The following is a 133,840-nucleotide window of genomic DNA, read 5'->3' as shown; positions in this document are numbered from 1 at the left end:
ACTGCCAGCCTCTACTTAAATTAAATGTGTGGGGACCACGTGCGAAAACACACTATATTCTGCACAGCTCACAGGAAAAGCAGTCTAGTGTGGGGCTGGGTATGCAGATCAAGACTAGAGCACTTGCCTAGTGTGTGAGAGGCCTTGGATTTGATCCCCAACACACACACACATAGACACACACACACCCTCATTTCTTTGATGTCCTAGTAGAGTGAGGTTTTCTAACCACTCGTGGGGTAGGATGCCTTGAGACTAAGACCTTCTGTGGCCCACTATGCTCCAGCTTGCCTGAGACAATCCTTAAGCAATGCCGTAGGTTAGAAGCCCAGGCCCACTCCATCTCTCTTAGATAGACAAGAAAACTCACACTCAGCAAAGTTCAGGGACTTAGGCAAGATCATGCTGTGGAGAGCTGGGTGTGGCTTTGTGGCAAGGGCTCGTGCCAAAGACCTTCACGGTCCTGGGTCCAGTCACGAGCCCTCTCCAAACCAAGGAGCTGTCAGAATGCCTCCCAAAAGTTAGACTTTTCTGTCATTGTTCAATATAGTCGACAAGACCCCACACCATGCCCACTTTCCATAAAAGTATCCATTTACAATCAGAAACAGTGAGAGCGCCCACCACTTCCTGAGTGGGTAAACAGCAGTGTCATCCGCAGAGAAATACAATCAGATTAACTTCTAATCGTGTATCATGATTTTAGGACACACCCCTGGGGACTTCTAGGTAAATCCCTGTCACTGTCAGCCTGGAAGCCCAGAGAAGGTGAGAGGCTGGTCAAAGTCATTCGGTTACCTGGCGGCAGTCTGGAGACAAAGGTCGCTCCTTGTGCCAGGTTCTCAGCCTCCAGCAGGCAACTACTGGAGCTGTCACCCCACATGTTAGCTGAGAAGTGTTGCTAAAGAGTTACAGGTCAACAAAGAGCAGTCTGGGTAATGACTATAGGAAAGCTCCTTGGGCCTTGTTAAACAGAGAACTAGGAGTGGGTGAAGGGCATCATGGGAGGTGACAGAGGGAAACCTCTAGCCGAGAACAGCATGTTCCGCCAGGATTCAGAGGCATCCTTGTTTGCCTCTGGCAGCACAAACAACTCTTCCCACACTTGTTTTGCATTTTTTTCAGGAAGTGAAAGCGTATTTCTTAGCCTTTTACTGGATATCATAATTTCAAAGGAAAACTGGCCCTACTGATGGCTTACTAAAAATTCTAATAATCTGTTTTCTAGGCATGAAAACTTCCTTGTACATATAAATTCTGGTCTCTGTTCAGACTTTCTATTGGAGGCAGCATTAGGGAGAGGAGAGCGCCTTTTCGGTTGATATCTGGAATGTTTTAATAATGTGGTCCTCAGAAGCCTCTAACGACAATACAGCAATCTCTGCTAATATTATTTCCAATTTTCCCACCGCTATGACTCACAGCTTGGAAATACATTGTCAAATGTCACTTCTGTGGTATGACTGTAGCTTAAGGCCTTAGCTCACCTGTTGCAAAGCCCCGTGTCCTTTAGGGAATCATAGGGCACCGTATGTAATCACAGGCAGCTAGACAAAGCGCTAGACCCTCAGAGCTCCACAGAACAACTCACACCTGCCTTCTCTGAGCAGAAGAATTTTCTTGGATATGAACAGACTCTGTGCTTTTTGTTTGTTTGTTTTTGTTTTCGAGACAGAGTTTCTCTGTTTAGCCTTGGTTATCCTGCGCTCACTTTGTAGACCAGGCTGGCTTGGAACTCACAGTAATCCTCCTGCCTCTGCCTCCCGAGTGCTGGGATTAAAGGCCTGTACCTGACTCTGTGCTTTTTTTAACTTATTGGTCAGACACTGCTCTGCTTGGAAAAAAAAAAACAATTTACTGTTTTATTAGACAGAAGGGCCAAAGGCACTGTGCTTCGGGGAATTGACTTCTATTTTTCTAGGGCATCTATGAACATTTAGGCCTGGGTTCTAAACACTCCTGTGACAAACAGCAGAATGGCTACATTATCACAGGTCAATCTGGGTACATTTTAACAAGAGCCACCAGATTTCAATGGTACAAATTTGGTTCTGTCTATAGACAATTAGTGGCCTAGAGATTTGGCTCAGTTGGTAGAATGCTTGCCTAGCACACATGAGGCCCTGGGTTCAATGCCCAACACTGAAGGCACATGTAAAGGGCCAGGAAGCTAAGGTCATCCTTGGCTACAAAAGGACTTTTGTGGATAGCCTGGGCTACATGAAACCCTATCACGAGAAAAAGAGCATTCCTGGATTGTGCAGCTTGCATTTAGTGTCTTAGCTCCATCCGGAGTGGCCGTAGAACTGCAGAATTGACGGTGCCTAGGTTCCCATGTTCACTGCTGCGCTTCAGACGATGTTAATATTCCAAACACTCTTGCTCGTGCCCAAGCCCCAGCAGCTCCTGAACAAGGAGACAGGCCTGTAGGCTGTCCTCATTACTGTCTTCTGGGAAGTCCCAGTGTGTCCTTCTTGCTTCCTGCAACACTCCCAGGTCGGCCTTTGGCTCCAACTCTGTCTATGCCCTGTCATCTCTTGAGCTGCTCTCCTTCTCAGTCTTTTCACAGGAGATGTCTGCTCTCCTGTAACTCAAGGTCAGGCTCAACTTTCTGCTCCTGGAGGAAGTCTTTGCTAATCACCATCTCTGCTCCTTGGGGCTCCTCATCCCTCGTGTATCAACCCCTCATTTGGATGGCCTATAACTAGTGAAAAAATAGATTTGTTGGAATAATGAATTCTTCAGGAAGTACTGTGGTCTGTTTCCATAACAACCGATACAGCATCAATCAGGATTCCTGGACTGGAACCAGCAGGCAGGTTGCTGATGCTGTAGCTGTGTCTTGAGGAGAGTATTCAGGTTAACTATGAGTCTATATGATGCCCCTTCCTTGTTGTCACACGACCCTCTCATTGAGAGCAGCAACTTCACCCTAGCTGATGTGGAGCAAGCGGGAATGCTCCCCACCGTCCCCGTGTGAGGGATGTTCAGGGCAGATGCAAGGATACACTTAGCTGCCTTCCAATGCTTCCACGAATATCACTGTTCTGTTTCTGAGGAGAGCAGTCCAGAGTCTTTCCAAGAACACAGAAGTGGTCCCCACAGGTTATGCCTGCATTCACAAAGCTCTGTAGAGGCTCCACAGGCTTTGGATGGTCCCCCACAAGACACAGGGAGCCGTGCTCATACAACATGGGCCCAGCTACTGCTAAACGTTAGAAACATTTGAGAACATTCTAACAAGCTTCTCTGGGTCCCACCAGGGGCACCTACCATTTTTTATAACCTCCTCTACTACCTCCCCTTCCTTCTACTCCTCCCTTCCCTTAAACACTGTCTTGTTGTTGCCCAATCCACTTGGACCTCAGTTTCCCTTCTCCACTTTTCACTGTGGTCTGTATCCAAAACATCACGTACCCTGAGCTCACACTGATCACCCAAAGCAGTGAGAGTAGTTCTTCCAGTTCAAAACCACGTCTGGCTAATGGAGTGAGAGGCGAGGGTAATGATGCCATGATGGAGTTGTCATTCAGTGCTAGAGCTCCCAGGCTGTCAGGACACAGATGGCCTTGTTTACATTGGCGCAGATGCTGGGGGAAACTGTTTCTAAGTATTGTGATGACGGTCTTGATTGCCAACTTGATTGGGTCAATAAACACCTCTAGATATGTACAGAAGGGGCTCTCGGAAGAGGACTGTTAGACTGGAATTATTAATCCACTGATGGCTTCATAGTAGAGTAACATTATTGGGAGGGAGGGAAAGGTGTAGGAGATGGGACCTTGTTGGAGCAATGGGATCATGGGGACCTTCTTTGGGGCCTATCTCATGACCTACCGCTTCCTGACCCCCTTTTTCTCTGCTTCTTGGTTGTCACGATGAGAAATGTTCGGCTCTGCCACGCCCTCATAGCCATGATGAGTGAACCCTCAGAAACCGTGAGCCACAAAGTGTCTGAGTCAGTCTTCTATCCTTTAAGCTGTTTTTCACAGGCAATTCTCATAGCAATACAAAAGCCCAACTAGCACAAGCCATGAGCTTTAGAGGTACTCAGGTAATATTCTGTGCCACTGTGTGCACTTTAGCCACCACATATAGTCCTATTATTTTACTAGAGAAATGAGTTTTTCCTAAAATTCAATATTAAATGATTTTTATGCCTTCACTATAACCCCTGTTGTCTTTCATTGTTTCCTGTTATAAAGAGTCATGAATTACCTTTTAGAAGAATCCACTTGGGGATCTGCATGAATATGTTGGCTCATCAACTTTTATCTTTGGTCAACCTTATTTGACAGAAACCAGCTTCAGTTTAGCACTTGACACAGGCCACACATAAGAGAAAGCACTTCAGTCTTATTTTATGGGGCACTCGTGCCCAGACAAAGGACAGAGCCCCATTGCCAGCCTTCCTGTCCCAGTGAGACAGAAAGATAAATGATGTTTTAGAAATAGTGCACCTTGGAACTGAGGGGGCAGGGACACTTGAAACACTCTCATGTTGTCAACAAACACTACCAGTTGTTTCTCTTGAAATGACAGGAACTTTCAGGAAAAAAAAAATGTCTGCCAGATATTGGAGCCTGACAAGTCATAGTTGGTTCCTCAGAAAGTAAAAACAGGTGTACAGCCCTACCACCATGAATGCGTCTAACCTCACCTGATCTTGGAAGCCAAGGAGGGTCTGGGCCTCGAAAGCACTCGAGCAGGAGAGCAGGAGCGATATTCAGTATGAAAGAGCAGTGAGTTCCGCGGTGTAGTTACACACACACCCTTCGTCCAGAGGCAGCGTTTCCCCGGCTTTCCCTCCCAAGGGCTTTCTGCACATGTCCCATGTTGCTGCACAAACTATTAAAATGAGCCAGGCAAGGTGATGTGTGCCCTTAGTCCCTGCACTCTGGAGATGGAGACAGGAGGGTCTCTGTATGTTTGAGCGAGCCTGGTCTATATCAAATTTCAGGCCAGCCAGGGCTATAAAACGAGATTCTATCTCAAAAGAACTAAAGTAATGCAAGCTTATGGATTGTTGTTTATAAGTAATTTTTCTTCTGTTTCACTAAAGTGTCCTTGAGTGACACCGGTTCAGGTGCACCATGGTGAGAATGTGTGAGCCAGTGAGATGGCTCGGGGGAAAGGACTTGAGTTCCATCTCTGGAGCCTACACGTGCAAGAGGTTGTCCTCTGATCTCCAAACGCATGTTGTGGCAAGTGTACACACTAAATAAGTAAATGTAAAGAAATTAAAGCTCGCAATGGCTGGCACAGCTGGGTGCGGATGCTCTGCATCAGCAGTTTTAATCTTTGCCTCTTCCCTCCATGGGAAGTGAGTAGCTTTGTAGAATTATTGTACAAGTGGGGACTCCCAGTGTCTGTGGGCCACACTCAGGACCAGCAGCTGCAGTGACGTGAGAGTGGAGGGCAAGGCCCTGTGTTTGCTGGCATTGGTCTTAGAAAAAGAACAATCATGAAGAAGCCATCAGAGGATGGTAGCATCGCCAGAGAGGCTCTGCTTCTCTGGCTCCTCAGGTCTGGACTACTCTGAAAGCCTCTCTTTACTAAGGGGCACAGGGCGCATGTCAGAGGAGCTGGAAGAAGAGTCTGTGAGAGCACCAGCTTCACATCAGTAAGATGGGAGGAGCGGGGCCACAGGGAGGGCAAAGACACCACTGAGGGGGAGCAGCAGCCCTAATGTGAGGGCAGAAGCAAACAAACAGAACCAAGAGCATCAAAACAGCCATGTGGAGCTGAGGAATCCCATGCTAGGCTCTGGCTTCGGCTGTGAGGTGAGGCAGGCAACTGGAGAGCAAGGCAAAGGGTAGGTAATTCTGTATCAGCCTGGCTGGGTTCCAGGCCACCCAGTCTGCAGATAAACCATGAGTTCTGAATTCTGGGTGCGCCTTGAGGGTTTTTTCTACCTGAGAACACCATTGAATCCAGGGACCAAGTAAGGAAGACTGGCTCTCACCAATATGGGTGATCACCATTCAGTTTGTGGGGCCCAGAAGCAAGTGGAACATGCAGAAGAAGAAAGAGGAGGCTCTCTGTCACTTTGGAAGTTGGAATCCATTTCTCGTGCCCTTCGACATCACAGTTCCAAGTTCTTCAACCTTTGGACTCTAGAACTTATACCCTCATCAACCTAGACTACCAAATTGCCAGAAACCCAAGAGGACCCTGGTTTGTTTGGACTCAGCTTGAACATAATCAGTTTCTCTCATTCTCTGATTTGAGATGGCCACAATGGGACTTCTTGGCCTCCAAGGTCAAGTAGTCCAACTCCCACAATTCTCCTTTCTTGTTGTTACTTTGGCTTGTGAGACATTGTTTCATAGCCCAGGCTGGCCTTAGACCTGAACCAATTCTTCTGCCACAGTTTCCAGGACAACAGAATTGTAGGTGTGTCCTGTCACAGGCAGCACTAGGCTGTGAATCCCCTGGCCGATGAAGCTGGGTTGCCATAGAGAAATGAGTTTCTATCTGACTCCCCAGCGTTAGCCAGGCCTAGCTGAAGCTGTGATCACATGCAATTGCACACACAACACACAGACACACACACACACACACCAACTCTTCACTCCATGAAAGTGTGCAGACACTATGACTCTGCCACATTGTCTTGGACTCAACACCTGTATTTTCAAACACCTGGCCTTTCCTGAGGGCAGATAAAAGGAAATGGACATCAAAGCCCTTGCCAAGAGAGCCCTGAACGCATCACAAGAGGAAACATCTCTCAACGGAAAAACGAGGGTGTTCTGTCCTGGGAGCGAATTCACTGTGTCACATGCAAACATGTCTAGTGCACATAGCATGAGCCCTTGCTTCATTTACTCTAGCAAAGTTAATAATAACCTCTGAAAACAGAAACAAAAACAGCTGAGATTCAAAGGGACAGGACACCACCCTTGGAAGGCTGATTACGGAATCGAGTTTGTTTGTTTGTTTCTTCTTCTTCTTCTTCTTCTTCTTCTTCTTCTTCTTCTTCTTCTTCTTCTTCTTCTTCTTCTTCTTCTTCTTCTTCTTTTCTTCAGTTTTTAAGTGGTTTCCTCCAGGAAAGCAGTAGTGTTGACCTCATGGTCATTTGGAATCCCAGATTACTGTGAGAAAGAAAAGAATCCAAGTCACGCGCTTGCGAGGACTGACCTCACACTTGCCACCTCCTTCCGCACGGGCTGAAATCCCTCTAGAAGCACATTGTTACGCTGGCTGGGGTGCAGGTCTGGTTTCACTTGAGCCTGGCCTAACAGCTGAGCAGACAAGACAACATGGTGACCGTACCCTGTGCACAGAGCGGAGAGTCTACCACACTCACCGCAACAAGTGCCTCAATTTCAGGCCTTTGTTTGGTTTTTGTGTGTTCATTTGTGGATGTGTTTTGTGTATGTGTGCCCCTCCTCTTCCAGGTTCTGTCTTAATGAGATGCATCACGTCTATCTCTGTGGCTTTGGTCAGTTTGGGCTGTATGGCACAATCGCAGATTTGTCAGAAGAGACATGAAATGGAGTTTAAAAAGTCTTCCTGCTAACAAACATTCGGGCCAGATTGCATGACCCAATTTAACAAGTAAAACTGTGAGGCCCTACATTAAATGTGAGTTTTAATTGGTGACTCACATTTGGTGTCTCGACAAGCATCTTCCTTGGATATGTTTCTTATGACACATCTGTGGGGCTATGATGAAAGCCTGGCTTCCCCAGTGAGGTGACCACACCAGCTGAGAGAGGGCTGTGTGACGTGTGTATGAACTCCAAGTCTGCCTGACTCCAGAAAGGCAAGTCAGAGGGCCTTACAGGTGGGGGATCCTAGGGGTACCAGGGTACCTGTGACTCTTGGCATAGTGTTCTCTACGATAGGGTTGCAGAGAGCACCTGTTTCAAATGCTGTTAAAATAAAAAAAAAACATTGTCCGGCCTATTGCAAACAAAGCGGACATATATTAGATAACACAGCAAGCTAAAAAGCAGGGTGGCATGGAGCCTTTCTTCTGGGGGGCATCCAGGCACGTTGGGTCTCTGAACCCCCAGTCTTACTACCTTCCCGCTAGCTTGACAGAGAACGCCAGCAGTTCCCCCCATCATCCCTCAGAGGAACATCCCACTATTTAGTAAGGGAATGTGGACTTTATTAGCTGTCATAACAACTACTCACTCACCATGGAGTCATTATCACAGCATTATTACACTGTAAATATGGAAAGCAAGCTAAGCACAGACTTCCCAGCAGCCCCTGGGGCACCCATGGCAAACTGCCTCTCCTGGCTCAGCTCCTCTAGAAGCTCCCAGTCAAGCCCGCCTGTGCCCAGAATCACCTGGGGAATATGTCTTGAAGATTAAAAAAAAAAAAAAAAAAAAAAAATAACGACACATTTCAAGCTTCCAACGGAACTAGAAACAGCCTATAGTGAGCACTGCGTGCCTGTCAACTGCACTCTACTGTCAGCGTCTTGCTAGATCTGTTTCTGCGCAGATCTGTCTTCTTCCCAGTGCTCTTTATTTCTTACACAGTTCAAAGTAAACTGTAGATTCCTGCCCCCCTTTTCCTGGGGAATCTTCTAACCCTGTGAGTCTCCAGGAGGCAGCACTGCAAATGTTCACAGATATTTCTCCTGGTCGGGGATTTTTTTTTTTTTCCCCCTAGGTGTGTTGGTTCATTGCAGTAACCATGCTGCAAACAAGACTCTGCCAGTTCCATAGCAAAGAGGCCTGAGCAGCCGCATCCTGGCTGAACAGAGCTCCAGAAGCAAGTCAAGGCTGTGAGTCAGTAGTGGGATACCTGCCTAGCACGCTGTGGTGTGATCACATCACAGAGCAGATCTTCTCACCTCATTGCCAGGCCATGAAACAGAAAATGAATGAGCCAGCATCACAGCCACCTTCAGGGAACATCCCTGAAGACCTAAAGTCTCCCACTAAGTCCCACCTCCTGCCTTCCATGGTGCCAAGCTGAGGAGTCAAGGCTTTACCACAAACATAGGACTTTAGAGAATACTCCAGACCTCACTGTAGCAGATCAGGATAACCGTCCTTCCAGAACCCTGTGAAAAAAGGCTAGGATATGATGGAGTAGTGCAGTCCAAAGTAGGGAACCTTCCTGGAATCTGGTGAAGGAACCAGGCCATGGAGGCAGAGTGGCTCTTGACATGTCATGAAGGTCAGGGCTGTCTGACTTACTTAGCTGTGTAATCCCATCAACAACTCTTAATTAAAGCCAGGATGCAGGGAGTCTGTGGCCCCAGAAAAGAGACAAATCAATGCTTTCCCAGCCACTCAGAAGGTCTAAAGCAAGGCCTAGAATCAGGGTCCTATTAACTCCTATTGATCTGGGGTCATAGAGAGCTCATCATCCAGTCATTGGTCCAACAGTTGCCAAGTACCTCCTAGATTCCAGACCATTATAATAAGGATGCCTGTCTGCTGTTCTCAGGATCCCATATAAAGCTCTCATATGACCCAAAGCTGGCCTGTCAGTGGCATGGCTCAGCACATCCACCAAAATACCTGCCCAAGGCTTTCAGAACTTACAGAAATGTTGGCCAGTTAAAGATATAGTTTTCTTAGTCAGACCAGGCACAGGGCTTCAGCTCCCAGCAACAGCACATTGCAACTCAGTTTGTGTTAGCTATAGAAGGTCTCATGTGGCTTGTGGGTCCCAGCTGGCTCAGGGTCATTCCTGGGCAGTAAGGTCACAGTTAAGCAGCAAGATAGCTTTCCTCTGAAAGGAACTATTTAGTCACAAAACAGTGAGCTGGGGCTTGAGGTCACTGTCATTTAAAGAGAAAAGTTTCAATGGCAGGAATGGATAGATTTTGGAGAAAAGAAAAAAAGAGAGAGAGAGAGATGACCTAGAAATGGGGTACATTTATTTGCAAACGATATGTAATAGTCTCAGAGCTATAATTGCAGATTATTCACCTTTGAAGAGTGGAAAATAGCACCACAACCTAAAGATGTGTCTAACCATTGTACAGGATGCAATGTTAGAGCTAAGATGAAGACTGTGTGTGTTTGTGTGTGTGTGTGTATTCATGTGTGTGCACATGTAGGCATTGTGCTTGTGCAGTGTGTGTGTGTGTGTGTGTGTGTGTGTGTGTGTGTGTGTAGACAACCTTGGCTACTAGTCCTCAGGCACCTTCTACCTTTTGTTTGAGACAGAATCTCACTATCCTGGAGCTTTAACAAGTAGGCTAAGAACCAGGTGTGGTGGTGTATGCCTTTAATCCCAGCACTCAGGAGGCAGAGGCAGGCAGATCGCTGTGAGTTCGAGGCCAGCCTGGTCTACAAAGTGAGTCCAGGACAGCCAAGGCTACACAGAGAAACCCTGTCTCAAAAAACAAACAAAAACAAACAAACAAACAAAACAAACCAAGTAGGCTAAGATAGCTGGCCCACAAGCTCTCAGGGATGTATCTGTCTCTGCCTCCCATCTCATGATCACTAACAACTTTGGAGAAATATTCAAATTCAACCAGGAGCATCTCATATCAGCAGAAGAGGAAGATAGTCACCAAGAGGTGTTAAAGCTGTGGTAACGTTAGATCACATGACCCAACCGGTTCTGTTTTCTGACTCTTTCAAGGAATACTTGCAGCTCAGAGTGGCTGCAAATGAAGTCAAGAGCTGGCTGTCTATACAGAGTGGGCAGTGCTTGTCATGGCAGACACCATAGTTTCAGACAGACAAAGCGTTCATTACAGTCAGGGCCTGGTGTCCAGCTGTGAGGGGTTTAAGGGGGAGTAGAGAGTCAAGGAAACAGATCAGCTTGGTGAGGTCATGATGAGGACAAACAGCAAGCTGGAAAATGAGGGAACATGAAGACACCACTAGAGAGAAGGGTGGAGTAGAGTGGTGAACACTGGCTCAAGCAGACGTCCGCATGGCTGAGGCCGGACGGTGGGAAGGAAGGTTGCAGGCTAGTGTGGAAATACAGGCCTGGAGCTCTTCTCTCACAGCAATCTGAGCCCAGCAAACATTGTCTGCTGCTTTGCTGTAGAGAAATGCAATCCTGTGAGCTCTCTAAATCCAGTGTATGTAACTGACCTATCAAGTACACGTGCAGAAATTCATAGATACTGGTGGAGCTCACGTGTCTGCACATGCTCAGACATTTCTAGGTGATGCTGTTCCCTTTCACTTCTGACTTTGGATTGGGTTTGTATAACTCAGGACAGAGCTGAAATGGAGTCAGGAACCAAGCATCATGGGTTTTCCTGAGAGAAAAGATGAGGAGCATTTATAGTGCGATTATAGACAGCAGACAGATTTTTGAAGACTTTTTCAAAAGCAGACCCAGAGCTTGACAACTGGCCAAGAACTACAACCGTGGAGAAAAAAAAAAAGTCACAGACAAGATGCAGGAGGTTGACTGTCTCCCCAGGTAGAAGGCAAAGGTCAGGAACATTAAAGGGACAGTGCATAGCTCCATAGCCACAGAGGTGCAGAGAAGGGGTTAATTGGTAGATCTCTCTCTCTCTCTCTCTCTCTCTGGCCCTTTACAACACATGTCAGGAAGGGAGATTTAGCTCCAAGACTGCTTGCACAGTCAGTGTCACACTAGTGACAGCGCCCAGCAACATCCCCAAAGGAAGAGCTTCGTGGGTAGGCCTCAGGTTAAACCAAGGTTACCACCAAAGAGGGCATTGTGGACTGGGCTACATTCCCTTGGCGGTACTAACGCCCAAGGCGTTGTGGGCTGGGGCTACAGTTCCTTTGGCAGTACTAACACCCTGGGCACGGAGCCCGGTGTTTAATCCTCAGCACTAAGTAAACTGGGTGCTATGGCAAATACTTGAATATTTATAATCGCATCACTTGGGAAGTGGAGGCGAGAGGGCCAGAAGTTCAAAATCATGCTTGGCTACATCAAGTTCAAGGCTAGCCTGGGCTACATGATCTCTACATGCTCAAAATCTAAAATAGCTACCCGAGCCGGCTATCTATGTGACTGTAAATATATAAAAGTGTGAATTTAAAGTTCTTCCTAAAAGATAACAGCCCCAGGTTAAACACCTATCGTTCGCACTTAGTGGAGGGCGAAAAGTTACCATGGTTTGTGGAAATTTGTTTATAATATTGACTGTGACCTCACACAAATACAGGATTTGGCTTTTTAAATCAGGCCAGCGCACTTCCTCAGTGATCCGTGAGGTGGTAGATGAGGTGTCGGGTAGTAAGAACAGAAACAGCAGTGCGTGCCCAGCGCAGCACCATTACCATGGAAAGCACTCAGCACTAAGTGTCATCCAAACTCAAGTGCCTGCACTCGCTGGTGTCTGGGATGTGGCTGGTTGCTTGCCATCTTCATCTGCCTGCGCTGGACCAGAGTGTGCTATACCTCCCAGCCTTCCTTCCCAAAGCCCGGCAACTGCTTAGGATACCGGTTCTCACCCTGAAGGGCCCAGGCTGAGAATCCAAGAGCTGCATTTAAGGCCAAGTTATGAAAACTGGTAAAAGTCTGGTCCAAAGAACACCAGGTCAAGAAGAACAGCATTCACTCAGCCAGACAGGCCGAGTAGAAAGCCAGGCCAATTATTTACTTTGTTCCTGCAGTGCGACTCGGGATCACTTGGAAAATTCAATAGACCAATTTTTGTTGTTGTTATTGTTTTATTTTTTTCCGAGACAAGGTCTCTCTGCATTAGCCTTGGCTGTCCTGGACTTGCTTTGTAGACCAGGCTGGCCTCCAACTCACAGCAATCTGCCTGCCTCTGCCTCTGGAGTGCTGGGAGTAAAGGCCAATTTACCTTTTTAATTTCAATTTATTTACATCATATCCTGATTATTATCCTCTTGACCTTATCTTCTGGTCCCCATCCTCCCTCCCTCTCCCGCCCTGTTCCCCTCCCCTAGACCTCTGACATGGGGCCCTCCTCCCTTACCATATGACCACAGCCTATTAGATCTCATCAGGATAGCCTGCATCCCTTCCTCTGTGTGCCTGCAGGGCCTCCCTGCCAAGGGAACGTGATCAAATCTTGGGCACCAGTGTTCATAATAGACCAATTTTTTAAAATTCCATTTGATATTGGAAAATAAGGATTTTCATCCAGGTATAGTGGTGCATATTTCTAATCCTAGCACTGTGAGTTGGAGGCCAGCCTGGCCTACAAGTGAGTTCTAGGGCAGCCAGGCCTGATACACAGAGAAACCCTGTTTTGAAAAACAAAGAAAGAAAGAAAAAGACAATAAGGACTTCCCACTTTTTCCCATGAAGACTTCAAGAGATCCCCTTCAAAGGGGAGCGTCATGGAGACTCTGAGTCACACCATGTGGGGCTGTGCGTGGGTGTGCTGAGGGGTACAAGCCTACAGTAAGGACACACTAAACGTTAGTGAGGTGGCAGCTGTGTGACAGCCCCCATCTTCATCCGTCACCTGGCCCTGGAGAGCACAGACTCTTCCGTCTGAGATGGGTTCTTCAGAAGAACTTTGGCCCATGTATCAAATTATCTTAAAGGGATATCAACCCCCCCCCCTTTATTTAAAAGTGCTAACTTAGGGCCTTGGTGATGTATCAGAGACAAGGTGAAACACTGTGTGGTCGCGGGCAGGTTTTATGCCTTTTACAATAAGGAAAGCACACTTGCTCCCCAATTCAGAGCCAGGGGATAAGCATGCCATTGTACAGGTTGCTTAAAATCCCAGCCTTCCCACACCATTTGGCCCAAGAATGCTAAGAATCCGCAGCTGTTGCTCCACAGAAGGCTTCTAACTGGGGCAGCAGCGCCGATCCACACAGCTGCAGTCAATTTGAGATGGAGAGTTTTAATTGCCTTTGTGTCCAGATTTATTAAGTAACGTTTCAGAGGAGCAAACCTGTAATAGTCATATTAGTAGGAGGCTGAAGGAAAGAAATATTTGGAGCACAGCATCTTGGCCTTGGAAGCCAAGTTGGAAAATATCTTTTTCACATGACCAGCCACCAGCCATCCTGGGAAAAGAGTTTCCAGGTAATCAGAGACCACAGAAGTACCATGGCATCCCAGGGCTCAGCTGTGACCCCTCATGCCCCACTTAGTCATTTACCTGGAAGCACATCTTCCTCTGAGTGTCCTCCTCTTGTCCCAGTCCTCTGGCTTCCTATTTTAGAGGGAAGCAACGGTCACAGCTCAGAGCAAGCGTGGCCTTAGTGGGCAGGCTGCTGCTGTGGCAGCCTGCCCTGTTTCTGCTAGCCTCTGTAATTGCTGTTTTCCTATTATGTTTGGCCCATCTGTGCAATGCTGTGGAGAGTCTGAACCTCCCCATTTGGCTTAAAGCAGCTACGTGGATGAGCAGACAACAGAACGCGTGTACCCTTACTGGCTTGTCTGCCGCAGCAGGAAGCCTGAGAGGCCCTTCTGCTAAACTTCCTTAATAGCAAGTTCCCATTGCCCAGGAGAGTTGTGACTCAGGCTAGAAGCTCAATTGTGTTTTGCATTTTATTTCAAATATCCCCTTTACAGGAAGCTATGATTAGGAGGCATGAGCAAGCACCAACGATGTGCGTGTACACACATACGCACACCCGCGCACAGATACATGTGCACATACACAGACATATACATGCACATAGCAAACACATGTGCACATACACACACTCTCACACATACCCACATACATGATCAGGCACTCACACACATAATACATAAAATAAGTATAGTTTAATTTTGTCCCCTAAAAGCTGGGGAATAAAAAGGAGGAAGGACCTGGCATTTGTCGCTGAGAACCAGGAAGAGCAGATGCTCTAAGTCCTCCTGAAGGAACCGGGTGTCCCTGCCAGGTTCCCGACACCGTCAGTCCACTCTCCACTTCTGTTAGCATAACTTCTCGGAGCCGCATGTAAATGAAAGCCTGAGTGGCTTTCTTCTGTGCCTTATTAACTTGCTTATCATAAAGGGCATGGCGGGTTTCCGGAAGGAACGGAATGGGAGGATGGTGTTTGAGAAAATGGAAGCGCTCGCTCATCTGGTTTGACCACTCGGTGAAAACATGTATGTGGAACAATCCCACATCCTCAGGCATGTACAGATCTTATCAGTTTAAAGTTGGCACAAACTTACAGAAGAATTATAGGTGAGGCGTGACGCACGTGTGAAGCCTGAGGTGACTGTGGGCGGCAGGTGTCTCGTCGCTGTAGAGCATTTGAGCCTGGTTTCCTACATTCAGGGGACCAGAGGTTCCTCCTCTCCCACAGTGACATCTGTAGGCCATCTTTGGCTTTCACTGGAACCAGCGGACTGACCCACCAGTGCCCTGTGAAGCTGGCAAATTAACTCAGAGTCCCATGTGGCCATTAGTGGTTCCCCGGGCCCCCTTCAATGTGGAACAGTCTCTCTGGGTTTCCTTGACACTTTGGAAGGTTACTTTTGTTTTCGGTTTTGTTGTTGTTGTTGTTGTTGTTGTTGTTGTTTTTAAAATCAGTTTTAAAAAAGAAAAGGTGGGGGAGGGTAAATAAGATGAGCTGCTCAAGGGCTGAAATACCACTGCTCAGACTTTGCACTTTGCTGTGCAGGGCCTGGGACACCTCTGGCCACTTGGGAGCTGGAGAGCGGTGTGGTCTCAGGTAGATCATCACAGCAGCAGGGTCTATGGCCTCCGGAGCCTCTCTCAGCATTGCGGGGAGGGGGGAGGGGGGAGGAATGTGAGTGGGCCCAAGCAGAGCACATCGTAAACACACGTGAGACATCATCAGGACACCCATTATTTTACACAATTAGTATCCACTAGAAGAAGCAATTGCGTCCCCCAAAGGGAAGTGGTAGACTTGAGGTGCATGACTGATGTGTCTCCTTCCCAAGGTGGCCCTGGCTCTGGCAAAGGCACCCAGTGTGAGAAACTGGTGGAAAAATATGGATTCACCCATCTCTCTACTGGTGAGCTCCTGCGCCAGGAACTGGCCTTGGAGTCAGAAAGAAGCAAACTGATCCGTGACATCATGGAGCGTGGAGACCTGGTGCCCTCGGTAAGCAGAGACACCGTCGCCCCCCTTCCTCCCTGGCAGCCAAGCTCTTGAATTTTCAAGACAGAACTTTTCCTTCCTCTTCACTATATAATCTGGACATTTTGTTGCTATTGCTTTTTTCTATCTCTTTTCTCCATTACCCACATTTAGATGCTTTAACTTACCTTCCATAAAAACAATCCAATGTTCCTCTTCCTTCTTCTTTTTTTTTTTTTTTTTTTTTTGGTTTTTTGAGACAAGGTTTCTCTGTGTAGCTCTGGCTGTCCTGGACTTTGTAGACCAGGCTGGCCTCGAACTCACAGTGATCTGCCTGCCTCTGCCTCCCAAATGCTGGAATTAAAGGTGTGCACCACCCCGCCCAGCCCTCATTTTTAAATATAGGAAAAGGTAGGAATGTTAGGATTCTGCTTACAGCCTGCCTACCTGTGATGTCACTGCTTACCTGCCATGGGGCCGTGGCCCTGCCCAGGGTGATATAAAAGAACAGACCCTCCACCTGGTTCGTGTGTGTGTGTGTGTGTGTGTGTGTGTGTGTGTGTGTGTGTGTGTGCGCGCGTGCGCGCGCGCGCGCACTCTCTCTCTCTCTTTCTCTCCCTCCCTCCCTCTCTCCCTCTCTCTTCCCCCCCCCCCTCTCTCTCCATGTGTGTCTCCTTATTAAACCTCTTAAGTGGATCTGTTGCATGGTGTGATTCCATCCCTCTGTACAGCTCTGCCGTTCACCTCTAACCTCCACTGCCCACTTTTTACAATGGGGCAGGTCTCATGGAGGTTGGCCCAGCTGTCGTTAATCTTGCCCAAACCTCCCCTCACAGAAGAACCTGGTGGGTGTGGGGGGTTGCCGCTAGGCCCCACGCTGACCACTCTTTCTGCTGTAGGGTGTCGTCCTGGAGCTGCTGAAGGAGGCCATGGTGGCCAGCCTGGCCAACACCAAGGGCTTCCTGATTGAAGGCTACCCCCGGGAGGTGAAGCAAGGGCAAGAATTTGGACGAAGGGTGAGCTGATGTTAGCAATGTCTACTCAGAAGCGGGAAAGAACATCACTTGGCTTAGGGGATACATTCAAAGCCTTCTCTTGCCCAGTAGCACAGATCAGATCTTTCCATTACAAACACTGGAAACTTACACATTTTTTAAAGAGATGCAATATAAGATAGGGCAGGAATGGCCTGGTGAGTAAGTGCTGGTCAGGCTTGCTGAGTTTTTGGGGTGCTTCGTTCAGTCCATCCCTGGATTTCCCCGCTTTGCATTGGTCTATTTTCCTATTCCAGGCTTATCCTCTTCCCATTTCAGCAACTTCACAGAAAACTAATTCTGTTTGGGGCAGCAGGATGTCCCACAAAAGACCCAAGGCTTCCTTCTCACTGAAGAGAAAGGAGCCTGCTGGTAGACAACCTCCCCACTCCTGCCCCCCCCCCCATCCCTGGAGAAGCCAGTAGGGGGCAGAGGCAGTCAGCCCCCGGGGGGAGGACAGATGTGTAGTCACAGGAGTTAGGGACCCACAATGCACGCCACTCCTATCCCAGCCCTGTGTCACCCCCAGCTTTGTGCCCGCCTAGTGAGGGAAGTAGCACAGGGCTGCTGGCCATCACAGGAACACCAACCTCTGTCCCAGCTGCCAGAGGATGACCTGCTTGGGCCAGGCCCTATGGTACATACTGTTCACCTTGCCTGCAACTCCTGAAGTCCAGGCAAGTGACCATACTTGTTACACTAAGACTGACTCCGGAACCTGCAAGAAGGTCAGGCAGACGTGACGACTGTTTCATTCTGCAGTACTCCCATCGGAAGTCTTTCGGTTGATGTTTTTAAAAGTGAAGTGACTTTTGTAGGTGGACAAGGGGAGGAAAGATCATCCCTGGGGCTCGTAGGGCCAGCACCCAGCCACACCATCCAGCGCAGAACACCTAATGAAGGCACTCACAACAGCTCACTGTCCCCTCGCCACACAGTGAGGTGACAACTTACTGATGACAACTGATGGACAGCGATTTGGGGTCACTCAGTTCCATCCTCTTCTAACACTTGCGCAAAGATGAAAGTGATGAAACCTTGGGTTTCCCTCACTCTTGGGTCTGCTTTGTGTTACTTCCCTCAAGAGTACCTCCACTGCCCAGCTCCAACTACAGCCAAAGGGGACTGGAGAGGTGGCTCAGTGCTGAAGGACAGGGAGTAGCTGTGCAGGTCATGCCCAGCTTAGGGGTTCAGGGTACAGAATTCTTTTCTTGAAATTGCTCTGGGAGATGTGTTAGAATAATCTGCTGAGACCCTCATGTTGGCAATAATAAGAAGTTTTGTAAATATATGCATCTCTTATTCCCGCCCCTTTCTAGTAAAAAGCAACAACACCATTATAATCTTAAGTCCTCCATTTGGAGTTTTTAAAGCTAGACCTGATGGAGGATCCCAGAGTGAATGCCCATGGAGTTAGTTACAAACCATGAGAGGCACCACTGGGAGTTGGAGAAGATACAGGCATAGCCAACGAACAGCCTACCAGCCACACGCATCCCAGGACTGCTATGGGTATGGCCCAGCCACATGGTGACACCATCCTTACAGCCTGGTGTCAGCCGCTGCCGAGGAGCACGATTGAGGCACTGAGTGCTCCCTCGCCTTCCCACACAACTCTAACCTTCCTGCCCCACCATTTCTTTCTCTTCTGCCCAGAGCCCAAGCAGTGTGGGGTCAAGGCCCTCTATCAGATTTCCCTCCCACTGTGGACCCCATTGATCCAGGTTTTAGATGTGGCCTGAATCCCATTGGTCCTCAGTAGCTGGAATTGTCTCACTGGTGGGTGGGCAGTTTCAGTGCCCATCACTCCTGGACCAGTAACCACTAAGGGAGATGTCTATTTCTTTTCAAAGTCAGTCTTTTACATACTCTAGAAGTGTAGTGTCACCAGATCCTAATGTCAACTAAGCAGGTGTGCATGAACCACACAAGAAGCCCCCAAATTGAGCTCCTGCCTCAAATTTAAACAGAACAAAGAGACTGGCCACATAGGAATATGCTTAACGTAAGTGCCATGAAAAAACAATTTCCTCCAATATTACCAAGAAAACAAACAAACAAACAACAAAATGCTGGGTGTGGTGGGACACACCTTTAATCCTAGCACTCAGGAAGGAAAGGCTGGTGGATCTCTATGAGTTCAAGGACAGCCTGGTCTATAAAGTGAGTCCAGGACAGGCAGGAGGAAAGGCCGCTCAAGAGTGAAGGGGCTGGTTGTTATTCTTCCATAGGTCACAGTTCATTTAGCAGCGCTCACATTAGACAGCTCACAACTGCTTGTAACTACCGCTCCGGGATATCTGATGCCCTCTTCTGGCCTCTGAGAGCACCCACACTAACTGTGGTGTGCACATGCAGACACATAAATAAAAATGAAATCTTTAAAGATGTTTAGGTATTAATTAAAATGTTATTATATAATCAAAAACTGTTATTTAAAATTCTCAAAAAACTATTAGATTTTAAAGAAAAAAATATATGTAAATTGATTCATGTCACTTCCAGATGTAATTACTATGTGCCAGCTGTGTTCATGGATCCACGAGCGTGAGGTCAAGCCTTGTGGTTTGAGCTCAAGGAACCAACTTGGCAGGGAAGTCTCTCAGACAGTTGGGGTGTGAAGAATGCCTCCTGCCACTGGCTCAAAGTCAGGTGCTATGCCTGAGACCCCATTCCCATGGAGCCCCAAACTGTGGACTGGTCATCACGGCCAAGCTCTGGGTGCTGGAGCAACCTCTCTGCTTGATCTTGTGTTGATCCAGTTGGCCTTTCCGGGCCGGCTCCAGCTTAGATACAAATAACCTCTGTTTATGACTAAACCCTTGAGCTATCTTTTCTGTTCCCTAAAGTGGCCTGGAAATGAGCCCTGCAGGCCAGGCAGACACTGTTTCTGAGGGAGCTATCCAGAGTAACAACTGCCTCCCAACCTCGCCCTCTGCTGGTGAACAGGGTTGTTTTCTCCTGCACCGTCACCTAGCCTTCATGTACAAATGCTCCTCTGAAAAGCCAGAGACCAGACTTTCAAGGATTTCCCCACTCTGGTCCTTTGGCCCTGTGCATCTACTGTTCTCTCTGTTTGAGGCTATCACCAGGGACCTCACAGAATGTAGTAGTGTCCCCTTTCCTCGTGGTCCCGCTCACTGGCCATGAAAAGCAGCAGAGCTGAGTGAGCCAAGGTTCTTGTGTCCTCCGCAGTGAGATATAGGTGCCTGTGAAGTCGCTTGATCTGTAGGCCTGCCAGGCTCTGGTCCTTTGGAGGGTACTCAGTGCAGCCCCAACCATCCCTGGAGCAAAAAGCTCCCTGCCCAGGCTGCCTTCCTAAGTCTTTCCCTATCTTACAGCTGAGGGTCAGAGGAGAGGCAGGCAGGCCAGACTACTACAGAAGCAGGCTTCTGAGTGTGGCATGAGCCCCAGCACGGCTCTCAACCCCTCAGGCAGTTTCCTCAGAGGGTGGACACACTTTCTTTTACTTGTGCCCTGAACATGACATGATGATGGAGTGCAGGGTATGGGGACAGCTCCTGGTGACCAGGAATGGGGAAGTACAGTTGGTACATTTCAGTGATACTAGGGACAAAGGACATTTTAGGAGACTCCTGGGGATATGGAGAGCTTGATCTCACCATGGTCACCATCATTCATTTGTTGGGACATTTGTTAATTTCCTTCTATACCTAAGACTTAGGACCAGTAGTAGGCCTGTAACCCCTGCACACTGAGGTGGGAGTCCAAAGCAGGAAGGAAGCTGCTGCATGCCAAACAGCATGCCTACACTGGCCTGCTCAACCATCCTGGGATGCCCTCATGGGCTCATGGAACTTAAGACACAGAGATGCGAGATGGGAGTTCTAGGAAGTGGTCCAGTCAGGCAGTGTAAAAGAAAATTTGTTTTCATCTCTTATGGTTATGCAGTTAGATAGGCTCAACTGGTGGGTTCTCCCGTGAGGTCCCCAATATTGTAGTAGTTAGATACTGGCTAAATCCAGACACGTATCTGCGGAGCAGGGCTCAGGGCTAGCCAGCCTGGCATTTCCACTCCCATGGCCTCTCCCAGGGGCTAGCTGAGACTCTCATTAGTTGGCAATGGCAGAGGAGTTGAACATTATGGAAAGAAGCTGGTTTTCCCTAGAGTAAGTATTCGACAAGACCAGGCAGAAAACGTAGTTTCTTCTGGAGAAATTATATGTATACCGCATGTTTAAGAGTTAGTTTCTTTGTCGTTTATTATCAGCAAATGTTTAATTTGTATGGCCATTTTTATACATTTGCCCACCAGGGGTAGTATAAAAATTACCCAGGCAAAACAGTGGGTCTCATGGGTGGAAAAAGTTTAAGAGGCCTTTACTTCGTCTCTGAGAGCCTGTAGCCTCATTCCCGCTGTTGTCAACTGCTCCACAATTACAGGGCAGCTCAGGCTGCGCTCAGTGTCTCAGTGGAAGAATGAACAGGGTCCAAGTGAAAGGTGGCTACACCAGACTCCTGTCCTCATAGCCTGACTCCAGTCTGTATGTGCCTGGCCTCTGTGTACCCCCACCTCCACATAACGCACACCCACAACAGGGCGTTTTGTGGCTGAAATAAGACATGCCAACGGCATGAAGGAGGACATTATCAGCTTTGCTTCAGTAGGTCAGGGACAACTTTACATAGGGGCAACATACATACACATGCACACACTTGTGTGCACATACACATCACCCACATATGCATGTGTGCACACACACATACATATACACACAGGCATGTACATGCACACATGTATACACACACCCTTCTTCTCAGAGTGAAGGACAGACTGGCTTCCTAGGTAGCTTATAATTGCCGCATTGTGTGCATTGACCAGAAAGCTGAGCAAGACAGCTATGAGGCAGCAGGTGGTAAGCATCACCACAAAGTCCAGTCTCAACTCGACCGCAGGGTAGTGTGGGGCACTTGAGAGGGACAAACAGCCCCAGGAACAGATGGGCTCTTAGACCTTTTCAGGAACTCTGCATGCTGACCCTGCTATGCTCCTTTACCCCAGATTAGAGACCCACACTTGGTGGTCTGCATGGACTGCTCAGCAGACACCATGACCAACCGCCTTCTGCAGAGAAACCAGAGCAGCCAGCGTGGGGAGGACACTGCCAAGACCATTGCCAAGCGCCTGGAGGCCTACCACCGAGCGTCCATCCCTGTCATCGCCTACTACGAGACAAAAACACAGCTACAAAAGGTGAGTGTCGTCTCCTTCAAACATGCTGCTTGCTTGCTTCTTTCTCAGAGAAAAAGTAGAGGCAAGCTTGCTTGCTTGCTTGCTTTTAGGTTTTTTCAAGACAGGGTTTCTCTGTGTAGCCTTGACTATCCTGGACTTGCTTTGTAGACCAGGCTGGCCTCGAACTCACAGCGATCCGCTTGACTCTGCCTCCCAAGTGCTGGGAATAAAGGCGTGTGCCACTACCTGGCTGAGGCAAGCTTTCCTAGGAGATCTAGGAAGCTAAGGCAGTTCCAGGATTGAGGCCAAATTATGAATTGCTTTCTTCCCTTGCTATTTTCTCAACCAAAGTTGAACATATAAACATGTGTGTGTGTGTGTGTGTGTGTGTGTGTGTGTGTGTGTGTGTGTGACCATAATGATGTACAACTGTAATCCTAGCAGTCAGGAGACAGAAGCAGATCTCTATAAATACAAGGCCAGCCTTGTCTACATAGCAAGTTCCAGGCCTGTCAGGGCTACATAGTGAGACCTTGTCTTGTTTGCTTTTGTTATTTTGAAACTAGGTTTCTCTGTGTAACAGCTCTGACTGTCCTAGAACTTGGTCTGTAGACCAGGCTGTCCTCAAACTCACACAGATCCACCTGCCTCTGCCTCCCAAGTGCATGGATTAAAGGCATGTGCCACCACTGCCCAGCCGAGATCCTTTCTTTAAAAAAAAAAAAAAAAAAAAAAAATTGAATGGCCATAAGAACACAGACATTAATTTGTAGCGGGTGCCACCATATTTGCTTGAACCTCTTTTTCCAAAAGACAGACAAGTTCAGGGGCTGAAACACAAACCTGAAGTCCCGAATGGTGGGGAGGCTGAGGCAGAAAAATCTCAAGCTCAAGGCCTGGCTGGGCCTTGAGGCTCTGTCTCAAGATAAGGAGCCTGAGGAGCTTGGGGTACAGTTCAGTGGTGGAGTGCTCACCTAACAAGCAGGAGGCGGGAAGTCAGGAGGTAGGGCACTCACTTGTCTATGGCACTAAACGCCAGAGGGAGGGGGAGCTAACAAAATGTATAGAGAGGCTTGTAGGAACACATCAAAAAGGAGCCAACAAGCCCAGGCTGAGGTAGCCTGGAATTCACCCCGTTGTCTGCTGGAGAGAGTACCCCAGAAGGTAAGGTGAAGGGAAGCTGCTGGGAGCCCTGGGAAATTACTAGGGCCAAAGCTGAGGAAACAGGAGGAAGAGGTACATGGGTACAGACTACTTCCTGCTGTCCCCAGGACGGCAGGTACCAGTCAGCCATAAGAAACTGATCTCTAAGGCTACAGTATCCATTCCTTGGGTTAAACTATTGAGAGTGAATTCCCAGCCTCCTAAACATGTCCATGTCCACTTTTTCAGAATCCCAAGCCTTGCTAAGATACTTCTAACAGGTGCCTCTTGATAGAATCCCAGGATGTTGAACTTTTTCTGGAGTGTTTGCTGTGATCACTTTTTGCCATTTGTAAACAAAAACAAAACAAAACAAAAACCCACAAAGACTTATACCTTGAAAAAAACAAAACAAAACAGGCTGGCAAGATGGCTGAGTGGGTAAAGGCACCTGAGCTCAGGGCCCAAGACCCACTCAGTATAAGGAACACACCAGGAACACAGACAACTCCCATGAGTTTTCCCTCTGTGCTCTGCACACTGGCATGCACGCACCCACCCCTGAATAAGATAAAAAAAAAAAAAAAAAAAAAAAAAAGGTCACCATGTGCATGCTGGGGCCAGAGGCTAGTACTTCACTTAAGAGCACAGGCTGCTCTTCCAGAGGCCGTGGGTCCAGTTTCTAGCACTCACATGGTGATCTGACGCCCTCTTCTGTCCTCCAAGGGCACTGCATGCATACGGTGCACAGATACAATGCAACCATACACTTAAAAATAAAAATAAACTCAGGGCAGCAAGAACCTCTGTAATGCTAAATCATCCAGGAAGTTGTCCATCCTGTGCTGCCTGGAGCAGCCGAGAGACCCTCCAGGTAGAAGGGAGCTTCTACTTCCATCCTGAGACTGGGTAAGCCAGAGTTTATCCCATGTCAGGAAAAAAACCCTTCTCTCTCTTGAATTATCTGAACCTAAGCCTCACAGGTGAATGGCTCGTTGACCCTGAACTGATGGAGTCTCAGAGAAATCTGACATCTGCAGTCCTTACAGCACTTCATCACTCCCCAAGAATTCAAGTCCCCAGGCCCCTCTGGCTCACCTCTCAGGCTTCCCCTTTACTGGGGATGCTGGCAGCTGGATCCACAGGGAAGGGACATTTATGATCTATTTTGTCAGTATTGAAAATGGACACCATTTTCAGAGAACAGAGGGGAGACGCCGCTTGGTCCCACTGCCTCATCAGGTCCGCTGTATATACAATGTGCTCCAAGCCTAGATGTATGGGTGGCCCAGAAACAGTGCATGGCTTTTGCCTCCCTGCTCAGAAAGCAGAGGAGGGAACCACACAGCAGGTTCCCCCTCCTGTCCTGTCCTGCACGCAGCTGCCAGCAATGCTCACCCTCTTCTCCTTGGGATGTACAAGCCTCAGGGCAGAACCCTGCAGATAGGTGAACTAGCCCGGGGAGTCAGAGTTTGTCCCCTGTGGGTGAATTGACTACTACAGCAGCAGCTGGAAACGGAGCACTTGGGGGGTGAAACGTGCCAACACTGACCAAATATTGCTGGAACTCTGCTCTGGGTGTTGGAAAGTCCCAGGCCAGTCTTGGGAGCCTTGGTAAGTCATCTTGCTTAGGGCTCTTCCTGATATAAAGTGGGCTGACAGTGGCCGCTAGAATTCTTGCAGGTCCGTTAGTCTGTGATTCTCAGAGGGAGGAAAAGCATTCCCCACAAGATTTAAAGGAATACATGCTTGTTCCTGAAAATATAAAGACCCATTTCTGAGTCCCACCACCCACGCAGGGCAAACACTGTGGAGCACTGACTGGGCCGAGTACAGCCTGGACAGAGCGGTGGGTGTCGTCACCCATGGCTACCTGTCGAAGCACCCAGCACAGAAGGCAGTGGTGCAAACACTAACATTAGTCCACTCCAACAGTTGGGTTGGTTCCAGAAGCCCACATCACCAAAGATACAGCTCAGGAAACCACCAGCTGCATGATCACACATCCACAGACAAGAAAGAAGATGAGCAGCCACCAGGCAGGCCCCTGCCTCACTTCCCAGTGCCAGTTCCTGTGGGCTCGTTTATGGCTGTTTGATTAAAAACAAATGAGAGCAAGCCTAACTTTCTCAATACTGATCAGGACATTCCCTCACTACAGGGCTCCGGTCAAGTTTCAGACACACGAAGGCAAATCTTTGTCAGAAGCAAACTCGCTCACCTAGTTTTCCAGTGAACACACAAAGATATCGTGGTTAACTGCAGATTCAGGAGTGGAGTCTTTGAGGGTAAAGTACATCATGAAATTCCTTTTGACTGAGAAGGCTGCGGCAGTAACCAGACTGTGCTCACTGCGGTGCAGGCCAGCTCACCCTTACATCTGCTTACAGGAGCCTTGCTCTCACTTTGCTAATCCCGGGAACTATTTTCTGCTCCAGCATCTTCTTAGCTCACTGCTTTAAGAGTACTAAGCCTGGAAGCACCAAAAATGGATCTTAGAACTGGACAAGAATGCTGGGCATGGCGATACATGCCTGTAGCCCCAGCACTCGGGAGGTGTAGTTCAAGGCCAGCCAGGGTTGCATAGCAAGCTCAAGGCTAACCTGGGCTATATGTCTCTTTGTCTCACAACAAAACAAAACTTAGCTCTGTGCATGGAAACTGGTTCTGTCTCATTCCTTTGCAGCTATAAACAGAACTACGAGAGGCACTTATTTTTCTATTAAAATTCTCTATGGCAACTGAGATGAACAGGGACATCTTTGGGACAGAGGAAGTATTAAGAAGAACCAAGGAGAAATTCAGAGAGGGCACAGTATGAGTGTTTGGGGAACAGTTTTCTTCAATTAAAAACAAAACAATCCCTGTTTTTAGGTCACGATGCAAAATGAAGAAGTCATTCCATGAAACCTGAACTGGGCAGGATACTGTGAAAGCTCTAAGGTCCAATGGCAGCACCCAAGCATTGCCCTTCAGAGCTGGCACTTATTGGCTTTCTGTGTGGTTTTCCTGAGAGACCCTGTATCCTCAAGTGAAGCCCAGGATACCCTACCTGGGCTTCCCTGCAGTAGTCCCTGTAGGCAGGAAGAGAGCATGTCAGTCGGCCAATCTTTTCAACCAACTGTTGTGTTGTGTTTTGAACCTCTCTGCCAGACTTTGGGAATGCAATGCTGAGAAATGACCTTGTCTTCAAGAGCAGTTGTCCAACTAGATAAGGGTAAAGACCTTCTGTTCTGTTTGGCAAGCTCTAGAACTTTCCAAGCCTCAGTGAGCTTCCTATACAAATCAGTTTTAGCAAAGACTCTGCTGCGTCAGCACTCCCCCATCTCCACCATGAGTAACCTCTCACCCCCAGCATCTCCCAGGGAATGTCTCATCATCCCAGCTTGTCCTATTTGTGACAGGATAAAGGTTGACCTTAAATTTCCTATCAGGGGGAAACTGGCCTTGAACTCCTGACCTTTTTGTTTCTGCCTCCCAAGTGCTTAGATTACAGGCATAGGCCACCACATCTGGCTTATCTTCTGCAGGAATTGGTAGGTGGGGTTAGCTAGCAAACATCCTCTGCCAGTATGCTACCTCTTAGTAATACTGTACTTACTGGCCTCCACTCTGCTTCCTGACTATACATTCCTACTTGCGTATGCTGTGTTCAGAATTGACCTACATCCTTTTGTCAAATACTGGGGGTGCCATGACGATCTTACTGGCTCTGAATAAAGATGGGCATAGTGGTACACACCAGTACTTGGTCTCTGCAGGAACACATGAGTGATACACACACACACACACACACACACCTTAAAAAGACAATTTGCCTAGTGGTAAACTTTTAATCCCATCACTCAGGAGGCACAGGAGTTCAAGGCTGGTCTCTACATAAGAGTTCCAGGCCACCAAGTTGGCATGGTGAGACTGTCTCAAGAAGGAAATGGAGTTAGATGTAACTAGCATAGAGCATCAAAGCAGAAGGCACGCACGCCTGCGTTTGCTCGGCTCTAGTTCATGTAACATTAGAAGCAGGTCCAGGAGCGCAGGGCAAAGCCCTGAGGTGTGCTGGGGACAACAGAGCACTACTGAGAGTGCAGACTCCGCTTCTTCTACTGCTGGCAGCTCTTTGTACAATCTTGGCACCCCGGGAACCTTTCCGTGTCTTGTTTTCATAGAACAGGCACACACCTCCAAACAGTGTGAACTCCAGCTGAACTTGTGTCAGTGAGCCCCACGCTTGTGCTCTGTGGTCAGTGTGGGATCTCAGCATGGAATATGCCCGCACTCAGCAAATCCTGCGTTTCCCATGAGGATAAAGAAAAGGAGACAAGGAGGAAGCCAGGTGCTGAGGGACCTAAACACAGGAGAGGCAAGCCCTGGTCCCAGGCAGAGCCTCTGGCTCAGAAGACGAGCGCTGAGTACAGAGTACTTCAAGAGAGGCTCCATGATATAAGTGTGATACGTTCGACGGACTTCCGAAATGTGTACACTTTGCACAGTAAGATGAGCCCTCACATACCCACCCAATAGGCCAAGGAGCAGACGCACAGACCCACCACTGTGCCTCGCTCGCCTTAGACACCATTCTTCTCCATGAGAACCAACCACAACCCCTGACTCTTATGAGTCACATCTTAGATTATCTTCATGGTTTAATCACCCATGTATGGATCAATATAACCTAGCTTTGTTTCTGACCATGAATATGCAGTACAAATCCCCAGGACTGTATAAACCTATCGTGGATCTCTTATTCCAGCACTTGGCAGGTCGAGGCAGACCAAGTCCACGTCACCCTGTCACATGAGGCCAGCCTGCCATACTTGAGATTGTCTCAAAAAGGAGGAAGAAAACAAAAGTTAATAAACATATTGTTAGATATAGTTCTTGGGATTTTAAGTATGTAAAAATTGGATTTCTGCGTGCAAAATTGAAACTAATGTAGGTAGGTAAAAAGAGTTGAAAAAACAAAACAAAAAACAAAAACATGAAGTGTTTCTTCAAGTTTCCCCAAATAACCCTCAAGAAAATTGTCCCCTGCATACCTGTGTTTGCAGTACTATCCACATATTCAAGTTATGGAATCGGCTCGGGAGCCCGTCAGAGGCTGGAATGCAGACAATGTGGCTTATTCAAGCATCAGGAAGTTAGTATCACTTGTGTTAGGCACCCGGCACCTGTGATCACCAGGCCTCTTCCTTCTTGTTACTTTTCCACCCGTTAGCATTTGACGAACCTCTCTCCACATGGCTTCAAGACATCAGGTTGCACTACTCTCTAGCCACAATCCTCCCCAAATTTGGCTACAGCCGTCTTTGGAAACCTTCCCTTTCTTAGAGGGCCGCAGCCCAGTCACCAGACATGAGTGGTGCCTCCAGCTCCAGTTAGCTGCCCACTCACTGACCAACATGCAGGCTCGTCAGGGATGGATGGCAGCTGGATAGAAGCTCAGTTCCCCTGATGCCCCCACGTCAGCTCCCCTGCAGTAAGCAGGGCCATGTCTAGGCCATGCACCAGCATCTCTGGTCCCCGCAGCACTTATGGCAGTCAGGTCCCAGCTTTATGAACAGGGGCTGTGGAGAAATCCCCAGTGGCTGGCTGGCTGTCCAGGGAAACCACTCCCATCTGTTGCTGGCTTTCTCTACTTGGTGCATCCTCTGTCTTTACTGACTCTGCCCCTAGCACATCTGCACATCTCGAGCCTAGGTTTGCTTTCTTCCCTGCACCCCTGCTCCTGCCCCTCTTAGTCAGGTTTTACTCTCACCCTGACCTAAGTGTTCCAGTGCATTCAGAACTACCAGGGTAATGCCCAAGTGTCTGTTATTTCTAACAATATTTTGAGCACAGCCTTCCCTTTGCTGTTTAAAGGCTTTAGAGGCACTTTTAGGTTCACAGGAAAATGGAAGAGCTCTCAGACACCCCACCCCCCAAATACAACCACCTCAACTATCAATGTTGTCCATTTGTCAACAGATGCACCTCTACTTATCACCCAAAGGCAGCGGCTGACATCAATGCCTTAGTGTTGCACACTGTGTTCCAGCGACTCCACGCAGATTCCTCCCACTTAACCCTGACAGTGCTCTTCTCGTCATCAGGGCTGAACTACATATGCAGTGTACGCGTTCCAGACTGGCTTCATACACATTTAAGTCTCTTCCTCTGCATTACAGCTCATCTCATTTCAATGCTGAGTGACCCAGATCACTTACCTACTTAACTTGGAAGCGTTCTCTTTGTCAATCATGAAGAAAGCGGTCATAAACGTGCACGTGCAGGTCTAGGCTATCTTGGGTTACGTGTGAAATAAAGCTGCTGGAACGGTATCTGAAGGAACTGCAGTGCCTTCCAAGCGACCGTACCAGTTTTTCTCTTCTGTCAGCAACCAAGACTGCCTAGTCAGCATTTGGTGACATCAGCCTTGGGGTTTGGACCATTTTAATAAATGGGTAGCAATGCTCTCATTTTCATCTAGGGCTATGCTTTTTATTTACTTTGGAGACAGGATCCTATTGTGCAGCGTTGGCTGGCCTAGAGCTCATTCTATTTAGTCCAGGCTGGGGTCAAACTCAGAGATCTGCCCTCCTCTGCCCCCTGAGTGCTGTGACTAAAGGCCTCTAACACCAACCACACAGGCACTCGTTTTGTTGTTTTGGTTTTTAAAGATTTATACGTATACAGTGTTCTGCTTGCAGGCCAGAAGAGGGCATCAGATCACATTATAGATGGTTGTGAGCCACCATGTGGTTGCTGGGAATTGAACTCTGGACACGTGGAAGAGCAGATAGTGCTCTTAACCACTGAGCCACCTCTCCAGCCCCAGGCATCCACTTTTTAAACAATCATTTCTTACTCTGGTCTCTGTGGGTCCAGGGGACGGACACTATGTTTTAAATTTGCCAGGCAAAAGCAGGTAATCTTGTTTCATTATTTAAAAAAAAAAAAAAAAAGATCATATCTAAAAGGCGGCCAGAAGGTTAGTAACTCTCCTTTCCTTTCAAATACAGGTAAACGCAGAGGGGACACCAGATCAAGTTTTTCTTCAGCTCTGCAGAGCTATCGAGTCTGTTTTCTGAAGAAGATGCACAGCTGTTAAGTGGACACAGAGGACCATGGACTTCACACGCCTCCCCTTGTGCCCATGCCCACCCATCCTGCTGGCTGTTTCCTGTGCAGTGTACTCACGTGAGGGTTAATCTGGAAGCCATGCATGGCATACTTGGGACTGTCCCCCTTTTCCTCCTCCAGACAACCATCTCCATGCTGGTACACTTGTTTTTCTGTCCCCAGGCCACACCTCAGCGCAAAGTCAGGGCGGGAAATGCAGTGTGAGATCTGTCTGTGCCCAGGGCCAGCTGAAGTTTGATCCATCACACAGGGAGAACTTATCGCTAGTTTTCCATCACAGCTTCCTTCTTCTCACCAATTTATTTGTTCCTCCTGGATATGGGTCATTAGCATGGGGACAAGCTTGGACACCTCATCAGGTACTAGCTCTGCTTCTCCAGTTCCCATCCACGAGAGGGCCCAGAGCCCTGGTAGGACTTTTAAATGCCCTGTGGAGCACTTACAAGGCATAAAGCCAGTATTACACCTGACAAATGTTGCAAAATCTGACACTGTCCCAAGGCTAGCTAACTGTACCAGCCGCTCTCCACGTGGCAGTGAGGCTCAGCAATTATGTAAATTGTAGCAAATATGTAAATGTAGCAGAGACCAGAAGTAATTTAAAAGCACGAGAGACGATTTGTTACTTCACATACTGGGCAGAACCATCTTGCAGTTTTCATCCGAGATGATTACTCCCTGACACAGTGCCAAATAAAAAGAAAGGCACAACATCACAACTGACGCTGGAGAGGGCACACGAGTGCATGGCTCCCAGCAGCTCCTGCACTGTGTCCGCCGTGTCACGGGCCCACTCCATGAGTTAGTGCCACCATCACAGCAGTGAAGCGTGGCATTGTGCGCAGAGCTGAAGTGTCTTCTGAAATGCCTGCATCTTGTGCTCAATCAGTTTGCATGATTCTTTTCCTCAGTGAGTGAGTAAGTACAGATTATGTTTCCAGGACAGAACTGTACTTTTAAAATAATTTCCCCCACCAAACAGTTATGTACAAATGAAATAAATGGAAGCCAGGATAACTCTTTCTCTATTTATTTGTAACTCACATCATTCTGGAAAGCATTTAAAAGCTCTCATTCCAAACAGAAGCAAACACAGCAATAGTTAAGATTATGATCCACTCTTATGATTTGAACTTTGGCCACAGACCAGATCTGAGCTATTACAGAGAAACTGTTAATGTATTCGTGATACATGGTCATTTTGCTATTTCCTTTTCCCTAGCACTGGTTCCTAAACAGAAATATCAGCGTGTGCTAGACAAGAACGTAAGTTTCTTTGGTTACAATTAGGTTTCCATTACCAGAAAGGGCGCGTCGTGTTCCCAAACACACACAGCTGTCAAGTGCTTACACTACCTCAAGCTGTCACACTTGACAGGGGAGCGTGAGTATCTGAGCAAAGATGAGAGGGCTGCTACAGGATGAAACCTCAAAACAAGTGACTCTGTAGGGACTAAGTCTCCACTGCACCCACAGCTCTGGATGAAAAAATGGGGCAGCAGACACGCAGCGAAGCCAGCCTGGAGTTCCAAAAGCTAGTGGGCAGCTACTTTGGAAAGCTTCAACAGAAACCAGGAGCTGGGAATGGAAATTAGTTTTGCACACATTGCTCATGTGAACGGCTCCAAGTGACATCACAAAGTCAGGGGATCATAAAAATGAATGGACCTTAGCAGTTTCTGCCTAGCAGAAGGTTCTGTGTGGACAACCTCAGAACACAAATGCACACTCCCTGGCTATGACCCATTTTCAAAGCTGTACCTGAACTGCTCGTGTGCCCGCCCTGACGCCATCAACTGGATCCTTCCTCTCAGCCATCGGCTCAAGCCACATTGCCTGTCTTCAAAGCTCTTCCCTGGCTCCAGGCCTTCACCTCTGGCATCCTCCTCCCGCCAGCTGATCCACAGAGCTACTTCTCATACTACAAGCTAATCAGCCCTGCCACTGAGGGTTGCTCAGCTCATTCGATCTGTATTATTTTACTTAATTAGGGGATTTTTAGGTTTATTTGCACATCACTGTCTTCTGTGTTAGTTTATAAGCTTACAAAAACCCGGGTTTTCTACTGGAGTCCCCACACATCTGCCACTACTGAGAACTTACATGTTTTAATTCTTGGTGCCTCCATGTTTCCCACACATGCAAATTGGTAACACCCACGATAGGTGGTCTGACTGGCTAACTACATCCTAAGGGTAAAGTTGGATGCAAAGGCTGTCCTCCAGGGCAGGTCAAGGGACCTCCTGTGTCCAAGAGTCACTGGCAACTCATATCCTGGGCCCCACTCCCCTCTAAAGAAGAAAGAGTGTAACTTACCAAACACTGAGTCACAAAACCAAGAAATGTTTGTAGAGTGTGTTAAAAAGTCAGAGCCTAGAGACACAGATATAAACTGTGCACATAAACTGTGGGCATGGGTTTTCTTTCTCTGGGATCATATGAATAGTAGTAACCTTTCCACTGAAGACTAAAACCCTACAGGTCTAAACAGAGCAACGCCCAGGGAAGGCCCGGTTTTCTCCCGTGCACACAGACTAGTGGGTTTAGACCTAGCTATCCACAGGAGGAGAGCTTGCACAGCTCACATGCTGCTTCAGGGAAACCACACAAAACAAGACTTATCTACTACAGCACAGTGCCATCATATGTCAGCCTTTAAAAACCCTCCCAACACCTCAGCAAACAGTGTTCTGTGACTCACTGTAAGAGGGAAGAGTCGAGGGATGCCATGGGGTCCGGTGAAAGGGAAGAGTCGAGGGATGCCATGGGGTCAGGTGAAAGGGAAGAGTCGAGGGATGCCATGGGGTCCGGTGAAAGGGAAGAGTCGAGGGATGCCATGGGGTCAGGTGAAAGGGAAGAGTCGTCGGATGCCATGGGGACCGGTGAAAGGGAAGAGTCGAGGGATGCCATGGGGTCAGGTGAAAGGGAAGAGTCGAGGGATGCCATGGGGTCAGGTGAAAGGGAAGAGTCGAGGGATGCCATGGGGACTGGTGAAAGGCAACGGAGATGCACATGTGCTCCCGTGAGTCACAACGGTGGGCAGCCTGGCAGTTTCCCCAGCCACACACAGGCTCCTCTCTTGTGTTACAAATGTGGACATGGGCCCAGATTTTTACTCTAGCAATGCATGAGAAAAAAAGGCATGAAAACCACACTGACCACTGGCAGTGAGGAGTGTAACCAAGCGTGACAAAGGCATAAAGACAAGTCTCATCACTTCACTAACAATATGCCCCTGGGCAAGTCATTTAATTTCTCTCTCATGAAAACAGGGTAATACATGAACCTGCTGCACTGGCCGGAGAATCCAAGGAGCCGCCACATGCTTGCTGTGCACAAAAGGTGCTGTATCAGGATTTGCTAGTGGTGATCACATGAAAGGAGACTTCCTCTCCCTAGCCTGAAACAATTGCTTTTAATGTGACTAAATGTTCCTTCAAATAGTAGCCAACAACTTGAGCTTCATAGGCACGAAGTAAGTCTGACTTAAGAGACCTGGCACACTGCTTCTTGAGCTCAGCTGTCAGCAACCAGGATTCCCTGATAGACAGACGGAAGGCCTACTTGCAAAGGACAACCCTGCCCACTTCTGCAACTCTAAAAACAAAACAAAACAAAACAAAAACAAGAAAACAACATTCCCAACAAGCCACGGGGATCATGTGTTCAAAGCTGAAAACCCCAAAAAATACACATGTCTTCTGCTCAAACAGGGAAAACCCACCTTTCCACATCAGTCTTAAAATCTTTGCCTTTAAAAAAATGTGTTCAAGTATGTCTGTCTGCTCTGTTGACATCACAACCCATCCCCTTCCAGAGTGTACGTCAGCCTTTATGGGATGTTTGGATGGATCTGAACTGGACTCCAGAACTACCTAGTACTGTCTCTTTACAGACAGGTGCAAACTGTCCTGCATACTGCAGGTGGAAGGAGCCCTCTGGCATGGGCACTCAACATTTAGTATAAGACACCTAGTTTAACTGCCTCTCCTTCACTAGTAACCCAGAGATAAAAGCCTGTCAACTTTTCTTTCTGGGTACAATAGACTGTATCAATATGACCAGTGATACATAATCAATATATTATTTAAACTTTTCTTCTTCATATTTAAAATTTTATATTTTTCTTAATTAAAAAATTCAGGGTAGGTTTTAATACCTTGCTGAGTACTGAAGAGAATTAGTAAATAATGTTCCCTGAACTTAAAAACAATGTTAAAAACCAGACTCGTATTAATACTCAATCTACCATAGAATATACTATCTTTTTCTTTGTTGATAATTTTTGGAAATCACCTGCTTGAATACACAGGAATTTAATTTTATTAAGGAAAAACTACTAGAATAAAACATATATTTAGGCTGCACATGTGGACTTCAGTCGGTACCTGTCCTGTGCAGCGCCTCAACACGCTAACCCTCTAGCTGGTCTCAAGCTCATGCTCCCTTCCACAAGACATCGACACCCTTATGAAGAACAGGAAGCAGATACAGAAGAGAAACAGACTTAAATAATAAATCCTACTTTAACACTTGAAAAAAAATCCAAATTTGACCCAAAGGAAGCCACAACAAGCATTCTATAATATAAACAAACATATCCACATAGTTTATTTCTCACAGTTCTCCTGACAAATGAACATTATTCAAGAACATACTGTATACACAGATAAGAAACATACAAAAGGTTTTAAGTGATGCACAACAAAATCCAGCAGTATAAAAGAATGCTCGTGAACTCTTGCTCACTGTGCAGACTACATTTAATCACTCGTTAAATAGTAATAAAAATACAATCTTTTATGGATCTTGTGCAGACTACAAAAGAGGGGGAAATTATCACCATATATATGATTTTTATATTAGGCAGTTTTCTTTGATGAGCTGTGCTGACAACTCCAAATACAGAGGCAGAAGGCTGTGTACTTTAAAGGGATTAATGTTGTGAATCAGAGACTTTACACAGTTACTACCACTGGCACTTTTCACCATAGTCTGTACACATCACATGATCATCTTATATAACATGACGTTTAAAAATATATCTGCATGACAACTTTATGACATTCACACCCCATGAGCTGGCTATGGAAGCAAAGTCACAGCTACCGTGCGCTTTGCTCTTGGTAAGGACAGTTCATCGTGATTCAAAGTTAGGTATCAAACCGTTAAGCAGCTCCAGTCTACTAAAGGCCATCAGTGACCACCGGACAGTGAGTTCTTTTACAGTACACATCCTAGAAGCAAACACCATCATTGGTTAAAACTTTGTCTGTAAGTCTGTTTCTGTGCTGAAAATTATCTCCACAAAACTGAAAGCTACTAAACTGGTTTAATATAAATACTTTGTCTTTCCTTATCCTATTTACGACCGACGTCTTTAAAACCTTTGGAATTTACTCTGGCATTAATGCGGGCTTTCATTTCCATCTCACTCACTTAAGATCACCACCTACAAGGCTTTAAACGTGGTGGTGACAATTTCACCACGGAAACTCTCAGCTCACCAGGAATGTTCAGCTGCTGCTGTGCAGCCACACGGTGCAGAGCTGCACTTACGAGAACACTCGGGGAGCTCTCAGGCCGTGAGTGTCCAGACTGTGCACACCATCAACACCGATGCCACTGCTGCATGTTGACGAGGACTAGTGCCGACGCGCTCTCCCATGTCATCTGTTAGCTGGGAAGTAGTTGGGGTCAAGATAACTATAACTGGTGCCCTGGGACACACAGTAGTCTCTGTCTAAGAATGTCTCTGACTTATACACAGGTTCTAACTGGTGATCTTCCTTGTGAATATCTGTTTCATGTGGGCTGCAAATAGAAAACACACAGACAGCCTCATCAATCCTTGACTCCAGATGCATTTTGATTTACCCATCACAAAAATCTTCTCAGTTAAATTAATGTCTCAGAAAGCTTTAATAGAAATCTACTTGAGATCTGACGTGATTCAGGGAAGACTTTAACTGCTCAGAATGAAATCCAATGCGTAGAAGTGTAGTTTCACTTTAAACACTAGGTGAAGTTCTTGTCTCCAAAATAAAACACTTACCAGTCTGAACAAGAGTCACAGAAATCCAAAGACATTTCTGGAGGACAGTCCTGGCAGTGCCACCGGACACCCTGGATCGGTTCTACGCCACAGTTATCACACTGCAACAGACAGGTGCAAAGTGTCCAGGCATACTTGGCTACATTTCTTTTCTACTGGGAAGCACACAATACAACAAGCACATACCCCTCCCCCAGGCTGTACAGTTATACAACACAGTGCTGTTAACTTGACAAAATTCCCAGAGAAACAGCTGGTCCATCCACTCCAGGAAAGACCACCGGTGGGTGAGAAATAACCTTTGTATGTATCAATCATTTCAAATTTGGGTACTCTGCCATTAGTCAATATCCACCTGAAACCAGGGTATGATTGTGCCTCATACCAGAGCTAGAGCTGCTCCGGCATGTACTGCCAGACACCCAGACAGCGTCACACTCCTCTTTGGACAGTCACCAGACTGACCACTAAGAACAGAGTCTGTAATGACAAGGCAGGCACAGCTCATCCTCCTCCCTCAAGTGTGCTGATTTGAATGAGAGCAGCCCCTGTCGGTTCATAGATAAGAACGCGCGGTCCCTGATGGTGGAACTCTTTGGGAAGGATTAGAAGATGTGTCACTGAGGTGGGCCTTGAGTGCCCTAGTCTTGCCCGCTGCCTGCTTCCCACCATGATGGTCACAGACTTACACTCACATGGATTCAAACTGTAAGCAGGCCTCCAATTAAATGTTTTCTACGAGTTTCCTTATGGTATCCTTTCACAGCAACAGAGCAGCGACTAAGACACAAAGCAAACCTCACTCCTACATTCTCTGGTAACACACTGCCCAATAACACGGCTGAGATCTATAACCCAGGTGTAAGAAGACCCAGTTTCTTCTCAAAAAACTAGAAGGCGGTTAGGAAAATTCTTAAGGCAGAGTAAGGTCACTCGAGAGTCAGGAGAATATGGCTACTGCAGAGGAGCAGCAACCAGTCAGCCACACCAACACTTTTATGCACACGAACAGCAACATCACATAACGGTCTTACTGCAACTTTCTACAGCCTCTTCTCTACAGCATGTACTTTTATTTTAGGTGTACTCAACTATTACTCGGCTTTTTTTACTTGTTTAACATCTCCAGGATTTTGCTTTTTTTTTATTTAAGACAGAGAGGCTCACCACACAGCCCTGGCTGGCCTCAAAAGCACATGACTCACAACTGCACGTGCTCTCCTCCATAAAGAACATTAGAATGCACAACACACATCTGTGGGCACATGTATGTGTATGTATGTAGGAAAGAACTATAGAGAAACTTGCTACTCTTTCCCTAAATACTTAAGAGATTTCATAGTAATCTAGAAGCCACTTACAGTGCCTCTTCTCACCTTTAAAAATTAAATGGGAGCTGCTTACCTTAAAGCCCACATGGTGCACAAACCCGCTCTCTGCTTGCATTTGTTGCAGTTTCTGCTTTTTTAACTTTTTAAACTGCAATAGTTCTTTATATTCAGGTAAACTCCTATACGTCATAGGAATGCTTTCTTCGTCCTGTTAAAAAGAACAAAATGTGAACGTGTTACTTTAATAATAAAAATGGACTAAAAAATAAAATCTTCCACAGTTGAGTGGAGAGTGGGGTATGACTCTCTCATGTACTCTGGTGCCTCACATTTGACCATGTCCCCTGGAGGGGGAGACAGCAGGCTACCAAGAAGAGACTTGATACCCTGTGAGCATATACAGGGGGAGGTAATCCCCCTCAGTCACAGTCATGGGGGAGGGGAATAAGGGGAAAATGGCAGGGAGGGAGGAATGGGAGGATACAAGGGATGGGATAACTATTGAGATGTAACAAGAATAAATTAATAAAAAAAATAAAATAAAATCTTCGTTTCTTTACTAGCTTTTCTCACTTTTAAAGACTCACAACTGCACGTGCCTGCCCACTTCTGCACGTGGTGCTTAGGACCCAGGTTCAAGTCCTCATGCTCTGCACCACGCACTTTACACTGACTCATCGCCCCGTCTACTTTCTAACTTTCCATGACTTTAAGTGATGTCCGAGGCTCAGGTGAACTACACTGTGTTACAATGTAGAGGAATATGGAATATGGAATGGCTCTGCATTTGCCAAACAGTAACAATACCTACTGTCACCAGGGCTACTTCAGAAGTCTCATACCTCACCTCTCCGTGCCCTGCAGTAGTTTCTTTTTCTAGTCTATTTTCAAACTTCCCTCTGTAAACATGGTGTTTTTGTTTTTTAAAACAAGCAAACTCTGTTTTATATTCTGTACTTGCAGTGACTGATCAAACAGTACATTTTTCACCCAAGGGGATGAAGTGAATCACACTGGCTATTTAGAAAAGATGTGGACTATACTAATACTTCATGAAGTTAATAAAACTGAACTACAAGATGTAAAATCCAGTAATGATTCCTCCTAAAAAACTGACCAGAAATTTCATTAAAAAGTGACATGCAAAAATCTGTGTCCTCACATCACTATTCTGGGCAATACAGTGATGTCGCTGCAATCTTTCTCTGGTTCCCATCCTAACCCCTGGACCTGGCCTTCAGCTGCATGTCTGCTCCAAACAGCATGCAAGCCTCTCATAGCGGAGTCGCCTTTTCTCTTGAGCTCTCACCTCAAATAAGTTTTTGAAAGCCTACTGAGAGTTCTAATCGCTATCCTGGTTTTCTATCTTCGCAATCTTGCCCTGCCACCCAGGATCTTTTGCAACCTAAGGACTGATCCCACGGTCATTTTTCATTATGATGATCAATAAACAAATCCAAGATTTAGAAGAACAAAAGCATGTATTTTTTTCCTACAACTCCTTATCAAACTCCTGTTACATAACGTGTTTAGGTTAAGTATTACCCAGTCATAAAGTACAGAATTACATGCAAATGCCGTATCTTGTGTCATCTTTTCTGTTTAAATTTGTCCTCTGGAAATGCTCATACTGTCACTACATGGCTATTTAAGAGACGAAGGTTACTTGTCTTGTTAACCTTTCCCTGAAATCTCCTGCTCTAATTCTATATAATTAGAGTCTTAGTATGCACTCTTCAAGCAAGGAATTAATCATTTTACAGGAAATTCCAAGCGGAAGATCAAGTTACATAGCAATAAAAGGATGCAGTGGAGCCAGTCCATACTGTAGCAAGTCTGTGGACAAACAACCCAGTTTTCATGCAAGCAGGATGGGTGAGAAAAATGAAGTGTTTCACCCATAATTTTTGCCTTTCTTTGGATCCAAACAGGTCAAGAATAACTGAGTTTGTGAGTACGGTTCAGCAAGTAGACTGCTTGCCTAGTGTGCACAGGGCCCCAGTAAACACATGCACGCACGCAACCTTGAAAACTCACCTTCTCAGAAACCTGAGTTTGGTGTCTGGAACTCCCTTTAAAATAATTTGAAGTAGAGCTGGGTTGGAAAACCACTGACAGGTGACAATTACTGAAGCTAAGTGACAAAATATGGTTTCACTGGGTTCTTTCTCACTGTGTACGTGTGGTGATTTTCTCATGAAAAACACTTAAAGCACATTAACTCTAGTTTTGTTTGACTTGTTAGTTAAAGGGGACTTGTCAGCATCCTCTGAACAGGGATAATCAGAAAACCACGCACTCTCATACTGTACAGTCATCTGTATGAAAACAGGGAATGAACTTACTGATGCCTCCTCAACAGCAGAGCTCATGTGGCTATGGAAACAGGACCGGTCATCATCTTCATCCATATACACTGGTGGCTCATGTGAAGTCATAAAAGTGGAAGGTTTAAAGAGGTGCTTATTAAGGGGGTGCTGTCGTCTGCTTGTTGAGGACTACGTGAGAAAACAGGTATTTTACTGGGACAGTAGAAATCATTTAACACAACCAAAGAACAAAACCACATATGCACCCCAGCAGTAAACGCATTCAATGCTGGTTGCACTCAACTTTTATGACCAACTTATACTCAAAGAGAATAAAATGACCTAAGCTAGATAGGCAACTACTCACCGAGAGAAATTTCCATAATATCCGAGTGTCTAAAAACATCGCCCAACAATGAGGAACTATGTGCCCTGTATCACCTGACCCACACACTCCTACACAGCAACCATCACCTATCATGCCAGCTAGACGACGGCAGGACTGGGAGTAGATCTGTGTGGTGGCACAGCCCTCGCAGTAGCCACTAATGCAGATACCACTCATGATCAGTACATACCACAGACACAAGAAGAACCACTGAGAAGCTACCATTTCACCCACTTCAAAATTCAAGCTCTCACCAAGGCCAGGATCCACTATAACTATAACCATGCTAGATCATCACAGCAGTGTCTATAAACTTACACACATAATGGAACAAATTTAAGGCTTTGCCAGTATTCCTTCTTGGTCACTGTAAACTCTTAATTGTAAAAAAAATTAAGGTGTAAAACAACACATTAGTAAAATTAAAGGGTTGTGGAAATAGTTCAGTGGCTAAGCATTTGCCGAGCATAAAGTCCTGAGTTTGAACCACAGCACAGAAAAACGGGGGGTGGGGGTTAACAATTATGAAAAGTATAGCTGTTAGTCTCAACATTGGTATACAAGGTTCCAGCATTCTAAGGCTATAAAAGCTCTATATAATTAGCACTTAATTAGCAAATTAAAACAGGCTTGAAAAGCAGGGTAGTGAAGGCACACTCCTATAATGCCAGCACTTAGGGAGGCAGAGGCAGATTTCTGTAAGTTCAAGGACAGCCTAGTCTACAGAATGAGTTCCAGACAGCCAGGGCTACTGAGAGAAACCCTGTCTTTAAAAAACCAGAAAAATGAAAAAAAAAACAAAACAAAAATCAGCCCCCGCAAAACAACAACAACAAAACTTCAATGATTCATGGGGCTGGAGAGAGGGTTCAGGTTTTAAGTGCAGTTATTGCTTCAGTGATTTTCAGAACCCACATAGGTAGCCCACAATCTTTTTTAACTCCATCTGTAGGGAAGGCAATGGCCCTGGACTCTGTGGGGACCAGCATTCACATACACATACCCACACAGAGGCATATAATTTAAAAAAATAAATCTTTAAACTTAAGATATGAACTATTTAAGCTGTTTCCTTAATGTAAAATTACATAAAATAGCATCCATGAGGAAGGTAACACTTGAGAGTGGTGGAAGGAAGAAGTGTCATAAGAATCTATCAAGTTAACTGTGCCCTTACTTTTACCATTACAAAACCCAAAACATGGCTGCAAAGTTAATGCAGTGTTGTATATATCAGAGACAGAAGCTTTTTTCCCTACAGGGTAGTGGGGAAGGTATGAAATCACAACAGAGTGCACTGGTGAGGTAACTATGCGGTGGGCCCCTTACATTGAATGCTAGAGGCCCTAGGTTTAATCCCTAGCACCCTACTGGGGTGCAAACGGCTGCCTGGCACTATTACAAAACAAGCTCAGTAGCAGCAGTCATCTGTCATCCAGGTACTTGTTCCCCAGCAGAGGCAGGACCACCACAAACCATCCACACAGCAAGGTCTGGGTCAGCTAGGGCTACACAGTGAGAGTCTGTCTCCAAAAGCAACAGTTCTGAGCTTACTAGCTTGTGACTAGACAGTTTACACGTCATTGTGGCCTACTATGATACAGTGCATGGTTCATAAATGACAGCCACCTGTCAACATTCTCTCCATAAAATAGAAGGGAGAGAACAGTACTTACAGCTCTGGAGCTGCAGTGAGGGTTAAGATACTCAGTAGCATTTCCAGTCTATGCATCAGAGCACAGAGAAAGCTGGCCTACATTTGAAAGACTCCACACCTCACAAGTTTAACACCACTAAGACATTCCTAACATGAAATGTTGAAACAAAACCCGCAGGAGTGCTCATTCACATTACCCTCAAGAAAACAATGAAGAATTGTTAAAACTCAGCGCACTTTTCTAAGTAGCAACAATGGAATCTTCTATGTTTATATTCAACATAGTGAAATGCCAAAATGAAGGAGTGCAAAGCTCACACCCACGCAACAGTTCTATAATTCAATGAACTTGAACTGAGCCTTACCTTTCTGGAGTATATATATAAGTTAGGTGTTCTGCCTGGAACTGGAATGCCGGCTTTAGTTAGCTTTATGAAATACTTCTGTACACGACTGGCAACCTAAGGAAGCATGGCAGCTCTTTTAATATAATGAAATGTGGTATTTGAGAAGTTTTAAATAGTACCAATTAAATCAAGAAGCATTTATATTTTAAAATCTAGACAAAACTAACTCAAGTACATTTAAGCCTGTTTGACTCCCAAGTTAAACAGTCTTCTTCAGAGGAAGCACTGGAGAGTGTAACACGCAGCCATCTATCAGCCACACAGATGGGGCAGAGGGGAGACAACCAGGGATGGCATTAATGAAATGCCACAAAATCAACTAGCACAGTCTAGCCAAAAAGGACACTGTCAGCACACTCACTAAGCACTCAGAAGATGCGAGGTCCACTATATATTTTTTAATGTTTTGCATTGATGCAAAGCAAGGTTACTTATGCTGTTTCTGCAATCAACATAAAAATAAGCAATGCTAGTCAGGCAAGGTGGCACTCAGGGAGGCAGAGGCAGGCAGATCTCTGTGAGTTCGAGGACAGCCTGGTCTACAGAGTCAGTCCAGGAGATCAAAGCTACATGGGGTGGGAAGCAATCCTAATCAATTTAAAACTACCACACAGTAAAGCTACCCATCTACCATATACAGCCTGCAGCCGTTTCCATCACCTGTTTGGCTGTCCGGTTCCCCAGTTCATCTGCAATCTTCTGCCAGCGCCGAGATTCTACTTCTTCAGGAGGGTATTTCAGGAGCAGTTGTTCAAGTTTTTTCTGCACCGAACCCAAGACCAAATTTTAAGGGGGAAAAAACCATTCCATTTAAAAGACTGGATTTCTGAATAGATACACTCACATTTCATTCAAAGCACAGTGCTGCTTTGCCAACTCAGAATGTTATTTTACTGGAGAATCTCAAGGTAGAAAACAGTTCCAGTTAGGAACTTAAGATGCCACAGGCAAAATGAGATTAGAGGAAGCACCCATGAAAGCCCTAATATAGGCTATTTTATTCACTTTAGTGACAAAACAGAAGAGAAATAGATTGGGGTTGTACTTAGCTTCCCAACTATCTTTTCTTGCAGATTGTGGCTCCCCTACAGCTTTAACAAAAACATGTGAATTCGATTTAGAATATAAGAGAGTCTTTGCTCTGTTGTAGGATCTGGTCCTTCAAGCATCCAAGTTAATATTAAAACTTAGCTTTTAATAGTCATGTGAGCACTAGACACACAAGCACTTAATACATGAAATCAAGCTTTTCTAAGGCTTTTTATACAGTAATCAATTACAGCTGAGGGCAACACCAGATTCCCGTAGACAATCCAAACAGAAACATCACAAGCACGTCAGTGTGACCTCTCAGCTCCCCAACAGCAGAAATTAAAATGCAGCAGGAAACAGCTTTGCTTGTCTTGTGGCTTTTCTGTCACAGCTACTTTTACGAACACCCACCCATGTCTAGCTCCTTCCCAAACCCATGTTTTGTTTTGCTTTTTTATTTTTTTTTTTTTTTTTTTTTTTTTTTTTTTTGGTTTTTCGAGACAGGGTTTCTCTGTGTAGCCTTGGCCATCCTGGACTCACTTTGTAGACCAGGCTGGCCTCGAACTCACAGCGATCCGCCTGCCTCTGCCTCCCGAGTGCTGGGATTAAAGGCGTGCGCCACCACGCCCGGCTTGTTTTGCTTTTTTAAAGAATTATTTTCAAACAGTTTGTACATCTTCAAAATCCAAAATTCATAAAATATGCAGTAAGGTGTACAAAAGTAAGTCTAAGTATTTTAAACTCATGATTAAAAGGGATTAAATGCAACAGTTAACACTTGCCTGGTAGTGTTAATTCTACTATTAACAGTTTAGAGTTTTTCTTTAACCCAAAGAAGCTAGAAGTATGTGTCACCTGTTCTTCAACAGTCCACAGCTGGTTGAATGTTTCAGGTTTGGTGTCATCACACAGGCGACCTCTTATCATCTACATATATAAAAAAAAAGGCTTTTTATAAATGGAAAACATCAAGGGTTTAGCCAAATGGCACACAAGGAATATTTTAGAATTTTGAAAATATCTTTGCATAATTTTAATACATACATCAGCTAGTTACTGACTATAAGTTGTTTTCATACTCTTGTGTTTCATTTTGTTTTAAAGTAACTCCTCTCTACAAACAAAAAATACGGGTTCAAAATTGAAAACTAGCAAGTCCAACAGAGACGAGGCCACATCTGAAATCCTGGCCACACTCCACAGTACACTAGCACTAGGTGTAACACCCACAGTGCCCACTTGAAATCCATGAAAACCCTACAGTTACATATTTTTGACTATTCTTTTCATTGACGTTTTATTTAATCACTTCGCGGCCTAATCACAGCCCCCCCTCCCAATGCTGCCCTGACACCCCCTCCCCCTCCCCAATGCTGCCCTCTCACCCCCATCCCCCTCCTCCCAATACTGTCCTCACACCCCCTCCCCCCTCCCCCCAATGCTGCCCTCACACCCCCCTCCCCCCTCCCTCCAATGCTGCCCTCACACCCCCATCGCCATTTATTTTGTAAGAAGCTGCAACCTGAAGATCGGGGCATAAACAACAAGAAAGCTCTCCATGGCTCACAGTTGGAGGCAGGCTTGGGTGTCCTCTTAACTTGAAAGTTCATGTTCCCACTACTTTTTAGTAAACAACTCTTCGTTTTAAGAACACTACAGACACCTCAGAGAGCTTACCTGAGGACGACTATGGGAGCCTTCTGGACCATCGCTCAAAGGCAACATGGAGTAGGAAAGGGACTCTCCATCCTTCTTAGGATCTAAAGGACTTTTTGGTCTAGCAGGCAAGCCCACTAAAAATAAAATCATACACAGGATTATTCAAGCCAGACACTGCAAGACATTTCCCTCGTTAATTCTATCTCGTGAGGTCTTACCTTTATCAAAGACTAACTTAACTCTCCTACTGTGTCTTTTGCGATTTTTAAATTCTCTCTCAAAGTTCCCGAGGCTATTGGTATACTGGTCCCACACAATCTCAGGTAACTGAACAACTCTCTGTGGGTATGGAAGCCCTATATCAGCCTGGGAAAACACACAACAAAACAAAAATGTCAGTGACTATGCACATGGAACTCAGGGTAATAGATAAAGCGCTGCTTGTAGGGTGCTAACAAGAACACACTAATCTGCTAAAGGAGACACTGTACGGCATCACTAGCAGCTTTGCACATCAACACCACACCCAACACCTATCAGCTCTGAGAACAAGCACAGTGAGTGCGACACACAGAACCTGACATTTAGGTGGTGGCTTATCTGTAACACAGTAATTAAAACAATGAATTCAGTCTAGAAACCCTTGCCACATATAAAAATTATGGCATCTTATTCTTCCCTGCCGTGCTGGGGATCAAACTTGGACACAAAGCGCACATGTACTGCACCACAGCTACATCCCCTGCTCAAACCATGACATTTTAAAACTGAGGCTTCTAAATTAAATCTAGGACAAAGAATTCTTCCTAGGCAACATAAATCTTGCCTGTCTACTGATATCTGGATTTAATTCACATCTGTTTATCTTTATTAAGTTAAGATATTCAATAACACATTTCAGAATTTTTTAAAATTTCTAAATTAAACCTAGAAATGAAAAACAAGCCAACAGCCAACTGCACATAAACCTAGTAAGTGTGCCTAAATGCATATTTCTGCTTAACACAAATAAAGTGAAATTAAAGTTAATACATTATTTCCCTAACAGTTTTAAACTGCCCAGACTTGCCATTTTAAGAATGCCTTTGTGCTTAAGCAAACCGTTAAATAGTGATTAAAAAAAAAAGGAGTGTTGTTTTGTTTTTCATTTATTTATTACTGAATTTTAGGTTTGTTGTGTTTGTTGTTGTTGTTTTGTCTTTTGTTTCTTGAGTGTCTCTTGTAGCCCAGGATGACCTCAAGTCTGATGACCGGTAGGTGGGTAGGTGAGGGTGACCTTCAACTCCGGGTCCTCCTGCTTCAGCAAAGGGTTCGGGGTCTACATTTACACCAACATATTGGACCAAGGGGCGCCTGATTTTAATGAAGAAGGTACAATACGGCTCTAAAAGCCAGTTTTCAATTAGCCAATATATAGGTTATGTACGTATTATGAAACGCAGAGTTTTCTGACCAGGGAAAGGTCCAGTGCATTACCAATGCCAGCTTACAGCTGCCCCGTACAGAGGCACTCAGATCTTGCTTTAAGCGTTTGTACACACTGCTGACACTGAGCAAAATTCAGTGTACTTGTACAGGCCCTGGCTCCATCCCCAGTAGCAGAGAGCAGCACCCCACACCCCACATAATGCATGTGCACACATTGATCAATGAGGGCCCCTAATCTGCGGCATTCATGAATGAATCACTGTCAAATATTAGTTTCAAAGCAAAAACTAGCTTCACACAAAGGGGAAAAAAGCCTTTTCAAAATTAAATAAAGTGGTTTCTCTTCATGGAGTTAGTTATCATAACCTTAAACATGTTTAAAATAAGCGTGTGTTATCTCTATAAACATTTGCTTTTTCACTCAGTAGCAAACAGAACCCAAACAAAGCAAATGATAATTAACAGTCCTCTATACTAGGCCTCAGATCACCACTGTTCTGAGTCCTGAAAGCAGTAATAGGTAGAGGCAACAGGCCGGCACACAGGTAGAATGAGCCACAGTGCTCTTGCCATGAGAGTGTAGGCTCTGCATTCGAGTGAACATCATTGTTAAGTAGGAAGAAGACAATGCTGCCTTCAGTAAGATGGTTAACTTGAAAGGGGGATGTGGAATTAAATACTTTTATGTACGTCTGTGTGAGGATGTTGGATCCCCTGGAAAAGAAGTTACAGACAGTTGTGAGCTGCCCTGTGGGTGCTAGGAATTGAACCTGGATCCTCTGAAGAGCAGCCAGTGCTCTTAGCCACTAAACCATCTCTTCAGGCCAGAATTAAATTTTAAAGCACAGACTCATAGAAAAAGAGAAAACAAACAAACCATAACTATCTTAAATTACCAAGTACAGTGTAATTTTTAAAGTATCAAAATGCATCTTTTTATACCTTCTTCTGAAGTTTCTCCACAAACCCAATGGGGTTTTTTAGTGCTTCTCTCTGGTGTTTGCCTAAGCTTTCCAGGTCTTGCACTGCTTGAGAACGCTGAGCTTCAAGTACAGCGATGGTCTGTAGCAGTCTCTGGTAACTAGACACAAAGAGAGGTCTCTCACTCCAAGTCTCTACTAACAACAGTAAAACTTAGTTCACGTCATCATCTACTAAGTATTACGTCACACAGTCTTTTTAAAGTTACCTGAAAGAGTTTAGTAAAACATTTTACTGGGAATAAATGAGGTCTTCCTTAGTTACGAAGTACCTAGTCAGAAAACATCAGTTAGAGAAAGCAAAGCCTCCTGTCCCATCTTAAAGATTTTAATTCTTGAACCTTGAACACATTCAGAAAACAAAAAAGCATTTTGTCGTGCCAGCAATCAAAGTTTTAAGAAACTTCTCAATGAAAGAACTAAGATCACATAATTTCACGAATGAGAGGAGTCACCAAATCCAGCTATTCTCTGTGGGAACATAACATCTAAGGCATTTTCTCCCCAAAGCCACAAGACAGTATGCATAGTCTGACATGGCAGCAGGCCACACAACAGTTCTCAACTGTTCTATAATCCACCTCACCCACATCTGAGAGATTGCATTTTTCTATCAACAAAACTCACTATTTTTTGCAGCGTTCAGTTCATAAGTACTGAACATATACAAAGAAAAAAGCTGAAGGCATTTTAATTTCCCGGCCTGCAAACACAGTTTCATCTACACCAATCTACTTGCTCGTCATCATCCTGGAATGTTACTATAGTAGAGACAGACTAATGATCCCATTCTCATTCAGTGTCTTTCAGCTAACACCATCCCAAGTGTAAAATACCTGGCTTCACATATAAATACACATCGAAATGCAGTAACCCCAAAGCCTTGAATGCTCACACACTTTTCACAGAAATGAAAAGTCACTTGAAATTCACTACAATGTAAGCTATGTCCTTCAAATATCAACAAAGAAGCTTTCCTTTAACATCCAAATACTTTTGCTTCTCAATAAACTATGACTCCATAATGGAAGGTGTCTGTTTTGTTTGCACTTTAAAAAAAAATTTTAGTTAAGGTATAGCACACTTCCCAGCATACAGATGTTCAATAAATATTCTTGAATAAATAATTGTCTGGTGTTTTGTAATCAGAAGCGTAAAAATTTTGTTAAGTTAGAAGCCAGCAAAGCAGCAGAAAAATCTAAGGTGAAGCAATGCGATGACACTCATCCCCAATGAGATGCTTAAACCATCTTATTTCTGTTCTCAAGTCTTTGTAAACTAAAGTTGATGCCATACTGAATATTATCTATCATAAAACTGTATGGGCTATATATACAGTCAACTAGAGGCCAGACTAGGATACAGGAAGATGCTGTCTCAAAGTGTGTGTGCCCGGTGGTGGGGGCAATGAACGCACACTCTTCAACTCTAATTTTGCTTAAATTCAGACAAAATGACTAAAAGGGGTAAGAGAAAAGCTTAAAAGTCCAGACTCATGAAAGCCTGTAGAACAGTGCATTCAAGTCTTCTACCCCAATTTAAGTTATTTCCTAGATTAGTCAAGAGATTTTTGCCAGTAGGGACCACCACATCTACCCCTAGGTAGCTAAGAAAAAAATTCATTAAAAACTGAAATGATATCCAAATGGTCTGAAATATACATATCTATTTTCAGTCACACCTTCAGCTCTCTCCACATTCACTCACCAATGAATCCAAAGTAAGACTCAGTTGTTCATTAATCTGGCCTTTATTTGCGAAGAAAACAAGGTAATCTCTTAAAAGCTCTAACAATTTCCAAAGTAAACCAGACGTGAAGATTAGGTTTAACAAGGGAGCTACCATAATGGGAGAGTGAGAAACAGAACTGGATTTGCATAAGTAAACAGCATTGGCCATCATCTTGGAGATGGGGGCCAATCTGGTCTACATAGTGAGTTCAAGGACAGCTGGAGCTACCTAGTAAAAGCCCATCTCACAAAACCAAAACAAAACAGGAAGCAAGAGTGCCTTTGATCTAGAATAAGAGCAACACAGTGACACTGTACTCCTCTTACTCAGATCACAGCAGCCAATGTTTTCATCTGGATGTTTTCAGGGGATGACAAGACTGTGACCAGACTAGATGAGCAACTGTGTAATGAGAAGCAACAATAAAGGCCAAATGTGATAGATGCAAGCTAAGTCAAGCATTCAGGGGCTATGGCAGAAGGATAGGAAATCTGAGGGCACTCTAGCCTACAGAGTAAGACCTTGTGTGAAAACACAACAAAAATGTAAGGTCTAACATTTGTTTTGCATACTACACACTTGACACTGCTGAATTTTGCATTTCATACACTTGAAGCAGATATCCTTCATTATTCAAGGCATCTACAATGAAAATCCTCGCCTCCAAACGAAGACAGTAGAACAGTATCCACTCTCAACAGATAGTCATCCAAATTAAAGAATCCTAAAGCCCCACAGAACCAATAAAGTACTTTCCCTTTGGCCATCCTCCTGAAGTCCTAAGTAAACAGTGTAACTCGTGACGATGACACGTGCTTCCTGTGTGATGAACAGTTATAGCTTTCCAACAGGAACAGCTGTGCACTGAGTCTGTAAGAACTAGCTGTAGATCTGATCCTTGACAGTGGGCTGAGATGCAGCAGAGTGTTCTCCTTTCACTTTATCTATGAGCTTGACATGGGAACATTCAGCTTTCAGGCTAGGGAATGGTGCTGTAGCTACTGCAGTACCTATACCCAAGTTATTGTCACTACCCTTCCTGGCCAAGCTTCACTGACCGTATGGACACAAACATTTATGGAAAACAGTCTACAGGTAAAAATCCTTATGTCATTTTCTAGGCAGAAATACTGCATGTACAGCCATCAGTGGAGAGGGGAGGAGAAACGGGACAGGAGGATGGAAGATGTTACTTTCAGTGCACAGCATTTTTTTCTAGGGACCATGTTTCCATTTTTTTTTTACCATGTTAAGAATTCTTAAGAGCTCACTGGAACATTTTTAACCTTAAAAAATTAATGTGGATACTTTTTCTTTTTTTAATCTAGCTTTAAGACATTCTGACAAGAAGGTTGGTCTGACTCTTGAAAATAATAACTGTCAGCAGGAAAAGTCCCTGGTTTGATTCCTGGTTTCAGCACCAGATGAACTAAAAAAGAAATAAAAAAGAGGGCATGACTGCTCCCAGATATAGTGGAGAAGGGCTACTATAGATAAAGAGCACAGCCAGTGGCAGGGACATGACCCTAGACCTGGACGTGTGAGGAGTTAGACAGGGGAGGAAAGCCAGGAGAGCTGTAAAAGTAGACAGAAGGGTGGGTAGCCAAAGTGGTTGCATTATAAAAGGAAGGGCAACTACAGGAAGAGCAGCCCAATCCCTGGGCTGGTGAGGGTTAGGGAAGGGAGCTGGGCATACTAGCCACACTCTGTAACAGGTAGGGACTGAGGGATGCTGGGAAAACCTGACAACCTCAGCCATTTGTCCTAGGTTAGAGACTAACTATAATAACGGGGTGGGGGTCTAGTCTAGATCAGGAATCTACACAACCACAGTGCCCCACACAGCCCCACACGTTTACCTACAGAGTAGAAGTGGTCCTCAGCCTTCCTAACGCTGTGACCCTTTAATACAGTCCCTAATGTTATGGTGACCCACTAATCATGAAATTCTTTTTGTTACTACTTTATAACTATTAATTTTGCAACTGTTATGAATCATGACAAAAGTACTTGTGTTTTCTGATGGTCTTAAGTGACCCATGTGAAAGTGTCTTTCAACAGTCCCAAAGGGATCATGACCCAGAAGCTGAGAACCACTGGAGTAGAGTGGCTGCACCACAAAGCACATCATCCACAAAGCATACTTACTATAGATTCCCACACCCTCCCTGCACTATCTATATGCCTGTAAGGATACAAAGGCAGGTGTAACACACATTAGATTAGACCCCAACGGGGAGAACAGCTGTTAAAGAGAATTGAGATAATTAAAATGTTTAAAGACAGACTGTGAGAGAATGTAGATTACATTAAGCCTTGTGGTTCAATCTTCCGCAAGGGGAAAAAAAAAAAAAAGAAAGAAAGAAAGAGAAAACACAGAACTCAAGCAAGTGATGAATTCCTAAGTTATTTTCCCCCAGGTTGGAGGCACTGTATTTAGAGCTTTGAGCACACAAGCCCTCTATGCTTACCAATAAATAAATAAATAAATAAAGTAGAAGCATGTGTGCATATGTGCACACATGTACACACACACACACGCACTATAATCAGATCTGTGTTTATATTCTGAGTATTGCCTTTTAGTAATGACTTTATTTGTAAAGTGTTTTTTTTTTTTAATTCCTGTTTTATCTAATATATATACATGTGGTTTTCTAACGGATTTCATCCAATTTTCCCCTCCCTAAAATTCTTTATTATTTTTCTTACTCCCGCTTTTCTCTCCCTTTCTCTGTTTCTTTCTGTATTTCATCATTTTTATCTCATCAGGCTTACACTTGCATATTCTATATTATGTTTGCCTCTGCTTCTCTACAATTATTGCTGGTGTGTCAGCACTGTTCTTGACTGATTTTCACCATAGCCATACTTGGTTTGTGCTGCTGCTATTTTTTGTTTTTTGTTTTTTTAACCCTTCCTAAGCATTAACGTACTAACTAAAACCCCAGGAAAAGGCTGTTCACTAAATCCACGCCACCAGGTGCATACTTCCTAGTTAAAAACCACAAAAACAGGAAAAAGCAAAGCAAAACTACTTTTACCAAATTGATCCTTAATAATAGAATTAAAAGGATGCTGACATGTCAACTCCAAAATCTAATGTAATACAAGATTAATAACCTGAAAAATGAGAAATTAAGGAAATGAAAGTCTAGCAGGGACAGTGTCTGGTAAATGAGAAGCTTAGTGAGTCAAACTCAACAGGAAATATTCAAAGGCTCAGGAAATAGTAGGTCTAAGACAGCGAAGGCAGTGTTACACCAAGGTGGCAACTTGAAAACCGCAATCACAACCACAATATTCATGATGCTGACACTCATGTGACCATGAATTGTGCTACAGCTGAAGGCAATCAAGATCTAGACTAAAGGTACATACAGCTTATTAAAATTATCATTCAAAACTTCCCAAATTTAGGGAAAGAAATGTTCGTCCAATTACATTCAAGCAGCAGTTACAACTCAACAGAGGATCAGGCAAGAACTTTTCTCTACTTTATTGTAAGTACTAAATGCATGGCACAAGAAAAAAAGCTGTAAGAAAAGCTGGGTGGGGCTGGAGAGATGGCTCAGAGGTTAAGAGCACTGGCTGTTCTTCCAGAGGTCCTGAGTTCAATTCCCAGCAACCACACAGTGGCTCACAACCATCTATAATAATGAGATCTGGTGCCCTCTCCTGGCCTGCGGCACACATGCAGGCAAGCACTGAATGTAGAAAGAAAAGAGAGGGGGAAGGAGAGGGAAAGGGAGGGGAGGGGGGGCAGGTGTGCAGGCAAGCTATCTTTAAAAAAAGAAAAGCTGGGTGGTGGTGGCACACATCTTTAATCCTAGCACCCAGGGAGCAAAAGCAGGTGAGGCCAGCTTGGTCTACAGACTGAATTCCAGGGCAGCCAGGGCTACACATAGAAAGCCTGTTTTTTGTTTTGTTTCCGTTTTTTGTTTGTTTGTTTGTTTTGTTTTGTTTTGTTCTGTTTTTTAAAGAGTTGCAAGAGGAGAGTGTCAAGTCACTCACAAATGAAAACGCTGAGCTGGAGAGATGGCTCAGAGGTTAAGAGCCTAACTCTAACCCTAACCCTGCTCTTCTGTAAGTCCTAAATTCAATTCCCAGGAATCACATGGTAGCTCACAACTATCTCTATATAATATGATCTGAGGCCCTCCTCTGGCCTGCAGGTGTACATGGAGGCAGAACACTGTATACATAGTAATAAATAAATCTTTAAAAAAGAAAAAGCTGTCAAGCTAACAACAGATTTTTTAGCAGACTCTAAAAGCCAAGACAGCATAGACTGGTACATCTCAAGCACTGAAATAAAATAAGCGTAAATCAAAAGAACTACAGTCGGCAAAGCTATCCTCTAAACTTGGGGAAGAATAAAGAACTTAATGATTAGCATAAACTAAAGCAAGTCATGATCACCAAACTATAGGCAATAGATATTCAAACAGGAAAAAAAATTACAAAAATCATTTTAAAACGGGAAAGAATAAATTTCACTGTAAGAAAACACATGAAGGTAAGGAACTTAAGGGGGAAAGCTCTGCATAATCTGAGGATTGGAATTTGGATCTTCAGAACTCATGCTGGGTGTGTTAGCACACATCTGTAAACCCAACACAGCAAACTGGGAGTTGGGGACAAAGTAACCCACACACATGCTGTGTGTCAGTGCTGGCATAAGAAATAGTGACCAAGAGATCCTGCCTTAAGCAACATGGACGGCAGACATCAACTCTCGAAAGATAACCTCTGACCTCCATACGAACGTGTGCGTGCCTATCCTCTCTCCTCCTTCTCCCGCCTCCTCTCAAAACAAGTGAGAATTAGAAAACAATCAAACATTATCAGTAAAATGAACAAGGAAGAACAATAAGGAAAATAACAAAATTAAAAGAATTAACATACACTTCTCAATAATAATCCTAAATACAAATGATCTTAATTCTCTTGGAAGAGGCAGACTGGGTAGCTCAGGAAGCTGAGGCAGGAGGATTGCTATGAATGAGGTCACCCAGGGCTAAACAGCAGCACTCTGCCAACAACAAAAACCCAACAGGATGCAAGCAGGTTAGCTGCACTTAGCGGGGAGGGCTGGAACACCACCACCCTCCAACCCCCTTCTGCTGTCTCCAAGAAACACATTAGTCGAAAGATAGGGATTGAAAATAAAGGAACAGAAAAAAACACTGCTAATAAATAAACTGGAGGCAAGACCAAGCAGGGGTGTGTACTAATGCCTGAGAAAGGCAACTCCAACGCATTTTTCTTCATTCATACACACACACACACACACACACACACACACACGCACACCTGTAAACATTTAAAATTCTGGAAATAAAGTTAACAAAGATGATGAAAACACTTACAGTGAAAACTATAAATGATTAAATTCCCTGAAGATGTGAAAGCAGCTTTAGTGTCCACACTATTTGTGAACTCCAGAGTCCACACAATTTTTATGAAACAGAAGCAGCCTGTTGTAAATAATCAAAATACAACAGTACTGATATAAAAAGCTGCACAGATAAATGGGACAGAACAGAAAGCCAAAAGCAAATCCAAAGACCCAAGGCCGATCGGTCTTTGACGAAGGTGCCGACACCACCAATCAGAAGGGTGACGGTGTCTTTAAATAGATAAGAGCCTGCAGAACTAAAGCACCTTATGCTATCTCATCATACAAGTCCAAAAGGACTAAACACACAAACGTAAGGCCTGAAACCTTCTATACAGCACAGAATAACTCTTTAAAAAAACCTGCAGAGAGGAAGGAAATTCCTCACTACATACATTACGGTCAGTAGCGAGGACACGGAAAGGATTTGAACAGCTCAGGAACAAGAAAGCATTACAAATATGCAAATGATCTGACTGCATATGTTCCTAAAGAAAAGCATACAAATAGCCAACCGGTAATTAGAACAAAAATTCAACAGCAACTAATTATTAGAGCTATGTAAGTCATAACTATAATGAACACTGCATCCCATTAAGAATGGCTGCTACTCCATACCTGACCTGTGAGACAGGCCAGACACAAAACATGACTTCTGAAAGTATCATACCAAATTACCTTCAGGCAGTGTGCATAATCTATACATGAAACATATGAAACTAATTTACGTTTAGATTTGAATTGCACACACCTTCATTCTGTGCCATTATCTATGTGCAGGTACCACTAAATCTGAAATCCTTCCATCTGAGCAAGTCCAGCAAAGAGTACTCAAGCTGTATGGAGAACTCAGAAAGGAGATCTTATGGAGGCAATGGTTCCAGGAATAGGTAGAAAAGAGTGGTAAGGAATTGTCAGAAGATTAGTAACTTGAATTACATAGAGAAAATGAGATCAAAAGGTATTTTTGCATAACATGATATATTGTGAAGGACATACTTAAAAAGACCATGCTGCAAAAAATAAGTGTGTATATATGTATATGTGTGTGTGTGTGTATGTATGTATGTATGTATGTATGTATGTATGTATGTATGTGTCAGTTAAAAATAAAAATAAGCTTGAAGGGCTGGAGAGATGGCTCAGCAGTTTAGAGCACCTGTTATTCTTGCCGAGGACCAGGCAGGATTCCCAGCACCCACATGGTGGTTCACAACTACCTGTAACTCCAGTTCCAAGGAATCTGAAACCCTGTCTGGCCTCTGCGGGCACCAAGCATGTAAGCAAAACACCCAATATACATAAAACAAAATCTGAAAAAAAAAAAAAAAAAAAAACTTAGAAAGTCTTGGTTTCCTTTTTCTCTCTGTATGCCAAAGGACAAAACAAAAACCCCTCAACAACTGTTTTAAGTGTGTCCTTATATAAATCACTTAAAAGGGTCTGATGATCTCTCGTCAATTCTGAGTTACAGTTAACAGATTTTGCCTTCAGTGAATTGTTAAGACACTTAGCTGCTTTATAACCATTAAACACAGGATTCCTCTTCCATTGCCAGAAAGCTGAGTGGTCTTTGAAAGAGAAAGCTGTTTTCAACTTGCTCAGCTGTACTTTCAAATCGTAACCACAGAACACCTGGTCTTGCAGGATGTACTGAGCACCGTAAGTTTATTAGATCCAAAAGAACTAACGCTCAATACGCTCCATGCTCCAGTGCCATTCCACTTCCACTAAAAGGGGGTGTTGAGGGGATGACTGCCACTAAGCTTGAGGAAGTTTTATCTCCTGGGCCCACATGGTGGAAGGGGAGAATCTACCTCCACCACAGGCTGGCCTCTGACCTCCACACCTATACCAAGGCAAGTGCATCTCCAAACATATAGACACATACACAATAAATGTAATTAAATACTTTTAAAGCAGCAAGTTGTTTAAGGACATCCTAGCACTTGGAAGACAGAAGCATGACCAGATTTGGAGACCAGCCTGGGCTACAAGGTGAGATCCTGTCTCCAAAGGCCAAAAGGAAAGAGGAAAACAAAACAAAATCAACTAGGATCTTTCCCAACAGAGTTTATAACCCATTTTAATATCCTGAAAATTTCAACAGTATCTCAGTCAGAATATCAGTCAGAATGAACAGTTAAAGCACTGAAGTCTAACTACCAACTATACGACAAATTTTTAGCCAACTCTAAAAGTTGCTCTAACAGCAAATTATGTTGTGAACACCTTTCAACTAAGCTCTTCCACCAATACCTATTTACCAATGGTAGCAGTAATAAACAGTATTCTGCAAAAGGCTCACAAGTCTGAGGCTAGCCCAGGCTACAAGCAAATTTGAGGCCGGCCTGGTGATAAAGCAAGATCCTGTGAGCCAAGTCAAGCTGCTTTCAAAGATATGATCATCAAGTAAGACTTAATCATACCTCAATTTATCCACTGCATGCTTCTGGAATTAATTTGCCAAGACACATACAATGCTGTGAAAGGAGATGCACTATGCACTGTAAGGGAAAATTGTTAGGTAAATGTAACAAAGCAACCACCACAGCCACTACATAACCACAATTAGAGATAGATAGAAGTTGCCTTCAATCTCCAATATCACAAGAAGTGCATAGACTTCTGTTACAGTATCACAACGTTTTCTGGTAATAGAATACAAACTTAGAGCAGAAGTATGAAACATGAAAATAAAATCCCCATAGTTCCCACATCATGAAATAAAGTTGTCACATCTTAACCTACTGAGAAAAAAATATTTTAATGATTTTACAAAATATAGGGGAATATGAACTGCTAAATTAATTTTTACAAAGTAAGTTACAAAACAGGTTTTTATTCAAAGTACAGAGGAATAAGGATCTCTGCTAAATAAATTTGTGCTTTAGAAATTACCAACAATATTCTTGAGTATTTGCAAATACTGGCCAAATTAAAGATTAGGCCTAAAAACTAAGAAAGGTGTAGAAAGGAATACATATTACCAATAGTGTAGCATCAGTTCAAAACTGTAACAAATGTCCCATCCTAACACAAAATGTTCAACAGAGCTGCAGGGCATCTGGGGACTCTGTAGGACACCTAATCCGTCTGCAAACCAAAAACTACAAATTCTCATTAACCGGTCAGACACGGTCTCCTTTACTACCCTAGTAGAAGTCATGCCTTCTATTTTTACTCCCCCAAACACTCATTTTTCTTTTAAACACCCCATGTTTGCTTTTTAACATTAAAATTATAATACTTTTACAATATAAAGAACACCCACAAGTCCGTAATTACCAAGGCCACTTTGTGTTCTATTCTTGTTAGAGAACAAAATCGTATTTAAGGTATCTTAGCATTTTACATAATTTGGCTAAAGACAACAAGGGGCTTTCAAGTCTGCTGGTAGGCTATTTCAACATAAAAATCTCAAAAAAAAAAAATCTGCTATTATCTTTAGAAATTTCCCCTATTAAGTATAAAAAATTATTATTAACAACTGGCTTTTCCTTGTTAAAAAGACTATTCTGTCTCTTTTGCTCTAAGCACTGCCATTCATAGACAGCAAGTTATGCTCCTGACATGCCGTGCTGTAACAACTCTACTACAGCTACACATGTTATCAGCAGAATAAAACTCAACACGAGAAAATAAGAAAAATATAACTATTTCTTCTTATTTCCCAGGAGATTGTCTTAAACATGCCATGATATGATTATAACCTCCTATAATATTTTGGGCATTTTTACAGTAACACTAACCACCCTTTAACAACTCCACTGAGCTTACACTAGCCCATCATGATGACCCGGGTCCCCAAACACTCCACCAACAATCAGTTCTCACTGCCCCTGAAACGACCTGCTTTAAGCTCTTTAAAGTTGCCTGTTCTAGCTAATGCATGTAAATGGAGTTGTATGACCTGCTGTGTTCATCTTTCTTAACATTTTCAAGACTCATAGTACCTCACTGCTTTTTAAAGATGTTTGGTTTTTTGTATGTGTGAGTGTGTTTACTTGCATGTTGCATGACTGGTAGTCAAGTCTGGGTCTACAAGAGCAGCAAGTGCCCTCAACTGCCGAGCCATTTCTCCAGCCACTCCTTCTTGCTTTTTATGGCCAAGTAATTTTCCATTGTAGAATCATCCATCAATTGCTGGCTATATGGGTTGTTGCTACCTTTTGGCTATTGTGAGTTGTACACATCTGCATCTACGTCCTTGTTTGAACATCTATTTTTAATTTAATATTTGGCCTATAAGGGCATTTTATTTTTATGTATATGGTATACTTAAGATGTTTTATGTGTGGGTGTACATGATGTACAGTGAGAAGGCCAGTAGGGTGCCTTCCTCCAACACTTCCCACCTTATATATCAAGACAGGACCTCGGCCAGAGAAACCAACGTGAGACAGACTAGGCAAGCACATGACAAGGCCTTCAGGCATGTCCCTCCTTCCCAGGTAGTAACATGATGTCGACATCGACAAAGTTCAGCTGCAAAAGTGAGGCGGGGTTACAAAAATCACAAAGGGAAAAGAAACTAAGAATATTTTCAATTAAGTTTACAATTTTGTGTTGGGCTGCATTCATAGCTACCCTTGAGTATATGATAAACAGGAGCCAGGGTTAACACACTTGGTTGATGTGGGCAGGGGCACACTTAGTAAAGGAATTTGGGGCTGGGTGGTGTGGCACATACCTTTAACCCCAGTACTGAGGAGGCAGAGGCAGGCAGGCTTCTATGAATTTGAGGCCAGCCTGGCCTACAGAGCGAGTTCCAGGGCAGCCAGGGCTGCACACACAGAGAAACCCTATCTTTGAAAAAAAAAAAAACAACAACAACAAAAAAAAAAACCCAGAAAGAATTTGGGGAATCGGGAAGAAGAGATAACTTTAGTAGGTAAGGCCTCTGCCACCAAACCTGACACTGTGGGAGATCAACCAACAACACCTCTAAGTTGTCTTCTGGCCTCTCCAGTCTGCTGCCCTTCTCTCACTAAATAAAATGTTAAAAGCAGCTGCCTTTTTCCTAGACACTGCCAAGGTAACTGGAAGATGCTGAAAATGAGTTCGGAAAGCAATAGTAAATTCATTCTCATACATGGTCTGCTCTGTTTTCTGTGTGACAGAATAGTCTGAGCTTAGGCATCACAATTTCTAAGCCACAGCAGCTAATGAGAACCCCAGTGAAGGGCATGAAGCAGAGAGCCAGTAGCGGAGACATGAGTAGGGTCAGGAGCAAGGCGAAACTCCAGAGAGAAGCACACTCAGCGTCGTGAGTACAGTACACTGGCTGCGATTACAGAAGGATGATCAGCACTTTTGGTGTCTGCTTGGCCTTGCACCAGGATGGAGACAACCACGCTCTCCACGTCAGGTACAATTAATCACACTGCCTGTGTAAGAACTTAAAAATAAATTCAAGAATTTGAGTCTAGACCTAAGTGAGACAGCATTTCAAACACACACACACACTTTTTGGTTTTTCCAGACAAGGTTTCTCTGTGTAGCCTTGGCTGTCCTGGACTCAGTTTGTACACCGTGCTACCCTCGAACTCACAGCCATTCGCCTGCCTCAGTCTCCTGAGTGCTGGGATTAAAGGCGTGCACCACCACACCCAGCATGTATAAATAATTTTACTATCACACTACATTTATAAACTGTACAACTGTGTGTTAATCAGAAGGAAAAAGACACTTCATTTTAACGATAATCAGCTCTGACTCTCACTCCTTATCTTCATTACCAATAAATTATGACCAGGAAACTTTCCTTCTAAGAATTCAAATAAATATATGCTATGTATCTTAAGGATCTGAGCGCACACTACAAAAAATAAAGAGGAACAATAATGCAAGAAATGTTAAGAAATAAATAAAATAAAAGGTAAATTTTAAAATTCTACCTTAAATGGCAAAAAAAAAAAAAAAAAAAGTATAGTATTAGAGAAAACAACTTTCTGTAAAATATTCTTCAGTTAATTTTTCTAAATTTTATTTTGCAACACAGGGTCTCACTCTGTGGCTCTGGCTGTCCTGAAAATATATAAGCTGGCCACAAATTCAAGAGATCTGTCTTTGCCCCTCAAGTGCTAGGATTAAAGGGATGTGCCATTATACCCTGCTACTGCTAATTTTATTTTAAAAAAGAAAGAAAAAAAAAAGAAAAAAGAAAGCAGGAGGGGGCTAGAGAGATGGCTCAGTGGCTAAGAGCACTGCCTGCTCTTCCAAAGGTCCTGAGTTCAAGTCCCAAAACCACACAGTGGTCACATCCATTTGTAATGTGATCTGATGTCCTCTTCTGGCCTATAAGGTGTACATGCAGGCAGAATACTGTACACGTAATAATAAGTAAATAAATTGTTTTAAAAAAAAAGGAAAGAAAGCTGAAGTTGGACAAACGGCTCAGTGAAAGAACACTGTTCTTTCAGAGAACAAAGTTTGGTTCCTAGTACCAACATAGTAGGTCATAACCGTCTAACTCGAGTCTCAGGGTAACCTGAAGCCCTTACTACCCCCACCTGCACTGGACACACATGAGGCAAAGATATACACAAAGTATCCATACACATAAAAATTTAAAATAATTAAAGGCTATTTACTAGAAACCGAGGTAAATTGGTACTGATCTAAAGGAGTGCATCCCACATCCTATGCCTTTCTAAACACAGTATATAGTAGACATTGCCCAGCAAAGGTCCTGAGGAATAACAAAACGGACCAAAATTCCAGAGGTATCACACCACTTTGTCTTTCAGCATTACTTTTTCAAACCCTTACACAGTTTTATGTCTTCTTGTATACTACTTTCTCTTGTTTATCCTCATGAACTTTATCTCACAGTGATCTAATTTTAACTTCTGCTCCAGCCAACACAATAGCTAAACAACATATTTCAAATAATAGCTACCCTAATCCATCAATTAGAATTCCTATTACTCCAATTTTTCAATTCAGTGTCTTTATTTAAAATATGCTTAAGTTAATTTTTAAGCTATAAAGAAAGGCCAATCCTCACTGTCACAGAGCATCAATTTTAAAAAATAATTTCCAGGACTAGAGGGAGAAGTTCAATAGTAGAGTACTAAGTTCAACCCTCAGTACTTGAAATAGTGATAATTACTATTTCCAAATAGTCAACCCGCAGATGAGAGAAGAGGTGTTATTAAAAATGAAATATACAAAAAACAAAACAAAACACCCCCTGCAAACATTAAAATTAAGTCAAGCTGGATACGAAGGCATGTGCCTTTAATTTCAGCAGAGACTGGTGGATTTCTGTGAGTTGAAGGCCAGCCTGATCTACAAAGTGAATTGCAAGACGGCCAGGGCTACATAGTGACCCTGTCTTGAAAGAAAAGAAAAAGAGGAAAGAAAAAAACGGAGGAAAGGAAGGAAAGAAACAAGATCAAAACAAAGAGAGGGGGAAGGAATGAAACAAAGAAGAGACTGTATTACTACACAAGGCTAGAGAGACGGCTCTGCAGCTAGAAGCACTTGATGGTCTTGCAGAGGATCCATAAAGTGACTCGCAAGCATCCATTCCAGGAGATACGACTCCTTCTAATGCACAAACAAAACATGCAGGCAAAACACTCATATATAAATTAAAATAAAAATAAAACAGAATGAAGCCACATGAAAGGCTGGAGAGATACCTCAGCAGTTGAGATTACTCACTGCTCTTGCAGAGGACCTGGCTCAGTTCCTAGCACCCACATGAGCAATCTCACAATTGCCTGTGAACATAACCTCACGCAGGCTCACACAAATTAAAACATCTTCAACGCCAGACGCACCTACTTACAACTACAGCAGAATAACTGACACCGAGTGACTCTCGTGATGGGAGAAAAGGTGGCCTTTTTCAAATCCTAGGTAACAGACAACGGAAAACCTTGATGTGTGTGAGAGGACAAACCAATGACGAAGAACCACCAGTATATGAAACAAGGAAGTGTCCTGAACGAAGGGAGACTGAGAAAATAGCGCGAGGAAGCCAGGGAGTGAGACTATGTAGGACACAACACCAAAGAGAGAGAAATAATAGAAAAAGGCCCAAATCCACATGGAGCCTCTAGTTGAATACAAAGCCACACAAACCTAACATGCAAGCAACTAACTAAACCAAGGAGCTATACACAAAACAAGTAAGTGTTCACAAAGCTAAAATTACATATATTCCAACCAAGCCTTTCTCCAACCCTGCCATATGGTGGCACACGCCTTTAATCCCAGCAGTGGGGGAGGCAGAGGCTGACAGACCGTGAGTTCACAAAGGGAGTCCAAGACAGCCAAAGCCACATAGGGAAACCCTGTCCAGAAAACCAAAAACAAAACGGGGGTGGGGGTGGCGGTGGGGGTTGTTTTGTTTACTTTTTTTGAGACAGGGTCTCTTGTAGCCCAGGCTGACCTCCAGCTTGTGATAATGCTGAAGGTGACCTTGACCTTGACCTTCTGACCCCCCCCCTTCCCCCTCTCTGGCTGGGATTGCAAGAGGCTCAAACTTCTGTCTTCTAATTGGTAATCTGAGCCATGCCTAGTTACCTCACGGTTGTAGGTTGAGAACCTTACAGCCCAGATCTTCGGTGTTTGTGTTAAGTCTGACTATAGTGATAATGTCTTGTTTTTCTCTGTCAGAATCAGTGGCTGAACACTTGCCAAACACGTGCAAGCCCTTGGTTTTGATCCCTAGCAATGCAAGCAGAAAACAAAAATAAATAAAGCCTAAAATTAACTAATCATCTTCAAAGATCTGGAATGAAACAAAAGGTAAGTGGGTGGATGATGCAACAGAATTGAGCACTGTCCTTACAGAGCACACATCCTCCCAACTCCCAAGGGCACCATGCCCGCACCGGTCTCAGCCTCTGCTGGGCAGGGAGCACTACCTTTTTAGAGGTAGGGCCAGTATCTGGACACTTATTTTATGGTAGTATTATCTTCCTTAATCACCATGAGACCTCATTTTTAAAAATAACAAGGCAGTGAATTACTGTTTCCCAGAATCAGTAACCAGTCAAAAACTTAAGAGAATATCCTGTAACAAAAACAACAAAAATCAAAGGGAAAATTATCATTTCCTAGGACAGAATATATGGCCCAGAGGCTAACTGAATGTCTCACACTTGGCAGCCTCTCGGTTCAGAAGAAACAAGTTCTAGAGAAATTCACATTAAATTCACTTTCGTTAAGCTAGAGCTGGTCATGATGACACAAGCTCAAAGTCACACACTGTCAGGAGGGTAAAGCAGTAGAGTCACTTGAGTTCACAATTCAACACCAACCTGGACAACACAGAAAGACACCCCCATTCCAAAATAAGCAAACAAGATGTCACAGTATCATATCTTCTGAGGTTTTAGCTACTTCACTAAAACATACTTCTTTGTACCTGCAAATAATGTCCCCCCCCCAAACATTATGTATAAATAGAAAACATTTATGGATTTGTTTTGGTTTGTTTGGTTTTGAGAAAGAGTTCCCTTATATTGCCAGGCTCCCCTCCTGCCTTTGATTCTCATGCTGGGACAATGTGGCTGTGCCACTATGCACCAGTTCATCTTTCTAACTAAAATTGTTTTCCTTTATGCAATGATGTTTTTTCTGCCTCAAATCTATTTCAAGTATATTAGACTCCTAACCTACTAAAATTGTAAAACATTCAGGGAAACAAAATCTTTCTTAAATCCAGTAACATAATGAAATTAACAACAAAAAAACCTCACAGGTAAGAGACTTATGCTCAAATGTCACAGTATTAGCAAACTAAAGTCCTGAACAATCTAATAAATGTGGCAAAAAGATCACATCTCACAGTCCTGATATAATACTTTTTGTTTGGTTGGTTAGTTGGTTGGTTTTGGTTTTTTTGAGACAGGGTTTCTCTGTGTAGCCTTGGCTGTCCTGGACTCACTTTGTAGACCGGGCTGGCCTCGAAGTCACACAAACCATTAGAAATATTCCTTAGATCTATTTTTGCACAACCAATATAACCTGACTTTGTGACAGTGCCTCAAAAACCTACGTATGAGAGGAATTAATTTACATGTTTGTCACTGTTACTCATTAAAACACTTTTGATGAACCAAGTGGTAGAGGTGCACGCCTTTGATCCCAGAACCTGGGAGGCTGAAGCAGTTGGATTTCTCTGAGATCGAAGGCAGCCTGGTCTACAGACTGAGTTCTAGGAAAGCCAGGGCTACACAGAGAAACCACATCTTAAAAATCCAGAAAAAGAAAAAATTTGATGAACACTTTATAGTTCCTTCCAGAAGGATTTTTGACAGTTCTGGGTCATTTGTGTTACTTTACAGAATAAAGTAAGAAAAAGTGTGAATTTTTAGATATGGAATTATTTGTAAAAGTACCTTTGTAATAACAGTTTGGGAAATGATACTCACTGTTAGCTATGGTTATGTCAAGTATTCCCGTCACAATGTTAAAAGCACTATCTATTTCTCTAAGCTGCAAAGATGATGGATCAAGCACATTCTTAAATAAAAAATTTTAATGGGGAATTAAATGTAAATACTTTCTAGTTCGCCAGGTTTCTAGTACCTGGATGATAGCTACATACTCATTTATTTCACGCATATTGGAAAGACAGACGTTACAAATCTCTACAAGTATAAGCCAAAGTGGACTGGGATAGCAGCATCACAAGCAAGGCCACTCACGGTCCCACTGATCTTCTGTGACACCACACACGGAATCATGTGTCCCTTCTTATTCAGACATGTGGGATACCAGCACTAGAAAATCTGAACTACCACAGAGACGAGTGATGCAGTTCAACGTTGTCTCTTAGTTTTTTTTGAATTAAACATTTATGATAAATCTAAACTTATCGCTAAAGTGTTGACTTCACCTGTGATTAAAACATTAAGAGACATTTATGAACAAATACTGAACCCTGGGAAGGGATAGACAAAGCAGAGCTCATGGTTACCATATTTACACATACTCTTTGTTGTGTTTCAGTGCCACATGATCTGATTCAAAGTAATAAACATCGGGGTCATCGTCTTCCTCTTCGGCAGTGTGCTGACCGGCACTCTCCCTGGCAGACGGCAAATGTCCAGTGCTCAGCCTGGCCTCTGACGGTGGCTTACTTACTCCTTCACTTGCACAGTCCTGTGAATCACGACATAGAGCCTTCTCACCTTGAGAAATGTCAACAGCATCTGTGGGAGACTCACTTACATTATCACTAACAGATGTATTTATTTCATTGGGACTGAGATTATTCTCCTCAAATTGTCCATTTTCTCTGTAAGGAGATGTGTTTTTAGTGGGACTACCTCTGGCTGGGGCCGCCCTTCGAGGTGAAGTTCTCAGGGTATATCGGTGTTCTTGAGGTTCTGATAAAGACGTCATTTGAGCTGAAACACAGTCTAGCACAGAGGACGGTTCTGGCTCTCCAGAGACTGGCATGCCTTCAGAGTCTGTGTCCAGACGGTTACTGCTGTTTTCATTACACTGCTCTGTTGAGGCACTGCTATCTCCCACCACATCTACTTCCTCCTCGGAATCTCTTAAGGATGACTGAATTTCAGAAACAGGGCCTGAAGCTGGCTCGGCAGTCAGCTGATTCCGACGTTCCACTGGCAGGCAGGCAGTTACTAGTTTGTGGTCCTCCAACTTGACCTGCACGTCTGACTTTGTGCAAGGCACGATATGGTCTATACAACTGTCCTCCTTCCTACTACCAAAGAATATTGAAGTCTGGGTTTCCGAATCCCCATTTCCAGCTACTGATTTCTCCTGCAACACATAGGAACCAGTGCTATTTTGTTTAGTGTTCCTGTCAGGCTGATACTCATCACAGTTTATAATAGTTGAGTCACTGTCATCAACACCATTGACAGTCAAATAGCCTGTGATTTCTTCTACTACTGCAGCATTAAGCGGCCCTTCCTCACTGACATTCACCTTTTTAACTTCCCTTTTCTCACAATCATCCAATATAAGACATCGACAAGCTCGTTTAGTCCCTTGAAACTCTGCATCATGGTCCACTACTGTCCTCCTGTGTTCTACTGGCTCCTTGTCTGGTTTTATAGGTGAATCTTCTTCTGAACTGTTTGCGGCTTCACCTCTGAGACAGCGTTTAGTGCTCTTTAGGACTGGCGGCGCTGGCTCTGTCTGCCTTCTCTCACAGCTCTCTAGGGCCTGCCTTTCTAGGTCATCCTTCTCTGAAGAAGAAAGTCTTCTTTTCCTAGGGCTTACCCATGATTCTCGGGCACTCTGCTGTTTTACATCAGAAGGTCTTCCGTTACTGTTTCCTTTCTGAACTGGCACAGGCTCTGGCCTCTTCTTTGGTGATCTTGATCGTACTTGAGAATGAGAAGAGATTTCTTCTGGGTGAGCAATGCTACGATTCCTTAAAGTTCTACCACAAAAAGATTCATCCAAGCCGTTTAACCCCACTGTTGATCTTGTAACACGAGTAGATCGGGAAGCAGCCATACTATGGCAAGTCCCTACCATACGGTCATCATGATCCACCCAGTGGGAAACCTTCAAAAACGTAAACAAAATAATGAGAAAAAGGTAATAGTTAATACATCTAAAGCAAAATCACAAAGCTATAACGTTTTATCCAAGTATAGCCATTATCAATAAGTCAAGGGACAAAGGTTATTTTATTAAAATTTCCAATAATGACATTAATAACAGCTAACAATTAAAGACTACTTACTATGTTCTAGGGCTCCACATTTATGTTTAACATACCTTTACTCCGACAGGTCTACTGTACCTACTTTACAATTGAGAAAAATGAGGCACAGACAGCCTTAACAATTTATTGACAGTCATACAGCCAGCTCAGACAGACCCCTAAGCACCATGTTCACTGTTTCTTTGTCTCTCAGAACAGCACAAAGCACCCAGAAGAGATCAACCTAAACACTCAATTTCATTTTTGTTATTAAAGTAATCCTTGTGAAGTTATAGACCAGCTATTTTAGAGATCCTGTTCCAACCAGTCTGAGGTTTTTACTAAAACCATCTCAGGTTAGTTAAGTCCCTTGATAACAAGCTCTTTGGGATATTGGTATGGATTTTTTTTAACTGTATATATAGTGGGAACAGCAAAGCACAGCTTCAGTCTCTGGAGAAAGTATGTCACTACTTTAAAGTACTCTGAGGAAGACAGAAACAGTCACTTCAGAACTAAGGATTATTTTATATATATCACATGTGTGCGTGTTTACAGACACACTCACACACCCTTTCTTTAAAGTTCTCTGTGTAATGCAGGACAGCTTTAACTCATTCTTTGGAAGATAAGTGGGTTTTCTGGTAAGGACACTTGAACTTTCTAAGAGAGAAACACAAAGCCTATTGGAATGTCCGCACTGATCCATCTGGTAAAACTCTCAAAGAGCTAATGATGTGCCCCAGGACTCCCACGCTATCAAGAAGGACAAAGGCACTATTAACATTCCAAGTCTCTATCACCCTCTCTTCACTTCCATTTGGTTTTCTTAGCTATTTTGCCACTTCGTTGCTTAATCTTATGTGGGATACAGAATGGTTAAAGAAATAATGCAACTTCACCACGCTGCCTCTGTCAGCCTCCAACAACCTCCCTCACACAGAACCCTTGTAATGGCCTCATCTCTTCCCCATGCAAATCAAGCACACTCCCTTCTAAGCCTCAACTGCAATCACCTAATATTGGAGAATAACTACTACAGCAGAGCCCAGCAACACGCTACACAGAAACACTTAAGGAGAAGTGGTTCCCTGTGCCTGGGGGCTGACAATGAGTTAAGGAAGAAATGGACTCTGAAATGCATTAAACTGGTTGAGTTTAGCTTCATTTCAAAGCAGAGCATACTATAAAACTCTGTAACTAAAGCACAACTACTTGTTCTAGAGAATCTGTGGACATCAGGCTAATAGTAAGAATGGAACATACCATCCAAAAAGAGACAACGTCTCACATGAACTTCACTTGCTGGACACCCAGACTGGCAATCTGACTGTAATGTATCTTTCTACATCAAGGACAGACAGTTTGCTTTACTTACAGGTAATAAATACTGATGGTCCCATCAATCTCCTCCCTCTTTCTTTCTTTCTTTCAATTTCCACTTTCAATTAGAATAAATCTAAGTTAAACTTCAAATGTGTTAAAAGAACACAAACTGCCAGGTGTGGTAGAGCACACCTTTAATCCCAGCACCTGGGGAGGCAGAGGCAGGTGGATCTCTGTGAGTTCCAAGGCTAGCCTGGTTTACAAAGTCCAAGATAGCCAAGGCAACACAGAGAAACCCTATCTCAAAAAACAAAACAAAACAAAAAAAACAAAAACAAAAACTGAAAAAAAATTTTAAAGCAATTTATTTTATGTACCAAATTCTGGAGTTCTCACACTTGAAGGCTGTATACTAAATATACATGTAAATATGAATATAAAACTAAAGTTAAAGCCAGATGCAGTGGCGCACGCCTGTAATCGTAGTACTCAGGGAAGCAGAGGCAGGCAGAAGATCACTGTGAGTTCGAGCCAGCCTGGTCTACAAATCGAGTCCAAGACAGCCAAAGCTACACAGAGAAACTTGTCTTGAAAAACCAAACCAAAACTGAAATGAAGTTAATTTTCTAAACTATTAAGTAAAATGCAAATTAAATCTTCATACCTTGTGGTTGAAAAATAATACTGGAAACTCATTAAGCTTTATTTTTTAATGAGTGATGCCCATTAAAGGCGCATATCTCTTCTCTTATGTGATTTCCATTAACTGGCTTTCCTTAATCATGCTTTTCTTTTGACATCAATCTGTGTGGAAATCTGAAAAAACCTCTTTCTCTGTAATTCAACTTCCATAAAAGAGAATACTGAACCAGACTTCTGTCATTAATACTGGGAATTACTTTCAAAGTATGTATATATATGATATGTGTACACACAAATATATAAATGAAAATCACTATCAAATACCACCCATGTATGCCTATACTTTTCTTCTTGATTGCAGTTCTGAATTAAAACACTAATAAGTATGAAAGGTTAAGCCTTTTTCTGTCTTTTGTTACCTAAAAAGGTTCTATCCAACAATTGTAATAAATCCCAACTACTGGGCTGTAATTAAGAAGCTGTCTTGGGAGAGGACCAATAACTGGGAAAATGCTGGAATAAATAAATAACCACTTTTGGAAACCCAAAAGGCTCATTTTATAGTGTGTATGTCTGGTACTTCAAACTGTTGTTAACTCCAGTCTAGTTTGAGAGTCCATATTAGAAGCTTGCTAGAAACAGACCTGGGTTTGATACTTAGAACAGAAAGGGAAAAAGGAACAAAAAAGAAAGAACTGTGAAATGTCAGGCCCTATCTAGCCAGTTCATACATGCTGAAGTATGAGAAACTGCATTCAGGCAGTATTCTAACAGTATAATTCAATTACCAGGTTGAAAGCCAAAGTAGTACAAAATTCTCTTTAATATTTTATGAAATCATAATGATTAAAACAAAACATTAAAAATAAGGCTAGGTTCACTTTGGCTAAAGAAGCATCAAATGACAGATTGTAAAATTATCCTGGATTGAATTAACATTATATACATGTAAAACAAAAAAAACCTAATCAAATAATGAAGACTAGAATAAAACAAATCTATCTGCTACTTTCTTCCTTCCTCTTTTCTATTTCTGGATAAGCATACATGAAGAATACGTATTTTTTGTAATTACACGATAAAGTGAATATAAAAGCCATCTATCAATAAGGGACCTTTATTTAAGTATGTCTTCATTATTCCAACCAAATTTCAGTATTGTTTTGCCAAGCTTATTTATCTACCAAAGCAGTATAGTTTAAAGCTATAATTTTCCTTATTTTAGCTAAATACAAAGTCATGAAAGAATCCAGTGGAGAGGTTTGGGCATATAAGTATATTCTTGCTAAATATGAAGTTGCTAAGAGACTAGAAATGAACCATTTGCCAACTCGCTCCGGAACCCTTATTAATAAACTAAAATAAGAGACAGCTGGTGAAAGCCGTAACCATGCACACTTAGTGATAGAAACTGTATTAGTATAGTTTTAGAATTAAGGGAAACCGTGAGTTAACATTTTCATATGGGCATGAGACCAAAATCTATCCCGTTACCCACCAACTAATGAGCAGCAGCATTTTGTAGAAAACAGGAAGAATATGATTCCTCTCTAGAACTAAGCACTTTGTATTCCCCATTCTCCGAAGTTCTCATACTACTGAAGACACTGAAAAGTGCCAGCCAACCAAACTGTTTCAGCCAGTCCACACCAAGTCCAAAACCTGCCCTACATGTACACATGCTCTTATCTGACTTCCACTGAACCACCTTCCCCTAAACTCGAATCTACTTTAAAAAACAAAAACAAAAACAAAACAAAAAACCAACCTACAAAATTCTAAATCATTAGCTCTTTCAGATCTTACGTTTCTAGTCCCCATGACTACAACCACAAAACTGCCATCAGGACCAGCAGAAACTAGACAGACTAACACGAAAGACCCACCCACTAGAAATATGCTGCAGTACATTTTTACTCAAAACTATTTCCTGTACCTGTAATCTCTGGCCCCTGCTTTACTCACCAAATGTCCCAGTTTAGAGGAGTTGGCAATTACCACTTCCATCACCATAATTACTTTAGTTTTTGAGACAGGGTCTCACTACGGAGCACTGGCTGTCCTGGAACTCACTGTGTAGAAGAGGCTGGCCTCAAGCTCACAGATGCCTGCCTCTGCATCCCCCAAGACCTGGGAGGCACGCAGCATCAAACAGAGCCAACATCAATATTATTATCATTATCATTTAGTTGTATTAAGTGAACAACTTCTGAATATGACTTTCCTGCCTGCCTATTGTATAAGCTATGCACAGGCTGTGCTTATCACACAAGTCTGTGTTGTAGTTTCTGAGACAGGATCTTGCCATTCAACTGTGGATGGCCTAGAATATACTATGTTGCCCAGAGTGGCCTTAAGCTCCTGGATCCCTGGTGGAGGGATTACAGGTACACACTGTCATACATGCACCTAGCCACACAACTCTTTTAAAAGACAACTATTTCAGCTGTACATGTCTCACTCTGCTGCAGCAGCAGAACACCTGTGACCCCCCCCCCCGCCACTCAATTTTTACTTAAGGTTAATAGTAACCACTTTGAAGTTTAGAGATTCTATTATGCAGTTATATAAATGGATCTCTTCTTTGTCTTCAAGAGAGAAACAATAGATGATTGACAAGACAGACAGATATATAGGCAGGCAGGCAGAATATACACTTTTGACAACTGAGAAGTCAAAGAATTTCACACTGCTCCTTAAATATGTACATTTCAAAGACAGGCTTAACGGTCTACTGTCAAGATTTCAACAGCCATTTCACTTATCCCTTTGTTGAGAAATAAAAAATGGAAAATATTTAATCTCAGTCCATTCCCTACAGCTCAAGATTGCCATAGAACAACAGCAAAGGAGGGAGAGAATGATGAAAGTAACATAGCTCCTCCCGCCAACATAAAATCAAACCATCGCGCTCTACTACAAAACTCATTAACTTACCTGTACAGCCAAAGATCTATCATTGTGGAACTATTATTTCTCTTCCTTATATCCTCAAGGAGACGGAGCTATGATCTACAACAGAGCTTAAGGTTCAGGCTTTCAGGGTCTCAGCTTCAGCCTCGGAGAATACTAGGACCTCTTAAAACGCCTCTGTTTAAAATAAAATGATAAAAAAGGCACTAAGTAAGAAAATTAACGTATGCTAACAGTCTACTCTAACTACAGAAGCACAGCACAGTAATGGCTTGCTGCTTCCTGGTAAGCAGCCCCAGGGGCACCAAGGAACTGGGACAGAACTGGAAGAAATCAACCACAATCAATGTTAACACATACTTACAAATAACTATTAATTTGAGTAAAAATGACTCAGCCTTTGCTCTAAGGCTTTTTCCCCTCCTCCGCTTAAAGATGACCTAAAGGATTTCTAAGGTTTAGGACTGAGTACAAGAACTAGGGCCTAAAGCAGTGGTCTTCGGCCTTCCTATGGCTATGACCCTTTAATACAGTTCATCTTGTTGTGACCCAAATATCTCACAGAAATCTACCTGCTCTGACTCCAGAGTATTAGGATTAATGGTGGAGCCAGCATACCCAGCCTGTTGCTTTTTAAGATAAGGTTTCCCAGACAGACCTCAAACCTTCCTATGTTGCTGAACGTTGAGTCCCAAGCGCTTCGGTTACAGGTGCACACAAATAATCATGCCTGCTGTTGATTTTCAGACAGGTTTTCCTCACTATGTAACTTATAATATAGACTAAGCTGGCCTCCAGCTCACAAAGGTCCACGTCATTCTGCCTTTCCAATGCTGAAATTAAAAGGCATGCACCACTAAGCACAGCACTTCTGTAAATAGTTAAAGGTACATTTTTTAAAATCTTTTCTTCTAAAAATTGCATTCTCAGTCTAATGCCCTATAGAATTGTACTCTGATATACATCTTTACCCCTTAAAATCCTTATTAATTTTCCTAGTTACATTAATAAAAGGAATTAAGTAGAAAGAAATTGCTTCTCAGAGAGGAACAGGGCTACAATATTAACAACTATAAATGCTACCTCTCCTTGTAAATTCTTACAGTATACACAAAGTAAAAACCTGCCTAAATACAATCATTTCCCTCTATTTTTTTAAAGCTCTAAATTAAGATGAAGAAGGGGAACACAGGGAAAACATGATCCTACAAAGACTTGAAAAGTCAGCCTTATTATGAAGACTCACCAACCAGTTCTGGAATGTGGCTCCATGCAGATTTGGAACACAGGACTGTGAAATTCCAGCCACACTGCTAGACATTTCTCAGGAGGGTTCCCTACAGAGCATCACCCACTGTACTTGCCAAATAAGAATATCTGTCACTGCTACTTTCACAAAAGACCTAGTTCTTACAGCTGAGTTCTATTAGTATCCATCCACACAGGCTCCACTGGACACATTTCTTAAAAGCCTCATACACTGAAAACATACCAGCCAATGACTTCTGTCTCACCTGGCTTAGAGAAAATCACATTCTTTTCTTACCTTGTGAAGTGTTTCGCCTAGTACTTAATTCCCAAGCATCTGTATTTATATGTCATCACTGTTAATGTCCGCGTTACACTGAGACTTCAGGAATTATTTATATGGTTGTACTACCACAACTTGTTATCTGTGAAGGAAAATCACAATATGGTCACTATTACCATATTACAGATTGTTTACAGATTGGTGGCTAACAAAAATATTTCAAGAAACACATAGCACACTTCACTAAACTCAGTTTTATAACTTATTTTATGACATAATGTGTTTCCATGATACATGTTATGTTCAACAGAATGAGATAATTTGTTAACATTCTTTCATGAATGCAGACACTACACATGAACACGTACTCTCAATATAAAATTTCTGCAAAGCAGAAGGTCTTAGATGGAAGACGTGTCTGTGATCAACCAGACACTAACAAGAAAGCAGCTTTAGGCGTTTTATGATACTACTAAGCAATCAACATGATACTTAAAGCCTGACAGCAAGGTGGCTGCACAGATGACAGTGAAAACACACACACACACACACACACACACACACACACACACACACACTAAATGTGAGAAGGAAAAAGATTAAGTGATGGGGGTTGAGAAGATGGCTCTGTTGGTAAAATGCCTGGCACACAGAGGACCACAGCTCAGTTTCCCCAAGGGTACATGCCTTTAATGCAGGGGGATTAGTGGGTCTTGGTGGCCTGCCAGCCTAACACTGACGAGTCTCTAGGTTCAGTGAGTGACTCTATCAAGCAACAGAAGGTGACACTTAACGCTGACCCACACAGGAGTGGTAGGGTGTGAAATAGTTATCATGAGTTCTTGATGGGCCAGTCCAGGGTCAGGCCATAAGTACAGCACTTGTCTACCATGCATAGGGTACAAGGTCTGATTTCCAGCATCACACACATGTGTACAAATTGTTCTTTTATCGTCATTTTTTACCATAGGCAATATCCTCTACAGGACTAACATGTGTATAAAAAAACAACTTAATGACTCAAAATAAAGTAAAGCTCCTACCTATACCCCCAACACTCGTGAGTGAGTCTAATTAGGCAAAAGTATACATAGATCTCACTATCCTGAACATAGTGAAATCCTGTCTCAATAAGAAACGGGCTTAACTTAACAAGACATGGACTTAACATGTGTGGGTCCCTGAGGTCAAATTCCAGTACCCAAAACCCCTTAAGCAGCCCTGAATCACAGATGTGCAAGCATGTCTTAAAAATAAAGTTCTTAATTCTGGGCGGTGGTGGCACATGCCTTTAATCACAGAGGCAGAGACAGAGAGAGAGGGGCAGGCAGATCTCTGAGTTTGAAACCAGGCTGGACTACAGAATGAGTTCCAGGACAGCCAGGGCTACACAGAGAAACCTTGCCTTGAAAAACCAACCAACCTGGATGGAGATGCCTGGTGGCACTTAGAGGAAGGATAAAAGGTCATCAAGAAGAGACTGGATACCCTATGAGCATATACAGGGGGAGGAGGTCTCCCTCAGTCACAGACATAGGGGAGGGGAATGGGGGGGAAGCGGGAGCGAGGGAGGAATGGGAGAATACAAGGGATGGGCTAACAACTGAGGTGTAATTTGAAGAAACTAATAATAAAAAAAGGAAAAAAAAAAAGAAAGAAAGAAAAACCAACCAACCAACCAAATTCCTTAAAAATATAGTTGTTGCTAATCACATAACTAAGAGATACATTCCTGTGATCACAAGGATAACAAAAAGAACATAAATTAAGTCACCAAGTTCAGTAGTGAGCACCTGTACTCTCTGCTGCTTAGGAGGCAGAACAGGATTCTTGAGTCCTGGCAAACATGCCTGTTTCAAAAGCAAAGTCTTAAGTTATTTCATTCACCTGAGTGTGTTGTGTCTTTATGTAACTTATGGTTATCTCATATATATCACAGAAAGATGCTACAATGCCACTCCAAATTCCTACATGCTAGTAAAGTAAAAAGCTATATAGGAAAACATAGGTAATCACATACCCTGTTTTGTGGATAAAAGAACTGTCAAACCAGGCATAGTGGCACACTACTGTAATCTCAGTACTTGAGAGACAGAGAGGAGGATAAGATGTTCAAGGTCACCCTTAGCTATAGATAAGACAGATATAGATAGCTTGAGCTACATGAGACCTTGTCTTTAAAAAAAAAAGAAAATTTTAACATAAATTTAAGTAGGCCAAATTATTTCCTAAAAAGCAAACAGATTCAACTAACACAAATGTTTGTAACACATTTCCAATGCTCTTCGTTTACTGGCATCTCTCTCTAAGTCAGGCATTCGACAAAAAATGCTGTATTGTTTTCTAAAGCAGATAAAGGACTTTGAATTACAACATTTTTCATTTGAAAATTTATTTTAGTAACTACAATTTCTAGGCGCTTAAGCAGCTATTTGTCTTTTAAATGCACAAAACAGAAACAAGCTATGTAAGCCCTGTTCTTAAAGCCTTATTTTATTCAATCCTTGCCACAAAGCTTCGGTTGTTTTCCTGTACTAATAAAATTCATGGGCTATTCAAGCATTCAACAGCAAATCTAAAAACCAATCTTCATTGCAAAGAATTCTCTTCTCTACTACTTGCTACTGAACACTAGACTACTGTGTTCACTGGGTTACAGTACCTTAGATTCATGACACACAACAGCCCTTCAAAGAGACTACAGCAACTTTCCCTACAAAATATCAGCTCTGGTCATAAAGCAAAGGATATAAACACAAACACTATTAAAAACAAACAGCAAAATCCAGCCTGAACTAACTTGAGTTGCAAGATACCGCAATATTTTGTGTTGTTAAAGGTTTGGGAAAGAAAAACCAAATAGAAGGCTATACTACAGACTCATCTTTAATAACCTGGTTCTCTAGTCTAAGCAGAAACACTAAGTATGTGTTCCACAGTATGATTTTTAAACAGTTACTGGTAAAAAGCATTAAAATAATGGTCAAAGCTATAAGAAGTGTCTTTCCTAGGCGCCCTTTCATGGTCACTAGGCATTTACAAATAAGACAATTAGTATGTGGTATACATAAAGCAAGGCAAAAAACAAACAAAACCCTAAAATTAACCAAAACCACAAAATTCTACTCTGCATGTTCCCTGGAATGTTCAGAGCCACAAGTTATGCTAGTTGCCTTCTACAGGTCCAGAAATATGAATCAACAGAGAGAGGCATAACAGATCTGGTAGCAAATAGATGTTTGATTTTCTGTCACTGATAGTTACTTTGCCTACATTCATTCCTTCAACTATAAAATTGCACATAACCACTTGTCTCCACCTCAGGGAGCTATTTTGAAGTTCAGAAGAGATAGTATCTGTGGAGTGCTTTTGTGTATCTGCTTCTATTCCAGATCCAATCCATCAAGTAACACAGACATTAGTATATAAAGCTTCCTTCCACTTCTGGACATCTCAATGCAGGGATGCTTACAGGATGATGGCCATACTTTACATCAGCTTCTTCTAAAGCTTTATATATAGTGTTCATAAGCATCCAACTAATGACGTTATAAAGACTATTTCTAAAACACAACCACAGAAATTAATAGAAGGGGGAAGCCTTCACTTTATTAAATGCACGGGGATTCAAACATAAAACGTCACAATCCATTTTTTGTTTGTTTTTTGTTTTTCAAGACAGGGTTTCTCTGTGTAGTCTTGGTTGTTCAGGATGCGCTTTGTAGACCAGGCTGGCCTCAAACTCACAGCAATCCACTGGGATTAAAGGCATATGCCACCACACCCGACTCACAATACAATTTTTTAAAAGACTGTACACTCTTCCTCCTACAGCTCTCAAATTGTTCCCACTTCTGTAATACAGTCACCCATGTTGTTTTAAATGAAAATCCCAAACTTTTTATTTTACCAATAAAGAGACAGGAGCTGCACAGACTGGGGTGAAAACTTGCTAGCTCAGAGGCAGAAAAATACCAGCCAGCTCACATCAAAATGGAAAAGGCCCAAAAGGTTCACTTGTTTAGCTGACCGTCTAGGAGGAAAGGGCCAAAAGACGCAAGGCAAAGGCTTGCTAGCTCAAAGGCCAAAAAGCCAAAGGCCAAGGAGGTGAAGAGCTCAAGAGCTAGAGCTAGAGCCAAAAGCTAGAGAGCCCAAGAGCTCCCTCTACTTCTACTGTCTATCTTAATTACTACACAACTCACAAAGTCCCTCCTACTGTGTACTTTCTGTCGGCCTGTTTCTTGCTCTGCTTCTTGACCTTGGGTTAGCTTTATTTTCTTGTGTTCTGAAAACTCTTGGATTAAAAGTGTGTGTGTCAGGGCTCAACTGCACGCACACACACACACACACACACACACACACACATCAAAAAAAAAAAAAAAAAAAGACAGGTTTGTGCAGTTCACAACCTGAGGGATCACAATGGGATCAAATAGCCTACAACAAACCCATAGCCATGTTCATCTGTGGGGTTCATCAGCAAGCATGTGGATTACTAAGTGTGGTGGTTAGTGTTTCTTATGATTTTGGTAAGTTCTAGAGTCACCTGGGATAGGGCCGAGGTGTCTGTGGAGGTTACCGTTTGCTGAATGAAGTAGGGAACTTGCTTACCATAGATGGGACCACACCTTGGGCACAGGCTGTATAAAGTAGAGAGGGCAAGCTGAGCAATGGCATTCATTGTTCTCTGTGTGAATGGAGACATGTCACCAGCTGCATCAAGCTCCTGATGCCTAACTTCCCTACTATGATGGATTTTTAACCTAGAATTGTAATTTAAATAAACCATTTCTCCCTGAAGTTGCTTTAGTCAGTCTTTTATCACAGCAACAGGAAAGGAATTACGACAACTGCTTTAAATCTTGTCCCTTTAAGTGCAGTCTACAGAAACAAAGACCCTTGTGACGCATACATCTGACTACTTCAGTGTCCTAAAATTGTTTTCAATTTTATTTTATTTTATTATGTCTATTGTGCGTAAGCATGAATATGAGCATGTAAGTTTCAGGGCCCATGTAGGAAAGAAGTGTGAGAGCCCCCTAACACTGGAGCTGCAGTCTTTAAAAAAAAAAAAAAAAAAAAGACAACTTCTGAGCCATGTCTCTTCCAAGGACTCTGACCCAGCTCTGGTCACAGAGGAAATGAGCTAAAATTTTTCTTTAACATGTATGGAAACTATTTTACACCTTACAACGAGACACAGTGTTGAGCCTACAGCTGCCCTGCCACGCTGCTTGAAGGGACCTACACACAGAGCAGGGACGCCATCAGGGACAACAAGTACAATGGCTTTCCAGAGTTAAGATCATGAGGAAGCGTTTGGGGAGGTCCTGGTGGCTGGAGCCCCCAAAACAAAGCACTAGAGCAGAGAGCAACACAAAATGAGGAACAAGATTGTAGAAAACCTACAAAGGTACTCTTTCAGCCCTGAGCCAAGAATGGCCCTAACCAGAAACTTCCATGTACAAGGCCCTCACCTACTGAAAATGCTTCTTGGGCCAAGATATGCATACTGAAGGAACACTTTCCTGAGCCATGTCAAAGGCTAGACAGGGAGGGGAGAGCACGTGAGAGCTGATGCCTCATCTATGCAACAAGTCCAGGCTCCTCTCCCAAATTATACTCCATGCTTTTACATGAAGAATTGGACATGGAAGTCATAGACCCAAATTATGATCTTCACTCTACATCTTACTGCTCTGCATCTGGCCCACAAACAGCAGGACACTCATCTTTCATCCCTTTGCTTGTGGTAGAAAACGGCACATGCCAAGCATCGACCAACGAACTTTGACCTCTAAGAGGAAAATGAAATACCACAAGAGTTGAGCAGGTCGTGAGAGATGACAATATTCTCAACTTGTAGCACGTCAACTTTATTTCTAAGCTTCTGGGAACCCTATATTTTTCATCTGTGGAATAAAGATTAGTTTCTTAAACACATTTTTAAAATATATTAAGAAAACAAACCAACCACATAACGAATACTGTTGGTCCCTCTTGAATCCATCTTGTTTTCTTCCATTTCTATTCCCTAAAGGGAATCACTAATTAGACATTCAACATCAAATTGGTTTTTTGTTTGTCTGTTATTATTTTGTTTTTTCGAGACAAGGTTTCCCTGTGCAGCCTTGGCTGTCCTGGACTCAATCTGTAGACCAAGCTGGCCTAGAACTCACAGAGATCTGCCTGCCTCTAACTCCTCTGTGCTGGGATTACAGGTATGTGCCACCACGCTTGGCTCAACTTTTGAATTTTATATGATATTATCATAATATTATATAAATACCTACATATTTTAATAGGGATACAGACTGTACCTGACCTTTCATTCTCCACCTAGTTTTCAGCCTAAGTCTCTCTAGTATTTAACTGACAGTTGAACAAACTTGGGGGAGGAAGGGTCCCAGTACGTCACAGTGGGGAGTCAGATCCAGCCTGCTTATGTCAGCTCAAGTTCTCTACCTAGGCCTACAGGAGCTGACATTAACTCAAGACAATCCCGACAGTCACGTCCACGAGACCACCTGATCAAAATGAACTCCCAGGAACACTCTTCTAGTTGACTCCAGATTGTGCCAAGTTGAAAACTAAAACTAAACCACACTAACTAAATCTACATTACACAACACAAACCAGGTTTTCAAGCACAGCCAAGTGTGAGAATCATCTAATGAAGAGGAAAAAAAAGTTTGTGGGTCCACATCTGTGGAATTTAATCAAGTGTAATATATTTTTGTAATTTTTATAATTTCTATTTTTATATGTACAGATGTGAATATAAAAAGTTGCTCAAAGCCAAGTACAGTGGAACATGCCCACAATCCCAGTGTTCAGGAGTCGGAGGCAGGAGAATTAGGAAATCAAGGACAGCATAAGTTATATAACAAGATCTTAAAAGCTGTTTGGGGTAGTGAACATTGTGAACAGAAACCGTGAAATGGGAAAAGGCACTTAAGAATGATGCCAATAAGGCTGAGACCTAGTGGGCAAAGAGTAAAATATCACAAAATAAAGGTTCTTTGTCAGGCAGCAAACTAGGAAGGGCTTGCTAGGCTATGGTGGAAATTTACTCCATACTTGACATGTTTTACTTCTCAAATGTTATTCTGGGGGCTTATTTATTCTATTACAGAATTTGAAAGAGCACAATCTAATAAATATTTTTCAAAGATTATACTGGCTGCTGTAGTAATTTGAGCTTAACAGGAAATAACACACGATTGAAGAAATAAGTTGATGTAGGAAAATGTCATGATCCAGTTATTTTTTTGGTCATCATTCAATTTGTCACTCATTTATATCCACTCAACAATTATTGACTGTGACAAATTGTGCTCAACAGGGTTTTGGTCTTTGTGAATACAAAGGCAAAAATCTCATGCTTTCACAAAGTTTACACTTCATATAAGCAATCAAGATATATATTACCAGATACTTCTGGTAGATACTGTGTATGTTATCATGTCATAAACCGAATTTAAAAAAAAAATGTGTTGTTCTGGTTTGAGACAGGGTCTCTCTACAAATACTAACAACAACAAAGCACGGAATGACTGAAGAGTAACAATGCGCAGGAGGTTCCCTCTAATGACTGACTCCAGGCAGTCTGCTGGGCCAGGGTAAGGACTGGGGATTTCCTGAGTAAGCTAGAGGCCATTGGGAGATTTCTGATCAAGACAGGTGTAACAGGAGTCAACATTTAAAATGATCATTCAGACTGTGATCTGGAAAACAAACTGTACACATCGAAGCAGGAAAAAAAAAACGGAAGGTGGCTTAGAAGGTCATTACCACCACAGGAGAAGTAACGGCCAAGTTTTCGGTGAGAGAGGCAAGAAATGATACACTTTGATTTAGATTTCAAAGGCAATCCTAATAGAAGCACTAATGTACTGGGTGTGTTGAGAGCAAATCCAAGACTGGAAACTAGCTCTCCTGCCTGGCAAATGCTTTCTCTTCTAGCGCCTGCTCTCACAACTGTATCATGATTTCATTTGCTAAAGGTTCCTCTGAGACTAAATGACAGCTTTATATTTCCCTCCTGAACTTCAGGTCCATGTAGCAACCCTAAATTCTATTACAACTTCAAGTCCCACCTTCACAACTATGTCAATGTTTGGCATTACAAAACACACTCTATCACAAACTAAAACCCTAGGAAGTAGCCATTAAAAGAAGAATGACTGACTTTGTGTACACATATGGGTACTAACATACCATAATGTCTTCTTCCACATGGGTTCCAGGAATTGAACTAAAATGTCATGCTTGGAAGCAGATGCCTTTTCTGGCTAACCTATTTTGCCAGCCCAAAGTAACCTTCTTAATTCCTTTTTCCTGTCACCTAATCTACTCCACACCATACATATACCCAATTCCTCAAGCTAACTTTACTCTTGTTATAGTGTATACTTTATTATGACATCTGTCACAAAGTGAACTACTGTTCTAGTTTGAGGGTCTGCTCAGGTAAACCAGCTGGCCTCTAGCTTACTCTTCTTCCCTCGTCTCCTGAATGGTAGGATTACAGGCATGTTTCACCATGCCCAGCTTCTGAAGGAAATAATCAAATCTGCTTTCTTTCAGAGATCAGTTCTCCTGAGATAAACACTCAGTGTCTTAAACACAATTAGACTATGTTAGCGGGATGTGAAGATCACGTTCTTTTAATTCTATTAGAAGGGCTTGTGGCTGTTTCTGGTATTAACGAGAGCCTATACTGATGCAACATCTTCAACTCTCTTCTCCCCAGTGATGAGAATCTGTGTATTTAATCACACCAGTACTTTATTGGGTAACTAAGACAACAGTTTTTTGTTTTCCTGTTTTTGAGTCAGGGTCTAATTATGCAGTCCTGGCTGGCCTGGAAATCAGATCTATCTGTTGAAAGTTATGTGCCACCATGCCCACCTTGACAAAGCCCTTTCTAAGTGGTGACCTTTCCAGTTCACCACTGCCAAGATCTTCAGCCTCACACAAACTATCCTCAGCTCTCTGGACTACTCCTCCCTCCTCGGTGGTTTATTTCTGCCGTCTTCTCTACATAAAATGCCTTAACATCCCACACACAACCTATGTATCTAAGCAAATCTCATCCTTCTTTTCTATTATGTAACTACAAATATTACTGTTTCCTGGTGTGTGTGTGTGTGCGTGTGTCTATGTTTTCTGATGGTCTTAGGTAACCCCTGTGAAAGAGTCTTTTGACCTCCCAAACATGCCAGACACACAGGTTGAGAATCACTGGTTAAAAGGAAGAAAAGCACTACTATATACAATTGTCCTAAGTATTAAATGAAACAAATTATATCAAGTTGCCAAAGTACTACAGCACAAATCATTAAGTGTAGGTAATAATTCCTAGTATGAATTATATATGACAGCTAGACACTACATTCATTCTCTTTAAAGCTGTCAAAAAAACCTATGGTTGGCTGGGCATTGTGGCCCATGCATTTAAACGTAGCACTTGTGAGGCAGAGACCAGCATATTGTAGATACACCCTCAGTCACTTACAAAGTCACTCAGAAAATGACAGTCAATAATGGCAAAGAGACATCAAACCAAGCTAAAGGGGGCCTTAAAGTTGTAGTTGCCCTGTTACGGGGAATCAAGAGTGCACTGCCCAATGACATTTAAAAAGCAAAACAACTCAGAATTATCCTAAGTTATAGTAGGCACTCAGGGGCTGAGAAGGCTAGTCAGTAAAGCGCTAAGCACACATGAGAATCTCAGTTCAATTCCAGCACCCACACCGAAGGCAGGCATACTAGTGTAAGCCTGTAATCCCAGCACTAAGGAAACCGAGACAGAAGGAGGACCCTTGATGTTTTCTGGCAAGCCAACCCAGGTTAACAGATGAGCTTCAGGTTCACAGATAAGGACTAATCTCAAGCAATTTAGTGAGGTAGAGAGTGACTATGGACAACTGATGTTAACCTCTGGCTTCCAGGCGCATTACACTTACACACTTAAGACATACACACACTCGTGAAATAGGCGCTCAAATTTCTGCTGTCTGTCCATTTTTCAGACATTTAACTTGCATCATGTTTTGAGTTACTGCAAATGATTTTTAAAATTTTAAACTATGAAGCCAAAAATAACAGCAAATATGAAGTTAGAAAATCTGAATATACACTGCAGTGACCAGAACTGAAAATATTGGTATAGTTAGCCTGAATGACAAGTAAAGCTGACAAACACAAATTAAAGGAAGTCTAATCAAACTCCTCAAAAATGGCAGGGCTAAGAAATCTAAGAGTAGAGCCGAGTGTGGTGGAGCACACCTTTAATCCCAGTAGAGGCAGGTGGATCTACAAAGAGTTTCAGGACAGCCAGGGCTATAAAGAGAAACCCTGTCTCAAAAAACAAACAACAACAAAAAGGAAATCTAAGAGATGGTGCTGCATGCCTTTCATCTCTGCACTCAAGAGGCAGAAGGAGACTTCGGATCTCTTAAATTCAAGGCCAGCCTACTCTACAGAGTGAGTTCTAGCACAGGCAAGGCTACGTAGAGAAACCCCGTCTCAAAAAAACAAACAACAAAAACCAAAAGAAAGAAAACAGAAAAGGGCATCTAAGGATAGACTGGGCATAGTGGTACATATCTTTAATCCCTGCACTACTAAGGCAAAGATAGGCAGATTTTTTTTCTGAATCTGAGGCTAGCCTGGCTACATAGCGAGTTCCAGGATAGCCAGGGTTACATAGGTAACCCTGTCTACCTTAAGTATGTGCACATGAGTCCAGATGCCTGAAGACCAAAGAGGTCAAAGGCATCTTATTTCCTAATATTACAAACAACTTTGAGTCACTTGAGTCAGTGTTGGGAACTAAAGTTGGATCAGTTAAGTGTTTTTTTTTTTTAAGGATTTTATTTCTTTATTTTACACATGAGTGCTCTATCTGCATGTACTCCTGAATGCCAGAAGAGGGCATCAGATCCCAGTATAGATGGTTGTGCGCCATCATGTGATTGCTGGGAACAGAACTCAGTTCTTCTGAAGAGCATACAGTTCTCTTAACTGCTGAGCCATCGCCCCACCCTCTTGATTTTGCTCATTTTAATGGGATTAAAAGAATGATATTGCTTAGGGCAAACAGTTAGCCATATCCTGGATCTGCTCTATGCTAACAATTGTTTCTTTATTAGTTCTTACCCTTCTCCCCACTAAGCACACTCAGGTCCCTCAATAGTTCTCAGACTCTCCTTTTGACACATCAACCCCCCTCCTTACTAAAACAAAATAACAAACAAGCATGCTAATAAAAGGAAAAAAATTGTTGTTACAAAGACATGCTCTTAGTCTTTTGTGAGTCTGTGACACCACATGAAGGTACCTGTGGATGGGAAATGATTGGTGCTGGCACTGGAAACCAAATCAGGATCCTCAAGAGGCTGGAAGTGCTGCAGTCACCTCTCTAGTTCTCCCCCATCCTCACCTTCCTAAAACAGCTTCCACATACAAGGCCAACACTGAAAATGGACACCAGCCAACATGGATTCCTATTGGTCCAGCCCGGTATTTATTTATCTGTTTGGGTTGGGAAGTGCTACTCTTGTTTGCTTTTTTTTGTTGTTGTTTTTGTTTTGGTTTTTGGTTTTTCGAGACAGAGTCTCTCTCTCTGTGTGTGTATCAGCCTTGACTGTCCTGGACTCGCTTTGTAGACCAGGCTGGCCTTGAACTCACACCGACTCACCTGCCCCTGCCTCCCAACTGTTGGGACTAAAGGCGTGTGCCACCACCGGCCAGCTTGTTTGATTTTTGCAGGTCAGTCTGTAACCCTGGCTTCCCTGGAACTAGCTCCTTATGCAGATGAGGCTGGCCTCCAACTCCAGAGATTTCCTCCCGAGAGCTGGGAGCAAAGGCATGCAGCAGTACATCTAACCAAGTCATAATTGCTTTAGATCACCGACACACTTTCCTCAACTCAATAGAAATCGGCTGTCATTTCAGTAACACTGCACTGCTGAGGTTATCTATCAGTACTGGCTGCTTATACGATTCACCATCAGGGCCTATCTTTTTTATCTGCTTTCTGAAACCAATTTTTCTGAGACCTCCTACTAAAACTCCAAGCTGACATGGCCACTATATTAACTGAAACATTCAGTTTACAGCTCAAGTCATGGAAAACATGGGCTTGGGAGTAACACATGTCACTGCCTGACAAACTTCAAGCATCCATCTCTACATCAGTAAAAAGAACTAGCAGTAAGAAGCACCAGCCTTTGTTGTAGTACAGACTGCAAATAGGATGTACTACATTCATTTATAATAAATACACCTTATAGATATATGAATTTGCTTAATTTGCTAGAGTCAGAATTTAGTTACAAACCTATGTTCTTTATACCATCACCACCCTAAGCCTTGACTATAGGAAGGGCTCAGCTGCCCACAAGCAGGTGTTCAACCACAACCGATTCCAAATCACCGTCCTTCAGCGGTCAGAACCCACACCACACCAGCAACCCTTTAAACTTAAACACAAACACAAAACCCTTTATTTGGGACCGAAGAGAAGCCTCAGTCAGCATTATAAAAGCACTAGCTGTTCTTCCAGAACACCCACATAGTACCTCACAACCATCTGTGACTCCAGACCCAGAGGGCTCTGATGCCTTCTTCTGGCCTCTGCAAGCATTGCATGCTCATGCTGCACAGATGCACATATGGGGAACACACACACACACACACAAATAAATGGAAAATAATTTTTACAAAAGCTTTATTTATGTGCATGAGTGTTTTGCCTGACTCCTGCAGGGGTCAGAAGGCGGTCCAGATCCCCTGCAACTGTAGTTCTGGATAACTGAGAGGCACCATGTGGATGCTAGGAATTTAACCGAGGTCCTCTGCAAGAGCAGCAGCTCTTAACCTCAAAGCCATCCTCCAGTCTCATTCTTTTCAACTTTTAAATTACCAGGAAAAACCAAACCTCAGCAAAAGCTATGATAATTTTTATTAGTAGTGCATTGTTGTTCATTTGATCAACAAACTAAAAATCGCAAAATTATGCAAAACAGTCTTCAAATACTTTAGTGTTAAGGAGCCCCTTTGCACTGAAGCAAGACAGAACACTTGAAAATTATGGGGGCAGAGGAGGAAAAGGAGGCCACCATTCCCGAGTCTGCCTGGAGTCCCGCAATAGCTGAGAAGCAGCTCCAGCACAGGTGACATTTGCAATAAAGGCTTGCCGACACATCGCTCACATAGTTATTTTACGGCTGGACATACAGGACCTTGAGCAAGGCCTCATTCCTTTCTCCCAGAAAGGGCCAGAGAATCTCAACAAGGGGCTGGAAAGATCAGCAGTTAAAGAGTACTGGATGTTCTTCCAGAGGGCCTGGGTTCAATTCCCAGCACCAACATGCTATCTCATGTAGCTCTAGTTCCTAGGGATCTGACACTCTCTTTGGCCTGCAAGGATAGCAGGTACTCAATAGATAAAAGTAATAATTAAGAAAACTATTATAATCCTATTAGATGCTTTCAAAGACAAACCAGTGATAAGATAGTAACTTTCAACTGAACTGAAATCCTACAAAAACCAGGAACTGGTCCTAGGGAAGGCCACACCCATGTGCTCCTCTCGTGTGCCTTACATTCTTCTGAGTACCTCTTTTTGGCCTATCTCTCATGTTGAAGCCACCTCTAATCAAACTTACAACTTGTTCCATTAGCTGGCTAGTCCTGAAATTCTTTTCGGTGTCAAAGCCACACACCCTGGTTCAGCATGAGTCAAGGCCCTGAAATTCTAGGGGAACTCCTCAGGCTGCTGAAGATAAATAGTGGGGGACTGTGCTTGCCTCTCTACTCGCAAACACTGACAGCACAGCCATAAAACCAAGGAGTCACAATGTCATATGGCAGAGGTTCGCAGCACAGCTGTCACTGAGCATGGTGAGGCCATGGGAGGCCGACACAAGACCCTGAAGCTTGAGCCTAGACCGGGCGCCTAAAGACACCTTGTCCCAAAATGCAAAACAACAAAAACTCAAACCAAGCAGGGTGCAGCGGTACATACCATGATACAGCATTTGGTAGATTGGGGAAGAAAAATTTACTGTTCAGAACCATCCAGGACTATCTAATGAAACTCTGCCTCAAAAACAAAACAAAACAGCCTTTTAAATAAATTAAGAAGCACTATAAGAACTTGTGCCTTATAGTTACAAATTAATCAAAAATTTCTTTGTCAAAAATCAGCTAACAGAAAGTATACAAGTAACTATGGTCAAGCTGGGAAATGCTCAGACTAGTTCAACAACACTAGTATTTATGGCCCAAGCATGACAGTATACATATGGAATCCCAACAGTTGGGAGTGGAGACAGGAGGATCAGGAATCATCCTCCACTACACAGTGAGTTTGAGGCCAGCCTGGGCTACATGAGCTCCCCTCACCCCGCCCCACTAAAAGGCATTTAATGAGTGAGGACAGCTGAACAGAAGAGTATTTGCTCAAGGCCCAGGGCAAGACTGATAATAACTAGTGATCACAAGTCACTCTGGCCTCCATATTGTCGGTGTAGTATTCTCCTACATGTTCATCCAAATCAGACAGAACCAAAATGTTCCAGATCAAAAACTGCTGGAGAGCTCACAGTTAAGAGTGCTTAAAGCACAGTCCTGAGCCTTTCACAGTGACAGGAAGTAGTTTTTTCTAAGACAGTTGCACTTCCATCAGGCGGCCTGAAAGAGACACCAACTAGGTAAGGTCTGTATAGCAGCGTAGACTATGAATTTATAATCTGTACACTCTATGTACATAAATATTTAAGGCAAACAGCTTTCATTTAAATTAGGACTTTTTCTCAGTCGACTCTCAATAGTCTTTATAATAACTGAAGATTCTACAAGCAACCTCCAAAATTGGCACAGAAGTCACTAATACCTGAGGAGTTCCAAGAATGTAAAGCAAGCTACCAAGTCAGGAAAGGCCCTAGCTGCTCAGGAACACTGTACTCAAGTCTTCAAAACAAAATTAAGTTGGGGGAGTAACTGAGATACTGCTGTGTTAATGACCAAAAGCAATACACAGTTTACTTAAAGCACGATAGAACAAATACATTCTACCAGTGCAAATAAATGTACAGACAGCTTTTCTTTGACAAGCCTTTGTACTTCCTGAAACTATGACTGTGATAAAAAAAAAAATATGTAAGTTAGTGTTGAGATTCCCTACTCTTTCTCTGCCTATAAGACGAAGTGATGGTTAAAAAAAAAAAAAAAAAAAAAAACTCAAACAGCGTTGAGCAAAAACAAACAAATGCAATCAATACAGCACATGTTAAAGGATTCTCTGCTGAGAAGCAAACAAGAAGTCAACTGTCCAGGACCTCCCTGAGGGAAGGGAAGGGTGACCAAGCCCAGAGGAGCGATGGCTTCCAGATACTCTCAGTGACCTACCATTGTGTTCATTCTGTGCAAAACCACTCAGCTGTGTATTTGTGAAAATGGTCTGTATGTATTACACTTTCATAGTATTTACACATTTAGAAAAAACAGGACAGGAAAACCCAAACTTTCTCCCCAAGAAAAGAAACATTACTGTAAAATCAACACAAAAGTTTTTATTTGGTGGGAATAGTTCAGGTTAGAATTTTAAGTTTGTAGGGAAAGGGCAGAGCACTTGCCTAGCATGTGGGAGGCCTGGTGAGTGAGGAGATGACACGTCTGGAGTACAGGCTGGAGAGTTAGTACAGAAAAGTGTTACAGCCAATTGTGAAAGCACAGGCTTATAAACCCTAGCACTTGGGGGAGAAGGCGGAAGGTTCAAGAGGCCCATGCCAAGGTGTACCCCTTGAGGAATTATGTGCCATGCAACTGATCTGATCTAAGGAAGTTTATTAGGAGGGCCTAGAGAAAGGGTACAGACAGCAAGTGTGAGCCACGAAGCGGGGAGAGGCCAGGGAGGGCGTGAAAACGGATACCTAGAACACACAGAGAGAAACAAACAGTAGGAACAGAGAGAAGCTGCAACACAGAGAGAGCTGGGGTGACAGGGTCCTCACAGCTGGCGCACACCTAGTGGCACCTGGAGGTGGCAAGTGATGACATAAGCAATTGCTAGGACAATGAATCGCCTGAAGTAAGGCAAAGTGCACAAGTGTGTGTTGGAGGTGGGGTGAATGAAGATAATAATAATAATAATAATAATAATAATAATAATAATAATAATAATAATAATAATAAATTATTATTATTATTATTATTATTATTATTATTATTATTATTATTTTAAAAGTTAAGAACATGACTGCTCCCAGGCATGGTGGAGGAGAAGTTTACTATAGATAAAAGGTAAAAAGTAGCCAGAGGCAGAGACATCTAGGAGAGTCCACAGTGAACCTTACCCAGAGGCAAGGCAGTAAGGAGTTGGGAGGGAGAAGGAAAAGCCAGGAGACCAAAAAGGTAAAGGACAGACATAGGACTAGCAACCAAAATGACTGGATTATATAGGGAAGGGCAGCTAGGAGTTAAGAGATGGAGCGTTTGGGGTTGGGGATGGTATGACAGCCATACCCTGTGACAGATAAGGACAGAGGGATGGGGGGAGGGATGACCTGGAGGCCAAGTCGGCTTTGATGTGAAACAGGCACCTCAGCTAGGCATGTGTCCTGGGCTTCTGAGATGTAACAAGGAGGGAATGATAAAGTTTTTTGTTTGTTTGATTTTTCAAGACAAGGTTTCTCTGTGGAGCCTTGGCTGTCCTAGATCTTAGGATCTAACTGCCTCTGTCTCCCAGGGTACTGAGATCAAGCCTACACCAACAGCGCCTGCCTACAAAGTTCTTGAAGAGATGTTAGTAAGGTAATTTCACAAAATACACATCTTGTCTATGAAAATAATCCTGACAACTAATACAGCCATATGAGTGAACCCAAAGCATTTCTTCACTTCATTTATCAAGTCCATACACTTGATTTCTAACTGGCAAGTTAGAAGTAAGAAAAAGGGGGCTGGAGAGATGGCTCAGTGGTTATGGGTACTGACTGTTCTTCCAGAGGACCCCAGTTCAAATCCCAGCACCCACATGGCAGTCACTGTCTGCAACTCCAAGATCTGACACTCTCACACAGACACACTTGCAGGCAAGCCACAAATACACATAAAGGTAAATAAATTTAAAAAACAAAATCAGGCTGGGGAATTTAGCTGAATGGTAGGTCGAACATTAGCATATACAAAGTCAAAAGTATGCTCTACAGCACAAAAGGAAGAGGAGGAAAGGAAGAGGCTGCCACAGGACCTCTAGCTAACCAACTGGAGGACAGCTAGCTGTCAGCTGAACCACTTGCCAGAGCCTGGCCGGCTGAATCCACTCGGAAGCCCCCAAGCTGTCCTCTAAGTTCCACACAGACTCCTGGGGTTACCAATGATTTTGAAGGTATATGTTACAAACGACTGAGTTCATTGTCGCTCAAAAAAGTTAGATGGGAAGGGTTCTAACGCTTAAGAACATCAAGCTTAAAAAAGAAACGACATAGGGCTAGAGACACCTGACTCAAAAAGCCAAAAACAAACGTAAAAAGACACAAAACATAGTGGGGCACCCCATCACTTGGGCGCTAAGGGAAAAACACCTCCAGGCCAGCCTCCAGTGGAGGCCAGGCCTCAGAACAGTACGGGGCGGGCCAGCAGGAAGGGAAGGGTAGAACCCTGAGATTATAGCCACGTACTGTAAGGTTTACCCAGCATGCCTGAGGTACCAGATTCAACTCCCAGTGCTGAAAAAAGGGGAAGGAGGGCATAGGTGACCAGCTTGACCTGTCATGCAACAGTCCTAGCTGAGGGACAGTGACAGAACTCACCTGACAAGACAGAAGCTATTATCCAATACTACACAAAGAACGAGTTTTGAGTAGAAAACAACAGGGAGGTAAGAAGCACAGCAACAAACAAAAGTACCAACTTCATTCCAGCCAGTTTCAAAGCTACACACACCTCTGGGACTTTGTTATGTAGACTGATCACACACAGAATTTTTCTAGTATAACAGTGGTTATCAGTCTACTAATGACAGAAAAAAGATTTTTAATCTATCACAATTATATTAAATACTGCCAAAACACTATCATAACTCTCAACTGTTACTTAATTCCAAACTGAATTTTTACTTGAAATTATTTTCTTTAGCAGAAGACTGTGGCACAGGCCTTTAATCCCAGCATTCGGGAGGCAGAGGCAGGCAGATCTCTGTGAGTTCGAGGCCAGCCTGGTCTACAAAGTGAGTCCAGGACAGCCAAGGCTACACAGAGAAACCCTGTCTAAAAGAAAAAACAAAATCAAGAAAGAAACTAGTTTTCTTTTTAAAGCACCTGCAACACACTTTCATCATTGACATTTCTGGCCATGTACTTTAATCTGCATGCAAAATACTTTTTTCCTATTCCTTTTATTTTTCTCAACCTCAAAATAAATTATCTTTAAAAGATTGGTAATTTACAAAGTTCACTACCAAAAACAGTTTGTATAACAGAATTTTTTTTTTTTTCAAAGAATGGTTTCTCTGAGCAGCTCTGGCTGTCCTGGAACTCACTTTGTAGACCAGGCTGACCTCAACTGCAGATTCACCTTCCCCCACCCCCATCTCTGCCTCCCAAATGCTGGGATAAAAACCTTGCACCACCAAGTCTGCAGATTTCTTATTCTTCAACCCACACAGTAGACCAATCACTATGTTAAACTCAGGTGGACAGCTTTGCAAAAGCAATGGCACATTGTGACTTCCAAATGCACTGCTGCTTTCTTTTTCCTCCAGGTATTTATGAAATAGGGTTTCACTGTCACCCAGAATGGCCTTAAACTTACTATGTAGTTCTTCAAGCTGGTCTCCAACTCAGTGGTCCTTCCTCCTCACCCTCTTGAGTGATGGGTTTACAAGCATGAGCCACCATGTCCAGCTTTCAATAGTCTATCTAAATACTTTACAATTTTTCAATTAAATATCTAACTTCACCTGCTGACCTTCATTACAAATGATACCTCGTATAATTCTGAAGGTGACTTGTAGAGCTAAGAGACGTTTATGAACTGGGAATAGTGGTACAGCCTGTGTTCACAACCCTTTAAAGGCAGATGTGGAAATATTGCCGGGAGTTCAAAGCCAGCAGTCTGCACATAAATGCCAAGCTAGCCAGAACTACACAGTGAGAACCTGCCCCAAAATAAACAATCAATCCTCATCCCCCACTGAAAAAAGAACTAGTCTCTAGTGCTCTTTCCTGACTAGTCAATTCAAGTTTCAGTTCAAGGTCATGCATGGGCTCGCCTGTTCTGGGGTTCTTTCTGGCTCTTGCCTCTCTACACTGCCCCTTTTCTCTACAACTTTTACAGTTCTATTTCATTGCCAACCTCTACTTCTTTCATCTTTTCCATTTTTTAACTCTCAACAAGTCTATTCCTCAATATTCCTACCTGCATCAGACTGACTTAAAAACAAACAAGAACACCATTCAAGTCATGTACAATTACTTTTTATTGTGACCTGGTTGGTAAATGGAGGAGAAGTAGTGACTGTTTGCTTCCTCAGAGTTTTAGAGGCTGCGACAAGAGCTTCATTAAGTTCGAGTACAGCCTGAGGTACATTACCTAGATTTTAAAAAATTTAAAAATAGAGCTCTCTATCACTGCTAAGTTTTTTCAGAAGAGTAATGACAAAAATAACTTAGCACTTCTTATCTGAATGATGTCTGCATTAACTACTGAGGTGTGTCACTGACTATACTGCATGGTCAGAGAAGAGACAGTCAGCAGTTAAGAGCACTTACTGCTTCCCCAGAGGATCCTTTGGTTGAAAGCACCCACATGGCAGCTCACAGACACCTCTAACTCTAGGGACTGTGACACCCTTGTCTGACCTTCATGGTTCCTTCACACACCTGGTGCAGACTGAGGCACGTACACATTAGATAAGCATCATCTTTTTTGGGTGGGTGGGGGTGGGATTTTTGAGATAGTGTTTCTCTGTATAACCTTGGATGTTCTGGACTCTTTGTAGAACAGGCCAACCTAGAACATAAGAGATCCACCTGCCTCTGCCTCCCGGATGCTGGGATTACAGGCATGCCTCACTACTCCTCCCTAAACAAACATCTAAACCTAAAAAAAGGGAAATTAAACCCGGGCGTGGTGGCACACTCCTTTAATCCCAGCACTCAGGAGGCAGAGGTATGTGGATCCATGTGAGTTCAAGGACAGCCTGGTCTACAAAGTGACTCCAGGACAGCCAAACAAACAAACAAAAAATGCATTGGCCTGTTTTTAGTTTAAAATATATAATTAATTTTAACATAAAAATTACACAAAATTACAAAACATGTTTCCTTAAATCTTTATTTTACAAGGGCTTTGTGCGTAAAGCTCCCAGCACTAGAACATCTGTACTGCAAAACAAAAAAGTTCTATTCTTGGTGATATTTTCAGTACATACCACCAAGACATCTACACATAAGGTTTGACAACAGGTTATGCACTAAATAAATCATCTAGTAGATAATTTGCTGTTTGCTAATGTTGTGATAACAGCAATCTAACTTCCTAAAAAGACAAAGCATGAGCCACAAAATGATCAGGTACAGAGAAAGCTGAGGGAAACTGGTAAAATGTAACAGGAGCACTTTACTCTCTATCTTTCAGTAAAAGTGCAGTAACCACACTTTAGTAGTTTAAGAGAGACAGGCGGCTTAGTGGTTGAGAATGCTTGCTGCTGTATTTTGAGGTTCAAAGTTAAAATGCATCTACTTTGAGCAGCTCACAAACTCCTGTAATAATAGATCCTAGGGACCAGACACGCTCTTCTGACCATCACAGGGAACTATGCACATGCGCACACAATATAACCAGGATACACAGAAATACAAATAAGTAATATTTTTTTGAATGGTACATACTAGGTGTGATGGCAAATACCATTAATCTCACCACTAGGCAAGCTGAGGCAGGAGGATGCTGTAAGTTCTGGGCCTACCTAGTCAGCTCTAGACTATCCTGGGATACAGATGAGCCCATCTCAAAAGAAAAACAAACGGGGGTGGGGGAGGTGGAGAGGAGAGTTAAATTTGTAATGATTTGGTTTCCCGACTGTGTAACTTCCACATTTCTGAATACAAACAAATGAAAATGAATATGGTAAACTCACTTATGAGTAGCTACTCTAAGTGGAGAAAAGTGATTCACTTATGAAAACACGATCTCAAACTTAAGGAGCAAAAGTAGCAGGATTTTATTTAGTTAAAAAACAAAAATCCACTTCTAGTTTATGCAACCTAACGCGACCACTTCAGAATATCAAAATGGTAGCCTCAATAACACTAAAATCCCAAACGCTACTGCTGTAAGCTAATTAAGCTTGTACATAACAAGGATTTTATTCTGACCTCGGATACTGTCAGGGATGACGGGACTCCCAAACACTGCCAAAAGTTACTGTCAACAGCCAGGGTACTGAGGAACTTCTCAATGGCCAGACACAAGAAGAGATGCTTGGCGTTGTTAGGCGACAGGAAAGTGAAGACGTCTGGAATGTTTTAGAAAGGGCTAACTGGGCAAACACTGTCTGGGACTTCGGCAGCCGGGGCGGCGGCGGCGGCCGGGGGCCTGCTGGCCGCGGGGCGGGCGAGCTTTCGGCAGGTGGTGGGCACTTGGAGGCCGGAGGAGCCCGGAGCCCCCGACGACCCGTCCGCACCGCTGCCTTCCGCAGGCAGGCGCGCGCCGAAAGGCTCCCGGCGGCGGGCACGCGCGGCGGCCCCTCCCTGACAACTTGTCTGCTGGGGGAAAAAAAAAGAGCTGCAGGTCCCAGGCCCCCGGAACCCGGGGCTCCGCCATCCAGCACAACCGCTCTGCCAACAAGGTCCCGCGAGAACCACGAGATCTCGCGATACAGACCCACTGGCATCTCGCGGGCGTGCTCTGGAGCCAACATGGCGGCCGGCGGGTGGGGGTCGGGGGAGATAATCACTACTGCGGAACTTCCAAAGTGTACTTTCGGCCTCGCACTGGGGAGCCGTGGACAAACGGAAGGAGGGCCGAGCCCTCCCCGCCCTGCTCGCCGCCTCCGAGTCCGCGGCGGGACGACAAGGGCAGGAAGCCAAGCCGTGCCCTCCGCCGGCCGCGGGACGCCACACGGCTCGCCGCTCGACCTCGGCCGGCCTCGCGGCGGGTCACGTGCGCCGTCACGTGGGCCTCCGACGAGCGCGCGCCCGGCGACTCCGTAGGCCTCCCCGCCCCCTCAGCCGCGCACGCACGCGCGCGCTCGGCCCACGTGGGGTCGCCGCCGCCTCAGCCACCCCCCTCCCGGGCGCTCGGTCCGAGGGGCTCCGGCCCCGCGCCTTCCCTCCGCGCTCTCCTCCCGCCCCCCCCCTGCGCCGGCCCCGCCACGCGCCCCGAGATCCCGCTCACCTCTCGCGCGGGGCCGGCCGCAGCGGGCCACTCGGGGAGGCGCCGCCCGCGTGGCCGCCGTCGGGCCCCCGCCGCCGCACTGGCTGGAGCGCCCTTCGCTGCAGGAAGCTCCACAGCGGCGCCGCCGCCGCGCTTCCAGGTGGGTCCCCGCCTCCCGCTCCTCCACTTCCCGCAGCAGCGGCGGCTCCTTCCGGTCCCCTCCTTCCCCGGGTTGAAGACGCCCGGCGCTCGCCGCGCCACCTGCTGGCCGCCGCGGCCCGCGCAGCGCTCCCGCCCCTGCTGGCGAGCGGGAGTGCACACTGCGAGGCGAGGCGTGGCGTGGCGTGCCCTACCTTCCAGGAGCCGCTGCTCTCCCGCTCCCGGGCCCGCACCACGATGCTCTCGGCACAGACGCTCCCGCCCTCCTCTCCAGCGGTTCGCTCGGGGCGCACCTCTCCAGCCTTTGCTCATCTCGCCCCTGCCCCCCCCCCCCCCCCCCCCCCCCCGCCTCCCGGACAGAACAGTTGGAGTTCCAGTTGGACCACATCTTGTCAGAAGTCCCCGTCATGGGGCGGTCCAGCCGTCTCCACTGCCTTTACTCTCGCCACCTTAATTCAAACAGTACTTTACCCATTATTTGTAAGGTTCTCGCCACCAAGAATCTTTAACTTTCCTCCTTGCCCTCTGCCCACCGTTGAGTCCAGCACACAAGTATGGCTCAACCCGTAGTGAAAATAAAAAAGTTAGTGGAGCTGGGCTGTAGTTAAATAGTTCAGCGGGTGCTCCCCCTGCGCAAAGCTCCGAGTTCTATCCATAACACTTGCCCTTCAAATACACTGTATTAGGAATGCAGCAAAGTGATGCCTGCCTTCAGTAAAGGAGCTGAGTGTTTCTTCTGTGTTGATAGCACCATAGACCACCACTCCTGAGCTGTGGAAACGCTGACGTAAACCTCTAGCTAGTAGATTGTGTTCCAAAAATACCAAGTTCACTTGTAGAATCCGTTAACTGGGGCTCTTCACAACTGTGAAGGCTTCAGTGCCTTTGTTTTCTTTAGCTGGAGCAGTTGTTCTGTTTCTCCGAGCAAGTGGATATGTGATTTATTTTCACTTGCTTTCAAGTTATTAAATCATTGAAGTGGTCTTGTCTTAGTTTCCAATTCAACCCAAAATAACACCTGCTCCAAAATAAAGGGTACCAATTATATTGTTATACTAATAATCACATGTGCAATCTTTTTTTGTTTTTTAAAAAGAGGCAGCTCTCGGGGCTGGAGAGATGGCTCAGAGGTTAAGAGCACTGTCTGCTCTTCCAAAGGTCCTGAGTTCAATTCCCAGGAACCACATGGTGACTCACAGCCATCTATAATGTGATCTAATGCCCTCTTCTGGTGTGCAGGTATGCAGGCAGAGCACTGTAGACATAATCAACATATTTTTTAAAAAGAGGCCGCTCTCCATTGCCTTAGTTCTCTGAGTAGCTGGGTCTATAAGGCCTCACCACAGCACATTCCTCTGTGTATTATTGAACTCGGTGTTGGACATGGCAGTAGGCAAAGATATGAAAATAACAGTTTCCCTACCAAATTCTGTCCATAATAACCTTATGTGCCGGGCAGTATGCTATTTGCCTAGGCTAGCTACTCTTGAGGATGGTCAAAACTTATCTGTTGCTGGGAGCATTGTCCACAGCCAGTCACCAGTTGTCAGCACCCCTGCCCCCAAAACACACACACACATACGTCATCATAGAGTGTCATCTGTTTCCAAGAGAACTGACCATTTAATGATAAGGTTCCTGTCATTTATCCTACCTTGCATCCTTCCTGAAGGAGCATCCATTTGCAAATCTGGATGGACTAGACAAGGCATTCCATACAGACTTAAGTCAGCCTGTGTTCTCTTCCATGTGAGTGATACCAAGAGCATCCCCCTGTAAGTCCTGGGCTGATACGTAAACATCCACTGCCAGAGAAACCCAAAGCGAGACCTTGCTAACATTTGTTGGCAAAACAGGTATTACGAGATTTGTGGCTTGTTTTCATTGATACAGGGGTTTCTACAGTCCAGGCTGATCTACAACTCACTCACTATATACAGCCTGGAACTCGTCATTCCTGCCTCTGCCTCAGTGTTGCCATTATAGGCACGACACTCAGCTGGCCCTGAAAGCACTGATTGTTGTTGGCTTGCTGTTGCTTGGGGACAGTCTTGTTTCACAGCCCACTCTGCCTCCTCTCACACTCCTCCAGTATGAGCCTGCCGGGCTCAGGTGCCAACAACTATGCTACCCATCCCAAAACGGTGTTATAAACTATACTATGACAGAGAACTTATTAGCTACACATTTTCAAATAAGATATAATGAAAGGCATTAGTATTAACAAACCTTATGCTTTTTGCTTTTCAAGTCTATCAAATAAATTCAACATCCAATTTAGAGATTTTAGAATTATTTTTATTGAATGAGTTTAACAACATTGCAAAGCCACCATGAATGCTGTTCCACACCTTCAGTGTCACCTGCATGTTTGTACTTGGAATATAGTTAAGCTTTTGACATCACAGACTCAAGCAAACAGCAGTGCATACTCTATTATTCAAAAGACTTTATGCATTTCATTTAAAAAATCATTTTGCAAGTGGTTTCAGCTTTATCAACAATCTGATTTGACACATTCTATACTTCATGCTCTCAAAATAAAAAGTGGCCTAAAACTAAGGTTTTTAGTTACTAACATTAATGAATACCATTTAGGTCTATAGAACTAAAGTTTTAACATTTTACATTATAAGCGGCAATAATTTACTGATATCTGGTAACAAATTCCACTCAAACTAAATACATCCTGTTACATTCAAAAAAGACATTTTGTAAATTTTAATATGCAATTTTATATCCTGCAGTGCAAAAAAAGTAACACCCTAATGTTTCCTGAGCTTTAGGAAATTAACAAATGTTCTGACCACTACTTTCAATTTAAATAGGCTCCTTATTGTGCAAAGCCATGTCAAAAGTATACAATTAAATTAAGTTTTTGAGAACAGAAAAGATTAGCCAGGTACGATGGCCTAGAGTAATGAAAAGGTTTCAAAGTCGAAGTATTTACAGAGCTACAAAAGGTCTACCAGATCTGCCTGACACAGGTCAGAGAGCTCAACTGTCCCCTCTCTTTCAAAACAGCATACTGAAAGATACTAGGTTAAGTTACTCAATATTAAATATACCAACTTATATTACACATTTTAACATACCCTTCCATAATGCCCAGTACAAAGGGATACATGTGATAAAAGAAGAAAATCAAGAAAATAAACATGCTTTAAGGAATGCTTTGAATGCGTGTGCGTCAAGTGAGGCGTCCTCACTGGAGCTCTGCACCCTCAGAACTACAAAGAGCGGGTCTCTACTTCAATCTTTTCCTCTGTTTGCAGTGGGTCAGGGTCAACATGGACCACGGGAGGTCGGAGGATGACTTCAGGCCCTCCACCGTATATAGACTGCAGGAAATTCCATGTTTCTTCTGAAATCTGACCAGAGTCTGCTCCTAAAATTGCGTGCATGCAGAAAGAATATGCTTACAATCAACCCTTATATTGCACAGCTCTTACAGTAAACCCAGCAGTGTACACCCTGTAGGGATGATCTGCCCTTTGTTCTACTGTAAGCCTGGACATTTCTGAACTAGTTAATTTTTAAAAATTACATATTGGCTGGTTATTATTTTTCAGTGAGAAATGATTAACAGGAAAGTTTTACTATTAACTAAAGCACGACGGTGCACGCCTATAACCCAGCACTTGCGAGGATGACAAAGTAGAGCCCCTCAGCTGCAGCTAGGGCCAGCCTGGCGCACGTGCCACCTCGTCTCAGAGACAGACTGTGTGTTTAGCAACAAGCATACCTTGCTTGAGCATCACGCTTCCACATTTAGTGACTGCAATCTTAGTGTTGTCAATGGGACCTGGAGGATCTAAGTCAAAAGGATACAACAATTATAAAATGCACACTTCCAAAGAAATGTAACAGAACGACATAATTTTATTCCTGAAGTAGTTGAGAACTATAAATATAATCAAGTTATTTTTTTAACCAAATGCCATTGATTCCTAGTATCTCCTTAGCTTTGGAGGTTTCATTTGACCCAAAACAACCAAAGAAGGTGAGCATGTGCTCAGCACCCAAGTCTAACAGAAACAATTTAACTGCTCACTTGAGAATTGCAGATCAATATATCATTTAATGCTACAAAAGAACATCCTCTTTATAAGTTAAAAGAAAAATCAGTTCCAAATTTGATATTTAAACCAAAATCACTTATAAAATGAAATATTAACATACATCTTCTTTTAGGGGAAAAAGCCTTTTTCCTTTGAACATGAAAGTACAGTACTTGTCCATTCTCAAAAGCTCCCAACAGGCACGAAGAAGAAAAATTACTAAAATCTTACAGAAAAAATATGGTTTCAATATCTGTGTGGTCTTTGTTTTCCCACAATACTTTGTTTAAATAAAATAGTTGAGGAGAAGATTAATAAAAACAAAGTATAATACCATATATATTTGAAAATATAGTTAAGTCCACCATTTTGTATGCTGACTTGAAAATTTTTTTAAAAGGAATTCAAACAATACATGCTTTCTTTGCAATCAAATCAACACATCAAGAACACCTTATTTTTAATATTATGATTAATAGCAATAGAAGTATTAAAATAGGTTCTCACTATATAGTTCTGGGTGGCCTGAAACTGCCTATGTAGAAAAGGCTGGCCTTGAATTTACAGAGATCTGCTTGCCTCTGCCTCTCCAGTGCTAGCACTAAAGGCATGTACCATCAAGCCTCCCATTCAAATTACTACACATAATTATTTTTAAAAGGCCACATTATATTAGATAAACTATAATTTACCCACCATCCCGTTGTATAGAATTTTATTGACTAACTGATTGATTGATTGATTGATTGATCTTTTTGAGACAATGTCTCTATTATGCTATGTAGACCAGGCTAGCCTTGAACTCACAGAAATCCACCTGCCTCTAAAGTTTTTCAGCATTAAGATTTAATTTATTTTAATTTATGTATGGGATGTGTATGTCAGTACCAGTGGAGACTGGAGAGTATCTGGTTCCCCTGGAGCTAGAGTTGCAGTTGTTTGTGCTGGTTGCCTGGTGTGTGTGCTGAAAATTGAACTCAGGTCCCCAGAAAAACAAGTGCTCTTAACTGCTAAAACATCTCTCTAGTCCCTGTTATTAAAACTAAAGGCAAATTGTGTTCAGTTTTTTTAGTCTTTTCATGAATAATATAAGTTTAAAGCAATAAAACTATAAACTAAAATTTGAGTTTCATTAAGGACTGGGTCTTTTCTTGTGTACTAGTATACTCTCCAATATTCATAAAATTAATAAACAAAAAAAAATTGGCTTAGAAACGATCAGCGAACCACTTACCTCCATCCTTGCCCTTTACAAAGCTCTCCCACTCTCTAAACCACTGCATACTGATACAATAAAAAGTAGCCGGAGAGTCCTCCTCTTGAAATGCTCGGTTGAGCTAGAGAGGAAAAAGTCAGTCACCTAGTGCCTGGGACTTCAGCTTTCTCCTTCAGCATCTAGCGAGATCATGCACACATGAGGTATACACACATGCACTCACACACATGAGGTATACACACATACAGTCACACACACGAAGCCCCACTAAGACTGATGCACTAGCTTATCTTAGTTCCAAGATACATAGTAGTATCTATCAATAAATGATCTTAGGGTATGTCTCAAAATAGAACAAGCATATACCAAAGAGAAGCATAAAATAAAACATTAAAAAGAAGATGGTTGAGGCAAAGTATTCAATAAATATTTCATAGGTTTATTAAAAATCTTCTAGCACAGCCAACTTAAAAAAAAAAAAAGTAGGCCAGATGTGGTGGTACACATATTTAATCCAGTACTCGGGAGGCAGAGGCAGGCAGATCTCTGAGTTCAAGGACAGCCTGGTCTACAATGTGAGTTCAGGACAGCCAGGGCTATTACACAGAGAAACCTTGTCTCAGAAAACAAAACAAAAACATCAAATGGTTAGCACTATTATGAAAAAGGGGTGCAAGTAACTGGGCCTCAAAAGAATAAAGGGTATTTGGAATTTGTCTACTTATAGTAGCATTTCTTGTTTGGCAACAAAATGCCCATAATGTATACTAGATAAAGACAGACAGCCAAATTCAGAGTCAGGCGAGCTGCTTGGCTGGCACCGAGTGCCGTCGCCCACAACCATCTAAGTGGCCCTGTTTCTTTAAGTGTAGTCAGTACCTTGTAGCCTTAGGAGAGGGAAGTCAAGATGGAGTTGGCGAGACAGTGGGAAGGGTGGTATGATGTAAAATTGTATTCATGAATGAAGTTACAAAAACAAACTGGTCACCCTCAAGGGTAGTCACACTCTCCCCATCTGCTTTCTGTGGCTAGAGAAGCACTCTTGGCTGAGCTATATTGTCTCTGCCAAAGGGTTTTGTTTTTTTTTTTAAGACAGTCTGATGTGAGTTTGACTGTTGAAGGAAGACCCCCAAGTGCTAGGGTGACACACAGGTAGACTGAGCCCAGGGCTTTGTGCATGCCTTAGCACTGTACTGCCTGAGCTATTTACCTAGCGCTGAAGGGTCTCAGTACTGCCTCAGACGTACCCCACAATCTGACTTCATCTAGTTCCTTTCTCCCAAATGTGATCACAGTGACCATTAGTTATTCCCAGAAGCCACTCCTGATTCTTGGGCTTCTGCAACAACCCCCCCCCCCCACACACACACACACTTTACAACTATTGGTGTGACTGTGCTCCCACACATGCTACAAGTCTTTTTTTTTTTTTTTTTTTTTTTTTTGCTACAAGTTTTTTAACACCCTCGCAGACCTATCCTGACTCCGTAACTCCTCACACTACTCTCTAACCCTTGCTCAACAGTTTGCTTGCTAAGGCTTTGCTAAGGGAGGGGCTGAGGCAGTATATCATGTAGCCCAAGTGGCCTCAACCTCACACACTCGTGCTTCTCCTCCCAAACGCTAGGTTGTGCCGCCGTGACCAGCTGCTCCCGACCCTTTGATATTTACTGAATGTAAGCACTTTGGAGGCCCCTCTTCCTGGGACACAGGAGCCGTAAACAGGTCTGAGGAATTCTGTGTCTGTGTGTGATGGCTCTAAAGAAATCAAGAGCTGCCGTAGTGATATATAATCCCAGCACTTTGGGGGGTAAATGCAGGAAGATCAAAAGTTCAAGACCATGGCAAATCCATAGAAACAGAAAAGCACCCACAGGGAGCAGGGTGGGTCATGGCTGTGCAGGCAGGACCCTCATGTCCAGTGCAGCTCTCACCTGTCTTCACTAACCGCTGCCAGACCGACATCTTTATCTTACATCATCTACAGTGTGAAAACATTACTTATTTTACCCGAATAAAAATTTCCAATTCAGTCTTTCTTCGTTTTTCAATCTTTTCTGCCTCGATTTGGCAAGTGTGGCAAATGTACAGATGGTTAACAGCAGGCCCTCCTCCATACCTAAGCATGGAGTTAGAACAAAAGTCACAACGTCAAGGCCCATTTTCAATCAGTTTAAATTCCCAGTTACAAATCAATCCTGGGGTTGGCAAGATGGCTCTGTGGGTCTTAAAATAAGTTCTAAATTTGGATCTCAAGTTGGAATCCCTCAAGCTGTCCTCTAACCTCACCCACACTCCACAGCACAAATGCACACCTACACTTCATAGTTTTTAAAAAATAATAAAACAAACAGAGAATAAATCCTATAGGGGAAAAGAGTCATATAAGAACTCAGTTCTATGTTTACCAGGGCGCACAGCATTGTCAGTGTGTTCTCTAGGCTGCTCTATCTGTGTTTCAACTTTCCCTTAGAGCTGTAACTCTCTTCTGCTATTAGAAATGATGACAAAGTGAAAAGGGTTCAAAAATTAGTACAAAATAGTCTGTTATACAAGCAAAGTCCCAATCAAATTTCAATCAAATGAAAACGTGCATGTTCAGGTAAACACTTAGGGAGTGCAATTTTAATATTTACAGTGCTTAACAGGGAAATAACATTGTAAAATGATTTAAAATTTGGGAGTAAGAACATCCAATTTTAGTATTATACAACTATGTAAACTTTCAGTATTGAGGAGCTGTAACATCCTTTAAATAAGTTATGAACAGCTAAATACCTCAGTGTTTCTTACAGATAATTATAAAAATTCACATTGCTTGGAGTAATGGCTTCACACCCACACTGTAGGATGAATAAATTAAAGAAAAAAGAATATGTTTCATGGGCATCGGGTAACACACTGATTATTTTATGCATAAACCAACACTTCTGTAGCTACTTTCAGTTTGTTGGACTGTACTGTTGGCTTTCAGAACACACCTGCTATAGAGGTTATCCCAGATGTTCTGAGGCAGCATCAAAACCAAGTCTTCAACATAGCTAGCCTTCCGTGGAGGAATACCTAAAAGACATAATGTAACAGGTCTACTTAATTTTTCAGATTTCTTTATATAACTTTCAGGTAACTTTTAGAGTGCTAAAATTTAAACCAAGAGCTTGCTTACGTTAAGCAAGCAGCCTCCCACACATAAAGTCATTTTTAATGGCAAATGGCCAATCCTTTGTCTTTCTCTTCTTTGTTTTGTTTTTGAGACATGGTCTTACTCTGTAGCTCAGGCTGGCCTCCAACCCAGCAATTCTCCTACCTTAGACTCTCAAATACTGGGATTACAGGAGTGGACCATCATGCTGGCTTATAATCGCTATTCTTAAATCCTTAAGGAAAGGTAAGGCAGAAAGAAGCATTTTTGGTTACTGCTTCTTACACATGAGCAGACATGAAGTGTATATTCAGGGCTGTTTGTTTGGTAGTACTAGGGTTTGAATCTAGGACCATGTGGCAAACCAACCATGCAGTCAATCACAAAATGGTCCTGAACTCTCAGGAGTATCTACCTTTAGGTTTCTATATACGACACAGGCTATTCCCAATAATTAATTCATAGCAAGTCTGCAAACACAAAGGTCAAAGTGCCCACACAGACTTCTTACTTATTACTACAGGGACAGACAATAATAGCCCATCAATCACAGAGGCACAAATCAACTTTAACAAATCCCGATATGCTTCCATACTTTTAAAAAGATAGCTATTTGTGAGAGACCGGTAAGAACTACAGATAGAGGTGTTGACTAAACACCGCACAGGAACGGCCCTCCCGGGAAAATACACAGAAGCGCACTCAACCATGAGCCATCCATATGTGTGACTAGGGCGTGACACTAAAGCTTTTCCAGCACTGAAGCGGGCTTCGGTATTCTTGGGCCCTAGCACTGAATTTCACAATGGGCCAGTTTCGGAAACCATAAGGAGTCAAGTGCACTCCGACCCAGGTGGGGATGGGCAATAAGCAGAGGAAATTCTTGGCTCTTGACTAATTTGCAAATTATTTAGCAGCCACTTCCTAGCACTGCTTTATGTACCAGCGCTCCTTACCTCCATGTATACAGAGGAAGTCATTGTTTGAAATAGGGCCAGGCTCAGCAAAGGTCTTAAATTTATTCAGCCACGGCCGGGATATGTAGAACTGCAGGAGGCTGGGCTCCGTTATGTTGAGCAGGTTTGATACCCGGCGCCTCTCCTTCTGTGCCTCTTCACTGCTCTTCCTGTTGAGGACAATGATTCGTTCAATTTAATGTACATGTCACTACATTAAACAAACAACACGACTCTCCATCACTACACTTAACATGCACACGATTACTATGGGTCTTATCAGCCCTAATGAGTTTCAAGAGAGACTGTTTGTTCCACAGCTCAATACATTACACATCACCGTGGGCGTCATGCTGAATCTTAAGTGTGGTACCCATGTAACCCTGCGCAACACAGGCGTTCAGGGTCAGTCAGGTCAGGTTGCTAAGCTGCACTCTCGGTTCCTCTTTCAGTATCTAGCGTTTTCTTTTCTAAGATACTGCAAGGTATCAAGGGTTTCTACAGTAACACATTCTTTACTATTGGATATTTTAGGGAAGAAATTTGGTAATTAATTCCAATTCTATCCACTTTTTTTTTTATAATCAAAACTAATCCTGGGCCAGTGAGAAGCTCAGCAGGAAAGGGTGCTTGCTACCTAATCAGAGGACCTGAATTCAATTCCCAGGACCCACGTGGTGGAGGGAAAGACCCAACTCCCAGAAGTTGTTCTTTGAACAAAGGCACTTTGATGCCTGCAGGCAGGCACATACATGCAAACACATAAATGAATTTGAAATAAAGAAACTAGGGGCTGGAGAGATGGCTCAGCGGTTAGGAATACTTGCTGTTCTTGTGGAGGATCCAGGTAGATTCCCAGAACCCGCATGGTGGCTCACAACCATAACGCCAGTTCCAGGGGCTCTGATACCCTCTTCTGACTTCTGGCACCAGGTACAAATGTGGCAAACAGACATACATGCAAAATACCTATACACGGGAGACTTTTAAAACAAGTACTCCCCCCCCCACCCCCCTCCCCGCCCGGGACAGGGTTTCTCTATGTTATCTTGGCTGTCCTGCCTCCCGAGTGCTGGGATTAAAGGCGTGCACCACCACGCCCAGCTAAAAATAAGTACTTAAGAATAATCTATAAGAAAATATATCCCTTTGCCTGTCTATAAACTTTTAATTTTCTGTAAACAGCTGTATTACTCATGAGAGTACAGCATTTCTAATCTTCACTCATAAACCCGCAGGTCTCAAAAACAATCCCTATGGAGAGGGTCAGTGTTCACATTGTCATGGCAGTCCCCCTCACCTGTAAAAAAGGACGTAGGCCTCAGCATTCTGCACAGTGGACTCTGAAACTTCAGTGACACTCTGGTCATCAAACTCATACCACAGGTTATTTAAGTTGTTGCGGCAATAGGCGATGTAGTGTCCACCTGTATTGCAGGAAAAGAGCCTGTTACGGTGCTGTGAGTGAGACCTACACAGCAGCCGAAACTCATCCACAACAGTGTCTGCACCCGCAGCACCACCACAGGAAAGAAAGCACAAGATGTGTAATGTTTTGTTTTTGTTTTGAGATAAGACCTCACTAGTATAGCCCTGGTTGGTCCTGAGCTGACAATCCTCCCACCTCAGCTTCTCAAGAGCTGAGAGTGTATGTCCCACCACACCCACTTTAGACCCTGCAGCCCTGAGAAGCCTTGTATAACACCAACCTTGTTAAAGTTTGCCCTTGTAACTCATAATTTCTATATTTCCAAATAGTCTAGAGGAAAATATTTAGTGCCTTAGAATTTAACATCTGAAATGCTGCCTCTAACACTTAATAATTGTACAGATTTATGGGCTAGAAAATCCTAATCCATTTATACACTGTTATACATCTAGGGCAATTAACGTCTATACTGTTGTAGAGCTGGGGAGGCTCTGTCTGACAGTCTCAGCTACCCAGGCTCCCTGAACTTGGTAGGCATCCAGTGTTTGCCAGCAAGATCAAATTGGATAGCTAATCTGTATTCCTGGTACCTGTTTTAACTAGCATTTTTTTTTTGGTTTTGGATTCATAATCCTCCTGCCTCAAGCACCTGACAGGCATGTGCCGCCACACCCAGCTATTTTCCTAAATGTTTGTTTATTATTATGTTGTGTTGTCTGTCATTTTTCTAATAAGCAGTAAAATCTGTCTTTAAGTTTTTCTCCTCTTGGTCAAGTGAGGCTTACTTAAGCAATCGACTTGGATGCCTGTTTTTAATTAAAGACAAGTGTGGAGCCCTTGCACTTACTGCTTGCAGTCCCGTGATGGCAAATGACTGACAGGAGGTCATACGTCACAATCTGAGCTGGGCTATCCTTTGCAAGAAATGGCTGAAGGTCCAGGCCTTCCAGGGGGAAGGAGACATGAGTGCTAATTTTGGTGGAAAACATCAGTTCGTGTCGAAATCTTTTAAGGTGGATACACAAAATCTAAAAGAAGTGTAATTCAACATCCAAATTAATCATTAGAAAAGATTCCAAGTTTCATTCTGTAAACAAGAAAATGAAGCATTCAATCAAATAAAATTATAGTAATTTTAAAATAGTGTATTTCAGGTTTTGAGTTTGTTTTTTGTTTTTTTTGGTATTTTTCCTTTTTATGAGACAAGGTTTCACTATGTAGACCTGGCTAGTCTGAAACTCAGACATTTGTACAGCCACCACGCCAGGCTCAGTTTATGCTCTCAATAAAGAGTCTATGAAGTACTTATGTTATTTAAGTAGAAATATTAAATATCAACCTGAATTCTAACCTGAGTCCAGATTTAAAAAAAAAAAAAAAAAAAAGTGGCAGAGTGAGCATGGCTTTTCCAAAGCTCAGTGCACTGGCTTTCAGGTTGTAAACTTCAGACCTTGCAAGACAATGATATGTTCAACAGCACACTGTTGCAGTATTCATAATATTCAACCCAGCGTCCAAAAGTGAACGCTGAAGCTACGCATAAGAAGTCCACACTTCAGCCAAGAGCTGACTACACCATGTGACGTTAACGGATTACCAGATTTTATAAAGAGTGACAATGAAATCATACCTCAGGAAACTTCTGTACTTTACAAAACTTTACTCCATTCCTCAACCTAAGGATAAAAAAGAAAAACTAATAAATCTACAAGACACTTAAATTTAAATGGATCACAAAAACTTTGAGAAGATGTAAAGAAATCATTATCAAAGCAACAGTATTCCTGAGTTATGTTACAAAACTCAGCCACTGATCTTAGTTTTGCACTATGCAATTTGACTTAAAGTCTAGACAACGGCACACTTATTTAATGCTATTTGTTTGTGTGTTTGTTTGTTTGTTTTGCTTTGCTTTTCAAGACAGGATTCTCTGTGTAGTCCTGGATGTCTTGGAACTCACTCCCCAGACTAGGCTGGCTTTGAACTCTTAGAGATCTGCCCACCTCTGCCTCCTGACGGCAGGGAGTCATACATTACATACCCCTGCAATACAATAGCCCTCATAAAAAATAGCATACCAAGATATCATTAACGAAAAGTTAAGTCACTAAGTCCTGTGGAAGAGTAGAAGGATAGAAAGACCCAGAGGGGACAGGAGCCCCACATGAAGACCAGCAGGGCCAGGAGGGGACAGGAGCCCCACATGAAGACCAGGAGGGCCAGTGGGGACTGCTATACCAAACAAGGACCATGCAGGGAGGGAACACAGCCGCCCACTCAGATATAGCTGATAGGCAGCTCAGTCTCCACAGGGGCCCCCCTAGTAAGGGGAGCAGGGGCTGTCCCTGCCATGGACCCTACTGCCTGTTCTTTGATCACTTCCCCTTGGCAGGGTACCTTCCCAGGCCACAGAGGAAGAAGATGCAGGCAGTCCTGATGAGACTTGGTAGCCTGGGGTCAGTTGGTAGGGAAGAAGAGCTCCCCCTCACTGAGGAATAGAGGACAGAGGGTGGAACTGGGAGGAGATGAGGGAGCTACAATTGGGATGTCAAGTAAATAAATTTTTACAATGAATTTAAATTTTTAAAAAAGTGAAGTCACTGTACAATGCTTTGATTAAAGAAAAAATAGGGACTGGCTACGTGGTACAGTGCCCGTCTACCTTAGGGTCCATCCCCAGCTACATGGTACAGTGCCTGCCTACCTTAGGGTCCATCCCCAGCTATGTGGTACAGTGCCTGCCTACCTTAGGGTCCATCCCCAGCTACGTGGTACAGTGCCTGCCTACCTTAGGGTCCATCCCCAGCTACGTGGTACAGTGCCTGCCTACCTTAGGGTCCATTCCCAGCTATGTAGTACAGTGCCTGCCTACCTTAGGGTCCATCCCCAGCTACGTGGTACAGTGCCCGCCTACCTTAGGGTCTATCACCAGCTACGTGGTACAGTGCCCGCCTACCTTAGGGTCCATCCCCAGCTACGTGGTACAGTGCCCGCCTACCTTAGGGTCCATCCCCAGCACTACAGAGATGAAGCACGGTAGCACATGCCTACTGTCTCAGTACTCAGGAGGTGGAAGCAGGAAAAGGTCATCCTCACTATATCACAATTCAAGGTCACCCCAGGACACATGAGATCTAGCTTTTAAAAATTAGCACTAGGATTAAAGGTCCATTTGACCACACCCAGCCAAAAAAGAGGTTTTAAAAGTCTACAAGACAGAAAAGGAGCTGGGAGTAGATATAAACAAAATGAAGCTTGGCCATTCTGTTCTGCACTCGTAACAGCAGAGACTGTGAACATGGGGCAACCTCTCTGAACATCCCACACATCTGCACCTGTCACTTCCTGAATGCCACTGGTTTCCATGGCAATCCAAAAGAGTCACTTCATGTCATAGTAGAGTCAGTGCAAACTGACACTGTTCGTTCCTCAGAATCTACACATTTATTAACATCTTGCATCAAGACATTAAACATTTACTTTAAACATGTTTTACAAATTAACCAATCTCGTTATTATTGGAGGAAGGCTTCCTGGCCTAGATTTTTCCAGACATAGCATCAAGTATGCCCCCAACACAAGACCTTGTCTCAAGCATAAATTGGAATTGTCAATAAAAAACATTTATCAATAAAAAACATCAACTTATCCATAAAAAACATCAAGGAACACTACATGTGCCCAGTTAAGATAAACAAGAAAAACACAAAATATGAAAATGAAAGCACTGTCAGTGTTACTTACTTTTTGCATTTTTCACAACTGTACATATTGTCACCTGCAAATAGAACAGATCTAGTCATTCAGCTTGTTACCAGAAAATTCTTCTGCAATTCCCAGATGTGCCCAGTGCTGACGTCACAGCACAGGGACAGTGAGCAGCTCACACTCCCATCCTTTCAGTCTGATGGACTAACTCACAAGGAGGTGTTATTTAACCACGGAGCGGAATTGCTACATCCCATCATGTGCCCAAGCATGATGCTGGCGCACATGAGATGTGTAGGACCGACTCCCGTGAAGGAGCAAACGTGAGCTCAAGATACACCCTAACATACATTAACTTCTTTGAGCTCTCCCTTTTCTGAATCACAGAACTTCAAAATGTGTCATTTTGTATTATTGAAATCTATATAAATTTCTTCAAAACATGATTTTTCTAATCGTATTTCAACTGCCATGGAAGGTGCCTCCACCGTGCAAATACAAGGAAGTACTATTTAGGCTGTCCAAAAATTCACCCTTAGATTCACCTTCAAAAGCCAGTCATAAATATGGTCACATTTCTTACCTTTAAGTTCATCTCTGGCGAAGAAGGCAGCAAGACAGTCTTGCAAGGTTACTACTGGACCCCAGAACCAGCTAGGGACACAGGAGACAACAAACCTGAAACATCATTGACAGAAGAGACAGGAAGTACTCTGCTAGTAGAGCAGAAGCAGCCGGGCCAACAACCAGAGAAAGCAAAGCGAGTGGACACGCACCTCTTGACGTACTCCATGAAGAAGGCTATCCACCCCTGCGGCGCGTAGGCTTCACCACACGACCCTGCTTTGACTATCGTTGGGTGACTGGAGGAGTGCAGCTTAGCCAGGTCTTCCTTGCCGGGGATTGGCAAGGACAGATCCTGAAAGGTCTCGAGGGTCACAGATACCTGCAAGTGGTCGGTTTTCACAGGATAAAAGAATCCAGTACAGTAATTTACAAGATTAGATTTCTTCTGAAGATGAAAGCAAATTATTATAATAAGCACATATATAAAACAAGCAAGCTGCTTTTAGAATACCACAAGTAGAAAAGAGCCAGGTGTGCTTCGTACCAGGTGCTATTGCAAATGCCATCCTCCCTGAGGCCGCTAGTATCCTATGGCTCATGGGTGTTACAGTGAGAAGAAGACCAATCAACCCAGCCACCGGCAGGGACATCACCATTCACACTCTGTGGGGACTGGCGGGGACGGGTCTGTTACATGCTCTGTCATCCAAGCTGTCCTCAAACTCCGGGGCTGAAGCCATTCCCTCCCCCTTAGCCTCCTAGTATTTAAACTGCAGACAGAATACCGTATAAGTAATAAATCTTTAAAAATAAAAGAATCACACTGCATGACAGTCACATGCCGTCTGTCTTAACTGCAGTGTTATCCATATACTACAGGTAAAAACATTTCTGGGTAACGTGCTGCCTATGTGAAAATGACCCTACTGAATGCCTTATGTTGACTTAACACTATAATACAGTAATTGAAGCTTATTCTCTATTGTTTGAGACAGTAACTCACACTGATTAACTATATTCATTACTGCGCTAAAGTGAAAAATAAAATTCTGAAGGACTGGGTGTTAGTCAAACCCTCACGATAGTTTGAGACAAGGTTTTGTGTAGTTTTTCCTTGTTTTTGTTTATGAATTTGGCATTATTATTGCAGCACCTCTGTTACTTACAAGCTACCTGCAAAGCCAAGTGTAAGAAATACACTCACTGCCCTTTGCTTGTGCACACAACAGTTTCTGGGCCAACCTAATTGCATCAGCCTTGGGACAATAAATAAGCACTGTTAACAATTCTTGTTGCCTAGCAACTTCTCACCTTTATATGTAACCAAAAGAGACAAAGGACCCATGAGCCTTTACAAAGGATGTGTGTTGTACTTTTTACTCTACATCTAAAAATCAATGTATAGTAGATATAAACACAAGAAATGTATGCAGCGTCTGCAATAGCAACAAGCACTTTAGTTCGACAAACCTTTCCAGGTTTTTAAAAATCCTTTTTGACAGAAATTTTGTGTGTCTTGGTCCCTCATACTCACCCTGTCACACGTCAGACACTGCACTGAACTAATGATTGTCCCATCAAATATGTCAGAAATGACACTTCTGTATTTCTTATGTTGCTTTTTTCTCTTTGGAGATACAGACTGAGCTAGGATTGAAAGATAGAACATTAGAAAGAATCAAATTAGTTCCTTGAATATTTTTCTCTAAATTTTTTTTTAATTGTTTGGAGATGTTGCTTTTGAGACAGGGTCTCATGTGGTTCAGCCAGGCCTCAAGTCCACGATGAAAGCAACACTGCCTGTGAAGTCCTGGTCCTCTCACCTCCCTGTGAAACCAGATTAAAAGAGTGCTACTGTGCCTAGAGTCTTTTCCTTTTTAGATTTATTTATTTATTTATATGTATATGACTGTGTCTGTTGCATGTGCATGTGGTATCCATGGAAGCCAGAAGAGGTGCTGGATTCCCTGGAGCTGGAGTGGGAAACAGGTGAGAGCCACTCAGTGCACTGTGGGGCACTGAGCTCGGCACAAAATCTACCACCCGCCTTGTTAGTCCTTTAACAGGAAATTACTATACTCAGCCGGCAAGTGGATCTCTGTGAGTTTGAGGCCAGACTGGTCTAGAAAGAGAGTCCAGGACAGACAGAGACACCCTGTCTTGAAAAACAAACAAACAAACCACCTCTAATTATGGCTGTATAGTTCCCGCAACTTCTAATCCCTCAGACGTTGGCCATGCCGCCAGCACCAGAGTCTAAGCTGAGGTTTAAGCTGCAGAGCCGAGTGAAGCGTTCCGTTACCTTTTTTGTTTGGAGGTGTCAGTCCTGACCACACACTGGCTGACTTAGGAGGGCTTGCTGACAGACGTGGAGTAGCACTTTCATTTGATGGAAGGATCTGTGATGTAGATAGGTCATTCAAATGGACATCAGTGATATATTCTGCAATATTTAAATTTTTATTATTACCTTCAATTAAATTTATAAATGAAACTACTAAGTAAAGTTGTAATCCATGTGATAAGTAATGTCATTTAACATAAAAATTCCTTAATCGTTAACAAATGCCAAGTGAAATATTTGGCAAAGTGCTAGCTAAGCAAAATAACAGTGATTTCCACCCAGGAACCCGTTTCCTGCCAGGAACACATTCTGCTGACGTCAGCTCAGGAAGGGAGTAGAGGTAACGCAAAACCAACGATGATCTCAGCTCCCAGACTTAGAACTTCTAAAAAGCCACCCAGAAGCTACAAGAAGTGTTTGGTTTCTTGATCCATGTTTTCATCCAGCTCAGCCTGACCTCAGACTCTGTGCAGACAAGCTGCCATCGTTCACCTGGTCCCCCAGCCCTCACTTCCCAAGAGCGGCTACCAAAGGCGTAGGCCACGTGCCTGGGTCCTACATTTCTGTTAGACATCTTTTCCGTGTGTGTGTGTGTGTGTGTGTGTGTGTGTGTGTGTGTGTGTGTGTGTGTGTGTGTGTATGGTGCGCGCACACACACACGCGCGTTACTACAGACATGTCAGTGCAGATGCCACCAGAGACCAGGAGAGCTGAAGACAGTTGTGAGCTACCCAACATGGGTGCTGGGAAACGAAGTGGGGTCCTCTACAAATGCAATATAGGCTCTTAATTGCCAGCCCATCTCTCTAGCCCCACCTAGTCTTTTAAATTCAACTTCGTCTCATTGTGCTGGGGAGGGAGCCCAAAGCCTCAAAACTACCACGTAAGCGTTCCTATCATTGAGCCATGCTCCCTCAGCCCAGGAATTTTTTTAAGTGAGAGAAAATACTATTGTCCCAAATAAACTTAGTAATTAAAACCAAACAAGAAATCTAGGCAGTGGGAGCTGGAGAGGTGGCCAAGTGTTTTGGTTACAAGTACTTACAGCTCTTACTGAGGACAGAGGTTCGCTTCCCAGCTCAACTGCCTGTCACTGCAGTTCTGGCCTCTGGGCTTTCATACAAATGTGTGGTGCACAAGGGGGACAACAGGGACCACAATTCATGCATGCAAACACATAAGACACATACATATATTAAATCGATTTTTTTAAGAAATAAATTCATAGCTGGGTGGTGGTAGTGATGCGCCCTTTAATCCGAGTACTTGGCAGGCAGAGGGCAGGCAAATCTCTGAGTGCGAGACCAGCCTGTCTACAGAGTGAGTTCCAAGACAGGAAGATATATACAGAGAAATACTGCCTCAAAAAACAAAAAAAAAAATTTTTTTTCAGATATATATTAATCATATTTATTATTGCTATACTAAAAATAATACATATCTCTTAGGAAAATAACTCTTCAGAGCTAGCTGTAAAACAAAGCCAGCTAGAGACCATGAGTGTTAGCAGCAGCGAGTGGCTAGTGTTAGTGTCTGGCTTATCTTCTGAGGCGAGACGTGTGCTGAACGACTGCAAACGGAGTGGCCGAGGGAAAAGTGTTGGTAACGATACCAGCCAAGGGGCGGGGCGAGGCTCAGGGGCAGGGGCAGTGTGCTGCTCTTGCAGAGGGGTAGGGGCAGGGGCAGTATGCTGTTCTTGCAGAGGGGCAGGGGCAGGGGCAGTGTGCTGCTCTTGCAGAGGGGCAGGGCAGGGGCAGTGGCTGTGCTCTTTGCAGAGGGTCAGGGGCAGGGCATGTGCTGCTCTTGCAGAGGGTCAGGGGCAGGGGCATGTGCTGCTCTTGCAGAGGCAGGGGCAGGGGCAGTGTGCTGCTCTTGCAGAGGGCAGGGGAGGGGCGTGTGCTGCTCTTGCAGAGGGGCAGGGCAGGGGCTGTGCTGCTCTTGCAGAGGGGCAGGGGCAGGGGCATGTGCTGCTCTTGCAGAGGGTCAGGGTCAGGGGCAGTGTGCTGCTCTTGCAGAGGATCAGGGGCAGGGGCATGTGCTGCTCTTGCAGAGGGGCAGGGGCAGGGGCAGTGTGCTGCTCTTGCAGAGGGGCAGGGGCAGGGGCAGTGTGCTGCTCTTGCAGAGGGGCAGGGGCAGGGGCATGTGCTGCTCTTGCAGAGGATCAGGGGCAGGGGCAGTGTGCTGCTCTTGCAGAGGGTCAGGGTGAGGGGCGTGTGCTGCTCTTGCAGAGGGTCAGGGTCAGGGGCGTGTGCTGCTCTTGCAGAGGGGCAGGGGCAGGGGCAGTGTGCTGCTCTTGCAGAGGGGCAGGGGCAGGGGCAGTGTGCTGCTCTTGCAGAGGGTCAGGGTCAGGGGCGTGTGCTGCTCTTGCAGAGGGCAGGTAGGGCAGTGTGCTGCTCTTGCAGAGGGGCAGGGGCAGGGGCGTGTGCTGCTCTTGCAGAGGGGCAGGGGCGTGTGCTGCTCTTGCAGAGGGGCAGGGGCAGGGGCAGTGTGCTGCTCTTGCAGAGGGTCAGGGGCAGGGGTATGTGCTGCTCTTGCAGAGGGTCAGGGGCAGGGGCAGTGTGCTGCTCTTGCAGAGGGGCAGGGGCAGGGGCGTGTGCTGCTCTTGCAGAGGGGCAGGGGCAGGGGCAGTGTGCTGCTCTTGCAGAGGGTCAGGGTGAGGGGCATGTGCTGCTCTTGCAGAGGGGCAGGGTGAGGGGCAGTGTGCTGCTCTTGCAGAGGGTCAGGGGCAGGGGCAGTGTGCTGCTCTTGCAGAGGGTCAGGGTGAGGGGCGTGTGCTGCTCTTGCAGAGGGGCAGGGGCAGGGGCAGTGTGCTGTTCTTGCAGAGGGTCAGGGTCAGTGTGCTGCTCTTGCAGAGGGTCAGGGTCAGGGGCGTGTGCTGCTCTTGCAGAGGATCAGGGTCAGGGGCGTGTGCTGCTCTTGCAGAGGACCCAGATTCAGTTCCCAGCACTCACGTGGTGGTGGTTTATACGTCCATTACTCCAGGTCCAGGGCATATGACCCCCTCTCTGGCTCCACTGGGCACTGGGCACCAGGCACACACGCCGAGCACATACATACATCCAGCCAAAACACTCATACACAAAAGTAAACATACGAAACAAAATAAGAACCTAGCAACCATGACTAAAGAAGATAGCAAAATATTGTGGACAAAGCCTCACTTCAGGATTTCCAAAGAAAAGCAGCTAAAGGCCTGGTGAGGATTTACTGTGGGCGGAGACAGCAAGTATTTTAGGTTTTGCACACTACATGATCTTTGTTATCGTTTTCACTCAGGATTTAAAACATAAAACACTCAGACTATTTTAGTTCATTGTCTTGTTAGTATGTGAAGTACAAACCCCACAAGCAAGTAACAAAGGGCCAGTATCCTGCCTCACGCTTCCTTTGGCTTTTCACAAGGAAGGCTGGTTATCAGAACCAGGCATTTAGTGACCACCGCAAAGCCACGGAAAAGGAAGAACCGTCAAGGCAACAGAGGCTGGTGGTGCAGTGTGTGTGTGTGTGTGTGTGTGTGTGTGAGAGAGAGAGAGAGAGAGAGAGAGAGAGAGAGAGAGAGAGAGAGAGAGAGAGAGAGAGAGAGAGAAGCCAAGTGTCTTCCTCTATCACCCTCCATCCTTCTCCCCACAGGGAGTCTGCAAAGAGCCTGAGCTCCTGGCTTTCCCCTTGGGAAGACATGACACAGTCTTCACAGTAAGCCTCTAATCTTCCTAAGCTAAGAAAGAACTGTGATACACCCAAACACTTAGCACTTAGGCTCCAACAGATCTCTTCGGTCATCACAGAGATAAACTTGCTGTTATTTCTTGGCCAGTGAGCCTCATAACCTGATTTTCTGATCATCTAATTTTACAGAATTTAGAGCAGTCAGTGGCACATCAAGGAACATTAACTCTGAAAGATAAATATGATATGTAAAGCTAAATTTAGCTCATGTCTTTCATTCAGGTATTGGGCTTTCTTCAAAGAACCACTGTCCAATATTATAACGTAGCCAAACAAAGTTCATTTACATATTAGCTATGTCTACAGTGAGAATCATTGGAATGTCATAACATACACGATTAGAAAATTTGGGTTGTGTTTTTGTCAGAATCTCAACAGAACTGGCTTGAAATAAAGAGGAAAATTCCAAGGAGACTAATTTTGTAGACCACTATGCAACCATAAAGGAATCCTGATATGCTTGTGCTTAAAAAAAAAAGTCCTAGGCAAATGATCCTCAAAATTATCTGACTTTTAGTTTCATAATTTTATGATTTTGATTTTAACTTAACACTTCAAGCAAATAGCAAGTCTACCCAGGACAGCCAAGGCTACACAGAGAAATCCTGCCTCAAAAAAACAAACAAAAGTGCCAGGCATGGTGGCACACGCCTTTAATCCCAGCACTCAGGAGGCAGAGGTTTGTGAGTTCAAGGCCAGCCTGGTCTACAAAGCGAGTCCTGGACAGCCAAGGCTACTACACAGAGAAACCCTGTCTTGGAAAAGCAAACAAAAAACAAAACCAACAAAACAACAACAAAATACCCAACCCTGCAAGTCTATTAATTAAAATTAATTAATTAATTAAAAGTAAGGCAGGTGTGGTAGCACACACCTTTAATCTCAGTGGTCAGGAGGCAGGGGCAAGCAGATATGTTTATGGATAGCCTGGTCTACATAGTAAGTTCCAGGCCAGCCAGGGTACACATTGAGATCCTGCCTCAAAAATAAACAAACAAAAAAGTAAGCAAGTTGTTTCAAAAGTAACAGCTAAGTGTTCACCGTTGGCACACAACATGCTATCATCTCACAGTACGATTATTAAATTGTCACCTGAGGCTCTGCCATGTATTTGCACTTTGACGGTCTCCTGGCTGTTCAGGTCAACTGTTTCACATGCAGTGTCTCTATCTTTATCCAATTCTATGTCAACATTGGCTTTGCTGATCTTACTGCACATCTTCTCTTTCTGCCAGTCTTTGGCCATCTCTAAGTCATCCTCATCCTGAATAAGCATTGTGGTCTCATTACTGTCTTCAGGAAAGCCTTTGGAGCCGCTCTCATTTTCTGCTTTCTCACTGCTGCTACACGACTCGCAGGACTGAAAGTCCACGTCTGACTGGCTCCTGTCTTCTTCCACGGTCTCCTCAGAAGTCAGGGTGTGAGGGTCTTCCTCTAGTTCCATGACCTGCTCCTTTAACTCTTCATGAAGCAGGTCCATTAAGCAGCGAAGGAACTCCTGGGCATCCTAGCACATCAACAGAAGCACGTTACCAGTCTAGTGCCAAGGCTCATAGGAATAAGGTACGAACGAACAGTCTGTGCACGGCATCATACTGAGCGTGTCTGTGCACACCTGGACAGGATGAATGCACAGCTGCAGCACAATACGCCCCAAACTAGGCAAGCAAAGCAATTTTCCTCATGTGACAATCACAATTCAGAAATATGGCCTAAAATGAAACACTATGTAAGTTGGGTTTAAGTTAAGAGTTTTCCCTACTCGTGGACTGCATCTTAAAGAAGACTTCTCAATAGACCGCAAGAGCTTATTTGGTAATATAAATTCCTGAGCTGTAAATGCTTAGGAAGAGCACTGGCCAGCCTGGCAGCCCGAGTTCAATCCCTAGAACCTGCTGTGGAAGGACAACGCACTTCAGTGCTTCACACACGTGCGGTGGCATGTACAAACCATCCCTCCTCATACAAACAACATTTTAAAAAAATTAAAATTACAAATTCCTGAGCTCCAACCTATAGGTCTAAATTATAACCTCTGGAGATTCAGAAATTTATATGGAAAAAGTTAATAGTAGTAATAGTTTGAGAAAAGAGAAAAGTATGAGGACTAGCTATAAATACTCAAGAGACTATAAAAAACTAAAATAGCTGAAACTGCCCCACGACAGTAAGAAAGCTCGCAGAAATTAGAAGGTTCAGCACAGCGGTAGGACACATGCCTGGCATCTAACAAACAACTGCATTCACTCACTCGATCCACACAAACGCAAAAATAAACAAAGAGCCAGGTGTGGACCCAGCACATGAGAGGGGGAAGGAGGAAGATCAGGAAGGTGAGGCCACCTGCAGCTACACAGAGGCCAAGACCAGCCAGGCTACAAGAAACCCTGCCCCCAGACCAAACACTAAAGACACAAAGGAGCAATGATGGAAAAGGTAAACTGGGAAAACAGAAGTATGATAACGTTTTCTGCTTACCAAAGATTATTAAAGTGGAGGTGGGGACAGCTCAGCGGTCAGGATTTGCTCTGACAGACCCAGGCTGTTGCCAACATAACTCAGTCATCAGGAGCTTCAGGTCAGGATCTGATGCCTCCCTCTGACCTCCATGGCACCAGGCACACACCATGCACATACACACACACAGGCAAACACTTATACAAACAAAGTAAATAAATCCAAAAAACTTAAAGATGTTTATAGAAATAACTAACCTGCTGAGAATAGCCTCGAAAAGTTGGGTTTACAGTTTTAATTCCTTGGAACAGATTAGCAGGCACAACAGATCCTGGCCTGAAAAGAAACATTTTCAAACAGATGTTCTGCAGTTCCGATTTTTGTTTTTAGAATTTTATTATTCTCAAGCTGCACAGTATTCTTCAAAACTGCGACTTCATGAGCAGTTCTAGCACAGAACTAACGTGGTCCACAAATAACTGCCGACGTGCTGAGACTCGGCACAGGCAGCCGACGTGCTGAGGCACGGCACCGGCAGCTGGCTGGGCCTATGCTGCCTAGCCTGGGGCGACTCTGCCACACCGCAGCGCAGTGAAAGGCACCCAAGGGCCAATGGAACTGCTTGACACTGATAATGACAACAGCTCTATCATCTGCACTCCAGTGTCATGTGGCCTCACTCCAATCTCCCTTCTACAATTGGTTTTCAACCCTCCAAACAGATCTGCACTCTTTCCATACTTTTAATATTGAATTTTAAACAACTATATTAAGTACATACCTGCTCTTGTGCCACAATTCTGTCATTAGTTTGAGGTAACTTTTACAAATTGCTGGTTTCTTATCTGTTCTAGCCAGTCCTCCACAATCAAGAAAGAAGTACGTCAAAGGTGGGCTAGTGTGAAGACAGAGCAGAGTCAGAGCAGAGTCCAGCCTCAGTCCTCACAGAGTCCAGCTGTTCAGTGAGCCGACAGCACACAGCAGCCTCTCCCTGTCAGGCCTTTGTTCCCTTTTACAGTCCGATATTCAACCCTTTACATCACAAAGTTCAACCAGTCATTTTCTTCCAGGCTCTCAATGTCAAACTCTTTCCCAAAGATGCTATCAATGTCACATCACGCTCTGACAATGCCACAGTCAGGGCTCTGAATTCTGTTCTGCCTCAGTGCCTCTACCTGAAAAGTAATGACCACTCAAGCTATATGCCACAAATAAGGGGGAAATACAGTGCTGTATTCAAGGACTCCACCTACAGAACCATATAAACTTTCATAAGATTTCTAACCTAAAAATGTTCTTAGTATTTAGCAAGTTTAAGCTTTCATTTTCTGTACATAAATGTACTTGCCCAGATACTACTGTTCAACAGAGCAGTGTACTTAAGGACCTAAGTTTGAGGTCCAGAACTGTAAAAAACAAAACCAAATACTTTCCCCAAGGACATACTACAGGACAGCTAAGCCAGGATCATCAATCTTAAAAAACTACAGGTGGTAACTGGGTGTGCTGCTAAGAGGCCTGCAATCCCAGGACTTCAGAGTTCAAGGTCATCTCAACCACACAGCTCCAGGCTAGCCTGGGTTAGAATGCTGGGTTAGAAAAACAAAGTAATAAAGTTAGAGGCAGACACAGAAATCCCACTAGGCCCACAGGTGTCCTCGCCCAGGCTTTTGCCTCTCAGCTCTGCGAGTTACTCACCTACCATAACAACAAGCTCCTTAAGCAAAGCCTGTACTGGAGCTGGAGCAGTGGTGCCCACCTTTAATCCCAGCACTCTGAAGGCAGAGCCAGGTGCATCTGGTCTACAGAGTAAGCTCCAGGACAGCCAGAGCTACACAGAGAAACCCTGTCTCAGGGGAAAAAGAGAAAAAAGAAAAGAAAAGAAAAGAAAGAAAGGAAGGAAGGGTGGACAGACAGGCAGACAGATCAACCGACCGACCTGTACTGGTCTTGCTGCTTACCAGTTAGAAAGAGCCTGCAAAGCTGCATTCATATAGCAAGTATTTCCAATGTTTTTCAAGCCTGTAAGACCTATGAAGAACAAATATAAGTCATCACTCAATAAAACATAAATGATTCAATTTTCCGGTTGTTTATTGAGAACAAACATTTCAAAAGTTAAAGCTATGGAAATGGGCTGAAAACAGTTCACTGGTAGAGTATGTGCAAACTGTACACACAGCCCTGAATTCAGTGTCCAGTGGGTAAACACACGCACACACATGCACACACACATACAAGAAACAACATTAACAAAGCAAAAACATGGAAATGCAAGGCAACAGCCTGAACAACTCAGGCCATGCTTTTGGAAATCTTTTACTTTCCAAATTTTGAGCTGTAGATAAATTCCAGGATTTCCTAATATAACCTAAACAAAAAAATCTGCATAAAAAAACAAACAAACAACCCTTTCTACTGTTATGTAATGAAGAGGACATTTTGGGGGGAAGGAAGAGGGAGATAACCAGGGTCTCGCTGTGTAGCCCTGGCTGTTCTGGAACTCACTATGTAGGCCAAGCTGGCCTTGAGTTCACAGAGATCTGCCTGCCTCTGACTACTGAGTGCTGGGATTAAAATTGTGTGCCAGTACACACAGTTGAAAAACACATTTTTAAAATAATTTGAGTTAAGATTACAATCCCAAAACCCAAGTGGAAAATTGGCCTGATGTTGATGCCAATCCTCACGCTGTGACAAACATGGACCACAGTGCCTCCTTTTCCATGGATGACATTTTTTCCCCATCTGCATTCTATTTTTCTCAGTTTATCCCATCATTAAAAGAGAAAACAGGGACTAGCTGACCTCAGAAGCAAAGCATACACTCAGCATTCCTGAGCCCCTGATATTAATTCCCAACAGAACAACAACAAAGAACAGTAACAAATACTTCAAAAATAGAATTATAAGCCGGGCATGGTGGTGCACACTTTCAATCCCAGCACTCAGGAGGCAGAGGGAAGTGCATCTCTGTGAGTTCAAGGTCCACATAGCGAGTTACAGGGCAGCCAGAACTAAGTAATAGAGAGACCCTGTTTCAAAAGAAACAAGCAAACAAAAACAAGCACCATAAAAATAAATAAATAAACACTTCTAGGGCTGCTGGGTGTGGTGGCGTCCGCCTTTAATTCCAGCCCTTGTGAGGCAGAGGCAGGCAGGTCTCTGTGAGTTCAAGGCCAGCCTGGTCTACAGTGAGAATCGAGGGTAGCCAGGGCTACACACAGAAACCCAGTCTTAAAAAACAAAAACAAAAAAAATCTAGGGCTAAGGATGTAGCTGACTAGAAGGGTGCTTGTCTAATATGCACTCAGGTCCTATGTTCCAAGAACCAGCAGAAAATTCAGTTTATATTAAATATTGTCAACCTTTAAAAAATGGGAAACCCTGACAGACCAAATGTAGGAAAACTGAGTGAACACAGCAGGAGGTCCTCTGGACCCTCATGATTGTTTTCCAAATAAATGCTGCTCCTTTAAAAGAATTTTTTTCCCAAGACAGTCAGCTAAGGTCTCTCACACCTCCCCAGCAACCCTTATCATGGGCAGTGAGAATCCAAACTCAAGTTGAAAGCAAAAAGCTCCCAAAAGGCAAGGCTGGCGAAGCTGAGTCAGCTGTCACACGCTGACACCAGACAAACCAAGTCTGCATTACCTGAAAAAACGGGTTCACGAGGGCAAATGCCTCGGCCCTGTTCTTACCCTCTCCAGTCTCTGCTAGTAAAGCTTTAGACTTTGAACTTGTCACCTCACACTTTGCTAATGAAAGGGCCAGTGCCACCCAGGCGTGCTGAGGAAGAGCCTTTACCTCTCGCCTTCAGCTCGTCTTCTTCCTCCACTTCTATACCCAGATCTTCAAATACCACAGCCAGAGGAGTTTTCAACGCTGTGGTACTGGGCATTTTAAAATCCTTAACAACAAAGAGACACGGCACACTTGTTTAAGACCTTGTACCATCGAAACCCACTTTAATTTCAGCTTACATAACACCTACACTTCAAACCATTAAAGGTGTCACTGGGACAGAAACCGGCCAGCACGGTGGAACGTGCCTGGAGCCCCTGCACTCAGGAGGCAGAGGCAAAAAGACTACTTCAAGGCCAGTCCTGGCTGGCAACAAAGTTAGAGGCCAGCCTGGGCTACACACTGAAACCCTGTCCCAAAACAACCACAACAACAGGGCTGGAGAGATGGCTTCATGCCGAGAGCATCACAAGGCCTTAATCTGATTCCAGCACCTACATTAGGTGGTTCTCAGCTGCCTGCGGCTCCAGCTCCGGAGGACTGGACACCTGTGCTGCGCTCCTATGGCACCTGCACTTATTCGTGCACATACTTACACGCTGACACAATTTTAAAAATTAAAAAATGAAATAAACATAACAACAACAATAAAGATAGAACCCTAAGACTTTGTGCCATTAACAATTACTATAAAGCTAACATTTATATCTTATAGAAAAAAGCACCTATAAAAATGGGCTTTTTTTATTTCCAACTATGTATTTGTGAAGCTATATGAGAGTATTTTCATGTGAGCACAGGTGCAGAAGGCTGGAGGCACAGGATCCCCAAAGCTGGAGTTACAGGCAGTTTAAAGTCACCTCATAGGGCTGGAGAGATGGCTCAGAGGTTAAGAGCCCCGTCTGTTCTTCCAAAGGTCCTGAGTTCAGTTCCCAGCAACCAAATGGTGGCTCACGGCCATCTATAATGAGATATGGTGCCCTCTTCTGGCATGTGGGCAAAATACTGTATAAATAATAAATAAATCTTAATAAAGTCACCCAGTATGGGGCTGGGAACCAAGCTCAAGCCCTCTCTACAAAAGCAGTAAAGAGCTCTTAGCCACTGAGCCTCCTTTTCTAGCCCCCACCCCACCAACAAAACAAAAACCAAACCACATTTTCTAAGTGATGTTTCTAAATTTAGGCTCAAGAACTAACTTTATCTAAATTGGTGACATGCCTTATCTGTTCTGATCTCTGTAACTTCTACAGCAACAAAGGGTGCATCAGGTAAGCTTAGCCACAGGTGCTTCTCTGTAGCATCCCTGTGCTTGTTTTATACATGCACGCACACAACAAAAAGACTCTGTAAACGAGAATCAGCCATCTTTGCAAACTTGGCTTTCGAGCCACCTGATCCACAGGGGAACGTGGCTCCTGATGCTAAGTTTCAGGGTCTGTACTGGTTTTCAGGGTTAAAGCAGCAGGTGCCGAGGGGAGAGGACAGAAGGGGAGGAAAGGGGCTGTGTCCACACCAGCTGCAGAAGTCCGACCACCTTCCTTCACTTAGGTTTCAGAAAGAGAGAAATATTTACAAAAAGCCTTCTGGACACTTACTACTTTGTAAGCTATTTTTAACTCTTTTTTTCTAAGGAGCTTGAACACAGGCGCTCTGTGTGAGTAGACAGGGGTCACTAATGAAAACCTCAGCCCTGGCTTGGGATGTCCAACCTTATCTTCCAGAGCTTCGACCCTGCACAGGTGTCTCCCCTCTAACCCACCCTCCCCTCCTGTTCATTCTGTGCAGAGACAAAGCGAGGCTCGCGTGCCGCCCTGGGCACAGAGACGGGCTTCCTAAAGCACAGGCGAGGCACTTGTAAATCCCAGCTGTGTGACAAACTCTGAAATTATTTTCTGAACATTTATAATGTAAAGTTAGATTACCTGGACCATGCGTTCTTGTGTGTGTTGAGGCTGTCTTGCATGAGGTAACGGAGGAGGAGTCCCTAATTTTCTATCCAAAAACACTTCTTCGCTGCAAGCGTAGCACCACACTCGGAGAGTGGTGAGGTTCACAGTCAGATGATGCTTTGTCTCCTGCACAGTTTCACAGGAGGGAAAAGGGAGGCACCGTTACATATACTTGAAATGTCCCTGCAAAGGACCTCCTAATGACCTGCAGCCTTTGACAGGCAGTGTTTACTCAGAAGAACTAATGTAGAGCACACATAAACATGTCACAATTCTTCTTTTCTGTTTGGTTTTTTTTTTTTTTTTCAGATTTTTTTTTTTCCAAGACAGGGTTTTAGACTCGCTTTGTAGACCAGGCTGGCCTCAAACTCACAGCGATTCATCTGCCTCTGCCTCCTGAATGCTGGGATTAAAAGTGTGGCCCACCATGCCAGGCTTCATGTCACAATTCTTTAGATTAATTCTAAAATCCTATATAGTAACAACGCCTAACCTATCTACAAGTTATGCTAGGGTCTGTTTTCCCTCATTCATAGGACAAAGATAAATTCAACAGTGTAAAATTCCCCGGTTCTGCAATCAGCAAACAGGAATACACGAAAATGGTGAGTAGCAGCAGTACAAGGCATTCTCGTAATCCTAGCAGGGCAAAAGGATCATGTGTCCAAGACCAACCTCTACTACACAGCAAATCTAAGCCCAGCCTGGGCTCCGTCAGACTTTTTCAGGGGGCTGGAGTGTTTGCTGTTTGTTAGCTTGCTAGGAAAACAGAACTGCAAGAGCATACATCATTTAAATGGAAGCAAACACAACTCAAGCAACAGTAAAAAAAGGCTCTCAGATAAAGCGACAGTCGTGCGCACGAGGGTTTAGCTTACAGGATACGGGAGATGTGCCTGGCTGGCTGCTCGGTGCTTTAAAGATGGTCACATAAAGTTCCCTTTCAGATACACGGGGATGGAGACTGTGCAGCGCTGCCTTAGGACTTGAAATATCTGGACTTAGGAATTCTCATGAGAAGACCCGGCTGACACTAGCTGCTGCAGGTTATCAACAGGCACCTTACTATCAGTCCAGCTTAGGGTGGAAAGTCAGAGTCACACAGGAAGTGCCACAGAGTAGAGCAAGACAGATGGCACTGCAGCCAGAGTGGTATGCAGGGCCAGGGCCAGCGCTGGAGCACCCGGGGGTTAGTCCTAAGCCTAACCCTGGGCTAGCAAGATGGCTCAGCAGGAAAAACACACTCGGTACAAGCTTGACAACCCGAGTTCACACCTACACCCCACAATGGAAGGTCCTCTGACCTCCACGCATGCTGTAGGACATGCGTGCCTTCCACACACAAATAAGAAATAATTAAATTTTTAAAATAAACAAACACCTACTCATCTACTAACCTCAACTCCATAACCTGATACTACACCTGAACCCTCCACCGGAAGTGTGCTTCCTCAGCAATACTCAGTTACACACCTGAACCCTCCACCGGAAGTGTGCTTCCTCATCAATACTCAGTTACACACCTGAACCCTCCACCGGAAGTGTGCTTCCTCAGCAATACTCAGTTACACACCTGAACCCTCCACCGGAAGTGTGCTTCCTCATCAATACTCAATTACACACCTGAACCCTCCACCGGAAGTGTGCTTCCTCATCAATACTCAATTACACACCTGAACCCTCCACCGGAAGTGTGCTTCCTCATCAATACTCAGTTACACACCTGAACCCTCCACCGGAAGTGTGCTTCCTCATCAATACTCAATTACACACCTGAACCCTCCACCGGAAGTGTGCTTCCTCATCAATACTCAATTACACACCTGAACCCTCCACCGGAAGTGTGCTTCCTCATCAATACTCAATTATAGCCATGTATTAATGCTGATTTTCTTAGCAATTCCCTCCCCACCTTTCATGGAGAATAAACAAAGTTTTACCTTATGTATTTTCTAAAAAATCAAAAATTCTAGGTTGGTGTGGTGTCACACATCTGTAATGTAACATGTAAGACACACGGGGAGGAGGATTCCAAATTCTAAGCCACACAGCTAGACCAGGTCACAAGCACCTCACAACTCCACTCACAACTTGAATGTTTGTATTGTTTCTCCTTTCCTTCAGGTTGTAGTGGTTTCCCATGGCCAGGACTGCAGCACAGTGACACAGTACGTGCTTGGCACATGCATGGCCCTGGATCCTGTCCCCGCCTCCAACTGCTGTGTACCCAACAGCCACACACATACCTGCGAGTGCATGGTGCTGTGGTCCACTTGTGACTCCCCACAGCCAACATAGGAACACCTGTTCTGTAGCAAGTACGCAAGACAGGAAGTATGTTACCACGGGCTCAGTAAGTTTACAAATACCATCACAATAGGACTTACACTTAATTTTTGACTTCATGTTTTAATTTAATGACTGAATTATTTTCCATAGATAGATAACGTAACTAAAAGGCATAAGCACAAAGACCAGGTTAAGTGTTTCAAAGCTGGAGGTGAAAAGTTATCTCACCTCCAATGCGAGGCACGCATAGAACTGAGTCATTTACTCAAAGCTCTACAAGCGTACTTAAATTACTACTTACGTTTTAAAGTATACTCACATAAAGTTCTTTTATACATCAAAAGTGATATTAATAAATATAAATTTACAATAACACACTTTTCAGGAAAGAAAGCATATATATGTGCATATACCTCCAGGCATGCCCACAGATTTGGTCCTCTGACTTTACAGTCCTGACAAGCCCCCTAGGAAAGTAAGCACAAGAGATCTCTGTTGTGTCGGCACAGTCAAACATACACAATTCACCATATCACTGTGCATGTTTAAACATGACACAGAGTGCTCTATTAGTTTACTTAAATGTGCACTTAAGAGGAAAGTGAGCATGCAATCTCAGGGTGATTACTATGTAACTTACATGGAGCCTGCAATGTCAAGGTGATTACTATGTAACTTACATGGAGCCTGCAATGTCAAGGTGATTACTATGTAACTTACATGGAGCCTGCAATGTCAGGGTGGTTACTATGTAACTTACATGGAGCCTGGCAATGTCGGTGGTTACTATGTAACTTACATGGAAGCCTGCAATGTCAGGGTGGTTACTATGTAACTTACATGGAGCCTGCAATGTCAGGGTGTCACTATGTAACTTACATGGAGCCTGCAATGTCAGGGTGTTACTATGTAACTTACATGGAGCCTGCAATGTCAGTGTATGGAGCCTGTGTCAGGGTGGTTACTATGTAACTTACATGGAGCCTGCAATGTCAGGGTGGTTACTATGTAACTTACATGGAGCCTGCAATGTCAGGGTGGTTACTATGTAACTTACATGGAGCCTGCAATGTCAGGGTGGTTACTATGTAACTTACATGGAGCCTGCAATGTCAGGGTGGTTACTATGTAACTTACATGGAGCATGCAATGTCAGGGTGGTCACTATGTAACTTACATGAGATTTTTCTATCAAATCCTCTTTTGTTATTTCACCAACTGAATCCAAATGTGGACAATGATTTCGAAAAGTCGTCATTTTCTTATAATTTGTTTTTTTCTGTTTCTCAAAGCTTTCCAAATCAGGCAAAATCTACAGGAAAAAATGGCCTAAAAGTTAATTACAAAATCTTATCAAGTTAAAAATGATTAAAGAAAACAATGAAATACGGAATATACACACTCTCCCTGCAAAGAACGATCTGATACACCTGTGGCTAGTACAATAAAAAGATTGGTCTATACTGTGAGTTCCAGGACAGCCAGGGCTACACAGAGAAACCTTTCTAGAAAAACCAGCACCGACCAAACCCACAAACAAAATCAAAACAGAAAGAGGTGTGTTAATCTATGAGTGTAGCGGTAAGTTATTAGGAGCCCGTTTACCACTACATCCATTAGCACACGGCAGGTTCCCCCAGGACCAGGGCCAACTAGCAACAGGCTCTTTGTCCCAGTAATGGTACCAGTGTGAGTTTCAGCTTGTGGAATGAGCTCTAAATCAACCAGAAAGTAGTTAGTGCTCCCAGAGTGCTCACGATGCTACCTCACCAGTCAGCATGCACATCAGGCCAGCTACTGTGATAGCTCGCAGGGTTCAGAGCTGGGTAAGTGATGACTCCTCTTTTCCTTCAACAGCTTGCATAGGAAGCTCCAGAACTGTGGAAGCTAGCCAGTGAGGAAGGGCATCTACACGAGCACTAGCCTTACAGTACTGATCCCTGAACAGAACAGACAGCACTTACAGCTCGCGGTCCACCGCTCAAGGTCATGTGTTGTCTAAGCAGTCGGGTCTGATCAACCAGAGGACTGACTCAGAAAGGTGTAGACTCGCACACGTACACTATGGAACATGGGTGCCTGTACTCACATACGCAGGCAGACAATAATCACATAAAAATAATAACAGTTCTTAACATTTGAAAAATATTATGTAGACAACGCTACACAGGGAAACCCTGTCTCAAAAAACAAAAAAACCAAAAAATTATATAAATCACACTGTGGACTCAGCATGACATTCAATTGAAACACTTGCTAATGTTCTTATTCATGTTTTTAAGAGAATGTTTGGCAACCTTCGTCACCTATTTCTTATCTCTTCTCTCAATTCTGTACCCAAGCATGTGTCCTGCCATCAGGAGGGAAGAGCTGGGTCATTTATCCTTTTGCTTTGAGTCAGAGGATACACAGAACAAACACATAGAGCTATGGTTTTTAGCTACTGGGCAGCATAAAGCACCACACCCGGCCCCGCTGAGCCTGAAGTACTGAGCAGTCCGAGTGAAATGCTAACAGGACTGGGTGGTCTCAAAGCCAAAGGGACAACAGAGAATTTAGGAAGGTCGAGGTAAGCAGAGATAACAAGGCTCGGTATCCCAGAGGAAAAACCAGAAACAACAGCCAGTCTCTGGAGACGGCAGAGACCGCCATCACACAGGCATCACACACAGCTGGGACAAAGACAAGAGCCAGCAAGACCCCACTGGCTGGAGCAGGAACAGCACTCAGAGCCTAACAAGGCTGCTCACGTTGCCATCAGCCACAGCTACGAGACTGATAGACAGAGGTAAGAAATCATTCACATGCCTGTGCCTCGGCAACATGGAATAAAAATCTCCCCTGTACTAACTAAAAGCTTTGTTGGTATTTCCTTTAAAAAGCTCAAAGGCAAGTCTGAAAGAAAAAAAAAGAGACACCAGTGGGGTGGGGAGGGTGCTGGCACAATGGCTCAGCATTTAGGAACACAGGCTGCTTGTCATGGGACTCAAGTTCAGTTCTCAGCATCCACATGGCTGCTCCCAACCATCCACCACTCCACTTCCAGGGGATCCTGTACCCTCTTCTGGCTGCTTCACACACCAGGGATACATATGGTACATATACATACAAGCAAGCAAACACATAACCATAAAGCGGGTTGTACTATAGAGCACTGGCTGACCGGGAGTCCGCTGTGTAAGCCAGGTTGGCCTTGAACTCAGAGATTCATTCCTCCTGCCTCTGTCTCCAGTGTGCCACCCCAGCCAGTTCAATCTTTAAAACATAAATAAATGAAGCAGAAACACTCAGCCTCGAACTCTGACCCCCACATGTGCACACAGATGTAACAGAGCCCTTGTAGCTGTAACTGTAAGAGCTCAGTTTTGTTGCTTGGGTTGTCTTTGGAGAGAGGCTGAAACCCAGGGCCTGGCAGGTGCTCGTCAGTGCCCCAGCAGCGGCTGCACCCCAGCCTGCACGGGCTGGTTTTTAGGAAGGTTTTCCAAGATGCTTTCCCAACATTGACCCCACTAACAAGTAGGGGAAGACCTCTTTCTGTACCACAACACTATTTTCTCTACACACAAAGGGTATTGTTTTCACTCAAGGTATGGCACACACAAGAAACTGGGGCAGAGGACAGGGCCGGCTCAGCCTTCTCCTACACTAATTAAAAGCCTAGGGACGTCTTTTACCTTGCCAATAAGCACACAATAGAACATCTACCAAATGAAGGAGCTTGGCAAATGTGGCTTTAACTGAAACCCATCTCAAGTTTTATACATACTATAAAAGCCCAGATTCTACATAAAATGGAAACTATGATGTTTGTCTTTCTGAGTCTGGCTTATTTAATATGAGTTTCAGTTCCATCCATTTTTCTACAGATGACATGATTTCATCCTTTTTTCAGGTGAACACAACTCCACTGTACATATATGCCACATTTTCTTTATGCACTCATTTCTTGATGGGCATCAAGGCTGCTTCCAAACTGGCTACTGTGGCTCCAGCTCCGCAGTCCTGGAGTGCAAGTCCCTGTCTGACGCAGAGCACATTTGACTGCTGAGGAGCCTCCACACTGACTGCCATGGTGGCCACAGCAGCTTACACCCCGACCAGCAGCACCCTCTCTACTTCCTCCCTAGCATTTGTTCCTTATTCTCTTGAGGACAGGCATTCAGACTGATAGGAATCGGAGAGCTGTTTGTGTTGACCATTTCCTTCAAATATTTATTGGGTACTGGGTATTTCTTCTTTTGAGAACTGTCTGTTCATTGGTCCATTAGTTTTTTGGATGACTGGGGGAATATTTAATTTTGGAGTTCCTAAGTGCTAATCTTCAGATGCACAGCTGACAGCAGATTTTCTCTCATTGTGTAGTCCTGCCTCTTCACACTTCATGTTCCTACTATGAACACTTTTGACATTTATTAGCTGTCATTTCCCTCCCCTCCCCCGAGACAGGGTTTCTCTGTGTAATAGCACTGGCTGTCTTGGACTCAAATTGTAGACCAGGCTGGCCTCGAACTCACAGCGATCCACCTGCCTCTGCCTCCCGAGTGCAGGGCTTAAGGCATGCGCCACCACGCCCAGCTTACCTTAGCTGTTTTGTAGATTGTCTTGATGAGCTTTATCAAGTACCTATCAGGGTACTAATGGCTTGCCATAGTTCTCGCTTCACTTGTCGATATAAGCTATTATCAAATCTAGTAAGTATTGGCCATTATGTTGGGGCAACATACCCCACCTGGCCAATCAATGTTGACAGCCCGTTGCTTAATATTTACACCCTCTAGGTAACACTGTATTTATTTCTGAATTCCCGTTTTAGCAGCATTGTTCAGTGATAGAAGCACATGCTAGGGTCCACACAGCAGCCCCTTCAGTGTGGAGTGGAGCTTTCCGCATGCCGAGGCACTGTGTAAGTTAAAACCAGCTGCTACGCCACTTTTTCAAACACATTCTTTTTGCCATTGATGGTTTGGTTTGGTTTGGGTTTGGGTTTGGGTTTGGGTTGGGTTTGTGTTTGTGTTTGGGTTTGGGTTTGGGTTTCTGAGACAGGATCTCACTGGGCTCCCTTTTCTGGCCTAGAACTCACTCTGCAGACAAGGCTGGCCTTGTCCTCAGACATACCTTTTTGAGACAGGGTTTCACTGTGTGATAGCCCTGGTTGTCCTGGACTTGCTTTGTAGACCAGGCTGGGATTAAAGGCATGCACCACCACTCCTGATCAAAAAACAATTTCTTTTCTTTCTTTCTTTTTTTTTTTTTTTTTTTTTTTTTTTTCGGTTTTCCCGAAACAGGGTTTCTCTGTGTAGTATTGATTTTCCCGGACTCACTTTGTAGACCAGACTAGCCTTGAACTCACTAGGATCCACCTGCCTCTATCTCCTGGAGTCCTGGGATTACAGATGTACCACCATGCCCAGCCAAAGACAATTTTTAAGTCTTTTCAATCCTTTCAAGAAAGCATGTTAATTCAAGTGTTTAGCCCATGGGTCAGTTTTCTCATTGTGGCACTCACCTGCAGTAGCACCACACAAAAGACTGAGGCAGGATGAGTACTTGAGCCAGCCTAGGCCACATTTAGCCATGAGAAAAAATTAAAATACAGGGCTAGAGAGATGGCGTAGATGTTGAGGGCACTTGGTAGTCTTGCAGAGGACCTGCATTCAGTTTCAAGCACCTACATGGCAGTGCAAACCATGTCTAAACTCCAGTTTTAGGGGATCGGACACCCTCCTCTGGTGTCCTCAGGCACCAAGTACGCATGTGTTACACATCCATACATGCAGGCAAAGCAATAATATGAATAACAATTTTTAATTAAAACCTGCTGGGTATGGTGCTGGACGTCCATAATC

At 43.7% G+C, this 133,840-nt stretch overlaps 3 protein-coding genes across 3 annotated transcripts; 1 reads left to right on the top strand and 2 right to left on the bottom strand.

Moving 5' to 3' along the window:
- Positions 1-15,746: 15,746 nt before the first annotated feature.
- On the top strand, positions 15,747-30,393 carry LOC127206458 (adenylate kinase isoenzyme 5-like). Its single transcript, XM_051165734.1, has 4 exons — positions 15,747-15,935; positions 16,811-16,927; positions 21,969-22,160; positions 30,281-30,393. Exons 1-4 carry the CDS (start codon positions 15,747-15,749, stop codon positions 30,347-30,349), a joined length of 567 nt encoding a protein of 188 aa, XP_051021691.1. The 3' UTR covers positions 30,350-30,393.
- Positions 30,394-34,196: 3,803 nt separating this feature from the next.
- Zzz3 (zinc finger ZZ-type containing 3) lies at positions 34,197-95,464 on the bottom strand. Its single transcript, XM_051165937.1, has 14 exons — positions 95,245-95,464; positions 73,865-73,991; positions 72,343-72,495; positions 65,740-67,295; positions 47,610-47,748; positions 45,458-45,605; positions 45,258-45,373; positions 44,436-44,507; positions 43,209-43,310; positions 42,507-42,602; positions 40,133-40,285; positions 37,861-37,995; positions 36,457-36,557; positions 34,197-36,215 (listed from the first exon to the last, which is right to left on the bottom strand). Exons 4-14 carry the CDS (start codon positions 67,263-67,265, stop codon positions 36,071-36,073), a joined length of 2,733 nt encoding a protein of 910 aa, XP_051021894.1. The 5' UTR covers positions 67,266-67,295; positions 72,343-72,495; positions 73,865-73,991; positions 95,245-95,464; the 3' UTR covers positions 34,197-36,070.
- Positions 95,465-99,346: 3,882 nt separating this feature from the next.
- Positions 99,347-129,984, bottom strand: Usp33 (ubiquitin specific peptidase 33). Its single transcript, XM_051166038.1, has 24 exons — positions 129,959-129,984; positions 129,172-129,306; positions 128,408-128,461; positions 127,952-128,014; positions 125,679-125,831; positions 123,817-123,919; positions 121,971-122,040; positions 120,791-120,904; positions 120,267-120,345; positions 118,645-119,059; positions 113,785-113,925; positions 113,017-113,129; positions 111,692-111,861; positions 111,499-111,569; positions 110,952-110,985; positions 108,838-108,883; positions 108,055-108,235; positions 107,079-107,205; positions 105,779-105,948; positions 104,662-104,743; positions 103,691-103,799; positions 101,699-101,801; positions 100,149-100,217; positions 99,347-99,791 (listed from the first exon to the last, which is right to left on the bottom strand). The coding sequence occupies exons 2-24, from the start codon at positions 129,250-129,252 to the stop codon at positions 99,634-99,636; spliced, it is 2,706 nt and encodes a 901-aa protein (XP_051021995.1). The 5' UTR covers positions 129,253-129,306; positions 129,959-129,984; the 3' UTR covers positions 99,347-99,633.
- Positions 129,985-133,840: the final 3,856 nt, after the last annotated feature.

This window comes from Acomys russatus, chromosome 23, assembly GCF_903995435.1.
Source record: "Acomys russatus chromosome 23, mAcoRus1.1, whole genome shotgun sequence".
Classification (NCBI taxonomy): domain Eukaryota; kingdom Metazoa; phylum Chordata; class Mammalia; order Rodentia; family Muridae; genus Acomys; species Acomys russatus.
Note: the sequence above shows the minus strand (reverse complement) of the source record. Positions and strands in the feature narration are given on the sequence as shown.

What these genes read in the sequence shown, in the direction of transcription:
- LOC127206458 (XM_051165734.1), top strand. Translation starts at nt 15,747, where the DNA reads ATGACTGATGTGTCTCCTTCCCAAGGTGGCCCTGGCTCTGGCAAAGGC. An exon ending in GTGGAGACCTGGTGCCCTCG is followed by an intron (nt 15,936 to 16,810) that starts GTAAGCAGAGAC and finishes TTTCTGCTGTAG; the next exon opens with GGTGTCGTCCTGGAGCTGCT. An exon ending in CAAAAACACAGCTACAAAAG is followed by an intron (nt 22,161 to 30,280) that starts GTGAGTGTCGTC and finishes TTTCAAATACAG; the next exon opens with GTAAACGCAGAGGGGACACC.
- Zzz3 (XM_051165937.1), bottom strand. Translation starts at nt 67,265, where the DNA reads ATGGTAGGGACTTGCCATAGTATGGCTGCTTCCCGATCTACTCGTGTT. An exon ending in CTGCTGTTGAGGAGGCATCA is followed by an intron (nt 37,996 to 40,132) that starts GTAAGTTCATTC and finishes TCTTTTTAACAG; the next exon opens with GACGAAGAAAGCATTCCTAT. An exon ending in TGTGACTCTTGTTCAGACTG is followed by an intron (nt 36,216 to 36,456) that starts GTAAGTGTTTTA and finishes TTCTATTTGCAG; the next exon opens with CCCACATGAAACAGATATTC.
- Usp33 (XM_051166038.1), bottom strand. Translation starts at nt 129,252, where the DNA reads ATGACGACTTTTCGAAATCATTGTCCACATTTGGATTCAGTTGGTGAA. An exon ending in GAATTGTGGCACAAGAGCAG is followed by an intron (nt 120,346 to 120,790) that starts GTATGTACTTAA and finishes GTTTCTTTTCAG; the next exon opens with GCCAGGATCTGTTGTGCCTG. An exon ending in AATTGGAAATTTTTATTCGG is followed by an intron (nt 101,802 to 103,690) that starts GTAAAATAAGTA and finishes TTTCCTCTCTAG; the next exon opens with CTCAACCGAGCATTTCAAGA.